At 34.4% G+C, this 144,179-nt stretch overlaps 4 protein-coding genes, 2 long non-coding RNA genes, 1 other non-coding gene and 1 pseudogene across 7 annotated transcripts; 5 read left to right on the top strand and 3 right to left on the bottom strand.

Moving 5' to 3' along the window:
* Window positions 1-69,645: 69,645 nt before the first annotated feature.
* Window positions 69,646-69,719, top strand: TRNAN-GUU (transfer RNA asparagine (anticodon GUU)). Its single transcript has one exon. It is a non-coding gene; the product is annotated as a tRNA-Asn (tRNA).
* A 584-nt stretch (window positions 69,720-70,303) lies between these two features.
* Window positions 70,304-71,393, top strand: LOC126728896 (AAA-ATPase At3g50940-like; annotated as a pseudogene).
* A 566-nt stretch (window positions 71,394-71,959) lies between these two features.
* Window positions 71,960-82,690, bottom strand: LOC126727558 (V-type proton ATPase catalytic subunit A). Its single transcript, XM_050433275.1, has 20 exons — window positions 82,374-82,690; window positions 80,544-80,670; window positions 79,870-79,925; window positions 79,736-79,792; window positions 79,454-79,565; window positions 79,321-79,358; window positions 79,091-79,192; window positions 78,661-78,717; window positions 78,490-78,561; window positions 78,304-78,405; window positions 78,150-78,212; window positions 77,922-78,054; window positions 76,995-77,101; window positions 75,834-76,028; window positions 74,901-74,987; window positions 74,686-74,790; window positions 74,139-74,236; window positions 73,946-74,024; window positions 72,412-72,500; window positions 71,960-72,320 (listed from the first exon to the last, which is right to left on the bottom strand). Exons 1-20 carry the CDS (start codon window positions 82,449-82,451, stop codon window positions 72,206-72,208), a joined length of 1,872 nt encoding a protein of 623 aa, XP_050289232.1. The 5' UTR covers window positions 82,452-82,690; the 3' UTR covers window positions 71,960-72,205.
* On the top strand, window positions 76,455-76,895 carry LOC126727559 (uncharacterized). The gene is made up of 2 exons (XR_007656275.1): window positions 76,455-76,589; window positions 76,709-76,895. It is a non-coding gene; the product is annotated as an uncharacterized LOC126727559 (long non-coding RNA).
* A 4,299-nt stretch (window positions 82,691-86,989) lies between the features above and the next one.
* Window positions 86,990-117,556, bottom strand: LOC126727557 (receptor kinase-like protein Xa21). Its single transcript, XM_050433274.1, has 4 exons — window positions 115,697-117,556; window positions 87,792-88,730; window positions 87,268-87,666; window positions 86,990-87,180 (listed from the first exon to the last, which is right to left on the bottom strand). The coding sequence occupies exons 1-3, from the start codon at window positions 117,453-117,455 to the stop codon at window positions 87,293-87,295; spliced, it is 3,072 nt and encodes a 1,023-aa protein (XP_050289231.1). The 5' UTR covers window positions 117,456-117,556; the 3' UTR covers window positions 86,990-87,180; window positions 87,268-87,292.
* A 3,887-nt stretch (window positions 117,557-121,443) lies between these two features.
* LOC126727556 (uncharacterized) lies at window positions 121,444-123,917 on the top strand. The gene has a single exon (XM_050433273.1). It carries the CDS (start codon window positions 121,444-121,446, stop codon window positions 123,796-123,798), a length of 2,355 nt encoding a protein of 784 aa, XP_050289230.1. The 3' UTR covers window positions 123,799-123,917.
* An 8,315-nt stretch (window positions 123,918-132,232) lies between these two features.
* Window positions 132,233-134,622, top strand: LOC126727555 (uncharacterized). The gene is made up of 3 exons (XR_007656274.1): window positions 132,233-132,355; window positions 134,099-134,232; window positions 134,345-134,622. It is a non-coding gene; the product is annotated as an uncharacterized LOC126727555 (long non-coding RNA).
* A 1,818-nt stretch (window positions 134,623-136,440) lies between these two features.
* Window positions 136,441-140,146, bottom strand: LOC126727553 (putative receptor-like protein kinase At3g47110). The gene is made up of 3 exons (XM_050433268.1): window positions 137,196-140,146; window positions 136,672-137,070; window positions 136,441-136,580 (listed from the first exon to the last, which is right to left on the bottom strand). Exons 1-2 carry the CDS (start codon window positions 139,891-139,893, stop codon window positions 136,697-136,699), a joined length of 3,072 nt encoding a protein of 1,023 aa, XP_050289225.1. The 5' UTR covers window positions 139,894-140,146; the 3' UTR covers window positions 136,441-136,580; window positions 136,672-136,696.
* Between the last annotated feature and the right edge of the window lie 4,033 nt (window positions 140,147-144,179).

Here is a 144,179-nt window from a genome sequence, read left to right as displayed (position 1 = left end):
GAGTTAATACCTAATTATTTTGGAAGTAAGAATTTGAATTTATATCAAAACACAATCTTTGCTACGCTAATAACATATCGCATTCAATCCATTTCAGTCCACTTCATCAATTCAGTCTACTTCAGTCTGCTTCGATCAATTTTGGTCCAATTTGGTATACTTTGGTCCGCTTCAGTTAAATTAGGTCCATTCGGTCTACTGTGGTCAATTTAGTCTTGTTTGGTCTATTTGGTCCATTAAAGTCCATTTGGTCTATTCATTCTACTTCGGTCCCATTTGGCCCATTTAGTCAATCCATTCCACTTCGATCTATTCGTCCCACTTCAGTCTATTCAATCCATTTGGTCCATTTTAGATCACTTCGGTCCAATTTGGTGTACGTACTTAAAAATGGCGAAATACAAATTTAGGTTGAGAGTACTATTAATTATTTTAGTAATATCAACTGTAATTATATGATAAGTTTCGGTCCAATTTGGTGTACGTACTTAAGAATGGCGAAATACAAATTTAGGTTGAGAGTACTATTAATTATTTGAGTGATATCAAAAAAATCATAAAGAGAAAAATGATTTAAAAAGAAAAAGAAAAAGAGTATGATGTGGCTAATGAGGTGGCTCAATAGGAGCATAGCAACGTTAAATGCTACATCTAAATTGACACATTTTGTCTACCTTAAAAAATCTTGATCACCCTGATTTGATAATCTCAAGAACTTGAATTCAATCAAAATAAGAATAATGCTAAGGACATAGTAAAAAAAATTTACAACATTTCAAAATTAGCATACCAACTCATACATAGGCTTTTTCTTAATAGCTAATTATTTTTTATTTTTTTTTTGGTTGTGACATTTTGTTGTGTTTATAGCATTACTTACAAAAATAGTTTTAGTCCTCCAAACATAATCCTTAATCCCTTAAATAATAAAAAAAAAAAAAAGTTAAAATAACAATAAAAATGAACCCAAATAACTTTAAAACCAAAAATAAACAAGATTAGACCAAATAACAACAATTGAACAATATATTCAACAAAAACTCATTCAAAAACAAAAAATAAAAACCCTAATCATTTAGATTCGTAACTCGTTTAATCCATTCCATAAAAATAAATAAATAATCCTTAATTTTATTTTCCTAGAAAACGGTACCAAGAGAGAGGTTGTGATTGTGACTTCTCCTTGGTGAGACAATATTGCCAAAACCTGTTTTCTATTAAGCCCAACAGAGCATCAATCAATGATCCCCTCAAACTTGCTACAAGTCATTTCCCTCAGAGGTTCCACTGGATCCCTAAGCATGTTGAGAAAAATTTGCAATATTATTTTGCTATCCTGCTTCATGAGAAATCAATTCTTATTAAACCCATAACTAATAAAACCTGTAAGGTTGACTTTATTCAATCATGTGTTGGCTTTATTCCGTGCCAAATTTGCTTGTAATTTAGCAATTAGATACCCTGTATTTAGGTGGGAATTATGTAAGGGTTGTGTGTGAGAGAGTGTGGAGAAAACTCAAGAAGTGTGCACTCAAGAAGAGCCTCGCGACTGGCAAGTCGCCAAAGGTGGCACACATATGAAGCATGTAGGGGAGCTGAAGGGTCATGAAAGCTGGAGCACTACAGGACAAAACTTCCAGTCTGGCCAGGCAGTTAGCTTGCGACTCAAACTCGCGACTCGTTCCAGTCGCAAGGTTGAGTCACTAGAATGCCCTGTTTGGTTTAAACATGACTTTTCGCATTTCTCATACACACCACTATAAATACCTTTATACCCACGAAATGTAGAGAGCTTCTAGAGAAAATTTGGAGAGAGAAACCCTAGAGAAAAATAAGATTGACTCATCCACAATCTTTATCATTTGATTCTCCAAATTCCTCTACTCTCACCCTCTCCATTGACATATCCTTGAGATGTACATTTTCCAAATCCTTATATCACAATACCCATATTAGTAAGGAGGTTTTTCAGTGCTTGGGAAGCAATTCAGAAGGGACCAATTCATTTGTTTGATGCAATGGGCTTGTTGCGGGATCTGGTAAGCTAGAGAAGACAAGATTCGGCGTAACCCTGTTGGAGCAAGAAGCTTGGAGGGCTTAGATGCACTAGGTAGATTAGGCTTGGAGGGTTTTCTGCTATTCATGTATCCCAACTTTATTCTTTAGTGGATTATTGACCGCTTGGAGAGCGGCAAAGAGATTTTTCGCCGAGTACTTCAGTTTCCTCTTCGATAACACATCACCGTGTTATCTTTGTGTTTGCATCTCTCTTTCCTTTCTCTTTACCTTTTAATTGCTGCTGTGTTTGTAATTAATTTTGGTTTAGAGTGTGTTACCAATTTGGATATAGATTTTATTTCATATTCCGCACATATATTGTTTGATTATAAGCTTGTGTTGGTAATTTTGTATTTGGGGGTCTAAACGTTCATTGGTATTTTATACGCTATTTGAATTTTCAAAACCAATGCTTCAAAGATTATTTATCATAGTGTTTTTTTGCTCAATATTGTTTTTGAAGAAAAGTGGGGCCTCAACCCTGCTATGACTAAAATGTTACCAAATTCTCTGATTCCCTAATCTTATCATGATTACATCACTGCTTGGTTCAGATTCATGCTTCACTAGGATGATAACATGACTCATTCTTGGTTTGTTAATTTTGATAAAAATTTCAATGCTAATCTTCTTCTTTGGTTCGGCCGATGATGGACTCAATTTGGCTCTATTACTGAAATATTTCCAAGACCATTGATGGGTTCCTTCAAATATTTTCAAAACCAATACTTCAAAGATTATTTATCACAGTGTTTTTCTACTCAACATTGTTTCTGAAGAAAAGTGGGCCCCAACCCTGCTATGACTAAAATGTTACCAAATTCTCCTCTTCCCTATTCTTCTCATGATTACATCACTGCTTGGTTCAGGTTCATGCTTCACCAGGATGATAATATGACTCATTCTTGGTTTGTTAATTTTGATAAAAATTTCAATGCTAATCTTCCTCTTTGGTTCGGCCGATGGTGGACTCCATTTGGCTCTATTACTGAAATATTTCCAAGACCATTGATGGGTTCCTCCAAATATTTCGCAAGTGTTTTTAAAGTTGACTCCCACAATGCTAAATTCCCTACTTCACTCCATTTTGATGAAAGATACAAGGTCCCCTAGATCTTAAAATGGCAATATGTTAAAGAAGGCGATGTTCTTACTTGCCACTAGTATGTTAAATGGTGGGATAAATTTTCCCACACCCAAAGTGTTATTGATAATGTTTCCTTGGAATTCCTAGCTACTAATTCAATTCCCAATATTAAAGCTCAATCACCTGCTACCCCTCAAGTGCAACCAATTGTTCCTCAACTCACAGCGTATGCACCTGCTACCTCATCTGCTAAAACCTCTGCTAAGAAGAAAAAGTCTCCCTTTGATGATCTTAGTGGAGATGCTCTTTATGCCCTCCTGAAGTAAAAGTGGAGGGAAGAAGAAGCTGCTGATAATGCTACTTCAAAGGAAGGTTCACAAGCATCCTCTAAGGCCTCTGTTGCAGATAATAACCCCTATTACCCTTACAATTAGGAGTTATTTGGTCATGATGAAGACTCCACACCTGATTTAGGAGAGAATTGATTCCTCTGGCACAAATGGCCAAAAATGCTAAATTGATACCCCTGTTAAAGTTCCAACAATTGCTCTGCCTGCTCCCCATGAGGGATTATGCTGCTACTTTCGGCACAAAATGCCAAAATGTTAAAGCCAGCCCTTTTGTTAAAGCTTCAGGTTTTGCTCTTGCTGTCCTACATGAACCTGTTATGAATAGTGAAAAAAGTCACTATTCACTGTTTAAATCATGATTTTTCTACCTATATAAGGGGGATGTCCTTTAGGCAGAATCATCCCCCCTTATATAGGTAGAAAAAGCATGATTTAAATAGTGAATAGTAATAGTGAATAGTGACTTTTTCACTATTCATAACAGGTTCGTGTAGGACAGTAGGAGCAAAATGCGGAGCTTTAATAAAAGGGCCGACTTTAACATTTTGGCATTTTGTGCCGAAAGTAGCAACATAATCCCTCGTGAGGAGCAGGCAGAGCAATAGTTGGAACTTTAACAGGGGTATCAATTTAGCATTTCTGGCCATTTGTGCCAGAGGAATCAATTCTCCCCTAAATCAGCTGTGGAGTCTTCATCATGACCGAATAACTTCTGATTGTAAGGGTAATAAGGGTTATTATCTGCAACAGAGGCCTCAGAGGATGCTTGTGAACCTTCCTTTGAAGTAGCATTATCAGCAGCTTCTTCTTCCCTCCACTTTTGCTTTAGGAGGGCATAAAGAGCATCTCCACTAAGATCATCAAGGGGAGACTTTTTCTTCTTAACAAAGGTTTTAGCAGATAAGGTAGCAGGTGCATACACTGTGAGTTGAGGAACAGCTGGTTGCACTTGAGGGGATCATTGATTGATGCTCTATTGAGGTCAATAGAAAACAGGTTTTGGCAATATCGTTTTGAAATATACTGGGAAGCATTAGGGTTTTAGGGGAAAACAGTTTTAACAAGTTGATTAACAAGGGTTAATGCATATGGATCATAGGATGATGCCAAAACAGAGGATTAGTTTGGTTTAGGAATGGTTCCTAAAGGGGTAAAATGGTTAGCAATTTCCATGGGGGAAGCAGGCTCTTTTTTAACAATCTGTTTAGCAGTTTCCGCAGCAGGCTGTTTGTCTTTCGACCTTCTACTTGCCATTGTAGCATTGCAGAAATTCATGAGTAAGAAAATCAGGGATAGCATTTTGGGATCCTTTAATATATTCAATATCAAAGTCGAAAACACTTAAAATAGCTTGCCATCTAACAAAAATATGTTTTGAAACAATATTTTCAACATCTTTTTCTATAACATATTTAGCACTTTTACAATCAATTCATAATAAAAAATTTTGGTTTAACAAATCACTTTGAAATTTTGAAATACATAATACTACAGATATAATCTCTTTTTAAATAGTACTATAATTTAGTTGTGCAGTATTCCAGACTCTAGAATAGAAGCGAACAATTTGTTCAGATGAGTCTGGTGAAACACTTGTTTTAGAATACCTCCATAACCAATGTCAGAGGCATCAGTTTCAACAATTTTGAAAGCATTGACAGTAGGAATACTAAGGCAAGGCAAAGTTTTAACATGAGACTTGATTTGTTTAACAAGAGAAGTATGAACATTAGACCAAGGTGGAGGATTGTTTTGTAAACAATCAAACAAAGGTTTACATTGTTTCCTCAAATTCTTGTAGAAATCAACAATGTAGTTTACAGACCCAAGGAATCTTTGAAGTTGAGTTTTATCAATAATAACATCAGGAAATTTATCAACAAATTGAATGGCTCTATCAATAGGACGAACTTGTCCTTTAGAGATATCATAGCCAAGGAAACAAACTTTTGTCTGAAACAGTTTGATTGTCTTAGTAGAAACAACAAGACCATTACGTTTGATGATTTCCAAAAACGAGTGCAAATGTTTCCAGTGTTCATCAATAGAGTTTGAATAAACAAGAACATCATCAATGTAAACAATGGTGAAATGACTGAAGGAATTGAAAATATCGTTCATAATATTTTTGAATTCACTAGGGGCATTCTTGAGACCAAAAGGCATAACATTCCACTCATAATGACCAAAAGGAGTGGTAAAAGCAGGTTTATACTTATCGTTCTCACTAATCTAGACTTGCCAAAAACCAGATTTCATATCAAACTTGGAGAACACCATAACATCACTCAATCTATGAACTAAGTCATTTTTATTGGGGATAGGATATCTAATCCACTCTAAGACTTTGTTCAGAGGCTTGTAATTGATCACTAGGCAAGGGGTTCCTTTCTCGATTTTTGCATTTTTTTGGACATAGAAAGCAGCACAAGACCAAGGGGACTTGCTTTTCCTAATTTTCTTTTTCTCAAGCAAATCATGAATTTCTTTTTACAAAGTTCAACAGTTTCAGCATTCATCTGAATAGGGCGAGCTTTAGTTGGAATGTTCTTCTCGTTAAATTCTTTGACATAAGGCAAATTAACAATGTGTCTTTTCCTATGCCAAAAGGCATTAGGAATATCAGAACAAACATAATTGACCAGAATTTTTTGAAAATTATCAATTTTGGATTGTAACAAGTTATCAGAAAGTTGTTCAGCAATTCTTTTGTATCTAACTTCTTGCTTAAAAAAGTTTAGATGTTTGGCTTTACCATGAATCATATTTAAAGAACCATTAGTATCAATTTCAAATTTTGAAGCAAATTTAAACTTGACTTTTTGCCCAAAAAGGGTCAATAGTAATACCATCATGCTCACCTTGGTCTAATGTTCATACTTCTCTTGTTAAACAAATCAAGTCTCATGTTAAAACTTTGCCTTGCCTTAGTATTCCTACTGTCAATGCTTTCAAAATTGTTGAAACTGATGTCTTTGACATTGGTTATAGAGGTATTCTGAAACAACGAACAATTTGTTCAGATGACTCTGGGGAAACTCTTTGTTTTAGAATACCACCATAACCAATGTCAGAAGCATTGGTTTCAACAATTTTGAAAGCATCAACAGTAGGAATACCAAGACAAGGCAATGTCTTAACATAAGATTTGATTTGTTTAACAAGGGAAGTATGGACATCAGACAAGGGAGGAGGATTACTTTGTAACCATTCAAAAAGGGGCTTACATTGTTTCCTCATATCCTTGTAAAAATCAGCAACATAGTTCAGGGACCCAAGAAATCTCTGGAGTTGAGTTTTATCAATGATAACATCAGGAAATTTATCAGCAAATTGAATGGCTCTATCTATAGGACGAATTTGTCCTTCAAAGATGTCATAGCCAAGGAAGCAAACTTTTGTTTGGAACAGTTTGATTTTCTTAGCAGAGACAACAAGAACATTTCTTTTGATAGTATCCAGAAATGAATACAAGTGTTTCCAGTGTTCATCAATAGAGGTGGAGTAAACAAGAACATCATCAATATAAACAATGGTGAAATGACTGAAAGGATTAAAAATATCATTCATAATATTTTGAAATTCACTAGGGGCATTCTTAAGACCAAAAGACATAACATTCCACTCATAATGTCCAAAAGGAGTGGTAAAATCAGTTTTATACTTATCCTTCTCACTAATCTGGATTTGCCAAAACCCAAATTTCATGTCAAACTTGGAAAATACCACGGCCTCACATAATCTATGAACCAGATCATTTTTGTTGGGTATAGGATACCTGATCCATTCTAAAACCTTATTCAAGGGCTTATAATTGATAACTAGGCGAGGGGTTCCTCTCTCAATCTTAGCATTTTTTTGAACATAGAAAGTAGCACAAGACTAGGAGGACTTGCTACTCCTGATGAGTTTTTCCTGAAGTAAATCATTGATTTCTTTTTTACAGAATTCAACAGTCTCAGCATTCATTTGAATAGGGCGAGCCTTAGTGGGAATGTTCTTTTCATCAAAATCTTTAACATAAGGCAAGTCAACAATATATATCCTTCTATGCCAAAAAGCATTAGGAGCATCAGATCAAACATCATCAATCAACATTTTCTGAAAGTTATCAATTTTAGATTGTAATAATTTATCAGAAAGCTGTTCAGCAATTTTCTTGTATTTAACTTCTTGCTTAAGGAAGTTAAGATGTTTAGTTTTAGCCTAAATCAAATTTAAAGCATCATTAGTATCTATTTCAAACTTTGACGCAAATTTGAATTTTACTTTCTGTCCAAAAGGATTAGTAGTAATTCCATCATGTTCAACAAGAAAAGGATATAAAGCATTTATAAATGGCAGACCAATAATCACTTTATTAGTCATGTTTTTAACAAGAACATAAGGAATCTTGAAGTAGACATTATCATGGCAAACATGAGAATTATTCAATTCATATTTAATCTTCATTTGAGTACCATTAGCAGAAACCAATCTTTCAGTTGATTTTTCAAAATATTTCGAAGGGATTAATCCTTATTGGATACAGTTCATATCTGCACTAGAATCAATCATAGCAATAACATTGAAATGATAATCATGAGATACAACAATTTTAACTTTTGTAAACCATTTTGGAGGAAGCACTTTGTTAACAAGATTAAGTTGAGAATTATCAACAATACCTTTATCAGAAAGAAGAGCCTGTTGACTGAATTCATCTCTATCTTTATGCTCATCTTGTTCATTATCAGACTGATGTTTATCAAGATTTTTATCAATTTTTAAGAGTAACAATTCTTGTTTAAGATTATTGTTATCACTTTTAATGCTTTTAAATTCATTTTTTAATTCACTTATCTCTTGTTTAACAATATTAATTTCATGTTGAAGATCATTAATAGTTAAATCTTTGGATTTCTTCTTATTAAATCTTTCCAAAGTTTCTTCAAAACTTATTGTTGATTTTAGTTTTTTAGTAGTTTCATCTTTTATTAAATTTTTCGTATGCTTATCCAAATATTCTTTTTGTAGTTTAGGGTTTTCAATTTGACTTATCAATTTAATCAACAAACTTTCATTTTCTTCACTTTTGGTGAGAACATTAATAGATTTAATAACATTGCAACAGGAATCTCTACAACCAATTTTAATATTAGGTGAATCAGAAGATTCATCAGTAGATTGATAGCAAGAATCAGATGAGGAAGAAAAATCCTCTTCCAAAGAATCAGACAAATTGTTTGATTCAAGGATTCGGAATAATTCTTCTTGATCTTTGTCATCAATATTTAACATGTTAAACTTATTTTTTAACTTACCAAGTTTTTGTTTGCAATCTTTACTGTAGTGTCTAGGTTTACCACAGTTAAAACATTTACCTTTACCTGATCTTTGTTTATCATATTTTTTAGAAACATTTTTCTTTTTAGCATAAAAATCATTGGGTTTAACAAAGTTGAATCTGTATTTTTTATATTTTTTATGGCTATAATTTTTGTGACTTTTATCATGTTTTTTCCCTTTTTGCCTGGAAGGAGCAATAGGGGGTAAACCATATTGTTCACAAAAATTACCCATTTCATATTTAGCTTTTCTTTTATTCTTTAATTGGTATTTTAACAGTTTTTCATCATTGCACATATTAATACCAAGTTTTTTAATAGTGCTTAAAATATCACCATAAGTTAAATTATCATAATCAATGGAATCATTTTTACCAATTAACTCTTGTTTTACCTTATGAGCAAAGATAGGAGGTAGACCATCAATAAACTTTTCTTTCCAATAAGGCTTGTAGCAATCTTTCCGAAGCATAACTCTGGAGATGAAAACATCTTGGTACCATCTATAATCAGACATAGTTGGACATCTCAAATTGTTTAGATAATCAGAAATTCGAGACGAAATGTTAGATGGAGTACCAACAAAATGTTTGAGAATAGTATAGATCAAGGTATTGACACCATCAGGAATAACTTTACCAATACTTTCATCAAAAATAGGCAAACCTTCATCATTCTTTTTAACAGCATGTTTAATAGTGTTAGGTTCTAAAAGTTTAGAACAATTGGCAAATCGTGAACACAAACTTGTCTAGATATAGATCTTAGAGTCTATAGGTATTATTAGACAATGCTCAAGGTGATTCAAGTCAAGATTCAAGAACATACAAGCTGCAGGAAGAAGGTTTCATAATCTGTCTGGTTCGATCGATTGAAAGATAGGCTCGATCGATCGAAAGTCGTATCTGCGGAATTTTAATTAAGCCCAAACAGCAGTTCAAGCCTATTAAGGATTAGGGTTTCAAATCTACTTCTCCCAGTATATAAAGGAAACCCTAAGCACGTTTTTATAAGGCTTTTCAGAGAGAGAAGAGTGTGCCTCTTTTGTATTTAGGGTTTTGTTCCTAAAAAGCTCTCTTATGTCTTCTACCGGTGTTATTACTTGAAGAATCTCAAGATCCGGTATTGTAGAAGTTACTGTCTTCTCTAGTCATCAAAGGTGCTAATGATCTAAACCTTCAAGGGTGGTCTTGGAGTCACAAACTGGAGAGTTTGTGTTGCTAAACCTTTGAATGGGATCTCAAAGTCACAAACGTGGGTGTTTGTGTTTTGTAAAATCCAAGAAAGAATGAGTCCATGGTCTCGGAGCTTGCACGTGGTCGTGTCAGTAAGTTTCTACTAGTGGGTAGCAATAGGATGTTAGTGGTCTAAGTCGCTATTGTAAAACTTCGATTCTTTCTAGTGGATTTGCTTTTTACCTTGAGGATAGCTAGGTTAAATCCTCCCCAGGTTTTTACCGGTATGGTTTCCTGGGTCATCATATCATTGTGTTATTTATATTTCCGCTGCTATGCATGATATGATTGTTTGATTGTGATAACCTAGATTTGTTAATTTAACTAAGTAATCACTTGGCTAATTACCTAGGTTAATCTGATTGTGGTTTTAAGGGGTCTAAAAACAAACAAATAGATTCTTTGGAATCTTCTGTGAGATATGAATCCCACCATCCACAAAGAGTACCAGAAAAACTAGTAACAAGAAGGTTAACAATTTCAGGGTGATCAAGATTATGATTATTGTTATAAGCAATTCCAACCATAGACATTTGACCCATTTTATTAATGATTTCCTATTCAAACAGACCATCAATATTTCATTCATAAATTTTATCAACAGAAAGAGAAAATCGGGTTTGAAAAGATCTTTCTTCAAACTGCATATCAGGAGGAGTAGGTTTTGAATACCAGTTTTTTGTAAAGGACATAGGATTGGATTTTCCAACAAATCTTTTAATTTCTGGTAAATCATCATCAAAAACCTTTTTAACAGAAACAGAGGATAATGAATCAGAATCTGTATTTTCTATCTATAGTACTATGTATTTCAAAAATTTCAAAGTGATTTATTAAACCAAAAGTTTTTGTTACGTATTGATTGCAAAAGTGCTAAATATGTTATTGAAAAAGATGTTGAAATATTGCTTCAAAACATATTTTTGCCAGATAGCAAGCTATTTTAAGTGTTTTTGATTTTGATATTGAATATATTAAAGGATCTCAAAATACCATCCCTGATTGCCTAACCCGTGAATTTCTGCAGTGTCACAATGGTAAGTAGGTGGTCGAAAGACAAGAGCCCTGCCACTGATAACCAAATTGTTAAAAAGGAACTTGTTTCTTCTTTGGAGATTGTTAACCGTTTCACTCCCTTAGGTACCGTCCTAAGCCCAATTACTCTTTTGTTTTGGCCTTAACCTATGATCCTTATGCTTTAACCCAAGTTAACCAGCCTGTTAAAACTGTTTTTCCCAAAGCCTCCAATGCTTCTTAGTATGTTAAAAAACAATATTTTCAAAACCTGTTTTCCATTGAGCCAAATAGGAATTCCATTACTGATCCCTTTAGACTTGCTACCAATTACTTTCCCCCAAAGTTTCATTGGATCCCTGAACATAGTGAGAAAACTGTGCAATACTATTTTGATACCAAATAAGGTAAGCAAAATAAAACCAACCAAGAAGATATAATCAAAGTAGTTTAAAACAGTAATATAAGGCGGTAGAACCAGCCAAGTAGTATATCAAAACAATTTTAAAGTATAAAACCTACCAAGGAGGTGGTAGCAGCAAATATATTAAACACAAAGCTAAAAGTAGTTATTATTGTAAATAGATAACAGTACTTATAGCAGTAGTAATTACAAGATTGAAACAGTTCAACAGTTACAAGGCTTTGAACTAGTTCTAGTTACAGGCTTTGTAGGGTAATAGTGGTAGTAGTGGAAATTCTAAAGGAGAGAAGGAGTCCTAAAGAGAGTTCTGGCTCTAGAGAATTCTGAGTTTAACATAAGGGACATCCCCCCTTAAATAGGCATAAAAAAGCGTAGTGAACAGTACCGGTGGACAGTAAAAAAATGAACAGTAATCAGTGAACAATAAAAAGTGAATAGTGATTTTTCACTTTTTGACTCAAATCATCACGAGCAAGGGCTTTGTTTGGTTTTTCCATTCAAAAAGCCAAATGTGCTGAAAGAAAGCATGAGGTGACCAAAATAATGAAGAATCTTCTTTTTTAAAAACATCATCATTTGCATGGGCCAGTAGTAATACAATAGTAAGAACTTCACCAGGGGTAAACATTGTAGCATTTTGGCCATTGTGCATTGATATCATCTTGATGCGGGCATACAGATCATCAGGGTCCTTTTGAATTTCATCCAAAGGAAAACCCTTCTTTTTAGGCTTAGTAGAGGATTTAATAGTCTTAGTAGATGTAGAAGTAGGTGCAGCAGCTAGTTCAGCTCTTTGTATCGGGGTATTGGTCTTAGCAGCAAGTAGAGTATTTGGGGATGGAAATTCTCTAGTAACATTGTTAACAATTGCTTGAGTGTGAGGGAACTTACCCCACCATTTAACATACCGACGGCGTGTGAGAACATCACCATCCTTATCATATTGCCATTTCAAAATCCAAGGAACCTTATACTTCTTAATGAAATGGAGCAAAGGAGGGAATTTAGCCCCATACGCATCAACTCTGAATACATTTGTAAAATATTGGAAAGAACCCACCAATGAATTTGGAAATATTTTAGTAACAGATCCAAACTGAGTCCACCAACGGATGAACCAGAGAGGTAAATCAGAATTAAAATCCTTATAAAAATTAACAAACCATGAATGAGACATGTTTTCATTATAATGAAGCATGAATCTGAACTAAGTAGTGAGATAATCATGATATGAATAAGGAACAAGGGAGGTTGGTAACCTTTTTGTGGAGGCAAGGTTGGGGCCCCAGATTTCTTTAGAAATAATACGATTCAAGAAAACACTATGATAAATAATCTTAGCAGTGTTGTTCTTATCAGGTATGGCTTTAATAGTGACTAAATTCTCATGGTGCAAAATATCAGAATAGTATTGCACAATTTTCTCACTATGTTCAGGGATCCAATGAGACTTTGGGGGAAAGTAACTGGTAGCAAGTATCAGAGCCACTCTTTTATGGTCGGTGATAGTGTTGTTGTGTTCTTTGTTGTCTATCTGTGACTACCCGAAACTTTGATACTCCTTTGTTGTGTTCCCTTTTTACCATCGTTGGCACCACCCTAGTCATAAAGTGAATTCCCAGAACCGAATTGTAAGGCCCGTTTGAGCTAGGAAAGCATGTAGGGCATGAGAGGTATAGGGTTGGTTAGGGTATGTGTTACGAAATGCAACAGTGTTAAGAAAAACATGATAATTGAGTGTTAAAACTAGGATAGTATGGATAGATTGTGGAGATCCAACTCATTTGTCAGCTCCAGGACTGGTTGTCCTCTTGATATTGTAAATGAAGAAGATCATACTGTTGAAGATAATGAGTTTCCTGATTTTCAGAAATGGAATATCCCCAAGATTGATTCTAAAGTTGTTTACAAAACTAGTTGGGCTGAAAATGCTTTTCATTCTGCTTACAAAGTTAGAACTGCTGAACAAATATTCTCTATTTCAAAAACTCATGAAAAATGTTGCTTGTTTTCTAAAAGAAATATTAGTGAATTTATTGCTGCTAAAAAATTCAATTATTTGCATATTGGAATGGTTCAAGTTGTTGTTAAACCACTTACTAGAAAAGGAATAAATGCTTCTGTTCTCATGTGTTTAAGAGATGCTAGATTTAAGAAATTTAAAGATAGCATTCTTGGTATGATTACTGCTTCTCTGTATGATGGTCCTGTATATTTTAACTATTATCCTAATATTACTCTTGCTTTGGATGATCCAAATATTTTTAAAGCTTTAACTTTGAATATTGCTTCGTCTGGTTATCACATTGAAGAAGGTAGTAAACCTTTTGCTTTGATTTATCGCATTTATTATTGACTTTGGGTACTCAATTGAACCCTAGTGTTAAGATTAATAGAGAACCTTCTAGTAAAACCATGTTAATTCAATGTTCAACCCTTGATGCTAAAGTTCAAGTTCCAAAAATGATTCAATGGCAAGACGTTAAGCTTCCTACTGAATGGTTGTTGGAACAAGAATCCCCTCTTGCTAAACCTGTTTTTGATGAGTTAGATCTTACAGATACTCAACAATATCTTGATGGTACTGTTACAATAAGTTTTCAAAACAATCAACCCTTGAGGATCAACGAAGGAAGACATTCCTTTGTTGGATTTGAAAGTATTTCAAAAAGAGATCAAAATCTTAATGAATTTTTACAAAAGAATTTTTAAAAACCCACTTATTTAAAGCTAAAAAGTGTTTCAAGTGATAAATCCCAAGTTAGCAATGTTTTCTATTCCACTAAGCCTGAAACTTCTTCTCCATATGGCAGAACTGCTAATGAAGAAGAAGAAGACACTAGATTTGTTTGTCCATCTGATTCTGATTTTCCTCCCATTGAAAACCCTGTTTTTCAAAGTCAATTAAGAGTTTTGAATGAAAATTTTGAAATTGATATGGTTTCCTTGCTTAAAGAATTTATGCTTGCTAAAAACAGAGATAAAAGAAAATATTACCAAAATACTTTTGCTCAGTCTGAAAAAGACCGTGTTAAAAGAAAATGGAAAGAAAAAATGAACCAATTGAAAAAACATATTTTGTTCTTTGATATTCTTGAAAACTATTATGTTCCAAAAGATGAAGTTTCAAAAAATCATTTAAATGTGATAAAGAAATCAAATTTTGTTAAGAAAGATAAAACCATTGTTAGGTCTACTCATCCACCTCTTAAGATAGTTTTGATAACTTGTCAAAAGGATGAAGTGAAGGCCTCCCCTTTCAAAATTGCTGATGATCAAACCCCTATCATTAGTCTTATTGAACAAAACAATTTTACTAATGAATCCTTGCATATTATTGGTCAACAACTTGACCGTATTGAAGAAAAAATTGATGAAAAAACTCCTATTTCAAAAATTGATAAACCTTTGATTGATTTACCCAATCAAAAAGAAAAAGTGAATTTTAAAACTTCTCAAGCTAAAACTCTTGACATTGTAGAGAAAATGCTTTCTGATTTAAAAGTTAAAATTGATGGTACTTCTACAAGTACTCCTGTTGCTCGAACTATTTCAAAAAATGAAAAAGAAATTGTTTCTGATGAAAACACAGATTCTGATTCAGTATCTTCTATTTCTGCTAAAAAGGTTTTTGATGATGATTTGCCAGAAATTAAAAGATTTGTTAGAAATTCCAAATCCATGTCTTTTACAAAAAAAATTGGTATTCCAAACCTACTCCTCCTGATATGCAGTTTGAAGAAAGATCTTTTCAAACACAATTTTCTATTTCTGCTGATAAAATTTATGAATGGAATATTGATGGTTTGTCTGAACAAGAAATCATTAATAAAATGGGTCATATGTCTATGGTTGGAATTGTTTATCTGAATAATCATAATCTTGATTACCCTGAAATTGTTGACCTCCTTGTTACTAGTTTTTCCTGTACTCTTCATGGATGGTGGGATTCATATCTCACAGAAGACTCTAGAGAATCTATTAAACATGCTGTTAAAAAGAATGCTAAAGGTTTGCCCATTTTTTATAAACGTATTGGTCGAGGTATTCCTGATGGTGTTAATACCTTGATCTATACTATTCTCAAACATTTTGTTGGTACTCCATCTAATATTTCGTCTCGAATTTCTGATTATCTAAACAATTTGAGATGTCCTACTATGTCTAATTACAGATGGTACCAAGATGTTTTCATTTCTAGAGTTATGCTTCGGAAAGATTGCTACAAGCCTTATTGGAAAGAAAAGTTTATTGACGGTCTGCCTCCTATCTTTGCTCATAAGGTAAAACAAGAGTTAATGGATAAAAATGATTTTATTGATTATGATAATCTAACTTATGGTGATATTTTAAGCACTATTAAAAAACTTGGTATTAATATGTGCAATGATGAAAAACTGGTAAAACACCAATTAAAGAATAAAAGAAAAGCTAAATATGAAATGGGTAATTTTTGTGAACAATATGGTTTGCCCCCTATTGCTCCTTCCAGGCAAAAGGGTAAAAAACATGATAAAAGTCACAAAAATTATAGCCATAAAAAATATAAAAAATACAGAACCAACTTTGTTTAACCGAATGGTTTCTATTATACTAAAAAGAAAAATGTTTCTAAAAAATATGATAAACAAAGATCAAGTGAAGGTAAATGCTTTAACTGTGGAAAACCTGGATACTACAGAAAAGATTGCAAACAAAAACCCGATAACTTAAAAAAATAAGTTTAACATGTTAAATATTGATGAAAAAGAACAAGAAGAATTATTTCGAATCCTTGAATCAAACAATTCGTCTGATTCCTTGGAAGGCGATTTTTCTTCCTCATCTGATTCTTGTTATCAATCTGCTGATGATTCTTCTAATTCTCCTAATGTTAAAATTGGTTGTAGAGGTTCCTATTGCAATGTTATTAAATCTGTTAATGTTCTCACCAAAAGTGAAGAAAATGAAAGTTTGTTGATTAAATTGATAAGTCAAATTGAAAATCCTGAATTGCAAAAAGAATATTTGGATAAGCTTAAGAAAAATCTGATAAAAGATGAAACTGGTAAAAAACTAAAATCAACAATAAGCCTTGAAGAAACTTTGAAAAGATTTAATAAAAAGAAATCCAAAGATTTAACTGTTAATGATCTACAACATGAGATCACTGTTGTTAAACAAGAAATAATTGAATTAAAAAATGAATTTAAAAAGATTAAAAGTGATAACAATGATCTTAGACAACAATTGTTTCTGTTAAAAATTGATAAAAATCTTGATAAACACCAATCTGATAATGAACAAGATGAGCACAAGGATGGAGATGAATCCAGTCAACAGGCTCTTCTTTCTGACAAAGGTATTATTGATAATTCTTAACTTAATCTTGTTAACAAAGTGCTCCCTCCAAAATGGTTTACAAAAGTTAAGATTATTGTTTCTCATGATTATCATTTCACTGTTATTGCTATGATTGATTCTGGTGCGGATATGAACTGTATCCAAGAAGAATTAATTCCTTCAAAATATTTTGAAAAGTCAACTGAAAGATTGGTTTTTGCTAATGGCACTCAAATGAAGATTAAATATGAATTAAATAATGCTTATGTTTGTTATGGTAATGTTTGCTTCAAGATTCCTTATGTTCTTGTTAAAAACATGACTGATAAAGTGATTCTTGGTCTGCCATTTATAAATGCTTTGTATCCTTTTCTTATTGAACATGATGGAATTACTACTGATCCTTTTGGACAGAAAGTGAAATTCAAATTTGCTTCAAAGTTTGAAATTGATACTGATGATTCTTTAAATCTGATCCATGCTAAAACCAAACATCTTAACTTCCTTCAACAAGAAGTTAGATACAAGAAAATTGTTGAACAACTTTCTGATAAATTGTTGCAATCAAAAATTGATAATTTTCAGAAAATTATGATTGATGGTGTTTACTCTGATGTTCCTAATGCCTTTTGGCATAAAGGAAAACATATTGTTGATTTGCCTTATGTTAAAGATTTTGATGAAAAGAACATTCCTACTAAGGCTTGCCCTGTTCAAATGAATGCTGAAACTGTTGAGCTTTGCAAAAAAGAAATCAATGATTTAGTTTAGGAAAGACACATTATTAATCTATCCCATATTGAAGACTTCCCCACTAATGTGCTTGTTCAAGGGCCAATGATGGGTTCTTACCAATATTTCACAGATGTTTTTAAAGGTAATGTTCATAATACCAAAATGTTAACCATTCTCAATTATCATAATATTCTCAATGCTTCTTTGCAGGAACCGGAGCATATTACGTGGATAAGTACCACTAATAAGTGGACTAATAATACTTATACCATTAATAAGTGGGTTATTATGACTTCCTCAGCAGAGAGGAGGAACAAGGGAAAAGCACCAGCATAGGGCTATTCTCAAGACAAAAGGCTCCTAGCGGGACAATCTTTTGTAATGCATGAAGGCGCATCTTCTGGGGTAAAACCCAGTAGATCAACATCCCTTCAGGAATTTGTCCCGGCAGAGGTGACATATTCCAGTGGTGATATGGTAATTGCTTTGCAAGAAGTTTTGTCTAGAAATTTACAATTCCACAATGGAACCTATTCAGAATTACTAGATTCTATCAAATTTACTCTTGATAACCTTCAAGCTCCTTTTACTAGAAACCACCGCAACCTTTTCCAGAAAACCCTCCGAGCACTTGAAATCCACCTTGTTAACCTTACTGTACAGAATAAGGCTCATATGAGCCACTATGCTAACCTTGTTTCAGAAAATGAGTCTTTTAGAAGTCGTCTTGTTAGCTACCTAAATATTAAAGATGACCCCTACACTAGTCAACTCTTTGGCAAAGAGGAAATCCATTCAAGGGATAAAAAGACTATTATGGGCACTGATTATGCAAGATTGAGTCTTAAGACCCAATTCCTGCTAAGGAGTGCTATTGCCAACTTGCCAACAAATATACAATCTCGTATTTTGGAAAGCAAGGCTATGTTTAGGTCTTTTGACCTATGGTACAAATATTTCAAGAAACTTGTTACAGCCACTATTCCTGATCCTGATGGATTGGATAAATCTAACAATGTCTTTGTCTAGCTAGATTGGGAAGAACACTTTGGGAGCAGTCTCAGAGTGTACGAAAAGAGGCATCCATTTCCAGGTCTCTTAGTTAATTATGAAGATGGAATAGAAGATGATGACAGGGATCCCGACTGGCTGTCCCAAAGGTTTGAATATGGTTTTATCAGGTTCATCAAGCTAACAAGCCATGACCAGATTAGCCAGTTTCCGCAAATTATTCAAAGGGCTGTTTCACAGATTAATAGTCCTTTTGTTTCAATCAGATGTTGAAGTACCCTGCCAAAATGGGAAAAAGATAATTGGATGAATGTTTAGCCTTCCAAACATCTTGTACTCATTAATGGGTTCACCCACCAAGGTCAATGGTATGAAGGAAATTCCCATCTATCATTTAAGGACCCTTATGCTCTTGCAGAATGTTGAAGAAATTATTTCAATAATCAAATTCTTGATGTTATCCAAGACCTATGGAAAGACTATCATTTCATAGGAAACATGGATAGAATTCATGTTTTCGGCATTAAACCCTACGTCTCTGCTGTCCGCCATTTAGAAAGGACTGGTCATGATGATCCAAGGAAGTTCTTTATACTAGGGAAAAGTCCTATTTATGAGCCACTTCTATATTGTGGATTCTACAATCAGTATGCTACTTATCATGAACATGAATGTAATGATGATTCTCCATTGGATCCTTATGATGGCTACCCATCTGATGCCCCTGATACTGATTAAGCCATCTCAGTGCACACAGCTGAACTAGCTTATGCACATATGCACATGTTCCCTCACTATTAAGCTACAATCATTTATGTTTCAGGAGATGAACGGTCCTCTAAAGCATCTGTTTCAAAAACCCATGTTTCCCTTACAATCCGGAACTATTTGGTCATAATTAAGATACTCCAGATTTGGCGAAAGACAGATAGATTGATTCACCGTATTTGTCTAGCCTGCACAATGGCCAAAATGCTACAATGTTTACCCATTGGTTAAGTTTCCACTATTGTTTCACACCACTATGATGATGTTCTAAAAAGAAGATTCCACATGATTCCCCAGGCTTTTGGTCACACCAAGTTCACTTTCGGCAAGCTTTGGACAAGACTCTTTTGCTGAAATTTTGAAGTCAAAACGTGAAATTTACTATTCACTATACTATTCACTATTCACTTTTACTGTTCATGGCACTGTTCACTCTGAATTTTTACCTATTTAAGGGGGGTTGTCCCTTAAGTTTAACTCAGAGCTTTTTCTTTCAGAAACTTTCTTCTAAGCCTTTCTTGAAGAGAGAGTTCCTTGTTTCAACCCTAGGATTTCCTAGTACTTTCCCTACAATCTTGATTGAAAATAATTACAGTAACTTACAACACTTACGATCGGCCAAAAACTTGGCTCTTATACCAAAAGGGGGGTAAGTTATAGACAAAGGGGGAGGCCAACTGAGGCCATGCGAAAATATAAAAGGCCGACTGAGGCCATAGGGTTACAAATGTGAAGACCTAATAAGGTGTTACAAGTGTAAACTGGGGTTGCCATCTTATTACAATACTGAGGGTTGTAATGAGAAGGGAGGTATTTCTGAACTAGACCTAAAACTGGATCTGCTCAATTGGACCTTAATTGAAAAACCTACTGAAGAATGAGACTGAGGGTTACTTATATAGCTAGAGGAAGCCTTGGATTCTTCAGATGATTGTTGGAAATCCGGAGAGTAAATTGCTTTTACTAGGGGTGAATTTCTTTTCCACCGAAAGCAAATAGTACTTCTGGATTATTATGTCGGGTACTATTTGATGAACAGTGACTGTTACTGTTCATGAATAGTGTCTTGTCCCCTTGCTTTTTTGAAAACTGTTCATGCACAGTGATTGGTGCTGTGGATGAATAGTGGTTTGTCTGAAGACTTTGCTGAGTGCGGGTACTGTAGCTGAATAGTAACCGGACTGAGAGACTGTTTTGAATAGTGACTGGTGCTATCCAAAACATCTTAATCGCTATCCAAGTTGTAACCATCTTAAGGATCTTGAGAATCCTTGAAGGGATCGACTGGATTGCGGTTTACTGAAGCTTTGGAAGAGGCAGGAGAAACTCTTTCTTCGAACTCTAACTTCTCTGACTGGATGAGCAATTGCTGAGCAAGATCTTTCAATTCTTTGCTAGATTTTCCAGCGATCTGGACGGAGTTTAGGCTAGACTGAGACCTTGTACTGTGAGCAATGGCTCTCTAAACTGGAGGAGGAAAGTCTCTATGGATTTGGCTAATAATTTGTTCAAACCGGAGACTGTCCCACCATTTGACTGAAAACTCTCTGTCTAGAAGATTGCTATTGATCGAATAGTTCCACATGCTTATCCAATGGATTCTGTACATGACTGTCATATGCAGAATTGCAAGAAATTGGGAACCATGTTGTGAAGCTTGGAATCTGGTAGCAAAATACCTGAGGGCATTATATATAAATATATATATATATATATAAACTCAATCCCAGGTTAGTACCCCTTGTTAAGCAGCCAAGCAAGACTAGACTTACTTGTCTCAACAATACACATCTGCAACAAACTTTGGGCTAAAAACAACAATAAGAAAAGGCAGATAACTGGGAAGTAACTGATTAGCTTGAACAAATAATCACAGAATAGTGAACAGTAGTTTAAACGGGAGGCTCAGCCTACCACCAAAATAAATTACAGTAAACAAAGACTGAGAAGAAATAATAGATGAAGAAAGTGATGAATGGGAATGGAAGAGTTATCAGAAAATAGATGTAAAACAAAATATAACTTGTAGGAGATAGCATAATCAAAATAATGAATAATGCACAAAATAATGGATAACTATGGCGGTAATACCAGCCAACTTGATTGAAAATATACAGTAACTTACAACTTACTATCGCCCAAACTTGGCTCTGATACCAAAAGGGGTAAGTTACACAAAAGGGGGGAGGCCAACTGAGGCCATTTGGGTGCGGAAGCATAAATTAAAGGTTCTAGATTTTTTCAGCAACTAGCCGATGGAACGGTTAGACTAAGCTTTGACCAATCCAGGTTTAGGACACCCTTAGAATATGATGAACCCAGGTCTAGATCCCCAATAGATCTACACCAACCTTTTAGGCAGCCAACTATCCTTCTTAGAGATAGACCTGTATCCCAGTGTAGCTCATCCAGAAACCTAGCACCCTTTCCCAGATCAAGGAGAGACCTAGGACCAGAATTCCAAGGTGTAAGAACCCAATCCAAAGGGGTAAGTTACACAAAAGGGGGGAGGCCGACTGAGGCCATCTGGGTGCGGAAGCATAAACTAAAGGTTACAGTTGTGAAGACCATGACTATGGTGTTACAAGTGTAAACTAGAAAGAAACTGGAGTGGTCATCTGATTACAAGGTTTGGATTGTAAAGAGAATTGGACCTCTGAGGTAGTTTTCCTAAACTGGACTAAAACTGGACCTGCTGAAAACTGAGCCTGAGGGTTCCTTATATAGCTGGAGGAAGCCTTGGATTCTTCAGGAGATTGCGGAAATCATGGAGAGTAAATTGCTTTTACTGAAGGTGAATTTCTTTTCCACCGAAAGCAAATAGTAACTCTGCATGATTCTATCGGGGCACTGTTTGATGAACAGTAACGGTCACTGTTCATGAATAGTGATTTGTCCCCTTGCTTTTCTGGAATACTGTTCATGCACAGTGACTGGTGCTGTGGATGAATAGTGTTCTGTCTGGAACTTTGCTGGTGCGGGTACTGTAGCGGAATAGTAACCGGATTGCAAAAGGTTGTTTTGGAGCTGTTCTGGAGCTCTTCGGAATATCATACGAATCTTGAGAATCCTCGAAGGGGTCAATTGGAATGCGATTAACTGAGGCTTCTGAAGAGGCAGGAGAGTTCTTTTCTTCTGATTCTAACTTTTCTGATTGTAAGAGCAATTGCTGGGCAAGATCTTTTAATTCCTTACTAGATTTCTTGGCGATCTGGACGGAGTCTAGGTTGGATTGTGACCTTGTATTATGAGCAATGGCTCTTTGGACTGGTGGAGGAAAATCCCTGTGGATTTGGGCGATAATGTCATTATACTTGAAACTATCCCACCATTTTACGGAGAATTCTCTGTCCAGAAGATTTTGATTGATTTCATAGTTCCACATATTGATCCAGTGAATTCTGTACTTGATTTTCATGTGCAGGATTGCTGGAAACTGGGTAGTATGACTGGTGACTTGAAACCTAAAGCTGAAGTATCTTAAGGCATCCTGAAGGGGTTCTAGGAAGATCTGAGGGATTGATCCAAACATTTCCCACCACTTAAGGAACCACGAAGGTACTGGGCTGGAGAATTTCTTGTCAAACATCAAGAACCAAGAATGGTCAAAGTTCTTGTTTTGGTAAAATAGAACTGATAAAGCCTTAAAATGTATACTTGTTTTATTTTTATATCGGCGTTATCTCCTTATTATTATGCTTAATTTGTATAATTAAGCCATGATTTGCATTAGTCCCTATTATTTATCTTTACATAATTTCTTGAATAAAATGCTATTCATTGTGTGCAATTTTCTACTTTCAGGAAATTATGTGAGAAAGATGAGTTTACAGGAATTTGTGAGAGAATGGAGGCTAAACTAGAATTAAAGTGGAGCTAAAGGACCGTGCTTAAATGTCTAAGGAGGTGCAGCTAGAGTGCTTGGATTGTCTACCATGATTGGAAGCTTCGAATAAAGAAAGAAATCAAAGAAGCAGAATCTGAAAAGGAAAAATCTGATTTGAGCACTGATCAGTATTTTGGACATATCTCTCTCCTCAAAAATCCAATTGACACAAAGTCAGATGAGTTGGAACCGTGACTTAAATATCTACAACTTTCCAGTTTTGAGTTTTTCAAAATTCTCAATTTTTGAAGGCCGAAATTAACTCACAAATTACCATTGTAAACCTGGACGGAAATTAAAATAGTAAATGTTTTATTTTCTTTGGACACTTAGACATTAGGGTTTTGAGGGAGGCTGTGGAGAACGAATTTTGGCAGAGAAAACTTTGTATTTTTCTTTCTCTAATGGCAGCCTAAACTCTTTGCTAAGGCTAGGGGTTATGTTTCTTTTATACGGTATGAATATTCAATGTGATTCTTTCTAGGATTTTATCAATAACATATTTGATTGTTCAATTACATTTCTTTTGATGTATTAGTTCTTCCATGCTTTCAATAAGTTCAATCATGTTTTTCTTATTGTTTAGATGAATTTCTAATAGTTTCAAATAGAAATCAGGTTTTAAAGTGAATGGGTTTTTCTGAAAACTTTTCTAACCGCATTATTAATCGAGGTTATCATGCGTTCTTGAATTGTCTCAGTTCAACCGAATCATAAGTTTTTAATTGTATAAGAACAATCAATTATGAAATAGATATTTTCTTAGATCACAAAGAATTTCATATCGATATAGGGAAACACCCCGATGCCCTAGTATTTACATTATTGATTTAAATCAGTTTTTATTATTATTCTTGTTAACAATCACCAAGCAAAAGTATTTTTCTTCTTAATCCAAATTGTTATTTAATTATATTGTCTTTGAATTTACCCTGCTCCTTGTGGTTCGATCTCGGTACTCCGAGAATTATATTGTTACGATCTCCTGCACTTGGGAGTGAGCAAGCAAGAACCTTTTCAAAGGCGTCCATATAATTATAATAAGTGTATTGGGGTTTTGATCCCTTGAGAGTTGTAAGGGTCTTGAGTGAGGAGGGATGTCCCCAATCTTTGCAACTTACAAATCGTTGGATGAGAACTTGTGGTAGAGGACTTCTGAAGGATTTCTATTATTCATGACATTTTCTATGTGAGCAGACTTTTCTTGGGTGAGAATGCCCTTGTAGAACCTGATGTTCTTTTCTAGGTGTTTGGGGAGGAAATGCCATTCTAAGGGCAAAACTTCCATTGCTAAGGCTAAAGGATCTGTTATATGAACCAGGTGCGGCTCAATATAAGAGATATGCTGGACAAAAGGCTTTCTGACATAAGAGGATCTTCCCGTTCTGGGAGGAAGAGAAGAAGGCTTTTGGGGTACTATTGGGCCAAAAGGTTCTTCGACTGTGTATGGGGTGATTGTCTTGGGAGGTGGTGTAGCTAGGGCAGAGCTATAACTGTGCTGACCATGGGGCCTTTCATAGTTTGGTTTTGGAATGGTAGATACCAAATAACGGTTGGCAACAATGGATGGGGACACAGGTAAGGCCTTTGCTGGACTGAAAGAAAAGGGTACTAAAGGGCCAGGGTTCTTTGCCTGACTAGTACTACTGGTGGTTTGCTGTTTAGGCAACTTTGGAGGTTGGGGTTGTACAGGTCTTTTCCCAGAAATCTTGGATTGGACTCTGCAAAAATTCACGGGTTAGGAAGTCAGGGATACTGTTTTGAGTTCCTTGTATGAATTCTATGTCAAAATAAAAAATTGAAAGGATGGCTTGCTATCATGCAAAAACCTGTTTTGATGCAATGTTTTGAACATCTTTTTCTAAAACATGTTTCGCAGATTTACAATCAATCCTTATTAAAAACTTTTGGTTCAAAAGATCACTTTGAAATTTTGAAATGCATAGTACTATAGATAAAATTTCTTTTTTAATAGTACTATAATTAAGCTGAGTGGAAGTCCAAATTCTGGAGTGGAAACAGACAATCTGCTCAGGGGAAGTAGGACTAACACGCTGAAGGAGGATACCACCATAACCAATATTAGAGGCAGCTGTCTGAACAATCTTGAAGGAATTTTCTGAGGGAATTCCTAAACAAGGGAGTGTTTTGACATATTTTTTGATTTCTTGAACAACGAAGGTGTGATCAAGAGTCCAAGGAGGAGGATTGGTGCGAAGTCTATCAAAGAGAGGTTTGCACTTTTGTCTGAGATTTTGATAGAAATCAGCAATGTAATTGAGAGATCCTAGAAATCTCTGGAGCTGGGTTTTATCTAGGATTTCATCTGGAAACTTATCTACAAACTGAATGACACCATGCTTTATATCAAAACCTAAGAACCGGACACTAGTTTGGAAAAGTTTAATCTTTGGGGCTGAAACAACAAGACCATTGAGCTTTATAGTATGGAGGAATGCTCTGTGGTGTTTCCAATGTTGTGTCAGGGATTCTGAGAAGATGAGTACATCATCAATGTACACAATGGTGTGACTGGAGAATCGATTAAAAATCTCATTCATGATGTTTTGGAATTCAAAAGGTGCCATTTTGAGACCAAAGGGCATTACATTCCATTCGTAATGGCCAAAGGGTGTGGTGAAGGCTGTCTTGTACCTATCAGACTCTCTGATTTGTATCTGCCAAAAACCACTCTTCATGTCAAACTTACTAAAAACCACTGCTTTACTAAGCCTATTGACTAAGTCTCTTTTGTTGGGGATTGGATACCTTATCCATTCTAAGACCTTGTTAAGGGGCTTATAGTTGATGACAAGTCTAAGGACACCTCTCTCAATCTCAGCGTTTTTCTGGACATAAAAGGCAGGACAAGACCATGGTGACCTAGAGTTTATGATAATTCCTTTCTTAAGAAGATCCTCTATTTCGGCTTTACAAGTATCCATAAGTTCCTGACTCATTTGGATAGGTCGAGTCTTGGTAGGGATGTTCTTTTCATGGAAATTTTTGACATAAGGGAGGGCTACCTCGTGCTTCTTTCTATGCCAAAAGGCTGTGGGAAGATCAGAGCAGACCTCCTGCTTAAGTTTTTCTTCAAACTTTCTGATCTCGGCTTGGTAGCTTTTGCAAGCTATCTGTTCATCAATTCTTTTGTATCTTAATTCATCGTAAGGTACATAAGGTGTTGGGTCTTGGCATTGATAAGGTTAAGGGTCTTAGAGATAGAAACTTCCTGGAGACTGCTAATTTCTCTAGGTTCTGGGCTCCTAAGAAACTTAAACTTAACTGGTCGGCCAAAAGGATGGGTAGTGATTCCTTCACTATCCGTGATGAAAGGGTACAACAGACACATGAAAGGGTTGCCTAAGATGACCCTGTCTGTCATGTTCTTGACAAGGACAAATGTGGTTTTGAAACACGTATTGTCTTGGCAAACATGTGCTTTTGGGATTTTGAATTCAATCTGCATTTTACCTCCACTTGCAGAAGTTAACCTTTCTTTGGTTTTCTTGAAGTATTTGGAGGGAATAATTCCTTCTTGAATGCAGTTGAGATCAGCACCTGAATCTATTAAGGCAACGACCTCAAATTCAAAATCTTTGCTGATGACAATCCTGACTTTGGAATGTTATTTCTGGAAGTTAATCCTACTGATGGTTTGCAAGAATGTCTCACTGGATGGTTCTTGTGCCATGTCAGCTGTAGGGTTAACTGTTTCATCAACTTCATCATCTGAAGGATTCTGTAATGAGGTTTCTTCCTCATTGCCTTGATGAGAAGTATTTTCTAACTGTTTGACTCTTTGGTCCATGAGATTGTGATCTACCCTAAGGATAGTTAACTCTTGCCTAAGGGTTCTCACTTCTGACTTAGTATCCTTAATCTCTTTCTAGAGATCTTGGACGGTAACTTCCTTCTTGGATTTGGTAAACCTATTATAGATTTTTTCCAAATCAACTTTGGGTTCCTGAATCCTAGGTCTGGATGCGCTGGCTTCCTTAACTAGGGTTTTATGGAACTCACTAAGCCTTTGAGTTTTGATGACTGGGTCTTCAATCTGTTCTATGAGATCTAAGAGGAGCTCTTCTTGCTTAGAAAGAACATTGATAGTCTTGTTCCTACAACAACTATCTTTGCAAGCTAGGGTTTCATCCGGGCCATTAGAGGAGCTAGAGGAGACTCTAGAGGATTCTGAGGATGACCTATATAACTGATGTTTTTCTTCTTCACTAGAACTATTAGGAGACTCACTATCTGAGCGGTCAAGTTCTAAGAGTTTGAAGATTTCTTCTTTACTGGCCTAGTCACTAACAAAGGTGTTGATAAAGGATTTGGCCTTAGCTTTACACTCTTTCTGGAAATGACCTCTTTTCCCACACTTAAAACATTTTCCTAATGTTTTAGGTATGTACTTTCCTGTGGACTTGGATTTTCCTTTCTTATAGAAATCATCTGTTTTGAACTTTTGTTTTCTATAATACTTGGATGTTGTTCTCTTCTTATGGGATTTCTCAGAGGGTTCTTTTCCTCTATGCTTGGATTTTCTCTTTGGGATGATTGAAGGTAAGCCATACTGTGTACAAAAGTTTCCTACTTCGTACTTGGCTTTGCTCTTGCTGGCTTGGCTTTGGATTTTCAAATCTCTACACATCTTCATTCCTTCACTTCGGATTGTGCTAGAGATGTCTCCATAGGTTAGGTTATCATAATCTATGACACCTAAAGGGCTAGCAAGGGTTTCTTTGACCTTCTCACCAAATAATGTGGGTAAGCCATTGATGAACTTCTCCTTCCAAAATGGAGAGTTACAATCGCTTCTATGCATGACTCTGGTGGTAAACACATCTTCATACCACCTGTATTCACCAAGGTTTTTACATCTAAGGTTACTCAACTGGTCGTAAATCCTAGATGTGATGTTGCTAGGTTTACCTACGAAGTGTTTCATGATCATATAGATCAGGGTATTGACTCCATCGGGAACACCTCTTCCTATGCGTTCGTCAAAGATGGGGTTCTCTTCCTCATCTTTTTGGACAACATGCTTAATGTCTTCTTTAGACTCTTCTGTTAGACAGTTATTCCACCAATCTAACAGTTTTCCTATGAATCCTAAAATCATGAGCTCTATGACCTCTATGTGCTGATGTCCATCATTTAGGTAGTTATTGGCTACCATGGACATGTGCTGAATCTTATTTAGGATTTCTTGTTCTGATAAACCATCTATGTTCCATTCATAGAGTTTACCAGTGGATACTATGAATTGGCTATTTCTTTCCTCGTACAGGAGGTCAAGGGGTGTGGGTTTGGGATACCAATTCTTGGTTAGGTTGGTTGGGTTTACCTTGGGTTGGTAAAGCCTATTTATTTGTAAACCTCGAAATTGGTCTTCGAGATGTTCTATCTCCTTTTCGTTTTCTGAGGAGGTTCTACTAGAACTGCTAGAGGCTGTGTGGGCTTCTAAAGTGACAAGCTGGTTATCTCTGGGTTGCTCTCTACTGGTTGAGGTGGTGTTAGGTGAAGGGGTGACTAGTTCCTTCTTCACAAGTTCCTCAAGTTTTTGGGCGACTATTTCTAAGGCTGTTTTATCCTTAGGTCTGAGACTGGCTGGCCTAGTTGTGGGGAGCTTGACTAAGGGCTTTTCTAAAGTCTAGATAGGTTTGCTAGGGTTTCCTGGTTGAAAGATAACCTTGTTGTCTATCCGATCTTCTATCCTATCAAGTTGTTTTCCTATGACTCCTAAACACTAGTTGGTGTAGTTGTTTTGCTCTATTACCTTCTTGACAACCTTTGCTTCATTGGTTGGGTGTTTGAAGGGAGAGGCGACTACATCACTACCACGGTGGTTAAAGAGTATGGCTTCCTGGGGAGGATGACTAGACCTAACAACTTTCTTATTTCCTTTGTTGTCTTATGTGGTCCAATTGGTTTTGGTAATGACACAAGACTTCTTATGCCACTCAAAATGGTTCTCAAAGTATTCAAAGAAAGGGACATTGCTGGATATCTCTTTCATGAATTCTTTCCATTTTCCTAAAACTTCTTTCTTTTGTTCTTTGGTATGGTTGGCTCTATAAGCTTCTCTCTTGACTCTATTTTTCTTTGAGTCAAACTCTTTGCCTAAGGCATCCATATCAGGAGTGACTTCCTTATCTCCATGAGTTGATGATCTATTTCAGTTTCTGGCTGAAAGGGATCTCTCATATCAGTTCCTGATGGTGAAAGAGGCTTTTGGCTATCTTGACTAGTGCTGACTTCTTCTTGATCAACAACTGAGTGTTGCTTGGCTGTGTAACAAGGGGTACTAACCTGGGATTGGGTTCTTACACCTTGGAATTCTGGTCCTAGGTCTCTCCTTGATCTGGGAAAGGGTGCTAGGTTTCTAGATAAGCTACACTGGGATGCAGGTCTATCTTTAAAAAGGATAGTTGGCTGCCTAAAAGGTTGGTGTAGATCTATTGGGGATCTAGACCTAGGTTCATCATATTCTAAGGGTGTCCTAAACATGGATTGGTCAAAGCTTAGTCTAACCATTCCATCGGCTAGTTGCTAGACAAAATCTAGATCTGGATTTCTAGCTGGGTTTTGGATCTGTAGATAATGATTCTCATTTTCTAGAGTCTAATTGGTTAGGAAGGTAATCTCCGACCATTTCAGGGTTCTAGGGACCTGAACTGTGGATCTAACATCCTTGGCTTGGATGAGAGTGGTTTCTCCCACCTTTCTCTTGTCTATGGCTTGAACACTCATGTTTGTTCTGATGCACTTGTAATACACTCTGTATATCAAGGCTAACTGTCGAGTTCCATGTAACATAAGAGTTCCATGGGTCTTGATGTTGAGGGTGAGGACCTTCATGATGTGAAGGTCATCAAGTGCTACTGTGAAGTTGGGGAAATAGTCGAAATGAACTAGTCCACCACTAAGACTGGATTCTATGGTTCCTAAGAGGTTGTCATTAAATCTGATATGACGGGTGTCTCTAAGGGCCATAAGGATTGAGTTGTTCAACCCTTCCCTGATCAAAGGTTTAACTCCAACCTGGACTAAACCTATATGGAGGAATTTGTGTCCATCTTTCCTGTGAGCTTTCAATGCTGCAGAGGGTAACAAATACCATGTCTCATACTCCTTGTTGATGCTGTAGACTTGTTCTATAGTTCTAACATGGTAATCTGTCTTGAAAGTCTTTTTCAAGGACCATGAAGATGACTTATAGACCTGGTTTGTGGGTACCTTGGGTATGTTCCAATCACCTAATTTTTTATCTATGTCTGATAACTGGTAAGACTCTGAATTGTGAATTCCATCTTCTTGAGGGATCTCAGGGAGGGATGTACTGGAAGATCTAATGCTGGTAGAAGAGTTGCTTCTAAACAACCTATTTAATGTTCTGAATCAAAAGCTTAAGATAAACAATTACAACCTAATCACCTTTATCTCCAAATTTCTGGATCTAACCTTTAGATCTGAAACAGGATGTACAAACGGGACCAACGCCTTCTCACGAGCTAACTACAACCTCTTGCTGCCCTAATCCTTAAACACAGTGGGGACCACCCTCAACGCTTCACTCCGGCTAACACGGGCTGACCAAACACTAACAGAAAGGATACCGGGTCTTACTGGGTTGCACGACGGCTCAGATCTGGACTTACTTGTCTCAACAATACACATCTGCAACAAACTTTGGGCTAAAAACAGGAATAAGAAAAGGAAGTAACTGATTAGCTTGAACAAATAATCACAGAATAGTGAACAGTAGTTTAAACGGGAGGCTCAGCCTACCACCAAAATAGATTATAGTAAACAAATATTGAGAAGAAATAATAGATGAAGAAAGTGATGAATGAGAATGGAAGAGTTATCAGAAAATAGATGTAAAACAAAATATAACTTGTAGGAGATAGCATAATCAAAACAATGAATAATGCACAAACCCCAACCTCCAAAGTTGCCTAAACAGTAAACCACCAGTAGTACTAGTCAGGCAAAGAACCCTGGCCCTTTAGTACCCTTTTCTTCCAGTCCAACAAAGGCCTTACCTGTGTCCCCATCCATTGTTGCCAACCGTTATTTGGTGTCTACCATTCCAAAACCAAACTACGAAAGTCCCCATGGTCAGCACAGTTATAGCTCTGCCCTAACTACACCACCTCCTAAGACAATCACCCCATACACAGTCGAAGAACATTTTGGCCCAATAGTACCCCAAAAGCCTTCTTGTCTTCCTCCCAGAACGGGAAGATCCTCTTATGTCAGAAAGCCTTTTGTCCAGCATATCTCTTATATTGAGCCGCACTTGGTTCATATAACAAATCCTTTAGCCTTAGCAATGGAAGTTTTGCCCTTTGAATGGCATTTCCTCCCCAAACACCCAGAAAAGAACATCAGGTTCTACAAGGGCATTCTCACCCAAGAAAAGTCTGCTCGCATAGAAAATGTCATGAATAATAGAAATCCTTCAGAAGTCCTCTACCACAAGTTCATCATCCAACGATTTGTAAGTTGCAAAGATTGGGACATCCCTCCTCACTCAAGACCCTTACAACTCTTAAGGGATCAGAACCCCAATACAATTATTATGATTATATGGATGCCTTTGAAAAGGTTCTATTTTGCCAAAACAAGAACTTTGACCATTCTTGGTTCTTGATGTTTAACAAGAAATTCTCCAGCCCAGTACCTTCATGGTTCCTTAAGTGGTGGGAAATGTTTGGATCAATCCCTCAGATCTTCCCAGAACCCCTTCAGAATGCCTTAAGATACTTCAGCTCTAGGTTTCAAGTCACCAGTCATACTTCCCAGTTTCCAGCAATCCTGCACATGACGATCAAGTACAGAATTCACTGGATCAATATGTGGAACTATGCAATCAATCAAAATCTTCTGGACAGAGAATTCTCCATAAAATGGTGGGATAGTTTCAAGTATAATGACATTATCGCCCAGATCCACAGAGATTTTCCTCCACCAGTCCAGAGAGCCATTGCTCATAATACAAGGTCACAATCCAGCCTAGACTCCGTCCAGATCGCCAGGAAATCTAGTAAGGAATTAAAAGATCTTGCCCAGCAATTGCTCTTACAATCAGAAAAGTTAGAGTCAGAAGAAAAGAACTCTCCTGCCTCTTCAGAAGCCTCAGTTAATCGCGTTCTAGTTGACCCCTTCTAGGATTCTCAAGATTTGTATGATGGTTACAACTTGGATAGTGATTAAGATATTCTGAAAAGCTCCAGAACAGCTCCAGAACAACCTTTTGCAGTCCGGTTACTATTCCACTACAGTACCCACACCAGCAAAGTTCTAGATAGAACACTATAAAATCGACAATAGTAACCCCAAAGATAAGAAAAAGCAAAGTTCCAAACAGAACACTATAAAGGCCATCCCTTGGGTAATCCAGTTATAGTTCAGCCTTAGTAACCCTAGCACCTAGGGCAATCACCCCATACACTGTAGAAGAACGTTTTGGCCCCATCCAGCCCCAAAGTCCTCTTCCTATCCCCCCAGAAAAGGAAGGTCTTCTTATGTTAAGAAGCCCTTTGTCCAGCACATATCCTATATTGAACCTCATTTAGTTCACATTAAGGATCCTTTGGCCCTTGCCATGAAAGTCTTGCCTCCAGAATGGCATTTCCTCCCAAAGCACCTAGAGGAAAATATCAGATAGGGTCATCTTAGGAAGCCCTTTCATGTGTTTGTTGTACCCTTTCATCACGGATACTGAAGGAATCACTACAACTTACGATCAAGAGCCTCACTGGGATATTACAGGTTACAGGTTACAGGGAGGCTCTGGAACAGGGTGTTCACACGAGACTAACGCCTTCTCTTGTGCTAACTACAACCTCTTACTGCCACAATCTTTCTACACAGTGGGGACCACCCTAAATGCCTCTCTCTCGGCTAACACGGGTTGACCAAACACTAACAAGAAAGATACCGGGTCTGACTGGGCTGCACGACGGCATAGATCTGGTCTTATATGTCTCAATAGAACACATCTGCAACAAACTTTGGGGCTAAACACAAAGATAAGAAAAAGCTGATAACTGGGAAGTAACTGATTAGCTTGAACAGTGAACACAGAACAGTAAATAGAAGCTTAAATGGGAGGCTCGGCCTACCACCAAAAGAAATTGCAGTAGACAAAGACTGAGAAGAAATAGTAGATGAAGAAAGTGATGAATGGTAGTGGAAGAGTTATCAGAAAATAGATGTAAAACAAAATGTAACTTGTAGGAGATAACATATTCAAAATAATGATAATGCACAAAATAATGGATAACTATGGCAGTAACACCTGCCAACTTGATTGAAAATAATTACAGTAACTTACAACTTACGATCGGCCAAAACTTGGCTCTGATACCAAAAGGGGATAAGTTACAGACTAAGGGGGAGGCCGACTGAGGCCATCTGGGTGCGGAAATATAAATTACAGGTTACAAGTGTGAAGACCATAACTATGGTGTTACAAGTGTAAACTGGAATGTGAACTGGGAATGCCATCTGTTTACAAGACTAAGGGTTGTAAAGAGAAGGGAGGCTCTGAAGTAGTTGTCTAAACTAGACCTAAAATGAGACCTGCTGAAGAATCAGCCTGAGGGTTCCTTATACAGCTGGAGGAAGCCTTGGATTCTTCAGGAGATTGCTGAAATTCCGGAGAGCAAATTGCTTTTACTGAGGGTGAATTTCTTTTCCACCGAAAGCAAATAGTACTTCTGGATTATTATGTCGGGTACTGTAGATGAACAGTGATTGTTACTGTTCATGAATAGTAACCTGTCTTTTGTCTTTATCAGGCTGCTGAGTGCGGGTACTGTTCATGCATAGTGACTGGTACTGTGGATGAATAGTAACCGGACTGAAGAACTGTTCTAAATAATGACTGGTGCTATCCAAAACAACTTAATCGCTATCCTAGTTGTAACCATCATAAGGATCTTGAGAATCCTGGAAGGGGTCAACTGGATCGTGGTTGACTGAAGCTTCGAAAGAGGCAAGAGAGTTCTTTTCTTCTAACTCTAACTTCTTTGATTGTAGGAGCAACTGCTGAGCAAGATCTTTAAGTTCCTTGCTAGATTTTCCGGCGATCTGGACGGAGTCTAGGCTTGACTGAGATCTTGTGTTGTGAGCAATGGCTCTCTGAACTGGAGGGGGAAAGTCTCTGTGAATCTGACTGATGATCTGATTAAACCTAATACTATCCCACCATTTTACTGAAAACTCTCTGTCTAGGAGATTATTATTAATTGAATAGTTCCACATGCTAATCCAATGGATTCTGTACATGATCGTCATATGCAGAATTGTTGGAAACTGGGAACCATGACTGGAGGCTTGAAATCTGGAGCCGAAGTACCTAAGAGCATCCTGAAGGGGCTCTGGAAAGATCTGAGGAATCGATCCAAACATCTCCCACCACTTGAGGAACCAAGAAGGCACTGGACTGGAGAATTTCTTATCAAACATTAAGAACCATGAATGGTCAAAGTTCTTATTCTGGTAAAATAAAACCTTCTCAAAGGCGTCCATGTAGTCATAATAACTATACTGGAGTTCTGAGCCTGTGAGAGACTTGAGTTTTGTAAGGGTCTTGAGTGAGGAGGGGTGTCCCCAATCTTTACAACTTACAAATCCTGTAATGATGAACTTGTGGTAGAGGACTTCTGAGGGGTTTGTCTTGTTCATGACATTTTTTATTCGAGCAGACTTTTCTTTGATGAGAATGCTCTTATAGAACTTGATGTTTTTCTTGGGATGTTTTGGGAGGTAATGCCATTCTAGGGGCAAAACTTCCATTGCCAGAGCTAAGGGATCTGTTATATGAACCAAATGTGGCTCAATATAAGAGATGTGCTGGATGAAAGGCTTCCTAATATAAGGAGACCTTCCTTTTCTGGATGACTGTGAAGAAGGCTTTTGGGGGATTATGGGGCCTAAAGGTTCTTCAACTGTAAAAAGGGTAATTGACTTGGGAGGTGGTGCAGCTAAGGCAGTATATCTATATATATTCATATATATATATATATATATAATGAAATGATAATAAGGCGGTAGAACCAGCCAAACAATATATCAAAACAATTTAAAGTAATTTAATACAGATATCAAAAATAGATAGTAATTTGAAAGTATATTATCAAAATAACTTACAGATAGTAGCAGTGAAACAAATCCTTAAAAGGATTACAAGTAGTTGTAGCAGTTACAAGATTAACAGGCAGGTAGTAGGGGATAACAAATCCTCAAAGGGTGCAGAACCTAAGAGGAATTCTAGGCAGTAGGTGAGACATCTCTAGAAGCTTTAAGCTTATAGAAGTCTTAAAATCTAAAATGAGATTCTGATTACAAATGAAATGAATCATGCCTTATAGAGGTAAAAACAGGCACTGTTTGCACAGTATAGAACAGTGGCAGCAGCAATCACGGGTGATCAGTAACAGCAAAGTCACGGAGTGAACGGTAAAAGTGACACAGTACTTTTTACTATTTCTTTCACAAGGGTAAATTAGCCGAAAGCAGCGGTAACAACTGTTGGTGCACAGTAACACGCTGGAGGTAGCAGCAATAATTTGGTACCAGTTTTGTCAGTTTGTGCTGACGTAGCAGTCTTCGGTATTCTGAGGACAAAAACAACAGATCAAGGTGGCAAGGGCCTGGGATGGCCTTGCAATAGTGGCAATGGCCAGGGATGGCCTAGTAGTAGTAGCAATATTAGCAGCAATGGGTCCAAGGAATCACCAGAGAACATAATAGACACAAGTCTGAATTTTTATTGATAATCAACTATGAAAAACGTTTGCAGACTTTGGAGCCTATTTAAGGGCTCTTTAAAACTTGACAGACAATAAAATATAACATAAAATAACTCCTAATTGATACGTAACCATATAGAAATCAAATTTAACCTAAAAAGCATTAAATGCACCTAAAAATAAGGAAATAAATCTCTAAACCTAAAATAATGTTTTTTTACATAAAAATACCAAAAATAATAAATTACAATAATTAAATAGTAAATTGTGTCCTACATCATCAAACCTTGAATCTCTTTCATTGTCATGAATTGACCAGCATTCCTGACAACCTGTACTTGTTGTCTAACCTGCGCCATCTTGTTATTAGTCCTGTTAAATTGAATTTGATGCCTACATTTATTGGGAGATTGACCTCTCTTCAAACACTACTTCAATTCACCGTCCTAAGGAAAGATGGATGTCAAATTGGAGAGCTAAGAAACCTAAATAACCTTCGTGGGGAGCTTAGCATTGAAAATCTCTAGAATGTGGCAACTTTGGATGAGGCAAAGGGGGCAAGGTTGCATCTCAAGACTGGTATTCACAAATTATCCTTGGTTTGGTCCAAAAACGAACCTGCAAATTTTGACATTGCCCAAGGTCTTCGACCTCATTGCAACCTCAAGGTTTTGAAGATTTTCAACTATAATTCCAAGTTTCCATCTTGGGTGTCAAATCCTTCATTCACACATCTTATATCTATCACCCTGACCAACTGTTTAAGTGAAGAGCTCCCACCACTTGGTCCATTGCCTCTCTTGGAGTCTCTTCAAATTGTGAATGTTAACGGGGTTAAACATATTGGCTCCAAGTTCTACGGATGGGGAATTGTCAAAATTGCTTTCCCATCTTTACTTACACTGGAAATTTGGCATGTGAATGATTTGAAAACTTGGGCTCGGTGCAAATCCAGTGACTTCCCAGTGTTAAAAAAAATTTATCTGAGTGGCTGCACAAAGCTGAAGAATCTCCCTAAGATGCGGCCACATGTCAAAATAAAGACTTTCGAGTGTCCGAAATGTCAGTGGTTCAGATTGATCTTTCAGAGATATAGTAATCCTTTATCAGGTACAATAGTCATATGTTGTTTTCTTCTTCTCAAGTAATATGATTACTTTGTGTAAACTTGTTTCTTTGACCTGGTTTAGAATATATTTTATTAACTTCCTTTTTTTTTTTGCAGAATTTCACAATGTTATGGCTGTTAGTTATAGGTGGACATTGTAAAATTTGAAGTTACATTTACAAATGAAGGGGAACAATATAAGTTGTTTTTTTGTATGTTGTCTTTCTGCTTTTTATTCTAATTAATAAAATTCTTACTTACCTATTAATAAAAATATTCATTGATTATATTGCGTAAATGAAGACGTGGATATTGCTTTGGGTGATTTGGGTAATATATACTTGACTCATCATGCTCTCTTCTAAGTTCTTGGTGAAGAGTGAGGTTGTGTGTATAACTTATCAAAAACTAAAAATCTTGACTTCTTGCTATGAGTTTAGTTTGTACCTGCAAAACTCAAATGTGATTTCCTTCCTTGATAATAATTGGGTTGAATCTTAGATTATGAGCCCATGACTGACTTTAACCTACCAATGAAAAAAAAAAAAAAAAAACTCGATTTGTAATCTGAAGGCTGAAGTTCAACTTGTATGCAGTGTCCTATTGTCAATGCTAGCTTCTTTTCTTCTTTTTTCCCCTGAAGTTTCTTAGCTTCTTGTGTCAGCTTTGCGATTAATAGGAAATAAATTATATATGAATGATAAAGGGTGCACCCTATCCCACAAGATAAATATTAATTTTCATATTGAAATATTTAAAAATCTCAGGATGCCTTGCATTTCCGTGGGTGTATACTCTTGCATACTTCTTTGGTTTTGCCCATTTGGCATGATTGGTAATATTTTAAAACTAAAACCCAAATGAGGTCTCAAATACTAAGCTGGTGAGAACTTCCAAAACAAGAAAGATTCTGGCTGCATGTAACTAGCTAATTTTCCAAGATTAGGAGTGATCTTCAAAACATGCTAAGGATTTCATACTAAGAAATGAATCTCAATGAGTTATTAAAGCTACTTTGTGTTTCCTTTTTTAGCTTCCTTTTTCACATGGATTACAATTCAGGTGATATATATATCAATCCCTACTAGTTCTCCTGGATGATATGATACACGGTTTTGACAGGTGGGGTCATGTATCTGTGGTTTACTCCCTAGGATAGGTCCAAAGGCCCCTACCTCGCTGAGGTTCCACTCTATAAATCAAAAAAAAAAAAAAAAAAAAAAAAAATTGCACTCATGATAGCTCGCTCCAGACCATGGTTCTTATCTTCTTGAAGATATATGAGCAAAAGTGGACTGAAATATTTCAATCGTTTGAGACAAGTACCTGTTGAAGCATTACTGCAAAAGACAGATTAATTTAGTTCTAAAAAGAGAAAAAGGACTGAAGGGGAATCAAAGATAAACAGTTAGGTAGACTATGATCATAGATGCAACCTAAAGCTTATATTTAGGAATAATTTACTGGTGGAACCATTAGATGGGATTTAATCTTTTTAGACTAGCTGCATCCAACTTGATCATGCATGTCATATTATGCATTTAGTTTAATTCAAGTGCATTACTAGCTAAGAAGTTCTTCCTTTATTTTCCTTTTGTCACTGCATTTCTTTTCAATGTCTTTTTCCCCCCAGTTTTACTTCTTTGTCTTTTCTTTGGATATAACTATTGAGACTCGATATATTTTTTTCTTCTAAAGTAAGTAGTATTCTTCCTTTTCTGCAGGGCAGTAAGAGATCAAACTGTTAATAAAGAATTTAAAGAGCTGTAGAATGGGTAAAAACGCAGATGGCCTGACTGTTGGCGAGTACTACTAGGGATAGTGGTTAAATTTGCTAGTTGGAGTTGTTAAATAGTAATATTTCTTATTGATTTTCTGCAACTTGGATTGACTCCGTTATTGATGTTCTTGTTTGCTCCATTGATATTCGTTCTTTCTCCTAATTTAGTAGAACTGTAGAAGGTACAATGGTAGGCTTGTGTTCTGCAAAGTGACTAATAAGATGGAATATTCACTTCACCTAATCAAGATTGGCAGAGAGTAATACAAGAAGATATTTGAGCTGAGTTGAATTTCACTGCTTAAAGAAGATGAGAGCTGAGAAAGAAATTAATAAGTCACTTAAATAAAATCAAAATTTTCACCAACAGGGGAAGAGAGAAACGAGTATTTGTGTGTGGCATTTATCTATACACATTTTGGGGGCAATGTTACTATTTGCGTCTCACTCAATTCAAGAAAACCATAACAATCATTCCTTGAACATTTTCATCACTTTTAGTTACTTTAGCATATACCTAACGCCAACCTAAAAATTTCATTCTTGCCGGTGATGGATACTTGTGGTTTTATCTTTTACCTAAAAATAATTGCAGACCCAAACAATGCTGGAAATAGATAATCATTTTATAATTGTAATATAGTGTATAATTTGTTATCTAAAATTTGTTGAAGATAATTTTGCTCTCCTTAAAAATTAAACAATTTTTAAAATTATTTTTCATCTTTCTATCTCTACCAATATATCATTCTATTGTTTTAGGTCTGCGTTTGGATGCAGATGAAAAACTAAATTATTTTACTATTCAACTTATTTTTACTACTATTCATGGGTCCCACTACACTTTTTGGTACTCTTTATAGATCCTATTGTACTATTTTAGCTATTTTTTACCTTTATCTACAGTAATTTTCACAAAAAAGTTTTCAATTTTAGCAAAATAAGTGATTCCCAAACAGACCCTAGGTGTGTTTGATTGATATTATTCTTGTATAAGGTGGTCCATATTCTTCAAAATTATGTTATAGTATGCTATTTGTTTTTTTTTCCCTATAACTAAACTTTGTAAGTTTCAAATTTTTCATTATCTTAAAGAGGATTATCATGATAATCAAAATTCAAAAGAAACTTATATTGAATATGTATTGTGGGGTCAGAAAACTTATGACATCGGCCCACCTTATATTAAGGCCCAAAGCCTGGGCTGAGAAGAGACATTGCCGAGGACGTACAATGAAAGTCCAAAAAGGCCCAAGGATATGGCTGAGGACGATCTTGTGCTCGGCATCCTATAGTGCCCCTAAAAGAAAGGGCGAGCACAGTGTAGGAGCGGCCCAAGTAAAAGGCTGCCAATACTGCAATAAAGAACTCTGCGCCTGACAGAACCATGCTCTTCAGCTTTTACAACCACCTCCAACCACTCTAAGTATGGGCTGATAGGACAAGTCTCAACCCCAGAAAGTTGAGCTTACACGTGGACACTAGAGAGAGGGTAAATGCTAGTATAAAAAGGAAAGAGAGGCAATACAGGAAGGGGGGGACAAACCGTTTCCCGAACCATGGAGTCTTAGAAAAAGGAGGATAATAAGAGCACGAAACTCCAAAAACTCCTCGGACGAGGTTTAGTGACCGAAGCCACCCACACTGCTGTCTGGTGACCAAGACCTACCCTTTCAAACCCACGCTCTACTAATTATATTGTTTGGGCCTTTAACGTACGAGCCCAATACCCGTTTGGGGTCGTTACAAAATGAGTCCTTACAATTGGCACCGTCTGTGGGAAAGGCTTGTGCGTTGGCCCAGGCAGTGGATCAAGGAAATCCCTCCATCACTTCCAGCAGCCCGTTGTTATGCCCTAACATAAAGTTTAGCCGGGGGCTACGCTTCGAGGCGCCAGTGGTGCAGACGGTTCTAGGGGCTTCCAACGTCGGATCAACGTCCCACACCTTGACCGAGGGGCTAATCCCCCAAGGGGCTAACCCCTCCCCCCCAAACTTAAAAAGCTAAGTTTTGGATAGAACCAAGGTATTGCATGGTCCTCGGACTCAAACCTATAGGGAAACCAACTACTTAAAAAGCTAAGTTTTGGATAGAACCAAGGTATTGCATGGTCCTCGGACTCAAACCTATGGAGAAACCAACTACTTAAAAAAACCTATGGGGAAACCAACTACTTAAAAAGCTAAGTTTTGGACAGAACCAAGGTATTTCATGGTCCTCGGACTCAAACCTATGGGAAAACCAACTACTTAAAAAGCTAAGTTTTGGACAGAACCAAGGTATTGCATGGCCCTTGGACTCAAACCTATGGGAAACCAACTACTTAAAAAACTAAGTTTTGGACAGAACCAAGGTATTGCATGGTCCTTGGACTCAAACCTATGGGGAAACCAACTGCTTAAAAAGTCAAGTTTTGGACAGAACCAAGGTATTGCATGGTTCTCGGACTTAAACCTATGGGGAAACCAACTACTTAAAAAGCTAAGTTTTGGACAGAACTAAGGTATTGCATGGTCCTCGGACTCAAACCTATGGGGAAACCAACTACTTAAGGAGAATTCTAGGTTACTCAGACCCACGGGAAGATTATTTACTAAAAGTCGGATTAAGTCCTAGACAGAATGAAGATCCAAAACTGTCCTCAGATCCTCAGTTCTAAGGGAACTATTGCAAACGAGCGTTTAAGTCCAGTACGGTCATACTTTGGTCCTCGGACCGGATGCCAAAAATGGTTAAGGTTATGAAGGTTATTAGGAATGTGGCAAAGTAGCCTAGTACTTGGCGACCCGCACGGGCAGTTCATTTTGGGTTAACCACCCTCGGATGATTACCTCATACATTACCGAGCGTTCAGTTGTTATCTCGGTTAGTCTTGTATATGCAACCTTTTTCAGGTCGGCATTATTGTGCCGAATAATTTCAATAAGTTCAGAATAATATCTTTTTCTTAACAAGGGTTTCGGCCCTAAGTACCGTTCAGAATAAAAAATAATCATATAATAGCACATCCATTCATAGTATAACTATTGCAGAAAAGAAAGAATACATAGAATAAAATAATGTCATCTTTTATTAATATAAAGAATTAGTACAGCGTACAATGAGGGGTTTAAACAAGCCTATACCAGAAGCTAATTACAAAAGCAAAAATAAAAAGATACAAGGAAATGACAAATCCTTCTAAACTCTGATCTAGTAGCGATTATGTAGGACAGGATGACCCCACTGATGGAAGGGAAGAAGAAGAAGAAAAAGAAGTAAAAGCACCAGGATGGACCCGATGATGGGAAAGAAGAAGAAGCGGAAGCAAAAGGAGGCACCAGTGAAGGAAGAGAGGAAGAAGCAGGGATGCTTAATCCCCGCGTCAGCCCTAACTCCTATCACGCAGGTGTCATATTAGCTATGCTTGAAAGAGAGCGGATGGTACTGATGATGAGCAACCCCAGCTCCGTTGCACCAAAAATTTGGTACAACTAACACCTGCTTCGAATTTTGGCTGAAGGAAGAGGAAAAATATCTTCAGTCTCTATCTACCTTGCCCTGACTGAGCCATCTTAAGTTTCAGAGAGACCCGGTGTTTCTGGAGAGGATGTGGTTCCTTCACCCCTACTTTTACCCCAAACATATCACACTCTAAGGTTTGATTGCACTGATAAAGAAAACTTCGAGCGCAGCTGGAGGTTTAGGACTTTGGAAAGACTGAAGGGTCTGTACGTAAAGAAAGTGACCTCCTATCTTGCCTCTTATATAGAAGGCAAGTTTGGTGGTATTTAATCTATACAGATTTCCAAGAAGAGCTGCAAACAAGTTAGTTTCCACTCAACTCCCAACATCATCTATAACCGTCTGATTTGAGTGGCCTCGTAAAGGGAACTTATTAAAGACGCGCCTCGTACACTGAAACGGCAGGAACGCATCGTGAGTAAATCTAAAGGAATGTCTCGTAACCCGGCGCATTTCCCAGGCAGATGAAGAGACACCGACATTAATGAAAGGCAAAGCTCGACAAACCATGATAAAGGCCTAGCATCACCAAAACCCTCCTCTCCGACTAAGAGGTCGGACAGCAGGATTTTGAAGGGCTATTGTGGGGTCAAAAAACTTATGACCCCGGCCCACTTTATATTAAGGCCCAAGGCCTGGACCGAGGAGAGACATTGCCGAGGATGCACAATGAAAGTCCAAAAAGGCCCAAGGATATGGTCGAGGACGATCTTGTGCTCGGCATCCCATAGTGCCCCTAAAAAAAAGGGCGAGCATAGTGCAGGAGCGGCCCAAGTAAAAGGCTGCAATACTGCAATAAAGAACTCTGCGCCTGACAGGACCATACTCTTCAGCTTTTACAACCACTCCCAACCACTCTAGGTATGGGCTGATAGGACAAGTCTCAACTCTAGAAAGTTGAGCTTACACGTGGACACTGGAGAGAGGGTAAATGCTAGTATAAAAAGGAAATAGAGGCAATATAGGAAGGGGGGATAAACCGTCTCCCGAACCATGGAGTCCTAGAAAAAAGAGGATAATAAGAGCACGAAGCTCCAGAAACTCCTCGAATGAGGTTCTGTGACCGGAGCCACCCACACCGCTGCTCGGTGACCAAGGTCTAGCCTTTCAAACCCACGCTCTACAAATTATATTGTTTGGGCCTTTAACGTACGAGCCTAATACCCGTTTGGGGTCGTTACAAAATGAGTCCTTACATGTATAATTTATTATCTAAATTTTATTATACATAATTTGTTCTTCCTAAAAATTAAACAATTTCAAAGTAATTTCTATCACTCTATTTTGACAAATACATAATTTTATATGTTTTTTATTGATATTATTATTCTTTTTTGAAATGGTCCGTATTCTTCTAACTATTGTTATTATGCATTATATTTTCCTAATTTTTTTATCCAACTAAAATTTTTAAGTTTTTAAGGAGGTTATTATGATAACCAAATTGAACAAATAGACCAAAATGAATTGAAATTGACTGAATATACTAAATTGGACAAATGTGGACCAAATAGATCAAACTGGACTGAATTGGACAAAAAATTACCGAAGTGAGCGAAGTATATTGAATAGACTGAATTGAACAGAGTACCAAAATGGACCAAAGTAGACTGGATGAATTGAAATGGACCAAACAAGACCAATTTGATATGTTTCCTTTTTTTTTTTTTTTTTTTCTTTACAACTAATGTTTTAAGTTTTAAATTTCTTATTCAAGTTCAATTATCACTTCCAAAATAACTAAGTATTAACTCAAACAAAAATCAAACAAATGCCATAAAAGGGAGAGAGACTATTTGTGATGAGGAACTCAAAAATACAATACATATTTACCCAAAATTGAGTTTTAAAAAACACAATAATTCATCAAACTAAAGTAGAGTTGCACGGAAGAATATAAAATCAAGAGAGAGAGAATAATCATTTTTTCAAGAGAGAATGAGAAGAAAAAAAAGTAAAAATAAAAGATATAGTAATAAATACCAAATTATCCAAGTTGTGCTAGGTGATAGAATAAAATTATATTTCTTATATACTATCTTTATAATTCAATAAGATAACATCTATGAAATCAAAGAAAAAGAAAAAAATTATAACAACTTAAAAATACAAAACTAAGTCAAATTAACCTAAAGTAGAGTTATAAAAAAACAAAAAATTCATCAACCTAAAATAGGGACGCAGAAAAATAATAAAATCAACCAAAAAATGAGAGAGAGGAAGAGAGAAATAACCTTTTTTGTGTGGGAAAACTGTGCATAGAATGAGAGAGTGAATTGCAAATTTATAGTAAAAGGATTGGAATAAGAAGAGCCAAAAATAAAAGTAAGATAAAGGGATAGAGGAAGAGTGATATTAAAGTAGATAGTAGTGGGGATATGATAAGGTAAAGGGAGGGAAAATATTGGAGAATGTGTAAAAATAAGTTGGGAAATTAATGATGAGAAGTTGATGAGTTGAGAAAGAGAAAAGATGATTAATTATAGAGAATGTGTGAAGTGGAAACCTAAAAACAATTTTTGTAACATGGCTATGATGTGGTTTAACTAGAGTGTAGTAATAATAAATGTTATGTTTCAACATGTATATATATAAACCATCTTTCTTCAACATAACATTCATTCCTGTACATCATTTTTAGTTAATTTAAGCAAATAATAATGTCGAACTAAATATAATTCTTTGCTATTGGTTACTTGTGGCTTCACCTAAAATTATCATTCTTCACACTTTAAGCATACTCTAAATTTCTTGTTTAATTTGTTAAAAAAGAATTACATCATAAAGTATTTATGATCTACAAGTAGGTTTAGGGAGATATACATGTCAATGAAATGCAGGAGTTTTTGGAGGCTAAATCCTAGGAGATCCTTATAAACAATATTTGTTGAGAGATAAAGGCAAAAATTTTAGCAGAAAGGAGGATTCAAAGATAAACCACAAAATAGACAGATTTGCTTCAATTAGGAAATTCCTTTACTAGCAACTAAAGCCAAAGTGCCACTTATATGTTCTTGTATTATTGTCTGCATTAAAGTTTCAAGTCACCAATTTGTTAGTAGTTTTGGTGGGTGTGTTCTGTTGGTATCTTTTTCTCATTTTGGGTTGTATTTGATTTTTCTTTTCAATTGCAGATCTGTTTCTCCCTTAGGTTGTTTTGGTTCTTTCTATGAACTACGTTTTTGATATGTTGTGTATTCTTCTCTTGTGTTTAATGAAGGTAATCTTCTTCATCAAAAATAAATAAATAAACATATTGCAAACACACGCACATTCCAATATTGATTTTGAGCTATATATTTTATATAAACCAATATTTCCCTTCAAAATCATATATATATATATATATATATTTAATAGCAATATTCATGAATTTATGGAAGCCAATTTCCAATATTGATTTCTTTTGTTAATTTGGGTTGTGATTTAGTTTTTCTTCTTTATTATGGATTTGTTTATTCTTTGGGCTATTTTGGGTTTTCTTATGAGTTGCATTTCTAATATGTTTTGTGTTCTTCAGATGTGTTTGATATGCAAAATATATAATAGCAATATTCATGAATTTATGGAAGTCAATTTCCAATATTGATTTCTTTTGTTGATTTGAGTTGTGATTTTAGTTTTTCTTTTCTATTACAGATTTGTTTATTCTTTGGGCTATTTTAGTTCATTCTATGAGTTCCATTTCTAATATGTTGTGTGCTCTTTAGTTGTGTTTGATGAAAGTAATTTTCTTCATAAAAATAAATAAATAAATAAACACATTGCAAACACATGCACATTCCAATATTTTTTTTTGAGCTATATATTTTATATAAACCAACATTCCCTTCAAAATCATAGATATAATATAATTGTATTACACAAGAATTTATGGAAGCCAAATTCTTAGAAAACAGAAGGTTATTCAAAATATTAAATAGAGAGTGAAAACTTGAATATAAGAAAGAGGCCGTTACAAAGTAGATTGTTACCTATTACACTTAATTTCTCTATCAATATGTAAGAGATTAATGACCATGTAGATAGTTCTATCACCTAACTATGACTTTCATTTCTATGTATGTAGTCACCCGAAATATCTCACCCATTCTCTTCCTTTAAGGGATTCTTAAGTTATCATCACATTCTTCTAAGTGTTAAATCAATTCTTCAAAACATTGTAGAACTATATATACATGTTTAGCAATCAATGCAACAAAATTTCACACTGCTGGAGGATATTGTAGTAGTCAAAACTCAAAACTCAAAACAAAAACACTCAATTATTTCAATATATTATTAGAAGACAAAATACTCCAATATAACAAGATAATAATAAACATTTTATTATTCCAATAACCCATGAGTAATTTCTAATTTAGAATATTCACTTACAAAAGATATTGGAGTTGAGTTGATCAATAGAGAGAAGTTAAGAAAGAAAAATATTCATGCAAATTACGATCAAGGGTTGTCTTAGTTGAAAATTTTGTTTGCTCATGCTTCTGGTTTTGGTTTCATACTCCTCTTACGCATTTTATTTTTTATTCTTTTAATGAACTTTATTGCCACTATTTTACTAGCATACAACTTTTGTCTCTACTTAATCTTTTGCTAATGTGAAACATTGTAGAATTATATGCACATGTTTAGCAACGTAATAAAACACTGTAAAATTATACGCATATGTTTAGCAATGTAACAAAAGCACCCAAACCTATTTATGTTTCCCCAAGCACTATGATCACATAAAATCCCATCTCCCCTATGGCCCTATGCTTTCCCAACCGCTCACTTTTAAGTTTAGTCTTTACCTTTTCTTTATTAGATTTCCTTCACAAATTCTTCCTCTCTCTCTCTCTCTCTCTCTCTCATCCTCAGTCAGTCTCTCTTCCACAGTTTACAGTTTTAAACAAACAATGCAGAAGGAGTTGTACCATGTGCAAAACAATCCCTCTCAATCTCTCTCTCATTGACACCACGAATGCATGTTTAGCAATCAATTCAACAAAAATTCACACTACTCAACCATATTGTAGTAGTAAAAAAAAAAAAAAAAAAAACCAATTATTTCTATATGTTATAAGAAGAAAAAAAAATACTATAATCAGTCAAAACAATAATAAACATCCCATTATTTCAATAAGCCATGAGTGATTACTAAGTAGGAATATTCACTTATCAAAGATATTGGAGTTGAGTTGATCAATGGAGAGAAGCTGGGAAAGAAATGTAGAATATAAAGAGACTTACTAGCTCATGCAGAAGAGAAGACGCAATAAGACGAGTGATCTTTTGCTAAAAAGTTAAAAGATAAAACTAACCAACTATAGGCACTCCTACGATCCTAACCCACCCACAACGTCTACACCATTTTTTTCGTGATAAAAAATTTGTTAAGTAAAATGAGTAGTAATGAATGTTATTGATAAATATTAGAAAGCATAATGAATAAATATCAAAATCACTTTCAAAAAATTGGTGACACATTTACTTGTAAAAGTTGCCTAATAAAATTTGTAATATCTATAATATCATTCTTTTATTAATATACGATACGAAATATATACTGTATGGATATGTATGTGTTTCATATCATGAAAGATTTGATTTTTTTTTTTTTTTTTTTACATCTTGTCAAAATATGCCATAAATATACGTATGTACATGCATATTGACAAAGTTTTCCTTTAACCTACTATGACAACTCATAAAATTTTAAAATGCATAATTCATATGAAAAATAAAGATAAAACCTAACCAAAATAACTAAGATCTCTTGGGACATGGCTCTTTAATTTTAAAATATATAATCAAAAGCACCAAACCCTATTTACATTTCCCCAAGCATTACGATCACATCAAATCTCATCTCCTCTAAGGCCCTACGTTTTTCCAAGCAGAATTCCAGGCATCTTCTCAAATACCAAGGAAGTAAATTATATCATAGGTCTTCTTTGTTACTACACGAGAAGGAGGAGGACAAGAATGAGGGTAGTGAGGGTGAGGGTAAAGAGAGCATTTCTGCTACAAGATTTTATCGTACAAAGTATACGGAATGTAGGAGACTATATTCATTATAAAAGCTACAAGAGATACTAGTACGTTGTAGATGAAATTGTAGATGAGCTACTCAAGATTAAGAGATTATTAGATAAGTTACAAACAACAGTTGATTACTTGGAGAAATATACATTTCCTAACACGACATTATTAAGTTTTGTAAAGTCCTTGTTTTTAATTGTCTTTGTTCAATGTTCATATGTATTTTTGCCGATTTTAATATATATATATATATATATATATATAGGGTTAATTGTATTTAGGATAGAAAGTACTTGAGTCCTATGAATTTTGTAAAAGCTACACCTTGGGCATGTCGCAACCTGAAGCAACCTGTACAACTCACAAGTGACATGTGACAAAAGAATCAAAATAGACTGTCAACTAGGTAAGTCGCGACCATTTTGCAACCAACTAGTTGAAAGCAAAGTAATCATCAGCAAAGAAGTATATTTATTTTAACATTATTATATGCTAAAGTAACTAAAAGCGACACAGATGAATGAATGTTATGGTGACTAAGACACAAATACAATACCTCAAATATTTGATTTTCTAGACAAATACCTATCACAATCCTCGTTTCCCTTCGTAGTTCCTTTGTGAGTATGTGATTGAATGAGTAGTTCACACCGTAGTAGTAAGAGCAGTAAGCTAGGCATTGATTCATATTTGCATTCCCAACTTCTCTTATCTTCTCTCCATTCAACTAAAATCAACTCTAATATATTTGGAAATTGATTAGGTAAGTGAACATTCCATCTTATTAATTAATCATGGCTTATTGGAAAAATTGGATGTTTATTATTGTTTTGATAGATTGGAGTGTTTTTTTTTTTTCTTCTTAGAACATATTGGTATAATTGGATGTTATTGTTTTGAGTTTTGACTACTACAATATCCATGAGCAATGTGAAGTTTCTTGCGTTGATTGCTAATCATGTGGTTTCGGTGGGAGAGAGATTAAGAGAGATTTTATGAGGCAACTTTTACAAGTAGATGTGTCACCAATTTTTTTGAAAGTGATTTTGATATTATTCATTATACTTTTTAATATTTATTAATAACATTCATTGCCACTCATTTAACTTAGCAAATTTTTATCACTAAAAAAAATGGTGTAAACGTTGGGGGCGGGTTAAGACCATAGGAGTGCCTGTAGTGGGTCACTTTTAAGTTTTAACTTTTTAGCAAAGGATCACATGTCTGACTCATCTTCTCTTTCGCATGAGCTAGTGAATCTCTCTATCTTTTGCATTGATCAACTCAACTCCAATATCTTTGGTAAATGAATATACCAACTTAGTAATTACTCATGGCTTATTGAAATAATGGGATGTTTATTATTGTTTTGATAGATTGGAGTATATATATTTTTCTTAGGATATATTACAAAAATGGTGTGCCACATATCTTTAGAGAAATAGATTATCTCTTTCGCAAAAGAGGAAATCTTCTATTTTGCTTTTTGAAGGTGCAGTAACATGTTTCCTTAAAGATGTAAGTAAAGGACTGTATGTGTTCTAGTTAAGTAAGTGAATAAAAGAATATTAAACATCAGGCAACTTGCATAGCCTATGAGTGACAAGAAGAATCAAAACAGGTTGCCAACTAGGCAAGTCGCGACCATTTTGCAACAAAGTTGTGAATTGCAGGATTATATTGCTCTCTTTTCTAATATTTTTATATCCAGTGTAAATATGCCAACACACACATTCACACACATTCTATGATTAGGCAAGTCGCAACCATTTCGTGACTAGCTAGATTGTGAACTGCATAATTAGACTACTCTATTTTTTGATATTTTTTTTATTCTCTATAAATATGCTAAACACATATTTTGTTTATGTTGAATGTAGTAAGAAGGAATGATTTCAGTATGTACTTTGAAATAATGTTATTAGTGGGTACAATTGGAATTGGAAAACAACTGTTACCCAAATCATCTATAAGAATTATAAGATTGTAAAACATTTTGCTAACAATTTTGGTTATTCATACCCACATATTTTGGTTGGAGGCTTCTTATGAAAGCCATATTTGAAACTCTTAGTAATAGAAGTGTCAATGTTGTGGAATTGGATACACTTCAGAAGCAACTTGAATATGAGATTTTTGAAAAACTTTTACTTATAATTGATGGTGCATGGAATGCAACTCATTGTGATTGAGAACTCATTGTGATTGAGAGCACCTAAGAGCTGAAAGTAGAGCTAACAAAATTTTAGTTACCAAACAAAGTTAAACAGTTTCAACTATTATGGGTGCTAGTAAATGCTATTGTTTGGAAAGACTATCTTTTGTTTGATGAGACTTTTGTACCAAGTACTTTTAGCTCTTAGGTGCTCCCATTCACAATGAGTTGCATTCCATGCACCATCAATTATAAGTAAAAGTTTTTCAAAAACCTCATATTCAAGTTGCTTCTAAAGTGTATCCAATTCCACAACATTGACAGCTCAATTACTAAGAGTTTCAAGTATAGCTTTCATAAGAAGTCTCAAACCAAAATTTCTGAGTATGGATAACCAAAATTGTTAGCAAAATTTTTTACAATCTTAATTCTTATAGATGATTTGGGTAACAGTTGTTTTCCAATTCCAATTGTATCCACTAATAACATTATTTCAAAGCACCTACTGAAATCATTCCTTCTTACCACATTCAACATACACAAAATGTGTGTTTAGCATATTTATAGAGGATAAAAAAATATTAAAAAATAGAGCGGTCTAATCATGCAGTTCACAACCTAGCTAGTCACGAAATGGTTGAGACTTACCTAGTCATAGAATGTGTGTGAATGTGTGTGTTGGCATATTTACACTGGCTATAAAAATATTAGAAAAAAGAGCAATATAACTCTACAATTCGCAACCTTGTTGCAAAATGGTCCCGACTTGGTCAAACCATGGGTAGACAACTTAAGTTTTGGCTAAACCATAGGTGGGTAAATTGTAAATAGCCCTATATATATATATATATATATATATAATCAAGAGACATACACAAATGAGGAAAAATTTGCATTTTTCTTTATTTTTGAGTACTAGAATCAGGTAAAGTTGTTGCATTCAAAGTAAGTGAAAATCTCAGGTAAGTTCGCATAAATTCCTAGAGAGTTTTATTATTGTATTTGGTTTTTGATCTCAAGCTAGCCATAAACTTGAGCACCTAAATGTAGAGGCAAAAGAAAGCAAATTGTTACCTACAATACTTAACTTCTCTTTCAACATGTTAGAGATAAATGAGAATGTAAACAATTCTATCATCTCAAATAACCAAAGTCTAGACAATAGTGAAGTGAGGCTGTGGACACCCCAAAAAAAGGAGAAAAAAAAAAAAAAAAGCTAGTTTAGGGCTTTTTCTTTATTTCTTTTGGTTTATCACACATTAGATCCTTAGCGACATGACTCTTTGTGTGCATGTGTTTCTAGAGTGAGGTGTGTATTTGTGAGTCCCTTTTTCTTATTTTTGTTTTAGGAATTGCTACCAACCATTGGTTTTGTATTAGGTGTGATTGGTCATTTATGAGTCTAATTCATTTTAAGTTACCTAATTAACTATACAAATTTTAAAGGGTTTGTTAATTAAGGTAAACAAAAAGTCTCAAACGAAAGATTGTGGACTCGGAAGTTTGGTTACGTGTGGGGAAGGTGTTAGAAACCCCACAGCGCCTATCCAAAGGATAATACCTAATTTTAATTTAATTCAAATATTATCTTTTGGTGAAGAAATAAGATACTTGGCATTTTGATTCTTTTTGAAAAAAAGTTTTGCAAACAATACATACATACATACATACACACATACACACACGTATATATATACACACACACACGTATATACTTATAAGTACCATGTGAATATTTAAGTCGGAAAATATTTACAATCAAAGCATGTGAAATATATACATACACAGCATGTGAAGGCTAAATTTAAATACATATAACTAGCGTGTGAGTAGAATATAAAGGATAAGACAAATAGTACCTTGTTGTTATCCACCACATCTTTCTCATTTCTCATGCATAAACACAACAGGCCAAAACATTAGTGCAAAATGGGGAGAGGCAAGCATATTCGCTAGATTGGGACCCGAATAAACATGTGAATTTCAAAGAGACTATCAGACAATTTTAATCTATCAACATGTGAATTTGTTGACCAACAAGACACTTCGTTCATTTAAAGAAATTAAAAAGGGAATTTGGTGACCATAGGGGCCAAAATGTAATTTTGGAAAAGTTTTGGGGTCAAAGTGCAGTTTTGAAAATTTGTGGGGGTCAAAATACAATTTTAGAAAAGTTTTGAGTTCAAAATGCAATTTTTTGGGGAATTTTTATGATTAAAACATGATTTTGGGAAACATTATGGGAATTAAATTGTAAATATGCAAGGTTTATGGACCAAAATGCAAATATGAGGAAATATGGATCAAAATGCGAGCATAAAAAATATGAATGACATGTAAATATGCAAAAATATAGGAAATATGATGGCATTTTATTAATTTATGGAAAAACTTGCATGTGGACCTTTATTAAAAAGTGGGCTGAATATGTGTATGTGGGGTTTAATCCAAAGTGTGGGCTTAAAGAGCTGCTACTGGGCCAAGGTCTCGGACTTGAGGGTTGGATTGTGAAATGGCCCTAAGGCCACTCACGAATTGGGCTCAGTATTGTGAACAGAAATGGGCTTAAACTCTAATCCGGGTTGAGCCTCATCAAATGGGTCGGATCCAGCCCAACCCAACTCTAGTAGTCCCTTTTTGTGGTTCATAGAGGGCGCTAAGCGGCGCGTTAACCACAAAAAAGGTGGTGAGGACGCTAAAGGCCTCACGGGTCAGCCACGAGCCGCAGCCCCGAATGCGCGTGGGTTCTGTATGAAGCGCGTGAACAGCGTCAGACAGTTTAAGCTATTGTGTTCGTGTGTGCGCTCCGTGTTCAGGTGAGCAAAAACGGGAGCATGCATGCATGCATATATGTGTATGTAAAACTAATAGACACATGAGAGAGAAGCAATATCGATATGTAGCATGGATCAGAAGCAGAGTGTGTATATATACTGTGGTGTCTGTATCGTCCACAACAACCCACCTCACGGCAGCCACCCCAACCATCACGGTAAACCCCCACCACCTCATACCTACAGACCCACCGCAACAACCCAGCCCAGACCCATGGCAACAGCCCACCTCACCACCACAGAAACACCCTACCACCACCACCACCACCATGCACGAAACCCACAAAAAAAAAATCAAAGCAAAATCCACACAAAACCCACAAAATCTGAATCCAAAAGGAAAACCCATCACTAAATCAAAACCCATACCAAATTCTAACCCCAAAACCCATCGGAAACCACCCGAAATCAAAACCCATGAACCATAAATCAACCCATTGCTTCAATCAATCTACCTCAACCATCACTGCATCACAGAGCTCAAAATCCACAAAGAGAGCCGGACTTTTTTTTTGTTTGACATAAATGAAAGAAAGAGAGAGCAGGACTTGTGAGAGAGCAGAGAAGAGTGGAGAGAGCCAGACTGCCATGAGAGAGGAACTGTGATGTTGGAGGGAGGAGATATTGATTTAAAATGATACAACCTTGCTACAGTATGTTATATAAATAAAACTTTACTGTAGCAGGTTGCAAAATTGTTTTTAAGTTTCCAAACCCAGTTACAAATACAATGTATGTTTCTTTTTGTTTTGATAGCTATACATGTACGTTTCTTTTTGGGTTTTCACTTTCTGTACCTTAAAACTAGTTGTACCTGAAAATGGAAACACCAAAATTAAGGGAAAAGCATGTATCATTCACGTGATGCTGGTATTCCCAAGCCCAAGCCAGAGACTCTGATTGAGGAGATCAATGTAGTCTAACTTACATCTTTTAAGGAAAGATATTACTGCACCTTCAAAACTTCAAAAAAAGAAAAACCTTCCCCTTTAGTGAAAGAGATAAGACGTGCTCCTCTGAAGATATGCAGCACAACACTTTGGTGAAAGCTCTTCAACTTCAAGACGTTCCTCAAGTTTTGACCTCGTAAAACCTTCCTTTTTATTATCCAAGACACCTGAACTATTTCATGCTCATGGATACCAAGATTAAGCTGCTACTAGAGAGTAGAGACAAAACTAGATTTTAATTTAAAATTAAGGTGCCAAAGCATGAATCAGCAATACTTATTTACATTTTTTTTTAATTTTTTTTTTTTGAGAAACTACATTTTAACTTAAAATTTCATGTATTTACATTTTTATTCCTGTGATGTTAATTTATATATTCAAAAAAAAAATTTATTTGATTTTGTATAATATTCCAAAAAAAATTCATAAAACTGCCACTGTACACACCAATAAGGCTCATGCTATGAGAAGCTAGATGTATAGTTGTATACACCTCTAGATTGTATAAAGTTTTTTTTTTTTTTTTTTTTTTTTTTTTTTTTTTTTTTTTTTGGGTAAACAGACGATTCATTACACAAACTAAAACATATTGCATAAAGTTTTTCGACTTGTAGAAACCTTCAACTATAGTAGTCTAACATTCTTATATCTGGTGCATTCTTAAAATGAAATATATATATATATATATATATGTGTGTGTGTTTTCGTATCATGTAAGACTTTGAAAAAAATCTTGTAAAAATATGCCATAAATATACCAATGTATGTATATTGACAAAGTATTAATCCGATATATAACATGACAACTCATAAAATTATCTATGTATTATTTAAATAAATCACATGATTATCAAGAGTCTTGTAACTTAGTTGGCGGCTCTCATATACAAAGTGTTTAGGAGTTTAGAGGGAAATGATTCAAAAAATAAACTTTTAAAATAATATTTAAGGACCAAAATAATATTTACAATATATTTTTTATTTTGAGATCTTTTTAATTGTAAAATTAAATTATATAAGTAAATATAATTTCGAAAATCACATATCATGTGCTTAATGAGATGTAACTTGTTAAAGAAAATTATATAAGTAAATATATTTTCAAAAATCAAATATCATGATTGAATGCGTTAGAGATATATTAGATATATTACCCTAATTTAATAAGCTCAAACTCACTCTTACTTGTACTAGTAGTCTAGGGCTTAGTTGTCTATATATACTCATGTTATGGTTCATTGTAATACAAATTTTGTACTACACTCTTATACAATAAATATATAATCCTTAAGAGTTTACTCCATAAACATAGGCCAACAAGGCTGAATCATGTAATTCTCATGTTCTCTTGTTTCTATTTTATGCTTCTTCTTCCGCATCTACTCTAACATATATATGTGTTCTCTTGTTCCTGTTCTATATTTTTTCTTCCACATCCGCCCTAATGTATATAACATGGGATAACACACTAATATATTTAACAAAATGAATCCCAAACCTCATAGACTGAATAACAAGAAATGAACAACACTAATTGGATATTCATTAAAACATTGGATATTCATTAAAACATTTTATACAAATGAAGTTTATAATAAATCTGTAGTATTCTCTCTCTCTCTCTCTCTCTCTCTCTCTCTCTCTCTCTCTCTCTCTCTCTCTCTCTATATATATATATATATATATATATACATACACACCAACAAAATTATAAAGGGTCCGGTTAATGTATGCCCTTAGGGCACACATTAAATCATTCATTTTTAGAAACATTTTCTCGTGAATTGAAAAAACTATCAGTACTTTTTCAATTTCCGAGAAAATATCTTCAAAAGTGATTAATTATTGTGTGCCCTAGCAAAATCCAATTATAAAATAGTGAAAAAGTTGTTTTGTGTCATTAATTTTTTTTTAATAAAAGATAGGTTGACTATATATGTATGTGTATGGAATTAAATTTTCTATTTTTGTACCAAATTGTCTAATTTTCGCATCTTCTTAAAACTATATTTTTGTCTAATAGATTTTTTGGCCAATAGATTTTTTGGCCATCTCATTAGTGCAACCTGCAGGTGGAATATGGGACAACAGTCTTAGTCCAGAGGATAATCAAGTGAAGTCCATGGATTGGAGGAAAACAAGAAGCCAAAACCAAAGTCGGACCTGCAAATGGAAACACCAAAAACCAAGGGAAAAGCATCAAGCAACTTGTTCAAACTTCATTCCTTGCGCAATAAGTACAGCCCTCACGACTTGAGTCGGTCTTACATCTTAAAGGAAACCTGTTGCTGCACCTTCAAAACGTAAAAAGAAGACTTCCTCTTTGGTGAAAGAGATAAGATTTGCTCCTCTCAACACAACATTTTGGTGAAAGCTCTTCAAGACAAGGCCCAAGTTTTGTCCTTGTAATTTGTAAAACCAAAAAAGGTGTCTAGAGGATGTCACCGTTTTTTATATAGTCTTTGGGCCCACTGGCCGCTCCACGTAGAGTGCAAAGTGGTCACAGGACCACCGACTTGGAAAAAAATTAATTATTATATGTAAATTTTAAGAATTTTATGATTTTTTTATTCTTAAAAAATATTTGGGACCATCCTAAAATTTTTTAGACTCAACATAATTATATTTTGGACAAAATTTAACAACAAACTTGATTGTAGATTAAGATTACAATTCCACTCAATCTTTTTTTTATTTAATGTAAATTTTGGTAAATCTACCATTGGATTAAATTTTTTTCTTAGATTCTCCATACTTACAAAATTTCAAAAAGATCAAATATCAATAGCTATCTCATCACTTAAATCTTTAAATTTCAAATTTTTGTTGTCTAAAATTATACATATAAAAATAAGACTAAATAGTAAATAACTTCTGATTGACATGAAATTTGACATGTGTTTTAAGAACATAAAGAATATACAATTTAATATTTAAATTTTCAAAATATGTAACCATGTTAATTTTTTTAGTGAGATTTGTAGCAAAAGCCCAAGAAAATTTTTATGAAACTAAAATTTTGAAAAATATATAATTTGTAGTATTGATGATGTGACTATTATGCAAAAATTTCAAAATAAGAAAATTCAAAAAGGAAATTGTAAGACTTATGTCTTTGTGTGTGTATGTTTTTTTTTTTTTTTTTTTTTTTTTTTTTTTTTTTTATGGTTAATATATGAAGTTTTATTTTTATTAAATTTTATATAATTTAAGTTTCTTAACGACTACCTTGAAAATATTCATGAAACTACCACTATTTGGGCCATGGAATTCACTCTAAGAAGTGCCTTCTTTTGAGTCATGATCCATGAACATTGGGGGAAATGGAATGATGACACAAACATGTTTATTGGGGGTGCAAAACTGTTTTGCCGTTGACTTCTTTATGGGCTTAACTTTTATAATTCTTTGCAAAACTTTGACGAAAATACATTTTTGGTTCTTATATTTTAGGTTAATTTTTATTTTGGTCTTTAAATTGATTTTACTATTAATACAGTAAATAAAAAAAGAAAATTGATTCTATTTTGGTCCCTGTCGTTAACTGAATAACGAAAACCTCCTTCGTGGTAGACGAAGTGCTATACTTGCTGACATGGCACTGATGTGGCTATTAAAATATTATTAAAAAAATTATTTAGCATTTTTATAAATGTCACGTTAGTATTTCAATTGATAAAAAATTAAAACAAAAAAATTTAATTTTAAAAAATAAAAAACAAACAAAAATTTTACTTTTTTAGTTTTAAACGATTTTTTTATTAATCTATTTAAATTAATTAGAAAATTCAAAAAAATTTACCATTAGACCATTTTAGTTTTAAGTGTATTTACTTTTTTTAAGTGTGTTAGTCAAAAGTGTATATACTTTAAAAATCATCAAACCATTTTTTATTATTATTATCATTAGACCATTTTAAACCATGATTTGAGTTTAGAGAGAGAGAGAGAGAGAGAATAAGATAAGGCCGGCGGTTTGGAGCAAATCCAAAGGAAGGGGCCGGCGTTGGTTTAGAGAAAATGATTTAGAGAGAGCAGATCCAGTTTGGAAGCTAGTTTACTATACAATGTATAAAAGTACGTTTCTTACTTTTCAGTACATTAACTAGGTCTGTACAAAAGTTTGGAAGCAAGTTTACTATACAATGTATGTTTCTTTTTGTTTTTTTTTGAGAATTTTTTTTTTTTTTTGAGAATCATGTTTCTTTTTGTTTTGATAACTATACATGTACGTTTCTTTTTGGGTTTTCACTTTCTGTACATTAAAACAAGCTGTACCTGAAAATGGAAACACCAAAATTTAGGGAAAAGCATGTATCAAGCAACTTGCACTCACGTGATGCTGGTCTTCCCAAGCCCAAGCCAGGCTCTGATTGAGGAAATCAATCTTACTTACATCTTTAAGGAAAGATATTACTGCACCTTCAAAGCTAAAAAAAAAAAAAAACCTTCCCCTTTAGTGAAAGAGATATGACATGCTCCTCTGAAGATATGCAGCACAACACTTTGGTGAAAGCTCTTCAACCTCAAAACGTTCCTCAAGTTTTGAACTATTGTAAAACCTTCCTTTTTATTATCCAAGACACCTGAACCAATTCATGCTGATCATCGATGCCAAGATTAAGCTGCTACTAGAGACAAAACTAGATTTTAACTTAAAATTAAGGTGTATATATATATAGATACCAACAAAATTATAAAATAGTGAAAAAGTTGTTTTGTGTCATTAAATTTTTTTTATAAAAGATAGGTTGACTATATATGTGTGTGTATGGAAATAAATTTCTATTTTCGTACCAAATTATCTAATTTTCGCTTCTTCTTAAAATTATATTTTTCTCTAATTGATTTTTTTGCCATCTCATTAGTGCAACCTGCTGCTGGAATATGGGACAACAGTCCTAGTCCAGAAGATAATCAAGTGAAGTTCATGGATTGGAGGAAAACAAGAGGAAGCCAAAAGCCAAAGCTGGACCTGCAAATGGAAACACCAAAAACCAAGGGAAAAGCATCAAGCAACTTGTTCAAACTTCATTCCTTGCCCAATAAGTACAGCCCTCACGACTCACGTGATTCTGCTCTTCCCAAGCCCAAGCCAAAACTCTCATTGAGAGACCAATGTAGTCTGTCTTACATCTTATAGGAAACCTGTTGCTGCACCTTCAAAACGTAAAAAAAAAGACTTCCTCTTTGGCGAAAGAGAAGATTTGCTCCTCTCAACACAGCATTTTGGTGAATGCTCTTCAAGACAAGGCCCAAGTTTTGTCCTCGTAAAACCAAAAAAGGTGTCTAGGATGTTACCGTTTTTTATATAGTCTTTGAACTTTGGGCCATGAAATTCACTCTAAGAAGTGCCTTGTTTTGAGTCATGATCCATGAACATTGGGGGAAATGGAATGATGACACAAACATGTTTATTGGGGGTGCAAAGAAACCCCTTTTCAGTTTTGGCCACAAATTAATGAGAGTTTGATAGTCATTGCCAATAGAATGATAGATACGTGATATATATGTCCCTTTATCTACAAACGCAAAACTGTTATGGGCTTAACTTTTATGATTCATTGTAAAACCTTTTGTACGAGGTCAGGTCGTCAAATTTCCCAATTCAAGAAAACAAGAGATGGTTTCAACATACTCATCTGTGCATAAATGTAGAAAGATAAAAGTGATAGTGATTGATTAAGGTTGTGTTTGACACTGACTGAAAAATAGAATTTTTTTTTACTATTTAGTTTATTTTTGCTATTATTCATGAATCCCATTACACTTTTTGGTATTATTTATGGGTCTCATTACACTATTTCAGTTAGCTTTTAACTTTATTTAAAGTACTTTCAGTAAAAAAATTTCAATTTCAGCCAAATAAGTTGTTCTCAAATAGACTCTAAGTAATGGAGAGAAGTGGTCGATTGACGTGGACGGTGTTGGTGTGGGTGGGTCGGTGGTATGGTTTCAAAACAGTGTGAAGAGATGAAGGAAAAAAAAAAAAAAAGAAGAAGAAGCAACGGTGAACAAACAAAGAAAAAAAAAGGTGAGAGAAAAGAAGAATTGCGCATGAAAAAAAAGAAGAAGAAGAAGAAGAAAGAACTAGGCATGTGACCTGAAGAAGAAATGAAGAAATAAAGAAAAAAAAGAAAGAGAATAGAAAGAAAAGAAGAAAGTAAGGGCAGGTGGTAAAGTGGGAGAGGAAATAATGGGGGTAGGGTCGGTGGGAAAGTGTTAATTTAGTAGGTTTTTTTTTTTTTTTTTTTTCCATCTTTTTTATTTTCTTTTTTTCCAAGGACCTATTGTGGCGTTTCTAAACACCACTATAGGTCCTTGTAAGTTGGTGAGAGAAGAGGGTGAAATAACCCAAAAAAAAATTACAATTTTTGTCTATGCTATTCTAAATTTGGAATGGTACTGTAGCTCAATGCAAAAAAATTTAGCATTTGCAACCTTAGAGCATTCACAAGAAAGCTCTTAAAAGATAAAAACTCAATTTTTAGCATCTCATTCCAAAAAACACACTACAACAATATTGTCATTTCTATAAATTTTGGCAAATGAGTTAGAGCATTCTCATCATTGTAAAAATTTTAGTATTTAACATCTAGAAAACCAACTTTATTACATTTAACACATCACTTTACAATACAACTTACATCAAAACTTCTATTTTTTTTACCACTTCATATAAATATTCTTTCTTTATTATTTTTTATTCATTTTTTATTCTTCCTTACTCTCCTTGTCTCTCTCTCTCTCCTTTGTTTCTCTCTTTCACAACCCAACTATTCTCAGCACCGCCAGCCACCACACTACCAACAATCACCACAAAACTAACCACCCAACCACCCACCGAAACCCACCACCCATACCACAACCACCACAAACCTACCACCAATGCCATAACTAACAAAAAAAAAGCTTCCACCATTGCCACCACCACCCAAATCCACCCACAACCACAAACCACAGCACAGAGAGAGAGAGAGAGAGAGAGAGAGAGAGAGAGAGAGAAACTCCACCATCGCTACCACTAGCCAAATCCATGACCATCAGATCGTTGGACCCATGATCCATTAAAAACACCACACCGTGACCCACAACCCACAAGAACCAAAGCCATGACCATCAGATCGTTGAACCCGCAACCCATGCCCATCGGACCAAAATCGCCGACCATCGGACTATTGCCGCCGCCACCTCCCACGACCATTGGACCATCAGACCACAACCCACAACCATCAAACCACGACCCACAACCCAAAATCAAAACTCACAGTCATTGGACCCACAACCTTTACCATCAGACCACAACCCACAACCCAAAAACAAAACCCATAGTCATCGGACCCACGACCTTGACCATCGAACCACAACCCACGACGGCCCATAATCGCAGAGAAGAGAGAAGAGAGAATTGAGAGAGGAAAGAGAGACAGAAATGAGAAAAAGAGTCATTGGTTGGATAAAAAAAAACATTTTTTTTTTTTTTTATAATCTAGCTACAGTGAGCAAATTGATAATAGATCGCTGTAGCTCAATGCTAAAATTTTTAGGATTTAGCATATTTAATGTAGGTGTGTTTTTATCATTTGAGGCGCTAAAAATGCTAAAAAAAAAAAGCATTTAGCATTTTTAGCACCTTTGATAAGAATGCTCTTATAGTAGACTACCATGGATGTTATGGTGTTCTAGGATAATTTTGGCCATCTACTATAGCTCAAAACTTATTACTAAATGCCTACCCTTCCTAAACCACTACTTGCCTTCTCCTATGCATATGTTGCTAAATTACCAATTCTATGTTCTATAATTTACACAAACTAGTACTTTTATTTTTGCTTAAATTGATGCTAAGATACTCTTTTATTTCCATATACTTATCATTTGCTAATTATCATTTTTATGCACTTTTGGGCCTCTATAAAGTGATATAGGCATATAATAAGATGCTCTTTTATGCCATTTTTTATTTGCTAATTATGATTATTATCAAGTTCTCTTAATAGATTAAGATTGTCAAATTTTAGGTTTTTTTTTTTGGTTAATTTTAAGCATAAAATTTTTGGGGATTTTCTAATTACTTCTGTCTAACTCTTTATGGTACAACATCTTTCTACTTTTTGTTTTATAGATATAAAACTTTCAAAACTCATCAATGTATTCCTCAATATGTGGAGAAGAATCTATCATTTCAACCTCAATAGAATGAGCATAACTGTTATTTTCTTGGTCTTTTTCCCTTTTGGCTTTTCAATTTAGTATAGGTGTTAAGACAACGCTTCAATTTCGTTATACATAATCTGACTCAAAACCATGATGTTGAATGAATTCATGGTCTATAGCAAAGTGATCAATGGTTCTCCAATCAAGACTCAATTTATAATATGGAGGGTCCAAGTCAAATGACTTAAGACCAGTTCTGGATGATGTGGATATGTGAGCTCAAAGTATGACCAAGACACCAAAGTATTAATGTAATTAGTAGCTTCATCCTCCAAGATACATCCAGGAGTAGGGTCAACAAGTCCCTCAACAACTCATAATAAGAATAAATATTGCTTTTTGAATTTGAAATTAGCAAGGAATAGGAAGCTAAATTCCAAGCATCTTCTTAAATACCAAGGAGGATTTTCATATCTAGGACTTTTTGGTCCTCAACTAAAATACCAAGACCAAGGCCGCCAGTCTTTCCATTATGCTTAATTATCTGAGAGCTACTCTATTAAGATTTAGACCCCTTAACACAATATGTTTAACCTAATATTAAGCTAAGTTGATTAATAGATTAGTTAATTAATACTAGGTTAAACCAATATGTGTAACAAACATATAATGCGGAAAATATAAAGAACACAAAGATCTGATGACCTAGGAAAACCAAACTGGTAAAAAACCTGGGGAGGATTTAACCTAGCTATTCTCAAGATAAAACAGATCCACTATGAAAGAATTGAAGTTTGTACAATAAAACTTAGACTACTAACATCCTACTGCTACCTCGAGTAGAAAACTTACTACCACAACCACGTGACAGCTCTGAGTCCATGGACTACTTCTTTCTCTTGATCCATAGCAATCACAAGTTCTCCTACTTGTGACTTTAAGACTCCACTCAAAGATTTCAAATCTTCGTTAAGTTCTTGTGCAGCAACTGAAGTGATCACCAAACTCTTGACATCAATCTTGATCTTGATAACTCTAAGTATGTATGAAAGTAATCACCTCTAGATCTCACAAGAGATTCACACATACAGCATATCAAAAGCCTTTAAAATGTAGTTAGGGTTTTTCTTTTTATATGAGACATAAAGCATAAAACCCTACACGTCAAACGGGCTTGGGCTGAGTTGGAAATTCTGCAGAAAAAACAATCTGCACGAGATTCGATCGATCGAGCCTTGCAGAATTTGACCAATAATTTCTGCAGTCACTCGATTCCAACTTTACAATAAAGAATACTTTGAGCAAGCCTAAACCTAGACTCTATGTTTTGATCATGGTTTTCCAATATATACATATTGAAGTTCTAATACATTAGTCCCTAAGGTCTTAGAACCTAACATACTCTTCCATTGGGACAGGGATAGTGAGTCACAAATGAGAGCATCTCCCCTAAAAGATTATCAAGTCACTGCAAAATGAGAAACATTCTCTCTTCTAAGGAAGGTTCTGGGACTTGTAAATAAGTTTTGAGAAACAGAAAGTGATTTGCCCTTTGTTGCCTTTGATGCAATAAGGACCAAAATGTTGTTGATATTGGTGAGGGAGGAGGAGAATAATAACAAGGAGGAGTAGAAGAAGGAGGAGAAGAAGAAAAATTATCAGAATAAGAAGCTAGTTTACAAGACTAGAGATACTGAATACAATAGTCCAAGCCAACATCTTTAAGTAACTCTTCAAACTTGTGTATTGATAAAGAATTATAAAAAATAGTTTGTTTGATTTTTTTTATTTTTTTATTTTGCAAGTTTGCTAGAAACACAACCTAGCAAGTAAGAGAAATAGTAGTTGTATTTATCTAATTTTTCTTTTAGGTGCAATAATGTTTTGTGGTATTCCTCACTTAATTTCACATATAATCTGCTATACAAAAAGTAGATAATTGAAGGAACCATCAACATCTAAACCTTCCAAAGGTGGTGTTTTACCGCCATCATAATCTAAATCTACAACCACAAACCTTGATCTTGGTATGCATTTTTTTTTTTTTTTTTTGGTGGCTGTATATATCTAATTTTTCTTTTAGCTACAAGAATGTGTTTGGATACTACTTCTTTTGCTGAAAACTGAAAACACTATAACAAAATAATTTTTGAAACTATGAATAGTGCCATGGAACCCATTTTTAATAAAAATTTTGTTGAAAAAAGAGGTTTGTGGGTCTCGCGAACAGTGCACAGGACCCACTAGAACTCAGTTAACACACTTCTAAAAAAAAAAAAAAAAAAGCCAAAATGCTGGACGTGGAAGTTTCATCCGTATCCAAACGGATACTTAATGTCACATATTATCTGCTATACAAAGAGTAGATAATTGAATTGTAGGTCTTCTATAATCGTCAAAATCTAAACATGGTTCCAAAGGTAGTGTTTTAAAGGGTAGTTTTTGGTTTGCTATTTATGTTAGAATCTAGGAAGCACCTGCACGGATATAGGTGCGGGTGCAGTGCAACAACATGAAATTTTTTGAAAAAGTAGGACACAAGTGCGGCAAGATACATTTATTAAGCCAAATGATATAAATTAATGAATGTAATATCATTTAATGAAGGTAATATATATTTTAAAAGAAATATCATAATAATAAATAGGGTGATTAGACATGTTATTTTAAAAATCAAGCTTGGGTCTTTTTATAAATAAACAAACATAGTTGGGACTAGGAAGCTCCCTTTTGACCTAAACTCCATTCCACCACCTACCTCGTGTAATGACTTCTCTACTTGTATTCTACTTTATTTCAAAATCTCATCAGTTTTACAACTTACAATATCTCATCACTCCTATTTTCTTAGAAAGTTTCAGAGAGCCAGAAGTTTTTATGTACAAAACTAAAGAAGAAAATTTCAAATGCAACCAAAACTTGAGCTTCCTCCACCACGGCTCTAAATTTTTGTTTTCTTCTTCTTCTTCTCCCTTTTTTTTTTCAAATCAATTGGTAGCATTTTAGCAATCCCAATCCCCTTGTGAGTCACGGCAGCCAAGGTAACACTGTTCAGGGGTCTTCTCCACATAAATGCAGCCAAGAGGTTTGGTGGGATGCATTAAATGTGGTGGCAACCACCAACTCTTCAGTCATGTCAGTGCTAGCCCCTTCCTCGAAGCTCTTTCTGTACAGTATGACCTCCTCTGATGACATGCTATTGACATAGACTTACAGTCCAAGGGCGTGGCCTCCTCGGCAGGATAACAGTCCTCCTCAGCCATGGGTATGACACGTGGCGCAATTACGTTATTGGAATTCCTATACCTCACACTATGCATATGCATGGAGTTATAAGCTAATATATATATAATAGGTGAAGCTGAGAGAAACTCAAATTAATATTTCAAATTAGAGTTCCAATTTTGCGCCATGTGTCCTAAATTATTTATTCTTAAAGAGTTTTATTTCTTAATTTTAGAATAAAATGTGGGACCACATCATAAATATTCATCCAAGTGAGTTATTCAGTACAAAAACCAAAGAGTCTAGAATAAATAAATCGTAAAAAAAAAAAAATGTTTCACAATAATTTAAAAAAAACATGGACAATTTACATTTTATACCTAAAAATATTCTTACAAAATTTTTAAAGAGTTAACAAAATATAAAAATGACTATCAATAATATTTAAATTATATATATAGGATTATATTATGCATCTTATTGTATATCTTTAAATGTATCCATGCATATGCATAGGGTTACAAGCTAGTCTATATATAATAATAATAGATAAAATTGAGAGAAAATTCAATTAGATTTCAAATTATAATTCAATTAGAGCCTAATTTTGTGCCACGTGTCCCATCTAATCTAAGTTTTTAAATTTTTGTGCCAAGTGAGTTAATTCAATGTAAAATTTGGATTTCAATTAGAGTTTGATTTTGCGACATGTGTCCTATTTAATCTTAGTTTTTTTAATTTTTGTGCCAAATGAGTTAATTTAGTGTAAAAAAATGAGAAGTCCAATAAAAGTAAACCAAAAAATATATAATTTTTGAATAATTTTATATTTTTGAGCCTTTTTTTATAGAATTAAAAACAATTCAAGTTTATAAGTCGTGTATATATATATATATATATATGTCCCATCTAATCAAAAAAATTTAATTTTTGTGCCAAATAAGTTAATTTAATGTAGAAAACGAGGAGTTCAATATAAATAAATCATTAAAAAAAAACATAATTATATATGTAACACTATATAAAATTAGAGGAAGAGAAAGTTTGAATGATTTTATATTTATGAGCCTTTTTTTTGTATAACTAAAAACAATTCAAATTTATAAGTCATATATATATATATATATATATAAGTAAAGTTTAGAGAAAATCCAATTAGATTTTACAATTAAAGTCCAATTTTATGTCATGTGTCCTTAATTATTTATTTTTAGAGAGGGTTTTATTTCTTATTTTTGAAATCAAATGTGGGGGACTATATCATAAATCTCCATTCAAGTGAGTTATTGTATACAAAAACCAAAGAGTTTACAATTAATGAATATAAAAATATTTTTAAAATGGACAATTTACATTTTCTACCTAATAACATTCTTACAAGACTTAGTAAAGAGTTTAAAAAAATAAGAATGATTATCAATAATATTTAAATTATATATGTAAGAATTATACTATGTATTTTAATGTGTATCTTTTAAGTATATCCATGCATTTGCATGGTGTTACAAGCTAGTATATATTAATAGATAAAACTCAGAAAAAATTTAATTAAATTTTAATTGGATTCTCAATTTTGGACCACGTGTCACATTTAAATTAAAATTTTGTGTCAAGTGAATTATTAGGTATAAAAATCAAAGAGTCCAATTCCATTTAGATTCTAAATTGGATTTCAATTAAAGTCCAATTTTCAGCCATGTGTCTATCTAAGTTTTTAATTTTTGTGACAAGTGAATTATTGGATGCAAAAACCAAAGAGTCTAAAACCAATTAAATTCTAAATCATATATATAGACACACACACACACACTCATATACATGATTTTAAAAAAGTGTAAGTTAACACCGTGTATAATTTGAACATCTTCTAAATAAAAATATATAATTTGAATTATATAATTATGATTGTTTTTAACTATACACATGTATAAGCACAGGGCTACATATAAGTAATAATAATAAAATTTTAACTGACACTACCAATATCCTAGTAGTTTTTAGAGTACCTGAGTTTCATTAATCCTATTCCTAATATTCTTATCCTTACCTTTTTTTTTTTTTTTTTTGAAAAGTATTCTTATCCTTATCTTATGCAGTAGATAACTCATTAATTCTATTCCTAATATTCTTATCCTTATCCTATACAGCAAATAAGATAACATCCAAGGTTTTTTATTTTATAAGCCCTCGAATCGAATCGAAATGATGAAAAAAAAAAAAAAATTGATTGAGAGAGTTCAGAGTTCTGACCTTCTTCAGGATGTGGTGTGTGGTGACATCGCAAAAGCTGGTTCTAGGCTAAAATGACATTACTCTTTCTCGATCCCACAACTAATTAATCTTGTGCATTTTTTTTAATTGTCTTTGCCATTGTTATATGAATAATGCTAGATATATAAACTATTTTACAAAAAATTTTACAAATTGTTGATGTAGTGAATGATTATTGGTAAATGAGAAAGTGACATTAAAGGTGGGTCTAGATGAAAACCAATAAAATGTTGGCCATATCAACATTTTGTAAAAATATTGTTAATTAGTTTATAACTGTAGCATTACTCTTGTTATATTGAATTGAATCATTAATGATTATTAGCTCAGCTTGAAGAGTTATGTAAGTCGACGGGTCCCTTCAAATGAAACTCTTGGGCCTTTGATGTTTTCTAATCCATTACAATCGGGCTTGGGATACCCATTAATTTTTCAATTTCTTTTGTGTGTTTTTTTAGAAAAAAAAAAAAAAAAAAAAAAAAAACCAATCGGGCTAGGCTAAATCCCCAACTCAATGAAATTCACTCTGAATTTGGTTAGTGTGTTCGGCCGAATTAGAGTGGGTTTGGGTTAAATAAAGGTCGTCCTAAATGGTTTGTGAGCTGACTTGTATTTTTTCACATGTAGGGTGAAAAAATAAATTTATTGTATTATCTTTCTCTTCCTTTCAATACAAATAGGAGAATGCATAACATAATAATTAAAAATAAAAATTAAATAATACATAATAAATTATTAAATTTACAAAATCCAAGATTTACTAATGATATTATCACCATAAAAAATAACCATACAAAAGTCTTCAACCATGATATCTATATCTATATATATATATATATATATATATATTTAATACAGTATATCATCACTATAAAATTCCAGTATTTTAGTTTCTTTTTTATAATCGTGTGTGGGTGTTATCTAGCATGTGCTTGTAAAACTATGAAGGATAAATATAGATATATACAAAGTAGGTTTTCTAACATAGATGGCATCAGTTTATGTGGATATGTAAGCTCAATACACACACATACACACAAACTATGAAGAATAAATATAGATATATGTAATAATGAGTCTGAATTGAATTCCATACTAATTTGTATTGAAGTAGATTTTACAAATCTTCATACAATCCTTCTTTAAGAGTTATTGAGAAAATTAAAACAAAATAAGAAAAAATAAATATAGTTTATGTTTACGTATGACAATTATAGTTGTTTATATATATATATGTTTATTTTGTTATAATATTGATATTTTTTAAGGTTACTTGTTGAAATATTGTCTTCAAAACTTCGTTCGCGCTAATTTGAAATCTTGGCTCTACCACTATTTCATGGGAGAATATAAGAAAATGTGCAAATAAAAAAATTTCAGAAAATGTCCTTTCTATGAGTTATAAATATTTTTTGACCAGCTCCTTTTGTAATTTTTTTTTAATATGTTTTCACCCATAATATTCCAACCAATAACCATTAATTACACCCCCCCCCCCCCCCCCCCCCCCCAAATTTTCTTTTTTGGGTGTTTCTGCTAAGCTTTCTTGTGTTTTCTAAACTCTAGTTGTAGTTCATGATTCTGCCTTTTTCGCTTTCTACTCTATGGGATAAGGTAAAGTATAAAAAAGAGAATGCATTAGTCAAGAAAGCTGGAATAGCTCAGTTGGTTAGAGCGTGTGGCTGTTAACCACAAGGTCGGAGGTTCAAGCCCTCCTTCTAGCGGATTTTAAATATTTTTTCCTTCCATAAAAAAACTGGGTTCTGGGCCGAAAAACTTTAAAACCCAAAGGGAAGTCCAAAATTCTTTATGTTTTCAAAAGTTGGGCTCAAATTTCTTTCACCATATGGAGTAAGATGAAAAATTGACATCGGTTTGGTTGAGTTGAGTTGATTTTTAACCAAACCCACCATGTTGGGTAAAAAAAATCTAACCCATCACAAAAGTCTAATCCAATCCATGTGGATTGAGTTAGGTTGGATCCATGGGTTGGACAGCCTTTTTTTTTTAATTATTATTATTATTAAATTGAACATTAAAATAACACTACCACAAATAAGAACAAATTTATAACTAAATAATCATGAGTATATCATTAAACAAACACAAATTATTTGAGGAGAACTTAGAGTTTTGGTTTTATTTAGGAAGAGGGGCAAAAAAGTAAATACCAAAATTATATAATATATATTTCAAATTTTAAATATATATTAACTATAGGTGGGTTAAGCGAATTTGTGAATCTTATGATCCGAATCTAACCCAATCCATTGTAAAAGAAAATTTCATAGTCCAACCTAACTCACCAATGAAAGTGATCAATCTCAATCACCCAATGACCTTTGAGACCCTTGCTATGGACTCAGCTGAAGAAGACATTGATTGAGGATTTGAACAAATTTTCGAGTGGGAAAGAGTGCTACAAAAGAATTGGGAAAGCTTGGAAACAAGAGAGGGTACTTGTTATATGGCCCTCCTGGCACGGGCAAGTCAAGCTTGATTGCAGCCATGGCTAATCGCCTAACCTTTGACATCTATGACTTGGATCTAACTAAAATCCACTCCAACTCTCAACTCAAGTCTTTGTTACTCAGCATGTCTGGCAGATCAATACTTGTCATAGAAGATATTGATTGCTCTATTGAGCTGGAAAATCGGGATTCCAAGTCTCAACCAAGGAATCATGGCAACAATAAGTTTAGTGCGATTATAATATCTGTCATTTCTAAAAAATGTCATTATAAGGTTAGTATGTAACAATGCCCTCTAGTTAACAAAACTCATTGAGATTAAGAGAGAAAATGGTAAGAGAGTCCTTGGTGGTTTAAGCTTTAGAAGAACGTCATGGCTAAAATGAGTTAAAATTTGGGGCATTTGTTGCTACTTGCTAATACTTGTTGTATCATAGTCTGAAATGATATGTCTTGGTGGTTTAACCTACAGGGGAACATCATGGCTAAACCAAGTAAAATTTAGGCATATTTGTTCCTACGAGTTATATCATAGTCTGAAGAAATATGTTTTCTAACAAGTGTTCTTTTCAACAGTTGACACTCTCAGGACTGCTCAATTTTATTGATGGTCTTTGGTCATGTTGTGGTGACGGACGCATCATTATCTTCACAACTAATCATAGAGAAAGACTTGACCCCGCTTTGTTAAGACCTGGACATATGGACATGCATATTTGCATGTCCTATTGCACCATTTCTGAGTTCAAGCAACTTGCATTTAACAATATGGGGCTTCGCCATCATTGTCTCTTTGAACAGATTGAAAGGCTTAAAGAGAAGGTGGAGGTTACTCCTGCAGAAGTGGCAGAGGAGCTGATGAAAATAAACGACCCTGAAGGCTCCCTTCAAGGCCTTTTTGAACTTTCTTCAAGACAAGATAATTAACGAGATGAAGATAAGGGAAACAGAAACTGAGTTCTAAAAGGGCAAGAAACAAAATTTTTGGTAGTTTTTCTTTTGACCTGACTTTTGGTTCCTAAGGTTTTTCATTGAAAATACTAGATGGCATAGTCCTAGCCTCAACCATGCTCTGAACAAATTCAAGGAAACTGTCTTTCAGAGGACACTTAAACCCCTGTCCATGTCCATTGAGACTCTCACACAAATATCATCGTTATTTCATCATATGACTTCCTCCAGACTCATCTAAGTTGGAAATTGGCATCCAATGGTTCCTTAAGAAACATTGGTATTATGGTACCATAACTTTAGGCTTCATAACTATGAAAAGATATAGAAACCCTCTCCTAGTTACTGCTGGTTGAGTAAAGAAAAGTCCATAAGGAATCATAACTACTTCCGAGGCCACGTCTAACAGAATTAAAAGATTGTCAGCTTTTACAAACAAAATTTGAGTAGTGCAGAGGAACAAAATGAATGGTAAAGAAAGTAAATGAGCAACTTCACTAGCACTTTAATACTGAAACTACAGCTCTTATTGCTCAACACAATAACAACAAAACGGTGTATCTTTTCTTATTTATCAATAAATAACACAAGGTAATTATTGGAATACATAACAAAAATTATAGCTATAAGCCCCACCTAAAACAAATCCCATACAAGCAGAGAATTCGCTAGAGATATACCTAACAACACAGCAGTTCTCCATACAAAAGTGAAAAACAGAAACTCAATCCAAGGATATAACTGCCACTTTGACAATTGATAATAAATCATACATTTAGGACATTTAATCACCGAGTTTCATCCTCAAGGTTGCGGAAACCATTGGTCAGGTCGTCATATAACTTATTGAATTTGGCCACAAGAGCTGCTTCTCCTTCAGCCGGATCCTCAAATTTCTGAGACCTGTGATGCCAATAAATCAGCAGATTACAACGTGCTTCTCATACATTATGAATAGACCATGTTCACTTATTTTAGCACCATTATTACTTACACTAAACGGTAAAAGAGATCTCCCAATCGATGTTTGATAAGGGTATAAGAAATCTTTTGACCATCCATACCAGCTCCTCTCTCCACCGCCTACATATTTCAAGCAGCATTACATTAACGCTCATTTTGCACTCTTGCTCCAATTAGTTGTTATAAGAAAATAAATAAATAAAAATAAAAAGGGGAGAGAGAGAGAGAGAGAGAGCATAATGATTAAATAAAACAGAGGAAAAAGGAATGTTAAATCCATTCACTTTCAATTTGTTTCCTACATCCTCCCAAGAGCCCAATGAAGAACTAAGGAGTAAGAGAACCTTTAGCTCTTATGAATTAAGATACTTTTGGATCTCAAATCAGGATATCAAATATGAAAAAGGGGGGAGTACATAATGAACTCTTTGCCCTGCTGCCCTTAAGGGAGCCAATTTAAAAATTCTCTCTCTCTCTCTCTCTAGAAACAAAAGAGACCCTTAGGATCCATTTGGTTGGAGGAGTGGAAAAGTGGGAGGATGGAAAATATTTAGTTTTCCCTCGTGTGTGTTTGATTGGAGGGATGGAAAAGTGGGAGAATGGAAAACTTTTTTGTTTCGTTGAAAAGAAAAGTGGGAGGATAGAAAAAATAGTTTATATAAATTGACTATTATACCCTTGTTACATAATAGGTAAAAAATAGATTTATTTATACTCATTAAATAATATAAAATTTACCAACAATCTGTTACTTAAAATTTATTGTGAAAATATTGTAGTAACATTTCTCAATTAGGATTTTTTATTTTTTATATTATTTCTCTTTTCAATCTTTTCATTTCATCCATATGTTTTTGTTTTTGTTTTTCTTTTCCCTTTTTTTCTTTTTTTTTCTATGCTGTCTCCTCCACCACACTCGTTGCAACTCTCTATCCCCACCCCTTCTTTTTGGTTTTCTCCACACATGTTCCAGCAAACATCCAGCACTCTCATTCTCTCTTCATCTTCTCCAGCTCGCTCTCTCTGGTTTTTTTTTTTTTTTTTTTTTCTTCTTCCTCCAGACACGTTTTTCCTTCTCTCTTTATCTCCCCCTTCTTTTCTTTCTTTTTCTCCCTCATTCAAGAAGTGCTTTCTCTCTCTTTTTTCTCCAGCTCTCGGTCTCTGGTTTTTTTTTTTTTTTTTTTTTTACTTGATTCCAAAACAGCCGTTGTGTTTGTGAGGAGGGCAGGTGGGAGAGGGCATTTGTGTAATTTCACGGTAAGAGCAGTTTTCTCTCCACAGTTTTCCTCCCGATTTGGGAGGAAAAAAATTGGTGGGCCCAGGAGGAAAATTTTCTCCCGGTTTTCCATCCTCTCTTTTTTCCTTTGCTTCCCAAACAATGGAAAACACTGTTTTCCACACCATTTTCCACCCATTGTTTTCCATCCTCCCTATAATCCCTCACCAAACATAGTGTTAGGTAAAACAGGCGAGAAAAAACTTCAGTCAATGATGAAGACATGATGGAAGTGGTAGATCAGTAGTAAAAGGGAATTGAAAAGAAATAAAACAAACAAAAAATCTACCTGATTGGCCAAATTAAAAAAATGGATAATGTTGCGCATCATCCAAACAGACTTGTAGAAAGGGCAGAATTTGTCGTATCTGTCATAGCCACACAAAATTCATGTATCAGATTAGGTAGAGGCTACTCTCTCATATTAAACTAATTTTTACAGGATGGATTTTAGACAGATTGACTAATAAGCAGAGACTTACGGAGTAAAAGCATTCTGAGCAAGATAGTCTTCCCTCAAAAGCTTAGCAGTCTCTAGGGTAATCTTGTCTCCTTCAGCTAAAGCATCCTTTCCTACAAGCTGCAAAAACAAGATAGTCATAGGTGTTAAGTAATTAATAGAAGAAACCATTTAAATTAGCTAGAAACACTTTGCTCCAAATGAAAGCAATAATGGACATTCAACTTAATTTCACCCCGGCTTGGGATCTGTGCTCTGTAGTACAGATAGCCGAATATAGGTGGTTAGATACTTAGGTAGGGTGGTGGTACCACTCAGATAGCAATCAATAGGATACCTTTGTATCCAAAAATCAATCCGAAGGTGAAGTCCATATGTCACTTACACAACTGTGTATGTCAGGTAATTAGTCCAGCTTTATCTTAATGATTAAGGACCTCTGAGTCACCCATTACTTTTAGCTAGCAGAATTCCCCCACTTATTAGTTATATCACGTCTATAAACAGTTAAAAGGTGAGAATTATTTTATCTCCAACTAAAAGAAAGACCAGGACAAATGAAGACATACCTGGACAATTTCATTCAGGTCATCCTCTCTCTGCAGCACCTCACGGGCCTTTGTCCTGATGTTAATAAAATCTGGATCAAATTGATCATAGAAAGACTCCAATGCCTGGAAACATGAGAAACATACAAATCAATGGATAGGACTAGTATCATTGTACACAAAAGGTTACACCATGAATTTGATAAGCAAGATGTGGAAACAGTTTAAGAACACACCCCTGAGTACTTTGAATATGAAATAAGCCAGTTTACAGAAGGGAAATGTTTCCTCTGGGCAAGTTTTTTGTCCAAACCCCAGAAAACCTGCAAAAAATAAATAGAACAATCAAATAAAGTAGCAGATAGATTAGATAATGGTTGCTAGTATTGGAATAATAATTGCTAGTTTAAATTGCTTAATATAATTTTTAATCCCATGTAATGGATTTGATTTTTGAGGATTTTGCTCCAATAAAATACAACAACAAAAGCCTTAGTCCCAAAATTTGGGGTCCTTGACAACTAAGATTAGGTCAGCCACATGAATTCAGCTAGTGTTATATATTTTAAAAAACATATTAAGCCTAATTATTTCCAATACAAAGATTAGTAACGGTTACTTCAATCCATGAATTTCATCATCAAAAGAAAATTATTTTACTATTCCAACTTTATTCAAGCCACTTAAACTAAAAACTTAAATGCCATTCTCTTTGACTACTTTGTCCAAATGAACCATTAGATAGTTCTGCATAATAATCAAACCAAAAACTCATTCACCTACACGATGATGAAAAAAGAAATTCCACATACCTCAGGCTAACACTTGTTTCTCAACCAAAAAAAGAAAGAAAGAAAGGTACACTTATTTCTCAAATTGACTTGCTATAATATAGAAAAATATCAATGGAGCACCAATCCAATTAATGCAACCTATGAAGGGCAATATTGGACTCAAAATTGTGGATTTACCACACTCAGTTCCCAACTTCAGAAATGTGCCCATAGAATGTTTTATATTTTTTTATTACATCAGGAACCTTTCTAAAGAAGAACCCTTTGGACTTGCTTTTAGCCAATAAAACCTACAAGCAACTGACCCCATCCACCAGAATTAGTGCACATAGAAATTAATATGTGATATGCAGAAAGCATATCAGAATCTTTTACCTGAACAATGCCAAGCGTTGCAGATGTCACAGGATCTGAGAAATCACCTCCAGGGGGAGAAACAGCACCAACAATTGTGACGCTACCAGTACGTTCTGGACTACCAAGACATTTTACTTTACCAGCACGTTCATAAAATGAGGCCAAACGTGCTGCCAGGTAGGCAGGATATCCACTATCTGCGGGCATTTCTGCCTGTGGAAGAAATCAAGACAAACACCATTAAAGTAGGCTGAGGAAGTAGAGGGGATGACAATCTCCAAAGTGAGATGTGCATAAAATACAATAGATTGTTTCTTTAGTCACTTTCAAATATTAAACATAAGGCAAATAAAGGCCTACATGCTCATATTTATGACCTCCAAGAAAAACAGATAGGAGAGTTAGGCTAAAAAATTATACCAGTGACAAGATTGCAATAATCACTTAATCATAAGATTGATGAAAGATATACCAACTTCTCTTGCTGTTGAAAGATATACTGCCTATTAGACTAACAAAATTGAATATGGATACTGCCTCCAAAAGGCAAAAGACTCAAGGATGCATCCAACAGTACATGTGAGTCAATCACCAAACCAAGACCTAGAAAAGAAAAAGTACTAAGTACCTACAGAACGCCATTAGAAGTAGCGAGGTACATCTCAACCCAATCACAGAGCAACAAATACTGAATATAAACTTGATTTCACTCTAACAAGAAGATGTACTTTAGTCTCCAGAAATTAAGAAAGAGAACACTCCTCACCTAGCAAGGTACATCTCAACCCAATCACAGAGCAACAAAAACTGAATATAAACTTGATTTCACTCTAACAAGAAGATGTACTTTAGTCTCCAGAAATTGAGAAAGAGAACACTCCTCACCTAGCAAGGTACATCTCAACCCAATCACAGAGTAACAAATACTGAATATAAACTTGATTTCACTCCAACAAGAAGATGCTTGGCATTAGTCTCCAGAAATTGAGAAAGAGAACACTCCTCACCACTTTGTAAGAGCAAAGGCCACAGAGAGAGAGATAGTAAAAGCAAAACCCATACAACACGGGATTAACGAACCATTATCAATGTAGCACATAAATCATTGAACTGATTCCTTCAAAAAGTCAAGAGTACAAACTCCTGTTACATGAGTTAAAATTAATTGAGAAAACTAACCAGCCGTCCAGAAATTTCACGCAATGCTTCTGCCCATCGAGATGTTGAATCTGCCATCATGCTGACATTGTATCCCATATCTCTGAAGTATTCAGCTATTGTGATCCCTGACAATTCAAGATTAAGTTGTAAACTATCATGACACAGCCCTCTGCAAATAGTGGACTACCTTTTGCCAGACCAGTAAAAGCAACCACATCGAACATATCCTATGCAAGTAATTTTATTCCTCCATAGCACAATAATGTTCATATAAGTGCAGTATAAATATGAATCATAACATACCCAGGCTGCAAAATGAACTTGTAAGGAATATATCTAATTAATTAATTTAAAAAAAATATAATACACAGGAAGAAATAATACTTAATAATTAAAGAACAATTACAACGACGTTCAAAAAGTATCTTTCCATCTACAACAGCAATTCAAAAACAAAGTAGATCAGAGAAAGAAAATCGAAATTGTATAATTAATTATGCACTAACTTCATTGTTTCAAATAATATAATAAATATAATGCTAGAAACCCATCTTCACATCAATTTTGAAACAAATTGCACCAGAAGTTAACAGAGGAGGAGAGGATTAAGACATACATTGCATGAAGAACATATTTTCTTAATTGGTAGGTTACACAGGTATCCAGTGGGTTTTGAATCCACAACCTCACCCTCCACCCATTGTTATGGGAGAATGAAGTGAATTAAAGGACAAATCTAATATGGAGATAAATATCATGTTCAAAAATTTCTACAATTGTAACACCAGATGACTAAACAGAATGAAAATAACTATAACTCAACTGCAATGCATTAGCAGAATATGCATTTAAAATTCATGATATAGGTCATTTCATCAAATTATTCAGTGTTCAAACCTTAACAAGCTGAACTAATTAGGGTTGCACAGGACCTAATACAAATACCTGTATAAATTGAAGCCTCACGCGCAGCCACTGGCATGTTTGAAGTGTTGGCCACAAGGGTTGTACGCTTCATGACAGATTCTTCACGGCCATCAGGCAATGTCATTGTCAATTGAGGGAAGTCCATAAGAACCTGAAAAATTGGTAACACCTGATTAATCAACTGCAAAAAAAATAAAAATAAAAATAAAAATGATTGATTGATGATCAACATAAGAAAATACAGACCTCTGCCATTTCATTTCCTCGTTCTCCACAACCAACATAAACTACAGTATCAGAGTTAGAGTACTGCACATATAAAGGTATGTTAGAAACTCAAAAAATTAAAATATATAATCCAAAATATACACAATAAGCCTCTATAGCTCAACAAGTTCACCTTAGAAAGAGCTTGACTAATGACTGTTTTGCCACAACCAAAAGCCCCAGGTATGGCACAAGTCCCACCAAGAACTGAGGGGAAAAGGGCATCAAGAACACGCTGAAATAAAACAAAACCATCAGACATGCACAATTCTCAAAATAAAAATTAATAGATAAAGCAACCAACAAGACATTTATATACCTGACCAGTAAGCAGAGGGGTATCAGCAGAAAGTTTTGATGCAACAGGCCGAGGTGTACGTACAGGCCAAGTCTGAGTATGGGTAAAGTACAACGAAACACATATAAGTTTATCAATGGTAGAACAAAGCTATAGGCATAAAAGTGAAAACAAGGGAACAAAGTTAGAAACCTGAAGCATGGTAAATTGCTTTTTGACACCCTGGAACTCAAGCTCTAAGACAGTATCCTGCAAATAAATTTAGGAAAAGTTAATAAATTGCATGCTGAAGTGTGAGATCAAAAACATGGCTTCGAGTTTATTCTCTTATTTGTTAAAATTATAAGTTTCAGATTCTATTTAAGATTCTATTTAAGTTCATGTTCAAGTTCAAGAAACACTAGGGAAAAGCCCAAAAGATGCAAACAAATGTATAAACATTGACAAAATATATATATATATATATATATATTCATAAATGTCATTCCAATATCACAAAATATGCAGCTATAACCATCACAAAATAATTGCAAATAATTCAGAAAGAAAATTTTAACTTGACAATGCTGATGGACTAGAAAGGCACACAAGATAGCATGCCAAAGAAATTAGACGGACAAACCTTCAGCGAATATTGACCAGGTGGTGCAATATAAGTAATTTTTCCCATTGCATCAGGAGGAAGTGCAACATGATGTTGCATTAGACTGTTTTCAATGACGCTCTGCATTGGAAAAATCTTAATGTTAGGCCTTAGGAGAAACTTAATGCTAGAAAATAAACAGTCGAGTACTACTCTAATAAGGGTTTATTTTTTAAAACAAAACAAAGATCAAATCTTAAAAAACTTACAGCATACAAGTCTCCGCCCGTTATAGCATCTCCCTCACCTGCCATCAGTGGATGACATTAGATGCTACCACAATCAAACAAAATCAAAATAAAAATCATTTTTAACAGCTATGATTAAATTTTCGTATATTACCTATCTTTTTAGGCTGGAATTCCCAAAGTATATCTTTGTCTAGAGCAGGAACAGACACTCCACGCGGGATATAGACATCACCGGATATTTTTGCAATAGTTTTCAAAGGCCTCTGTTTCAATTAGATATAAAAATTAAAATAATGCAAAATCAAAAACTGATTTGTTGCCAGCAATGGCAAAATTCTTAAGGCTTGCTAGGAAAAGTGGTGCTTAAACCTATAGGAGATTTAAAAACCAAAGAAATCATCAGATTACAGTTGCAAGCATAATTCAGACAAACCTGAATTCCATCAAAAATATTTCCCAATATTCCAGGTCCCAACTCCACTGATAAAGGCTGTATTCAACATAGCATTTGTTAGCTGATGTTTTCAACACCATTAGAAAGGTGGGAAAAAGACAAGGTGGACTCACCTTGTGTGTCCGTAGAACAGGGTCATTCACTGTCAACCCAGCTGTTTCCTCATAAACTGAAATAACCATAGGCACAAGGGTTTTTCATCAATTCTAATGTTTCTCATTTCTTCTATCAACAAATTTTTTTTTTTTTTTTTTTTGGGGGATAATTGAATAGTTGGGGGTGGGGGATTAGAATTATGAATGTCTCCGCTGGAAACATCAGGGAGGGGAAAAAGCTCTTGGCATCTCTATTGACCATATTACAGCAGTTAAAATTTTCTGATATATATATTTTTTGATAAGTAAAAAAAGAAGGATGTTTAGATTTTACCATGTCATCACTATTTTTTTCATTTTCTTATGCATCGATAGTTGGGGTGGGAGATTTGAACCCAAGATGTCTCTATTGGAAACAACGGGAGGTCTTGACATTGCTAATAATATTAATAATGATGCTGATAATGATGCTATTATTATTTATTTGGTCAACAGGGCAGATCAACATGAATCACCAGAAGAGAGCATAAAAGCAAAGGATAATGCAAGGAAGAATGAATTACAACAGAAAGATTATTAAGAGGTGAGATATGGAAAAATAATGCTACATGGCAGACAAAGTTTACCTTATCAGATGGCCAAGAACATTACCAAAAAAAAAAAAAAAACAGAGTTGGGACAAAAGCAAATACCCTGGATGGTAGCAGAATCTCCTTCCAACCGAATGATCTCACCAATAAGATTATCGTGCCCAACACGGACAAGCTCATACATTGCAGCCCCAGCCATGCCATCTGCGATGACGACAGGTCCGGATACCTGTCAAATTATATTTTGTAAGTGCAAAACACACAATTTTTTCTTTTTTCTTTTTGAGATATCACTGTCAGTTTTTTACATTTATAAATGATTAGATAAAAATTCAATTCAACCAATAAGTCAATCCAATACACGCAAATTTAACCAATTTCCAAACTAGTAAACCAGCAACTTGAAGCAGAAATATATTATCAAAAGAAACATAACCCAATAGAGAACAAATTAAAATGATGCAATTGAGATCGTTGATAAAAATAATAATAATAATAATAATAATAATAATAATAGTAAGAAAAAGGTCCCACAGAAACACTAGCAGTAACAGCAACATCAATTCAACAACACTAACCATTGTAGGTCAACTAATTCATGAATGGAAAACACAGGTATAAAAGCAGAACCCCATTAACCATAATATGGGTTAACAAATTGATTTCATAATGACTTCAACATATGAAGTGAGTCAGTTACTGATCACCATAGCTCTCATCTTCTTTCATTCAAATTACTGCATAACTATCAAAAAGCATCTCAAAGTACTACAGTGAAAGAAGAGATACATGACAACCTAATACTTCATTAGTCTAAAAGATTCATAACACTTTGAGAACTAGATTGATAGAAGCTCTCATCCCTATAATATAGAAAGCTGCAATTTTTTCACTGAAAAATTAAAAAGATGTTAACTTTTTCACTCAATCTATTTTCCCTTAAATTCATTCCACCCCATACCAGCTTTTAAACGCACCACGTTAGCATTTTGTCTATCAAATATGCAATTTCTTTACCAACAATCAATAACACAAGGAAATAAACATCCTTGACAACTAGATTGATAGAAGCTCTTGTCCCTACAATTTGGTCCAAGCTCGATTATCATCACTCAAATTTAAAAAGTTGCAATTTTTTCACTAAAAAATTAAAAAGATGTTAACTTTATCACTCCATCCATTTTCCCTTAAATTCATTCGACACCGTATTAGCATTTCGTCTATCACATATGCAATTTCTTTAACGACAATCAACAGCACAAAGAAATAAACATCTTTGAAAACTAGATTGATAGAAGCTCTCATCCCCTATAATTTGGTCCAAGCTCAATTATCGTCACACAAATTTTAAAAAGTTGCAATTTTTTTTTTCACTGAAAAATTAAAAAGATGTTAACTTTGTGCTTCCATCCATGCTCCCATATCAGCATTTCGTCCATCGCATATGCAATTTCTTTAACAACAAATCAACAACACAAGGAAATAAACATACCCACGAATAAAAAAACAACAGAATCATGGCATGTTCCAAGTTACCAAAAGGCCTAAAAATCCACCCATTCAAACCAACAAAGCCGACCCGGGTAGTATCAAACAGCAACATGTCGAAATTCGGTCACATTTTCATTCCCAATTCAAACACTCTCACTAACTAAGATTGTCAGTCACATGATCATGATTATGATTAGATCAAATAAAAAAGCTTAACAAGTTCAAATTCAATCCAATTCGAATTAATAAAAGCATACAAAATAAAACCCAAAAATGACAATTCAGATCAATCAAAAAAACCTAAAATAACTCAGGGGAAAAAAAAATGTAACCAGACGATCTAATAAAAAAAAACGCACCGTTTAGCATTTTCCGATCTACAACTAAATCAGATTTGTTCCAATCCCAAACAAATTAAAAATAAAATTGTTGTGTACGGACCTTTCGGACATAACCGTATTCGCTCTCTTTCTCCGAATCTTCGAACGTTGTCAATCGAGCTCCGTACACGGCCGGCATGGTTGTGTTGTGTTTGTTAACAATATGGGATCGGAAAATTTGAAGATCTGAGAGAGTGTTTTACTAAACTAAACTCGACAGACAGACAGAGGATTGGACGAGAAACAGAGAAGTCCCTCTTTCCGATTCTGAAAAAGGTTTTGGATCGAATTATATACAAAACGACAGAAACTTAAAAGGAAGAGAGAGATGTAGATAGAGAGAGAGAGAGAGAGAGAGAGAGAGAGGGGGAGAGTGATGATGCATGTGAGTCGTGAAATTAATCAAAATTATCAAAATTATAATGTAGGAGTAGGACACGAGGTTTGTCGTTTTTTTTTTGTTTTTTTTTTTTTTGCTACTTTTTTTTTGAGAATGTTTTTTTTTTTTTTTTTTTTTTGCTACTTGATGTTTATAACAAGACTTTTTCATAAAACTTTAAAATTTGAGAGCGTCTGAATTTTACATTTTGATTAGATTCAGTTGTATTGTGTGTATTTTTTTTAGAGGAATGTTGATATGCTCAAATCTAAATTGTCTGATTTTTCTGTGTTTGATGAAGTTATACGACTTATCTACCATGTTATATAATTTATTTAAATAATGCATGTAGATAATTTTATATATGGACATGTATTACTTATAAATAAATAAATGGACATGTATTGAGTTATAGAAAAACTTTGTTAATTTTCGAATGTTGTAAAATTTTTATTGTGTTCTTAGAAAGACTATTGTATAATAAGGTTTTTTTTTTTTTTACCATAATGTATAATGAAATTAAAAGAGCTCAATATCAAAATAAAATATATGAATAAAGGGAGAACACTTATACAGTTAAATATATGAGAAGTGACTACAGCCTTGTAGGTTTTAGCTTAATTAACACATTTTTGTGTTTTCAGTGGAGATATCTAGAATTCAAATCTCCATCTTTCCCATTGTTTGTATCTATCTGAATAAAAAAATTATATGCAAATTAATATTGAAGTAAAAAAAGTTTATCAATTTCACAAGTGAGATTGGATGGTTTATGTCAGGATGAAGCATAGTAACTAATCTAACTGGTAGAATTAGTAGAGAGCATATTCCTTGCAATCGATGAACTTACTAACATCAACATATTGACGAAAAATGCTAACTAGCAATAAAATCCCAACTCAACCTATTTAAAAAAAAAAAAAAAAAAAAAAAAAAAAAAAATCCCGACTCAACACTATGTATAATTAGATCTAGCCAATATGCCACTATGTATAATTAATTCTAGTTAGAATGGTTATGTGACAAAAGGATTCGGTATGCAGTGGTATAATTGACTTCTAAATTCTAACATAAAGATACACCATAAATTTTACTCAACCATCATGATATGTTGATGCTATGACATTATTTATACGGGATAATGATGAGGTAATGCTTTAATGGGCACGTAATTGATGGGAAATATTTCTCTCTCTTTAAAGAAAGGAAGGTGCTCTTGCAAATGGACAACAATGTACCATTTCTGCTTTAGAGAAAGTCCAATCTTTTTTGTTATTTTCCATACAAATCAAGGCCAAATTTGGTGGTTATTGAAAGCGATCCTATTTCTTCACCACCACCAAAGAAAAAAAATGGCAATCTTATGGAAAAATTTTCACTTTTATTTTACTCCTTATACTTATAGTGTTGGAGTTGTAACAGATTTGAATCTTTTGAAATTTCAAATGTTACAAATTAAACTCTAAATTTTGTTATTTTTAAATTAGAATTAATTTAAACAGAATATGTATTACTTTCATATTGGAGAAAATTTGCACAAAAAATAGGATATTTATTACTTTCAGTTCCATTAAGCTCATTCAATGGGTGGTTAATCTCGTTTTTGATGTTTGGAGATAGTTTCTATACTTTTTGTGTTTGTGAAAAATATGGTTTTTATGATGAAATGAGTATTGAGGGTGATGAATTTTGTGGCTGTGTTTTTGAAGGATTTTGTCCTTGTGATTGCATAAAAATCATTGATGGGTTAGAGCATTTACAATAAGAGTGCTAAAAAATTTAACGTTTAGCAACTCAAAAACTTATTTTATCTATTTTAACAAAACACTTTACAATACACCAAATATCAAAGTTTCTATTTTAACATACACCACATTAAAATAGTATAAACAAACTAATAAAATAAATATACAGCCACCATCAACCTCAAGAAATAAATTTAATACACCACATTAAGACATTTCTTTTGAATGGTGGAAAGGTGGTGCTTAGGAAATGTTGAAGCCAATTTCATGGCCTTTGAAGGGGTTTGACGAAGGTGAGAGTGAAGTCTTTTTAAATTAATTTCAAAACTTTTACGTGAGAGAATTCTAAAATTGTCCAAAGTGGTTCCCTTTTCTTTGTGATTCCTTTATTTATAATTTTTTTTTTTAAGATTTCTAAAAACTTAGGGAACATTTTCAGCTAAGAGAAAAATTGGACAAATAAAGATTTTTTTTAAGGCCTGAAATCAGATTGCCAATCTGACCGATCAGACTATCAGAGTACTAATCTACTTATAGTGGGCTCAAATCAACACATCAATTCAAGACCCGGTGAAATATGGCACTTTGACTCCAATTTTCAGGAAAAAAAAAAATCCACTTTTATTCTGATTTTTGGTATTTTCAAAAGTTATATCAATTGGTTCTGGGTTTATTATTTAAATGGAATTTTTCTTAATTAGCAAGGATAATTTGAATTGGGACTAGGTTTTTCAATAATCAATTTACTTATTTATTTTTGAAAAGCAAATTATTATATTTAATATTTGAAAATTCCACAGTCATCTTGTACGATCTTCCTATGCATATATGTACTACTGATAATCTTTCAGTTGAACCAACAAAATCAAGATTTTAATTGAATTTTATTTTAAATCAACAATTTTTTTTAGAGAAAAAACCCAATTCTTTGATTTTTTTTTTTATGGGAAGAAAAAAAAAATTCTAAAGATAAAGAATGTTTTAAAATACAAAATATCTTACATTTCTTTTTATGCTCCCCAAAAACTCATGTTTAGTAAATGATTATAAATTTTATATTTGCATTCAACTTCAAAATACCAAAGGATTTAAACAGAAGGTAGGATCATGTACGTGTCCGTTTGGTATGATTAATTTTGCCAACTTGTTTGACTATTTAACTTATTTTTGCTACTATTTATAGGTTTTACTGCATTTTTTGATATTATTTATGGGTCTCACTATATTATTTCAACTAACTTTTACCTTTTTTTACAGTACTTTCAACAAAAAGTTTTCAGTTTCAGTAAAATAAACAGATCTCAAATAGACCAGTGAAATGCAGACTTGTAGTGCTGATAATAACTTTGATTATGTGAAAAACAATACTAATAATAATTTTATTGTTATTTATTTAAAGTAACATGGATACACAGAACAAACCAGTATAAACTCTGGACAAATATAATGCTTACAAATTCCTTGGAAATGATGCTTCCCTTCTCTTGGAAATGAACATAAATAATATTCTAATTGCACAAAGTCTCTTACTTTGTTTACTTTCTTTTGCAAATCCATCAGGTCCACTGCCGTCAACGGTGGTGATTTCCTTCTGATAATATTTTCCTCATATTTTGGTAAGGTGAATAAATTTGAGTTTTTTTTTTTTTTGATAGCTTTAAATAACGGTTATGACAGGGGATTGATTATATGGCAGAATCCTAGCTTTTTATTTTAAAAGGAAGGTGGGAATTTAAAGAATTCTATATGATAGAGTAATCTAAGAACTTTAGAGGATCTTAATCCAAAGACACATTTTATTTTGATCATTTATTAGTCAATATGTTAGTTTGCATACTTGGTATTTTCATGTTGACAAGTCATTTATGGTGCACAATATATTCATTATTTATTTTGGGAATTTTTTTTATTGGTTGCTGCAAATGATATATATAAATAGTTATTATTGAATCCTATAAAAAAAACTATTTATTATTGAATATAAATAAATAAAATAAAATAAAATAAAATAATTCATTATAACTTTTGCTTAGTGAAAGGTTTAATAAATCAACTAATTAAAAGATAAGATGGAAGTCTAAATAAAAGAATATCTCACAAGATCGAATTTTTGGGAGATAAACATTTTGGAGAGACTCCTTGAATAATTAATACAATATATAGAGACACACTAAGGCAAAAGAACTAATCATTATTTTCATCTTTATTTAATGTGAAACTTCACATACATGTGAAACCCAACAAGAATCACATGCTCTAACACATAAGATCCTTACTTTTATATACATATAGATAGATTTGTGTTAACAATCATGTCTCTCAATTTCTTCTAAAAAAAAAAAAAAATCTATCAATTGCAATGCAACATATGGTATCATTTCTATCAAATAAAAGCATCATTACTTATGTTATGTGAATTGTAGTATCAGTATAGCTAAGGTTATCGAAAATTCAAAATAGCAACCAGATTGGAATCCCACTTGCCACTTTGTCCATTCGATTAGTGATGGGAATGAGAAGTGAAAAAGACATCTTATATGTTGGCTTTAAATATTACAACTGCAAATGAAATTAGATATATAATTACTTTTCCAAGCATAATATCAATTTATTTGGAGTTACATATAATATACATATGTAAGATGAGTAATATAAGCACTACGCAGAGTACTTCTCAGTAAACCATAAGCATGTTTATTAAGCAGGCCAAAAAGTTCTTCCTTCCATTGTAAAACTTTATGAACCTGCAATAGAAAACATAAAGAGGAAAAGTCAAAGTAAGTAAAGAATTTAATACCAACATTAAGAGGGAGACAAGTTTGATTTTTGACCTTCCGTATGGCCAAGCATGTTGCATTAAATCCCAGCGCCAAGAAGAATGTCCCTGACCAATTGCAACTCAGAGATGGCCTTGCTAATGTCCCATCGTTCTTGCGGCAACTCCATAGAGCATGCCAAGCCAAGCTTCACCATGGATATCAAACACTCATTCGTTCTATTTGTTGGGGTGCAATTGTGATTGCCAATTACTTCATCATTATTGTTTAAAAGTTTTGGGTCCGCAATCTCCAATACACGGTTAGGCCAGGCTATGCTAGCGTAGTTGTGAAGATTCAAGCCTCCATCAAACATACCATCTGTAGGTCTCTTTCCTGTTATCATCTCCAACAATAAGATTCCATAACTATAGACATCCCCTTTAGTTGACACTTCACTTCCTAGACCGTACTCTGCCATTCAAAATGTTTGATATAGGTAATACAGTCACATTAAAATTTAGGAACTCAAAAAGTAATCACATTAAATGTGGGAAAATATATGTTAACAAATGAAAATTTCAATAAATTGTTGTTACCTGGAGGAGTGTACCCAATTGTTCCTCTTATTCCAATTGAGCTGCTTTGCTTCAGATTTGTTTGTTCTAAAAGAAATTTTGCAAGTCCAAAATCTCCAACATGAGCAATCATATCATAGTCGAAAAGAATGTTACTTGGCTTTAAATCACAGTGAACAACTGGCATTGGGCAATGGTGATGTAGATAATCGAGTGCACATGCAACGTCAATGGCAATGTTTATTCTTTGAAGAAGGTTCAAATTTTGTATCTCTACTTGCCCAAAATCTTTTTCCAAATCATGTAACCAATTTTCTAGATTTCCATTGGGCATGAACTCATAGACTAGAGCCTTAAAATCATTACCATGAAAATCCACACTTGAGCAAGAAGTTATGATCTTCACAAGATTTCGGTGACGAATATTTTTCAAGGTTTCACACTCAGAGATGAAGCTCCTAGAAGCTCCTCTACGTTGAAGATTTAGTACCTTGACTGCAACAATTGATCTATCTTCACCAAGGATGCCTTTATACACTGAGCCAAAACTACCCACACCAATTAAATTTGCTGTAGAGAACCCATCAGTTGCTTTAAGGAGCATTTGGTAAGACACTTTCAGAAGTGATTTTCTCAAGTAAGATCCCGAAGTGGTTTCTCTTCTTCTATTTTTGTGCCAAGAAAATAAGAAAAATGACACTATGGTTACTGCTAGAATCACACAAGCCATTGAAACTAAAATTTTGATTGTAAGAGGCCTCTTCGTTTTCTTCTTTTCTTTTGTTAAGCACCTAGGCAACTTTAGTTTCAATATGCCCCCACAAAGCCTATTGTTTCCTACAATTGATAGTGCGCTAGCATTTGCAAAAACTCCTTTTGTTGGAACCTCTCCCTCAAAATCATTGAAGGATAAATTCAAATTCTTCAAGGAAAGTTTATCCAAGAAATTTGGAATTTGACCTGACAACTTGTTTCGAGAAAGATCCATAACTTGAATACCTCTTGAAGTACTCAAAGATGTTGGAATTACTCCCTGAAAGAAATTACCTTCCATGTAAAGGTACTCAAGGCTGGTGCAGGAGCTAAGGCTACTTGGAATTTCACCAGACAACTTGTTCTCAGATATGTCCAATTCTGCTAAATGGATAAGATTGCCAACCTCTGATGGTAATGATCCAATTAAAAAGTTTCGAGCTAAATTAAGTGAATTTGACAAGGAGGAAATTGCAAAGAGTTGTTTTGGAATGGGGCCACTAAGATTGTTTTGAGATAGATTTAACAAATTCAGATTTTTGCACTTTCCTATACTTGATGGGATAGTTCCTTGCAATATGTTATTTTCTAAATGCATGACACTTATTGAAGACAAGTTTCCAAGGGTAATTGGTAACCTTCCTGAGAGTTTGTTGTTATGTAAAAATAATCTTTGTAACTTTTGGAGATTACCAATATCACTTGGGATTGTGCCTGTGAATTTGTTTCCATCCATCCATAAGTGGATCATGCTAATCAAATTACCTATCCCTGAAGGGATTTCCCCAAAAATAAGATTGTTGCTGATCATAAAAAATTCAAGTTGGGTTGAAAGATTTCCCAAAACATTTGGTAACATACCTTTGAATTGATTTTCTGAGAGGATCAAGTTCTGCAAACGGCTACAGTTGACTAGAGATTTAAAGAAATCCAATTCATCAGCATCTCCGCTTCCTAAATTATTTACATTAATAAGTAACTTTTCCAAACGCTGTAAGCCTCCAAAATTGTCTGCAACTTTTCCGGTAAAATAGTTTACTTCAGCTTCTATGGATTGTAGCTCTGAAGCATTAAATAATGAGGTTGGAAGAGACCCAGTAAATTGGTTTGCAGCAATTTGAAGCCATTGGAGATGGGGAAGGTTGAGGAATAAGTCTGTGGGAAGACTTCCACTAAGCTCATTTCCACCCACTGAAAAATCAATTATAGATGAAAGATTATGCAAAGACGAAGGAATCAAACCCGAGAGTTTATTTCCACCCAGTGCAAGATGTTCTAAGCTTCTTAGTTGACCTAAGGCACTTGGAATCTGTCCTCCCAAGACATTATAGACTACAGATAAAGTTTGGAGAGAGCTAAGATTTCCAATGAAAGGTGGGATTTCTCCCGTGAGATGGTTTAAGTGAGCAGAAAATTCTACTAGCTTTGACAAAGAAGCAAACTCCATTGGGATTGACCCTGAAAGGTTATTAAGACCGACCCTAAGGTACTTGAGGTTGGAGCAATGGGAAAGGTTTGCAGGAATTTCTCCTTGGAAGGAGTTGTTAGTCAATCTCAATACTTGCAACCTGAATAGACGACCAACTTCATTATGAATCTTGCCTCCAATGGTGTTGTTCGAGAGAATGATTTCCCTCACGAAGCTGAGGTTGCCGATGTGTGGAGACAAGGAACCCACCAATCCTCTGGACGTAAGGTTTAATACAGTGACTCTTCTATGCTTGCGGCCACACGTTATACCTTCCCATTGGCAGAAATGGAGAGAATCATTCCACGAGCTCAAAACTTTTCCAGGGTCATGTGTTATCTTTGTCTTGAAGGCCAACAAAGCCTGATAATCCGTCTCATTCCCACCAAAATAACTAGAGGTGCCACTATTGCTAGATAAGACAGCAAGAGTTGAGTTTACATTGAACAAGAGAAGGATGGCTAGGAAGTGAATTGAGCATAGAAGTCTCGTTCTCATTGCTACAAGTGAAGATCCACTTCCTTGCTGATTCAATTTAATAAGCAAGTTCTGGGTTGTGTTTGAGTAAATGAGGTTGAAGCAGTAGAAAAATGTAGCAGAACTAGGGACTTGAATGATGAAAAAGTAGAATTAGATTTTGGATGGCGAAGTGAGTAGTGGGTCATAAGAGAAGGATGGCTTGGAAGTGAATAAGATCCTCTTCCTTGCTGATTCTATTTAATGAGCAAGTTTTGCGTTGTGTTTGACTAAATGAGGTCAAAGCAATAGACAAGTTGCAGCACTAAGGTCTTGAGTGATGAGAGAATAGACAGGGATAGTGGGGTGATCATATAACGCGAATGTTACTTGTTAGTTGTTATACCGTTTCCTCGCGCACACCGGAAAAAAGTAAACCACTAACGACGATAGTTCGTCTAGATTGGGATAGTGAAGTGTGTGGTTCGGATCACATCGCAACAACTAATATGAATGCTAAAATTTTTCCTCATACACGAGGAAAAAAGTAAACCAATAGTCTTTGTCTTTTTTGAAGATTCCCACTTTTGGTTCATTTCTTTCATTCAAATTCAATGGTTCTAAGTTCTACCAGAGATGGTCCAAATTCCCTTCTTTTTACGGTTTACTCTCATTGGGCATTAAATAATTTAATTTAATTTTTTTTTTTTTTTTTAGCTGCTGAAGTTCAAATTGTTATTATTAGAACTAGGAATATATCACAGAATATATATATATATTGATAAAATATCACAGAATATATTACAAAATTTTTTTTTGAAAAATAATTACAATATACTGCTAACCTCGCAATTCAAATCTTTTACCCCTTAAACCCCCAAACGTTTTATGTATGAAGAGATGTCAATTCAACTACAAAATGATTCTAAATACCATACAGAGGGAGCCTTTATGCCATGTATATATGAACTAGAATGACTTTTGTCTGGTCTCACACGTTTGCTGAAAAAAAAAAGAAGCCTCGCTTTTGCTTATATGACCTTCTTCTAAATTTTTTAGAACCAACCTTCTTCTAACTTTAATTATACTATTTAGTTTTAAATTGTTTGTCATGGATATATAATAACCATAAGATGTTTGTAATTAACATAATCATACTATTTAATTTTAAATTGTTTGTCATGGTTATAATCATGACATATTTGTCATTAGCATATGTTTTTTTATCCAAATATTGATAGGATGTATTTTGATTTTTTGAGCAAATAATTTTAAGTATAATTATGAAAGATGCGATAAAATTGACAAACCAACTAAAAAAAAAAACTAAGGACATCTTTAAAAGAAAAGCTATTGCACGCGAGGCGACACATCCCAAATAAGGCAATCAATATATATATATATATATATATATATAAAAGAAGAAATTTACAGCCTAGAACAAAATCTTTATTACCTAATCCCAATAGATGAATTCAATTTAATTAATGAGCGAGTTCTGGGTTTTGTTTGATTAAATGTGGTCGAAACAGTAGAAATGTTGCAGCACTAGTGTCTTGAATGATGAAAAAGTAGAATAGCTGGACAGGGATATAGTGAAATGAGTACGTTGTGGATCATAGCGCACCAAGTAATGTGAATGTTACAGTTTCCTCGTTCTAGTCTTTGTCTTTTGTGAAGAATGCGACTTTGGTCCATAATGGGTTCTTTTCACGGTTTACTACTTTACTCTCATTGGGCATTAAAAAATTCCTTTTGAAATTTTTTGTGTTTTATTTTTATTTTTGCTGCTGAATATATTACAAAATAATTCTAAATACTATACAGAGGGAGCCCTTATATACGAACTAGTCTTCCCCACTCAATTTTTCAGTACAATAGTACAGTTACAAAGCGTTTTTCTTTTGGTTGTAGGAATGAAAATTTTCTTTTCAACGCAGAGCAAAAGCAGCGGATACAACAGAGGCCTTCAAATATGATACTTACTAAGATTGAAATAACCACAAATAAGATTTGTTGGACTATGTGAAATCTAGTTTATTTTTTATTTTTAATGAGATATTTTTTGAGACTTAGTCCATGGGGCAGAGCTTGAGTGCTTAGGGAAAAAAATTTGCCCGTTTCTAGCCTATTGTGAATTCACTGTGTGGATATAAATATTGTTGCTTCATATTAGGCTTGAGTGTGCTGTTTGAGAGCGAAAAGCTGTATTCAACTTTATGGATGTAAGCTAAATGCTGAACTACATAATTTCTTATGTCGTGTGATTGCCTTTTTGTGTGTTACATTTTTATGTTTTTTCACATCTCACAAATTTGGTAATTCATGTTTATTCCCAACAAAAGTTTGGCAATAGAACTCCATTGTTGGCCCATAGACAACACCCCATTTTGGGCTGCAGATGACCTCTTTAAATCTGTAATTTCAATTTGAGATGGTGACAGAAGTTGGAGTAATGTTAGGAATATTACAATTTTTACAACATAACATTTACAAACTGTTATGTAACCTGTGATAAAAGAATAAGATTGATATTCATTTTTTACGTTGCTGGCATTTACCAATCACATTTGTTGTGATTTGATAAAAAATGAATAAATTTGATGAGAAAGTAGGATATATCGCACTAACTAATGTGAATGCTACAGTTTCCTCTAGTCTTTTTCTTTTGTGAAGAATGCGAGTTTTGGGTCCATTTCCTTCATTCAATGCTTCTACCAGAGATGGTCCAAAATGCGTTTTTTTTTTTTTTTTTAACGGTTTACTCTCATTGGGCGTTAAAAAATTTCTATTGAATTTCCTTTCTTCTTTTTCTTTTCGCTGTTAAGTGTATTAGAAAATAATTCTAGGGGTAATTGCACTCCCCTCCTTTGAGATTTAAAGAAATGACACTTCACTCCAAACTTAAAAAGAAATTAAAATTAAATAGAAATTTCAGAAATTATCATCTATTTCAAAATTAAAATTCATTGTTTTAGATTTTTAATTAAAGTTTATTTTAAAATATTAAGCATAAATTTTGCTTATTATTATTTTTTTTCTTTTTTTCTACAAGTTATGGAGAGATTTGCCACTGCAAGTGTTTTGGTGCCTGATAAATTTTGCATTTTTATTCAAAATTTATAAGTTAATTTTTTACTGATCATGGTTAAACTTTTGTAAAAATATTTATATAGAAATTTAGAATATTTCATTACTTATATAAACAGAAGGGTGTTAATTTTGTCAAAACTCAAGGGGGGGAGTGTTTTGTCTCTTTAGGTTTTGGGTGGTGTGTCATTCCTCCAAACCTCGAGAGGGGAATGTAATTACCCCATAATTCTAAATACTATACAGAGGAAGCCTCTATATATGAACTAGTCTTCCCCACCAACGGTGTCTTGGTCTAGTGGTGCCAGGGGCTAGACTTGGTAGGGAGAACTACGGTTCGATCCCCCGCAAGCCCGTTGGGAGGAGTTTAAAACCTTAACCCCGGGACCCGCTCCGAAACCGGATTAGTCGGCCCAGTGGGTTCGGATACCGGTTGGGAAACCAAAAAAAAAAAAAAAAGAACTAGTCTTCCCCACTCAATTTTTCAGTATAGTAGTACAGTTACAAGTTTTTTTTTTTTTTTTTGGTTGCAAGAATGAAAATGTTTTATTCAACATAGAGCAATAGCAGAGGATTAGACATAGGCCTCCTAATATTGAAATAACCAAGATTTGTTGGATTATATGGAGCCTAGTTTGTATTTGATATAGATTACGACCTGACCCAATATAAAAATGTTATGGTTATTAATGAAGGTTTTTTTAGGCTTAGTCTATTGAGTGGAGGCCTAGGCCAGAGTGGTTAGAGAAAATATTTTTGTCCGCTTTTAGCCCACTGTGAATTCTTTGTGTGAGATATAAATACTATAGCTTTATATTAGGGTTAGGTGTTGTTTTAGAGAGAAAAAAATGTACTACCAAACTTTATATAATTTCTCTGAAAATAGTAAAACTATTGCAACTCTGTTGATGTAGAACTCCATTGTTGGCCTGTAGACAACTCACCATTTTTTGTTGTAGATGACCTATTTAAATCAATAAATTCAATTTGAGAAGGTGATAGAAGTTTGAGTGATGTTAAGGATATTACAAATTTTACAATATAATATTTACAAACTGTCAATTGTAACAAAAGAATAAATTTGATATCCATTTTTTATGTTGCTAGCATCTACCAATCACATATATTGTGATTTGATATTCACCTATATTAAAAGAATAAATTTGATAATCATTTTTATGTTGCTTGCCCCTACTTTTTTTTTTTTTAGCTACGCTTGCCTCTACTAATCACATATATTGCTGCGTATCAATTTATTAAAGTTCAAATCTTTTGTCTCAACTTATATGCTTCATTTTTTACTCTACCAAATATATCAAACAATGTGAACATTAAGTATTAAACACAAACGGAAGACTCATACAGAGAATCCTCTACTTCCCAACTCACGTTCCAAACTAAAAATAAAAAATAATTAAATTCACAGACCACCATCAAAATTCCCAGCCACAAGGCCCACAACCAGATTCCACCATCATGGCCACCGACTGTGAATAATTAAATTTTGCATTTTTCCATAAATATTACTCAAACGTCTACCTAAGATTCAAACAAGAGAGTGGCTTACACTTGTCAAGTCTGACACGTTAACTAAGAAAAAAATAGAATGACTTTTGTCGGGTCTTACAAGTTTGCTGAAAAATATATTTTAAAAAAAACTTTTGCTTATACAACCTTCTCCAAATATAATCATAACATGTTTGACATTAACATAATCATACTATTTCATTCTAAGAGCATTCACTGCAGTGAAGGCAAAATTTTAGCTATTTAACTACACAAAAAGTCACTTTATTTATTTTACCTACACATATGCTGCAGTAGTGGATCTATTTTAGCTTTCAATACAATAAAATAATATACACATCACAATAAAATAATATAACCACTACAATAAAATAATATAACTACTACAATAAAATAATATAACCACTACAATAAAATAATATAACTACTACAATAAAATAATATATCCTGCTCTAAAAAAAAAACAATCACAGCACCAACCACAACCACTCTACCAACAGCCACAACCACCACCACCACCACCAGTCCACAGCAAGGCAAAAAAAAAACCCATAGCACCACAAAACACGACACAACCACCGCCAACACAGCACCACAAAACAAACCCACTCTACCATCAGCCACACCCACAACCACCACCACCACAACCCATAACAAAGAAAAAAAATAAATCAACCAAGCCCACACCCACCCGACCCACCAAGCAACATCCACACCACGGCAATCAAATTCACGCAATGCAAAAAAAAAGAAAAAAAAAAAAAGAAAAAACCCAAAGCTTGGATAGATGGAAAACCAAAGCAATAGGCGGAGGAAGGCAATGGCGGCTTAAATGATGAAACTCAAAGCTTGGATCGTCGAATGAAACCCTCGAAATCCAGAGCTTGGGTCTGATCGGTGAGATGGGTTTGTTGGCGGAATGGGTGGGGAGATCGGCGAGATGGGTCGGTGCCGGTGATAGGTCGAAGCTGGGCTGGCAACTGGGCTGTGAGAACGGGTTGGCGGTGGAGGAAGAAGAGAGAAGATAAGGAAAGTGGAGGATGAAAGAAGAAAGAAGAAAGAAGTGAAGCCAAAGAGAGAAAATGGGAAATGTTTATTTAATGAGAGAAGAGAGAGAGTGTAATAAAAAATTCTTTTTTTTTTTTACCTGTGAGCTACAGTGCACATCTAAAGATAGATGTGCACTGTAGCTGAGGAGCTAAATCTTTTAGATTTAGCTCCACTGCTGCATGATGATTTTTTGTGGTTAAGAGCTAAAAAAATACCATTATACCTATATAGCACCATTGTCGTGAGTGCTCTAAATTTTTTTTCATGGATATAACCATGACTGTGAGAGACTGCACCCCCGGCCCATTTTTATAGGATGTTGGGCCAAACCCACGTGAATGGGTGGAGTCGTGTTATTGCCTCTCAAAATGGAGGTTCGACTAGTTATATTTTCCCCTTTAGATTAAGGGTTTTACAATGGAGTCGCCACTTATTTAATTATTGGAAAAATAAGAAAACCATGAATGAAAAATTCCTCATTTTATTAATTTGAAATTGAATTTACATTGATCATAGGAAAATTACATGGCTTTGGTCCTAGATACAATCTAAGATAAAGTACATGGTTTTGTTTCCTAGTTACAATCTAAAAATTGAAAATTATATGGATAAGCATATGATCTACTAACCCTTGATCTAAGCTCGGAGGCTATGTTACAAGGTGGGAAGGTGTTAGGCACCCACCTTGCCCAGTGAAATCGGTCTTCTAGACTACGGTGGCTAACATTCATATCACATCATCCAATATGTCAATCAATTTGTATGTTGAATTTAATGTGTGTGCATGTGATAAACCCTAATTCAATTTATTAAGCATGACATTTGGATTGAAAAATAAACTCTAGTGAATGTGTGTGGATAGTGATAACCTAGATTTAAGGATCTGAAAGAATTACTAAACAAACATGTTTTTCATATTGTTGATGTGGATTTAAGATTAAATCTAGTGATATGCATGAACATGTGATGAATAACTAAGAACATGTGAAGAACACATAAGAACATTCAAACATATTCAAGGGAATTATCATGTTTTAATCTTAAATTCTCATCATGGCAATATAAACAAATAGTTAGGGAAGAAGATTATACCTTCATGCAAGATCCATATAATGGAGGAGGGGATTTTTTATGGAGGTCCTTAGGGTGGAGGAAAAGAAGAGTTAGGAGAGGGAGAGTGAGTCTCACTCAATATCTTGAGTCTCAGGAAGACCAAGATATGACAAGACTACTCAACTTCACTAGAACTTAAGAGAAGAGAAGAGAGGGGGATTTTTTGTGTGTCCTGGAATGAAGAAGATGGGGGGTTTATATAGTAGTGGTGGAGGAAATATGAATGGAAGGACATTTAATGAGGGTTGACAAAGAATCATGAACCTAGACCTCATTTTAGCCTTAGGGGAAATCTGGTGCATTAAATGAAAAGATTGATAGGAGTGAGAAGCAAGCCAAAATTCGGTTTTCCCGTAGTTGCTGTAACAGCCTATAGAGCCAACTTTGAAAAATCATATCTGCCTCAATTCTGATCGGAATTGTCTCATTATTATGCTCAAATTAAAGCCCTGGATGTCTAGTTTCACAGATTCAAAATATTCTGAGAGATATCGATGAAATGGTGAGCAAAGGTCATTTGTTAGAAAATGGTTTCAGCACAATTAACACCAATAGGTCCCAAATTAGCTCCCAATTAACATTAAATGACTCCAATCACTCTCATTTCAGACTTAATTGGTTCCAAATTTACTCTAATTAAAAGATAATTGCACAAATTACTCATTGAATAATTAATGTTTAACTATCTAGTTAATTAGGTGTGTGCAACCCTACCATAAAATGTAGTCTTAACCAATCAAATTATGATACATCATCAATCTCAAATTGATTATACTTATAACCAATTGAAATCAATTGTTCATAATCACATATAGTCGGACTCAATTTGTGATAGTGCATCTCAACCATTAAAACTTGATTTGATGATAACTTTCAATCTAATGGTCCGATTAGGGCTCATGACCAGTCAATTTGAGCGTTATAACATCAAGATCATTTTGTTGAAATGAGATTAAGGATCTAATGACCAGAATCAAGATGCATATTTTCAATATGAAATTACCATTTTACCCTCCATATGAGGTTAAATACGGGTTGCAAAATATGGTGTCAACAATGACATGTTTGTCATTAACATAATCGTATGTTAGTTTTTGGCTAAAATGAAATTTTACCGTCTAAGTTTGACAAAAAACTTATTTCAGTCGTTTAACTTTAATTTTGCTCAATTGAGTTTTCGAAGTTTCAAATTTATTCAATTTAGGCATTTAGTTTTATTACGTTAAAAAAACTGCAATTAGAAAAATATTCTTCTCACATAAGAGATTTGTTTTTTCAAAAAAATATTTTTATCAGTAGATAATTATATACTTAATAGAAAATTTTTAACAAAATTGGATAAAATGAATTAATTGAATAAATTTGAAAAGGTTTGATGTTCAGTTGGATTAGTTGTCCTTTCCTTGAATTAGTATTTTTTGTATTGGTTGATGTACAGTTTTATTTGTTTGCAATAAAACTATCATTTATTAACCCCCCCACCCAAAAAAAAAAAAAAACAAATAGACCATTCAATTTTAAATTGTTTGTCATGGATATAATCATGACATGTTTATCATTAACGTAATCATACTATTTAATTCTAAATTTTTTGTAATGGATATTGTAAGGACTCAGTTTGTAACGACCCCAAAATGATATTGGGTTCGCATGTTAAGGGCCCAAACAATATAATTTGTAGATCGTGGGCTTGAAAAGCTAGGCCTTGGTTACTGGAATGAGACTAGTTGTGGTACTCATGGCGGTTCCGTGGGGACAAGCTAAAGTTGTCCATGGATCTCATCCATGTAGCTTAAGGTTCCTAGATGTTTGCTCAAGAAGTCTTTCTCCTCGGCATGGCCTAGGAGACTCGTGTTCTTGGCCTTCTTTTACCCAGCCTCCTCTTTGGCGCATAAGCCTTCACATTATATAGCTTTTCTCAGTTGATCCTAACCCTCTATTTGTTAGTCAGGCAGGTACCTACTTGAGTACCTGTCTCATCGGCCGCCTCCCCCTACTTTCTTTTAATTGCAATAACCGAAGCCACACTATTCAGAAGTCTTTTCCCATTAATATAGCTAGGACGTTTGTGGGCGCATTCAATGCGGAGGGGACATCTTTTCCTTGAACCACTCCCACTCCGTACCCCCATGCGAGTCACATTCTACTCGCCTTTTCTGCTGAGGGCGCCTTAGAGGTTGCCTTTGACGACATGTCGCTCTTCCTTTCGAAGTCTTGGTATGCTGAGGATAGGGTCATCCTTGGCTGCATCTATAGGCTATTTGGTTTTTAACTGCTTGTCCTCAACAACTATTCTCCTCGGTGCGAGCCCTGGGCCCTAGTGGAAAGTGGGCCAGGTCGTAAGTTCTCTAGCCCCGCAGATATAATCATGCATGATATGTTACATAATCATATTATTTAATTTAAATTGTTTTTCATGGATATAATCATGATATGTTTGTTAATGTTAGGTTTTTTGCTAAAATGCAAATTGCACCATCTAAGTTTGGCTAAAAATTCATTTTAATTAGTCTTTTAATTTTACTTTCGCTCAATTGAGTTCACTAAGTTTTAAATTTATTCAATACTGGTATATCACCCAATTCGTTAAGAAAAAAAAAGCAACAAGAAGCATCAAGTACTTAGTGTTGTCGAGTCATCCCACATTGGTAAGTTTTGATATTGAGAAAGGGTTTATTATTTGCTCCACAACACTAATTGCTGCATGCAGTTTTGGTGTTGGCGTGTGAGTGTATTCCCTTATCTCATCCTCCTTTCCCTATATGTGTGTGTGTGTGTTTCTCAAATAAAAAAAAAAGATACTTAGTGTTGTCGAGTCATCTCACATCTGTAAGGTGTGATATTGAGGAGAGGTTTATCACTCGCTCCGCGACACTAATTATTGTATGCAGTTTTGGTGTTGGCGTGTGAGTGTATTCCATCTCCCTTCCCCTATATGTGTGTGTGTTTCTTAAATAAATAAAAAAAAGTACTAAGTACCTTTGTATTAGTAAATGCTTAAAATTTTAATTCTATAAGGCATGTAACATGTTTTTATTACATTCAGAAGTGTATCTTTTTTTCCTTTTTTTTTTTTTATAAACTTTTTTATAGAATTGTAAATTTTATTCTAGTTTCTCATTCCTTTGACAATACTTACCAAAAAAAACTTTCCTTACACTAGCCAAGGACAAACAACATTTGATTGCTTTCTTATACTTTAAATAAATTTTGTGTCCCTAGAAGGACTCTATCTATATAATATAATTTTTTTTTACTTTTTATTGAGTTTGAATTTCACTTGGATGAGTTTAATTTCATTTTAAAACATAATGTATAACTTTTTAAAGAATCATTTTTATTATGAGATAACTAAACACTATTTTTGCATCCTTCTTTCTTTCTTTCTTTTTAAATTTTTTTTTTATAAATTTTGCACAATAAAAAAAAAAAATGAATGTGAAAGCTCAGATTTGTGCTAAAACACAAGAGTTTGTTTAGACCCCCAAATAAAAATTACGGCTAGATTGCTTTTACTCTAACTTAAACTAAGTGTGGAACAAGAGTAATAAGCGCAATGAACAAATAACACTACCTTAAGCCATATTCATCCATAATCAACAATAAAATGAAAGTTTAAAGAGTAGGGGAGAGAGATGCAATTACAAGATAACACCAAGACGTGTTATCGAAAAGGAAATTGAAGAACTCGGTGAAAAAGCTTTCCGCGACCCTCCAAGTTGAAATCAATCCACTAGAGAATAAAATTGGAGTACAAGAATAATAAAGACCCTCTAAGCCTAGTCTACCCCATCTACTTGAGCTCTCCAAGCTCATGCTACCAGCGAACTTCTCGGAGTCTTGTCTTTTTTAACTTTCTAGATCCCGCAATTCAGCTTGATTGCATCCGCCACTAAATGGTTCCTTCCAATGTTTTCCAGCAGTACCAAAATCTCACTTAACACTCAGAATGGGTGTATAAGTGTTTGGCTAATAACATCTCAAGGATCTAGAGATGGAGAGGTAGGAGTTGAGGAAAATCATAAGGAAATGTGTAGATGATTGTAGGTATGACAATCTCTAACTCTCAAGTGTATTTGCTAGGGTTTTTTCTTTGAAAAGCACTCCTAACAATTCATGAGTAATGAAGGTATTTATAGTGTGGGTAAAGAATTTGGTAAAGCAATTAAGGACACTCGACAAAAGGGAAATCCCGAATCTCGGAATGCTGGGATAGGATATTTATAAACAACCTCTTTTCTAATAGAATCGGTTCCAAATAGAATGTTTCGTGGGTACTTCGCGGGATGGCCGTTCTAGTGAAACACTCGCAAACTTGACAACCGTTCTAGAGAAACACTCGCAAACTTGACAGCCTGGCATGACTCTTCAACTTCCAGTCATGTGCTTCACACGTGACCTTTTCGCAGGTTGCTTCTCGTGAGCTACTCCCAAGCTACTCATGAATTGCACTGATTCATCTTTTGAAACTTTATTCTTCATTGATCTCTCACACTCATCCTTAACAAATAAACTCACATACATACAGGGAAAATGATTGAAGAAATTATAATCAAATTTGGTACGGAATTAAAATCAACAAAAGATAGTTGGAAATCACAACTTTACAGAATGAAAATAAGCTCATCCAATATGTTAATAACTTGTGAAAGCCTGCATTTTATCATAGAATCATTCTAATCTATAATGTATAATATAAATATCTATACAAAATTGAATGAGTTTTTTTATTTTTTTTTTATTTTTTTTTTATTTTTTTTTTTTTTTTAGAAACAAATTGAAGGAGTTTAAAAGCTTATAGTTATTCACGTTAGCATTCTAATATAAATTTTGTATTTTGGTTTTTAGGGTTAAATTAAACACGTTGTCTTTTTGGATAAATAACTTAATACTAAAAGTTCTTATTAAATTAATTTTTTTAAGGGAAAGTTCTAATTAAATTAGATTTTATATTTTCTATAAAAATTATAATTAAATTAATTATGGTACAGTTTAAACACTTATAAAAGATGTCATTGTGTATTAATTTCCCCAAAGCATCTAGTCTGAGGACTTCAGGCATGACTAAGATTCAGTTTACACTTATAAAAGATGTCATTGTGTATTAATTTCCCCAAAAAATCTAGTCCAAGGACTTTAGGTATGACTAAGATTCAATTTAAACACTTATAAAAGATGTCATTGATTGTTAATTTCACCCAAATATGTGGTCCGAGAGACCTGACACAACTTAGGTTTTGTTTAACACATATAAAGATTGAATAATGAGAAATATAATGCCTTTAATAAATCAACATATTGACAAAAGAGACTTTCATTAATAATAATATATTTTTAGGTTGTTTACATTCCACGGGCGTGGTATTACATGTTCATCTAAGTCTTCCAGAAAATATGCTCCTATACCAGCCACTGAGGTGATGCGATATGGTCCGTCCCAATTGGGCCCTAACTTTCCCCATGCTAGGTTCTTTGCAGTACCCAGAACATTTCTTAACACCAGATCACCAGGTGCTAATGGTCTCAGCTTCACGTTGGCATTATAACCCTGCTTGAGTTTGTGTTGGTAGTATGCCAATTGAACCATTGCATTTTCTCTTCTTTCTTCAATAAAGTCTAAGCTCCTTTCTAACAATTCATTGTTACTGCTCGGATTGAAAGAGCTGGTTCTTAGTGTAGGGAAGTTGGTCTCCAAAGGAATAACAGCCTCGGCCCTATAAATCATTGAAAAGGGGGTCTCCCCGGTTGATCTACAAGGTGTAGTTCAATACGTCCAGAGGACATGGGGTAGTTCTTCCACCCACTTTCCCTTCGCATCATCTAACCTCTTCTTGAGTCCACTCATTATGACCTTGTTAACAGCCTCTGCTTGTTCATTCCCCTGGGGATAAGCTGGGGTAGAATATCTATTTATAATTCCCAAGTCACAACAATACCTTCTAAAAGATTTGCTGTCGAATTGAAGCCCATTTTTTGAGATAAAGGTATGAGGGACCTTGAATCATGTGACTATGTTTCTGCAAACAAATTTCTTGACATCCACGTCCCTGATGTTTGCCAAAAGCTCAGCTTCAACCCACTTGGTGAAGTAGTCTGTGTGGACCAGCAAATATCTCTTGTTTCCTGCTACTTTAGGGAAAGGGCCAACAATGTCTAAGCCCCATTGAGCAAATGGCCAAGGGCTGGATATGGGGTTAAGGATTCCTCTTGGCTGATGTATATTTGATGCAAATCTTAGGCATTGGTGACATTTCTTCACATATTCTTGCGCTTCTCTCTGCATATTTGGCCACCAATAGCCTTGAGTGATGGCTCTGTGAGACAAAGATCTTCCTCCTGTATGACTTCCACAAATCCCTTCATGTAACTCCTCAAGGAGTAGCTCTGACGCCTCAGGGTGAATACAGAGTAGGTACGGCCCAGAAAAAGAGTGCTTGTACAGTTTTTAGTCCTCAGATAGCTAGAAACGAGGCGCCTTTCTCCGTATTTTGTTAGCCTCTGACTTATCCTCCGGCAAGATGTCATCTCTCAGGAATAGTACAATGGGGTCCATCTAGCTAGGCCCCAGTCTAACTTGATGAACATGAACCACTTCTCAGTTCACCTCTGTGGGCTTGCGCATGTCCTCTACAAGGATGACCCGAGGTAGGCTTTGAGCCGAGGAGGTCGTAAGTGTGGCCAGGGAATCAGCATGCATGTTTCCACTTCTAGAGATGTGTAGTAGGTCGAAAGATTCGGACCCTGATCATAGGTGTCTAACTTGACTCAAGTAGTCTTGCATTCTTTCATCTCTCGCCTTAAATTCTCCTTTCACTTGGCCGATGACTAATCTTGAGTTTGAGAACATCTCTACTGCCTTTCCGCCCATTTTTTTAACTATGGTCATTCCCATCAGTAGAGCCTCATATTCAGCTTCATTATTGGTAGCCGAGAATCTCAATCTTAATGATTTCTCGATGGTGATCCCTTCGGGGGATACTAATACTAGCCCCACTCCAGACACCTTCTGATTTGTTGCACTATCAACGTACACTTTCCAGGATAGGGGGCCCTGTTGGGAGATCATACCAACCGATTTTCCATCCATATGTTATGTTTCTGTTTCTTCTTCTAACGGGGATTCAGCAAACTCAGCTACTAGATCTGCAAGGACTTGACCCTTGACAGAAGTGCGAGGCATGTATTTGATGTCAAAAGCCCCTAGGACTGCGGCCCATTTAGCAATCTTCCCCGTGTAATCAGCGCTAGAGTAGAGCTCTAAGCGGAAGTTGAGTTAGGACAATAATCATGTATACCTGAAAGTAATGGGGGAGTTTGCGTGTGGCATGTACCACTGCCAGAATAGCTTTTTCCAGCAGCAGATAGCGGATCTCGGCCTCATGTAGTGATCTGCTCATATAATAAACTAGCCTTTGTGTGCCGCCATCAACTCATATCAGGACCAAGATTACAGCATGGGGGGCCAAAGCAATATAAGCGAATAGGACTTCGTCAACCTCAAGGCTGGACATGATATGAGGCCGAGAGAGATAATCCTTAAGCTGTTGGAAGGCCAAGGCACACTCCTTGGTCCATTTGAACCCCTTCCATTTATTCATCAGTAGGAAGAAGGGTCGGCACCTATCCGCTGACCGAGAGATAAACCGATTCAGAGCAGCAGTCATTCCAGTCAGTTTCTGGACTTCCTAGGGATTCCCAGGTGGTTGTAAACTGTTGATTACTTTAATTTGGTCGGGATTAACTTCAATTCCCCTTGGGTTACCATGTAGCCTAGAAATTTGCCTGATTCCACACCAAAGGAACACTTGGAAGCGTTGAGGCATAACTTGTGTTTCCTCAGAATTTTGAATATGTTCCTGAGATCTCCTAAGTGCTTGGACATTATCTTGCTTTCTACCTCCATTTCTTCTATATAGACCTCAATGCTCTTGCCCAACTATGGTTCAAACATCCTAGTCATCATCCTTTGATAGGTAGACCCCGCATTCTTCAAAATGAATGGCATCACTTTGTAATGGTAGTTCCCTATGAGAGTGATGAAAGCTGTCTTTTCCTGATCATCTAGGGCTAGTGGTATTTGGTGGTATCCTTGAAAGGCGTCTAGGAAGCTCATCCGAGGATGGCCTACGGTTGCATCCACTAGCTGGTCTATCTTAGGCATAAGGAAAGGGTCATTTGGGCAAGCCCTATTCAGATATGTGAAGTCCACGCACACTCGCCATTTCCCACTCTTCTTCTTCACCACCATGGTATTGGCCAACCACTCAAGGTAAAATACCTCCTTGATAGCCCTCACCTGCTTTAGTTTCTTCACCTTATCTCTAACAGCATCAGAGTGTTCCTTGGATGAGCGTTGAGGAGGATGCCTCTTGGGAGTGACAAATGAAGTTCGGATCCATCCCCAGGGCTTCGTAAGCACTCCATGCGAAGACATCAACGTTTTTTCTAAGAAACTCTACCAGCTTTTCCTTTTCTAGAAGAGGTAGCTAAGCCCTAATCTGAAAGAATTTCTCAGGATCATCACCAATAACAACCTTTATCAAGTTTTCACATTCCGCCTCTTCGGCTAACCCATCGACAGGCAATGCCAGAGCTTTTAACTGCTTTAAGCTCCCTTAGGCATGGGCCGAGGACTCAGCCTCGGACTGATGCCAGATGGCAACCATTAGGCATTGCCTAGCCACAGATTGATTTCCCAGGATCTCCTTAACCTGGCCCCAGGACGGGTATTTCACCTTCTGGTGTAGAGTAGAAGAAACAGCTTCTAGGGTATGAAGCCAAGGCCTAGCCACGATGGCTGTGTAGGGTGAATAAGCGTCCACTACGATGAAGTCTACCTCTATTACTTCTGAACCAGTCTACACGGGTAGTATAATTTGGCCTTTTGGGGATGATGACCTTCCCATCAAAACTCACTAGGGGCGATCTATAGGGTGTTAGGTCATTGGGTTTCAAGTTCAGCCCCTTATACAAGTCGGGGTACATTATCTCGACACCACTACCTTGGTCCACCATCACCCTCTTCACATCATATCCCTCAATCCTGAGGGTAACCACCAAAGCATCATCGTGAGGTTGAATGGATCCGATTTTATCCTCATCTGAGAAACCCAAAACCGGTTGGGTTTCTAGTCTAGCCTTCTTTTGCTCTTGATTTACGTCCTCAGTGGATAGCCGAGCCACATACATCACTCTAGAAGGGTAGGACCCAGTTCTCCCTCAAGCAACGAAAATGACATTTATCGTTCCCAAGGGGAGTTTTGAAGAATCATCTTTCTAGGATTTTGAGTTTGTTTGGCCCCCTTGACCACTGGAGTGGTGCAAGAGTTGTTTTAACTTTCCTTCACGGACGAGCTGGTCTAGGTGGTCCTATAGACTTCTACAATCTTCTGTGTTGTGTTTGTGGTCTTGGTGGTATTGGCAATAGAGGTTTTGGTTGCGTCTTGCGGGGTTTCCCTCTATTTTATTTGGTCATTTGAAGAATGGCTCATGCCTAATTTTCTCCAGAACTTGTTGTACCGGTTCTCGGAACACAACATTGACCGCCTGAATATTAGCAGATCTCGACTGCCTAGCGAAATCTCTTTACGGCCGGTTGTTATTGTATCTGTCCGACCTGAAATTCCTCCTCTCCTGAGGGATAACCTTCTCTTTTCCTTTCCCCTACTGCTGGTCTTCCTCAACCATTTTATACTTATCAATCTGGTCTATAGTTGGCGCACACTGGTAATGAGTTTTCCAGTCAGAGATTTCCTCAAACTGTGCTCAGCTGGGAGGCCGATCTTAAAACTATTGATGGCTATCTCGTCGAAGTCACCATTTATCTCGTTGAACATTTCCCAGTATCTATCCGAGTATGTTTTCAAAGTTTCTCCCTCTCGCATGCTTAATGACAGTAGGGAAGCTAAGGGTCGAGAAACCCTGCTACAAGTGACAAATTGGGAACCAAACGCCTGGTGAGCTCCCTAAAGGAACTTATTGAATCTGCCCTCAGGCTGTCTCCCTAAAGGAACTTATTGAATCTGCCCTCAGGCTGTCGAACCATTTCATTGCAACGGGTCCCAAACTGGACGGGAAACCTTGCACATCAAGGCTTCATCCTTGAAATGAATAGTCACTCTCTGATTGAAGTGGCTCACATGTTCCACGAGGTCTGTTCTACCATTGTACATGGTGAAAACGGGCTGAGTGAATCGCCGACGCAGTTTCGCCCCCTCGATTTTGCGTTTGAAGAGCGACTTGGAGATTTGGTTTAAGGCTCTACTCATAACGTAATTTCCTACGCCTTTTCGAGGTGGGCTTCTAACCCTCCGTCACGATGGTGTTCCTCCTCATAGGAGAAAGATTCTCTAGGCGGGGTTTGAGACCTTCGCCTGTAACTGACGTCCCTTTCGTTATTAGAAGAAACATCAGAGTTGGAGGGGGCTCGCCTTCGCCTTGCATGGCACAACTCTCTCTTCAACTGGTCAATCTCCAGTTGCATGCCCTTGATACTTTTTGCATGGGAGATATGGCTTCCTCCTCGAGGTTGACTCCTGTCAGTATATGTGGTATGCACGCTTCCTTCACGATCACCTCTCCGTTTAAGGTTGACAAAAGGGTCGTCATGCTTAGATCCCAAAGATTCTGCTTCGTGTGGACCTGATCCTACCATAGTTGACCGTTGCACTCACTATTACACAAGTTCTTCTCATAGACGGTGCAAATTGGAGGGTCACATTTTGCAGTCTAGGCCCAAGATGGTTGGGATCCTAGCCCAGTAAGCCCAGTACAATAAATTTGTAGAGAGTGGGTTAAAGAACTAGGCCCTAATGAACTTAACAACAGCTAATATGGATTTAGAAGATGATTAAACAAAAACAAAGCACATAACACTGAACGAATTCCTTGTCTAAAGAGACAAATCTTATTATAAATGGATAAAATTGATTACAACTGTTACTTTGATTGCTACAGTATTCTTTCTCTCTTTCCCCCCCTCCTTATGGAGGGTCTCTTACATTATATATCTCCCTTTAGGCCATCTTAGCCCTACACTTGTCGATTATTTGAGCCCTCACTTGAGTGCCCGTCCCACCAGACGCCCCCTTTGGCTCTCTATGAGTTGTGGTAGTTAAGACAGCACTGTTCATGGGTCTTCTCCACATAAATGAGGCCAGTAAAGTAGTTGTTGTGCATTCAATGCGGTGGTAGCAGTTTTTCCTTAGATTCCTCTGAGCTCCCATCCCTTTTGCACGATCGTATTGCCTGTCCCTATCAATAGATCATCCTAGAAGGTTACCTTGAATGATAAGGTATATGTTTGATCCATGCCTTGCTTATTTGAGGAGATGATCCTCCTCAGACCAACTTTCTCAACCCTTCCATTTGTACTTTACTTATGGGGTTTTGAGCTTGACACCCTCGCCGCTGTTTATCCTCCTCGGACAGATAAGGTCCTTGGCCAAGTCCACGACCCGATACATGAATTTGGGCCCTTATCTCTACAGGATGTATTTTGAATTTTTGAGCAAATTAATAATCTATATATATATAACTGAAACATTTGAAACTTCCACAATTTTCCATGTCACCACTATTTTTTTTTTAGATTCTTCTTATTTTAGGTTTTATATTTTATATATTTATTATTTCTCTTCAACGTGTAATTAAAAATTAATTATAATTTTTTTAATTAGACCTCATGTTAGAATTAAAAAAAAAAAAAAAGGAGGACTCACTTTAGGTTTCAAAAAAGAAAAAGAAAAAGAAAGACTCACGTTAAAAAAAAAAAAAAAAAGACTTTAGGATTAAGAAAAGAGAGAGAGAGAGAGAGACTCTTATTAGGACTCTGCTTGCCACATCATCATTATTATTTATATATAATATAAAACCGAATATTAAAAAAATAATTATAATTTTTTTTAATTAGATCTCATGTTAGAATAAAAAAAAAAAAAAAAAAAAAAAAAAACTCACTTAAGGTTTCAAAAAAAGAAAAGAAAAGAAAGACTCATGTCCCAAAAAAAAAAAAAAAAAACTTTAGGATTGAGAAAAAAAGAGAGAGACTCCTTTTAGGACTCTTTCTTCTCTCCTTAAAACCCTAAAAATTACTATGTCAAAACTCTAAACTTAACTTCACTTTAGGATTAAAAAAAAGAAGAAGAAGAGAGACTCACGTAAAAGAAAAGATGTAGGTTCTTTCTTTTTTATTTGCTTTCATATGTGCTTGAGATTTTATTTCTATCTTATTCTTTTGTTATGTTTAGAATTGATTTTCTTTTGAGTATTTGGTTAATCTCCATATTTTGACTGTGTTTTTGTAGGTTTGGTTTTGAGGTTGAAATTTCTAATAATTATTTTATATTGTATAGCTTTAGAGAAAGTCCAATCTTTGTTGTTATTTTCCATACAAATCAAGGCCAAATTTGGTGGTTATTGAAAGCAATCCTATTTCTTCACCACCACCTAAAAAAAAAGGCAATATTATGGTAATTTTTCACTTTTATTTTACTCCTTATACTTTTAGTGTTAGAGTTGTAACAGATTTGAATTATTCTGAAATTTCAAATGTTACAAATTACACCCTAAATTTTGTTATTTTTAAATAAGAATTTAAACAGAATATGTGTTACTTTCATATTGGAGAAAATCCACAAAGAAAATAGGATATTTATTACTTTCAATTCCTATTTACCTTCATGTGCACTCTAATTTTCTAAAACAAGTGTCTCTTTAATTTAAAGTTTTAAACCTACTTCAACCCTATTTAAAGGCTAACACTATTTTAAAACTTATTTAAATTAACTACATCAAATATTCTTTTATATATAATAAACCTACCTCCAATCCATTTAAAATTACTTTAAGCTCATTCAAAGGGTGGTTAATCTCCTTTTTGATGTTTGGACATAGTTTGGATACCTTTTTGTGTTCGTGAGAAATATAGTTTTTATGATGTAATGAGGGTTAAGGGAATAAGGGTGATGAATTTTGTGGCTTTGAGTTCAATAGTTTAGAAAATTTGTGATGGAAGGTGTTTTTGAAGGATTTTGGACTTATGTTTGCATAAAAATCATTGACGGGATAAGACGTTTCTTTTGAATGGTGGAAATGTTGAAGCCAATTTCATGGCCTTGGAAGGGGTTTGATGAAGGTGAGAATGAAGTCTTTTTAAATGAATTTCATAACTTTTACGTGAGAGAATTCTAAAATTGACCAAAGCGTTCCCTTTTCTATGTGATTCCATTATTTAAGGTTTTATTTTTTATTTTTTATTTTTTTTATGGTGCATTTAATCTAGGTAGATATTAGAGAAAGGGGGGGGGGGGGGGGGGCGGGGGGGCGGGGGCGGCGTCAATCCCATAAGAAATCAATTTACTTATTTATCTTTGAAAAGCAAATTATTATTTTTAATAATTGGAAATTCCACAATCATCTTGTAGGATTTTCCAATGCATATATGTATGACTAGATAATATTTCAATTGAACCAATAGAATCACGATTTTAATTGAATTTCATTGCTCCTCTTAAAAGGACTAATGAAAATTCATTAATTTAAATCAACACATTTTTTAAAGATTCCCATTTCTTTTTTTTTCTTTTTCTTTTTTTCTTTTTGTTGGGAAGAAAAACAAATATTTCTAAAGATAAAGAATTTTTTAAAATACAAAATATCATACATTTTTTATATATGCCCCCCCCCCCCCCCCCCCCCCAACAACTCATGTTTAGTAAATGGTTATAAATTTAAGTGCAACTTCAAAATACCAAAGGATTTAAACAAAAGGCTTGTAGTTATAATAATAACATTGATTATGTGAGAACCATAACAATAATAATAACCAGAATAATTTTATTGTAATTTTTTTAAAGCAACATGGATACACAGATCACACAGGTAATAAACTTTGAACAAAAATAATTCTTAAAAATTCCTTACAGAAATACAACATTTGCTTTATAATTATAGAAAAAATCCCTTCTATAAGGCACTCTTCAGTTTGGAGGGCAATGTTCACTGATATTGCAATAAGAAATATCAGTGAACATGGTATCATTTGTATCATATTTATATATAAAAGCATCATTACGTATGTCATGTGAATTGCATCACTATAGCTAAGGTAATCAGAATAACAACCAGATTGGAATCTCACTTTGCCACTTTTTCCATACAATTAGTGATGGGAATGGGAAGTGCAAAAAAACATCTTATGTTGGATTAAAATATTACAACTGCAACTGAAATTAGATATATAATTACTTTTCCAAGCATAATATTAATTAATTTAATCACAAATACAACTTTGAAGGAAATTATTTGGAGTTACACACATAAAATATACATATGTAAGATGGGTAATATAAGAACCACGCAGAATACTTCTCAACAAACCATAAGCATGTTTATTAAGCAGGCCAAACAATTCTTTCTTCCATTGTAAAACTTTATGAGCCTGCAATAGAAAACATAAAAGAGGAAAAGGTGAAAGTAAGTAAAGAATTTAATACCAACATTAAGAGGGAGAAAAGTTTGATTTTTGACCTTCCGTATGGCCAAGCATGTAGCATTATATCTGAGCGCCAAGAAGAATATCCCTAACCAATTGCAACTCAGAGGTGGCCTTGCTAATGTCCCATCGTTCCTGAGGCAACTCCATAGAGCATGCCAGGCCAAGCTTCACCATAGATATCAAACACTCATTCGTTCTATTTATTGGGGTGCAATTGTGATTGCCAATTACTTCATCATTCTGGTTTAAAAGTTTTGGATCTACAATCTCCAATACACGATTAGGCCAGGCTATGTTAGCGTAGTTGTGAAGATTCAAGCCTCCATCAAACATACTATCTATACGTCTCTTTCCTATTATCATCTCCAACAATAAGATACCATAACTGTAGACATCCCATCTTGTATAAAAGAAAATTATTATTTATAATAACTGGAAATTCCACAATCATCTTGTATAAAATCTTCCAATGCATATGAGTATGACTATGAAAATATCTTTCAATTGAACCTATAGAATCAAGATTTTAATTGATTCTATAGATGCTATAGATGCTCTATTGTGTGAGAGCCCTTCCTTGGCAGACTATGGACACTTGATTGACGAGGCAAAGGAGCTAGCTAAGGAGTTTATGGACATCGAATTCAGTCATGTATTGAGACAAAGTAATAGTGCAGTCCACAATATTGCTAGGCATGCAAGACATGTTAGCGAGTATTTGGTGTGGGTGGCGGGTGTTCCTCATCTTTATTCTGTAATTCAAACCGATTCTGCTTCCCTTTGAATAAAATTACAGTGTTGTTTCTATAAAAAAAAAAAAAAAAAAAAAAAAAAAAAAAAAAAGGATTTTAATTGAATTTCGTCAATTACTTGTCTCAGAAGGACTAATGAAAATCCATTCATTTTAAATCAACACATATCTTTTAGAGAAAACCATTTCATTGAATTTTTTATGGGAAGATTAAAAACCAATATTTCTAAAGATAAAGAATGTTTAAAATACAAAATATCTTACATTTATATGCCCTCCAATAACTCATATTTAGTAAATGGTTAAAAATTTTAGATTTGCATTCAACTTCAAAGTACCAAAGGATTTAAATGGAAGGAAGGGTCATGTACATTAGTGGAATATAGACTTGTAGTAATGATATTAACATTGATTATGTGAGAACAATACTAATAATAATAATCACAATAATTTTATTGTAATTTATTTAAACTAACATGGATACACAGAACATACCAGTGATAAAATCTGAACAAAATTAATGCTTACAAATTCCTTATAGAAATACAACATTAATCTTATAGTTCTATTAGGCACTATTCAGTTTGAAGGGCTATGATGCTCCCCTTCTCTTGGAAATGAATATCAATAATATTCCAATTGCTATGGGAGTTTCGAACATGCTTCAATGGTCCTCTTGATTCCTATTGGATGTGCCCCCCTCAATCTCAGATTGCACACAATCTAGTTTTGTAATAATTGAAACTTGATTTTTGATCATGCCTACAAGACACATTTTATTTTGATCATTTATCGGTCAACACGTTAGTTTGCATACTTGGTATTTTCATGTTGACAAGTCATTTATGGTGCACAATATATACATTATTTAATTTGGATTTTTTGCGTGTGCTAGGAATGGTATATATAACTATTTATTATTGAATATAAATAAAAAAATTAAATTAAATAATTCATTGTCGCTTTTGCTTAGGCGAAAGGTTTAATAAATCAACTTCATTAAAACTTGTGATAAGGTGGAAAGTTAAATGATTACTTACTATTTTATTTTCCACGAAAAATGACACATGACACTAATTAAAAGATGAGATGGAAGATTAAATAAAAGAATTCTGAAAGTATATGTCACAAGACTGAATCTCATTCTCTCACATGTAAGATCCTTACTTTTATATACAGATAGATAGATAGAAGTCTCTCAATTTCTTCTCAAAAAAATAAATAAATAAATAAAAGAAGTCTCTCAATTGCTATGCAACATATCAGTGCACATGGTATCATTTGTATCATATAAAATCATCATTACTTATGTTATGTGAATTGCATCGGTATAGCTAAGGTTATCAGAAAAGCAACCAAATCGGAATCCCACTCGCCACTTTGTCCATTCAATTAGTGATGGGAATTGGAAGTGAAAAGTACATCTTACGTTGGCTTAAAATATTACAACTGCAAATGAAATTCGACACATATAGTTTCTTTTCCAAGCATAATATCAATATATCTAATCACAAATACAAGTTTGAAGGAAATTATTCGAAGTTACACACATATAATATACATATGTAAGATGAGTAGTATATGAACCATGCAGAATACTTCTCAATAAACCATAGGCATGTTAATTAAGCAGGCCAAAAAATTCTTTCTTCCATTATAAAACTTTATGAGCCTGCAATAGAAATCATAAAGAGGAAAAGGTCAAAGTAAGTAAAGAATTTAATACCAACATTAAGAGGGAGAAAGGTTTGATTTTTGACCTTTCGTATGGCCAAGCATGTTGCATTAAATCCTAGCACCAAGAAGAATGTCCCTAACCAATTGCAACTCAGAGATGGCCTTGCTAATGTCCCATCGTTCTTGTGGCAACTCCATAGAGCATGCCAGGCCAAGCTTCACCATGGATATCAAACACTCATTCGTTCTATTTATTGGGGTGCAATTGTGATTGCCAATTACTTCATCATTATTGTTTAAAAGTTTTGGGTCCGCAATCTCCAATACACGGTTAGGCCAGGCTATGCTAGCGTAGCTGTGAAGATTCAAGCCTCCATCAAACATATTATCTGTAGGTCTCTTTCCTGTTATCATCTCCAACAATAAGATTCCATAACTGTAGACATCCCCTTTGGTTGACACTTCACTTCCAAGACCGTACTCTGCCATTCAAAATATTTGACATAAATAATACATTCACATTAAAATCTAGGAACTCAAAAGTAATCATGTTAAATGTGGGAATATATATGTAACAAATGAAAATTTCAGTAAACTATTGTTACCTGGAGGAGTGTACCCAATTGTTCCTCTTATTCCAATTGAGCTGCTTTGTTTCGGATTTGTTTGTTCTAAAAGAAATTTTGCAAGTCCAAAATCTCCAACATGAGCACTCATATCATAGTCAAAAAGAATGTTGCTTGGCTTTAAATCACAGTGAACAACTGGCATTGGGCAATGATGATGTAGATAATCAAGTGCACATGCAACATCAATGGCAATGTTTATTCTTTGAAGAAGGTTCAAATTTTGTATCTCTACTTGCCCAAAATTTGTTTCCAGATCATGTAACCAATTTTCTAGATTTCCATTGGGCATGAACTCATAAACTAGAGCCTTAAAATCATTACCATGAAAATCCACACTTGAGCAAGAAGTTATGATCTTCACAAGATTTCGGTGACGAATATTTTTCAAGGTTTCACACTCTGAGATGAAGCTGCTAGAAGCACCTCTACGTTGAAGATTTAGTACCTTGACTGCAACAATCAGTCCATCTTCACCAAGGATGCCTTTATACACTGAGCCAAAACTACCCACACCAATTAAATTTGCTGAACAAAACCCATCAGTTGCTTTAAGGAGCATTTGGTAAGACACTTTTAGAAGTGATTTTCTTAAGTAAGATCCTGAAGTGTTTTCTTTTCTCATATTTTTTTTCCAAAAAAATAAGAAAAATGACACTGTAGTTACTATGACAATCACACAAGCCATTGAGATTAAAATTTTGATTGGAAGAGGCCACTTCATTTTCTTCTTTTCTTTTGTTAAGCACCTAGGCAACTTTAGTTTCAATATGCCCCCACAAAGCCTAGTATTCCCTACAATTGACAGTGCACTAGCATTTGCAAAAACTCCTTTTGTTGGAACCTCTCCCTCAAAATCATTGAAGGACAAATTCAAATTCTTCAAGGAAAGTTTATCCAAGAAATTAGGAATTTGACCCGACAACTTGTTTCGAGAAAGATCCATAACTTGAATACCTCTTGAAGTACTCAAGGATGTTGGAATTACTCCTTGAAAGAAATTACCTTCCATGTAAAGGTACTCAAGGCTGGTACAGGAGCTAAGGCTACTTGGAATTTCACCAGACAGCTTGTTCTCAGATATGTCCAATTCTGATAAATGGACAAGATTGCCAACCTCTAATGGTAAAGATCCAATTAAAAAGTTTCGAGCTAAATTAAGTGAAGTTGACAGGGAGGAGATTGCAAAGAGTTGTTTTGGAATGGGGCCACTGAGATTGTTTTGAGACAAATCTAACAAATTCAGATTTTTGCACTTTCCTATGTTTGATGGGATAGTTCCTTGCAATCTGTTATTTTCGAAATTCATGCGACTTATGGAAGATAGGTTTCCTAGGGTAATTGGTAACCTTCCTGAGAGTTTGTTGTCATATAAAGAAAATCTTTGTAGCTTTTGGAGGTTACCAATATCACTTGGGATTGTCCCTGTGAATTTGTTACCATGCATCCATAAGTGGATCATGCTAATCAAATTACCTATCCCTGAAGGGATTTCCCCAAAAATAAGATTGTTGCTGACAACAAAAATTTCAAGTTGGGTTGAAAGATTTCCCAAAACATTTGGTAACATACCTTTGAATTGATTGTCCGAGAGGATCAAGTTCTGCAAACGACTACAGTTGACTAGAGATTTAAAGAAATCCAATTCATCAGCATCTCCACTTCCTAAATTATTATTATTAATAAGTATCCTTTCCAAACGCTGTAAGCCTCCAAAATTGATTGAAACTTTTCCGGTAAAATTGTTTATTTCAACTTCTAGGAATTGTAGCTCTGAAGCATTAGATAATGAGGTTGGAAGAGATCCGGTAAATTGGTTTTCAGAAATTTGAAGCCATTGGAGATGGGGAAGGGTGAGGAATAAGTCTGTGGGAAGACTTCCACTAAGCTCATTTCCACCCAATGAAAAAACAATTATAGACGAAAGATTATACAAAGACGAAGGAATCAAACCTGAGAGTTTAGTTCCACCCAGTGCAAGATATTCTAAGCTTCTTAGTTGACCTAAGGCACTCGGAATCTGTCCTCCCAAGACATTATAGGCTAAAGCAAAAGTTTGGAGAGAGCTAAGGTTTCCAATGAAAGGTGGGATTCCTCCCCTGAGATGGTTCATGTGAGCAGCAAAATATACCAGCTTTGACAAAGAAGCGAACTCCATTGGGATTGACCCAGAAAGGTTATTATAAGCCCCCATAAAGTACTCGAGGTTGGTGCATTGGGAAAGGTTTGCAGGAATTTCTCCTTGGAAGGAGTTGTTACTCAGTCTCAATACTTGCAACCTAAATAGACGACCAACTTCATTATGAATCTTGCCACCAATGGTGTTGTTCGAGAGATCGATTACCCTCATGAAGCTGAGGTTGCCTATGTATGGAGACAAGGAACCCACCAAGCCTCTGGACGTAAGGTTTAATACAGTGGCTCTTCTATGCTTGTGGCCGCATGTTACACCTTCCCACTGGCAGAAATGGAGGGAATTATTCCACGAGCTCAAAACGTTTCCAGGGTCTTTTGTTATCTTTGTCTTGAAGGCCAACAAAGCCTGATAATCCGTCTCATTCCCACCAAAATAACTAGAGGTTCCAGTATTGCTTGATAAGACAGCAAGAGTTGATTTTACATTGAACAAGAGAAGGATGGCTAGGAAGTGAATCGAGGACAATAGTCTCATTCTCATTGCTTCAAGTGAAGATCCACTTCCTTGCTGATTCAATTTAAAGAGCAAGTTCTGGGTTGTGTTTGACTGAATGAGGTCGAAGTAGTAGAAATGTTGCAGCACTAGGGTCTTGAGTGATGAGAAAGTAGAATAGAGGTGGACCAACTAACGTGAATGTTACTTGTTACACTTTCCAGTCAGTCAATCACGCAATCAGTCAATATCGCACCGTTAACTAACATGAATGTTACAATTTTTCCTCACACACAAGGAAAAAGGTAAGCCAATCACGCAATGGTAACCGCAACACTAGTCTAGTCTTTGTGTTGCGGAGCAAAAGTCTAGTCTTTGTGTTTTGCGAAGATTGCCACTTTTTGTTCATTTCTTTCATTCAAATTCAATGGTTCCACCAGAGATGGTCCAAAGTCCGTTCTTTTTAGTTTACTCTCATTGGGAATTAAATAATTTATTTTCATTTTCATTATTATTATATTTTTTTGCTGGAATGAAAATTTTTTGTTCAACACAGAGCAAAAGCAGAGCTGAGACTGAAATAACCATACATAACAGTAATCAAAAGCCCAACGAGCTAATTCAAGTGAGGTTCTATTTGCTTCTCTTGGAAAAATAGAATGATTTGTTGGGTCTTACACGTTTGCTGAAAAAAAAAACACGCACACACACAAAAAAACTCACTTTTGCAGTTTTTCTTATACAACCTTCTTCTAACTCTAATTAATAATTATACTATTCAGTTTTAAATTGTTTGCCATAGATGTATAATAATCATAGCATGTTTGTCATTAGAGAAATACTATGTCAACAACAAATTATAGGCAGCAGGTAGTTATTGGCTGATTCAATAACTTCCCGCATCACAATATCTTCCATGATTAACACAAAGACTTAGGATTGTCTGCTCGAATGACTGGGAACAATACCAAGCAATCTAATGTGGCGTGAACTGAGTGTTACCACCTTTCTCAATGCGCTTCACTCTTAAAATATTTCACAAATTTCAGTCAAGATTTACATAGCAATGCTTCCTCAATATCATCTGCAGCTAAAACTATAGAAGTCTCAGCAAAGGATAGGGTTCAACAAATTTTTTTTCCCCTCCCTCTTATTCACAAATTACAATTATCTAATTATTAAAAAAAAAAAAAAGGAAATTAAAAAGGAAGAGGAAAGCTCTTTGTGTAAATAAAATAAAGATGGCGTGGGTGTTTGAATGCTTTTTTTTTTTTTTTTTTTTTTTTAATTCATTGCTTTTTACTAATCAGGTCTGCCTAAATGTCTAATATATAGATGCTTTAATCAATTTCTTGAATAAGCTTACAACTTCCAATGTGGCCAATTAGGTGGATGAAAAGGGATTACCTATCGGCTTGCTTTTTATTATCATGACTTTTCTTGAACCAGAATACAGTATTCTATGCCCAATATTCTAACGTGTTATTCTTATAATACCATACATTACGGTCCAATTAGTTGCAACTTTGCCCAATCTGACTCAATTATTACATGATAACTATCTTAAAATTTGTCAATGTAGCCAAGAATAATGCTCTAAGTGATTTTAAGTGATATCATATTTTTTTCCTAAAAAAAAAAGAGTGATATCATATATAATTACATAACAATTATTTAATTGAATAAAAATTAATGTAATAAATTTCTACTTGCGTTGTTCTATCTCATTTGTCCACGCTTTCTTTTAAGATGTCATAAAATATTGTACACTATAAAAAGTTAATGAACACAATTTTAATAAATGGGACAAGTTATCGAATGCCCTAAAAACATTAATTTAGGAAATATTTTTAAAATATCTTTATGGGAAAAGAAAAAAGTAATTGATTTTTTTGACAACTTTTTATATTTTTCATAAAAGTAGTATCAAAACTTTCCGAAAAATGTCCAAATGCCCTAAAGGCACATCAAAAATCTTGCCAATCCTCTTTCTCCATAATATGTAATATATATATATATATATATATATAAAAGCTGAAAGCGTAATATTTATTATTGTTATATTTTTATTGAGTCATATTAGTAGACACATCACAATACAAAACTTAAGGCGTTAGAAAAAGTGTAACAATAATTTAGGAATAAATAAGAAGTAAAAGAGTTAAAAATAAGAGAGAGAACCTGTGAGGTGTGCGGGACAAGGATTAAAATTCAAGTCTCTAGAAAAGAACTTCACATACGTATAAGTGTTACGTTGTGTTTGAGTAAATGAGGTTGAAGCAGTAGAAATGTTGCAGCGCTAGGGTCTTGAAAGTGGCGGCGCCACGTACAGGTCAGGGTGTTCCCAGGAACACCCTGACCTGAAAAAAATTAAAAAAAAAAAAAAAAAATTTATATTTAATCTATGCTAGGAACACCCTCATCCCAAAATTAGGAACACCCTGAATCAAAAAATTAGGAATACCCTCAAATTAAATAATTAAAAAAAAAATTTATCTGTCCTACTTTCAAGCCAAAAAAAAAAAAAAAAAACCCAAAAAAAAATTTTGAACTAAAATCTGAAAAAAAAAAAAAAAAAATTTGTTAACAGAACCAAGCCCACTGCCCACGGCAAGCCAAGCCCACGGCAAACCCGGAAAGCCCAACATAATACGGAGGTAGCAAAACCCATGAATTCTCACCCAAAAAAAAAAAAAAAAAAAAAAAAAAAATCAGAGAAAATCAGAAATCAAACCACGGTCACGTCGTTGGCAGAGATCAAGACAGCCTATACTCTATACAAAGCCAAAACAAATCAAACCCCATTACCCAACACTGCAATACAGTCATACAGAGGCGTTTATCAAAAAAAAAAAGAAACCAAATACAGAGCAAAAGAGAAACAAAATACAGAGCAAAAAAGAAACCCCAAACCCAGAGCAAACCAAACCCACGGTGGCGCCTAGTGGCAGCTCGCAGGCGCAGGCGCAGCTCGCTCGCTCCGTGACCTCCGCCGCTCCTCGTCTAGTCGTCGTCGCTCGTCGCCCGCCGTCGTCGCTCGTCGCTGGCCCGTCGTCGCAGATCAGAACGGTCTCACCGTCTCAGCTGTTCCGCCGTCGTCGCTTGCCCGTCGCCAGTCGGCCTCAAGGTATTTCTCCCCCTTTTTCTCTCTGACTCTCGCTCTCTCTCTCTCTCTCTCTCACACTGAAATGCAAACCGTGAAATGATAAAATGCAAAAGTCTGATGCCTCTCTCTCTATTTATTCTAGTCTTTAAGTCATTATCTCTCTCTCTCTCTTTTGAAATTTGAACTGGAATAATCTGATTGGCTGGCTGTGCCAGTGTGCCGAATCTTTACTCTTTCTTTTTTTTTTTTCTTTTTTTTTGGGAACCAATCTTTACTTTTAACTTTATTTTGTTTTTTTGTCTGTTTTTTTGGCTTTATCTTATAGCTTTATTCGTTGCTTTTGTCTGTTGGGCAGTGACTCAGTGTGTTGCTGATTAGTAATATGTATTGTGATTGTGAAATTTTCTGATTGGCAGGTTGTGATTGGGGGATGATTTGTGCTTGTCTGTTGAGTGGGGTTGAGTGGGGTAGGGATAAATGGGCTGATAGGCAGTGGGCACATGGGGCCGGACAGTAAATGATAATTAAAGCAGTGTAATGTGTTGCACATTACACTGCTTTTATTATGCTGCACATGAGATGTATAATGTTTAGCTCTTTTAGTGTAATGTGCACAAAGAACTAAACAATATAACAAATTAAAGTAATATAATTAATAACAAATAAATTAAAGTAATATAGTTTATTGTTACGTTAAACAATAATAATTAAAACAGTATAATTAATCAATGTATTATAAAAGACAAATAAATTAAATTATGTTAGGCTAAATAATAATTAATAATTTTATAATTAATGAAACAATAATGTAACAAATTATAGTTTATAAAAAACAAATAAATTAATAAAACAACTAAACAATAATAATTAATAATTTTATTAATATTTCAAATAAACTTATAGTTTTTTGTTTATTCTTTTGCTAGAATTATGGACAAATATTTGATAAGAAAACCACGTACCCAAGATTCAGCTCCTGCACAAGATTCATCTTCATCTTCTAAGCGAATTCGTGTTGACTTTAACTTAGAGAATCTTCCTTCAGATCCTGGGCTACGAGAAAAAATATCATCTTATCATCCTAATCATCATGATGAAATAAGAAGATATTATTTAACAAAAGGCCCTTGTCAACCTGTTTTACACAGTGATGATTACCCTATATCTTTTTTTTCTGGAAAGCCCCGTCGATTTTTATCCAAATGGTATAAAGATAGATGCTGGTTGGAATATAGTATAGACAAAGATGCAGTATTCTGTTTTTATTGCTACCTATTTGGACAAGACGTTGGTAAGCAAGGGGGAGGTGACACTTTTGTAACGAAGGGATTCAAACTTTGGAATCAGAAAGATAAGTTAAATTCCCATGTTGGGGGAGTTAATAGTGCTCATTACCAAGCTGTCAAAAAGGGTAATGATTTGTTGAATGAAAAGCAACACATTCAAAGTGTTTTTGTTAAGCAATCAAATCAAGATAAAATTGACTATCGGATTCAATTAAATGCAATAGTTGATTGCATAAGATTCCTTTTATGCCGAGGATTAGCTTTTCGTGGTCACGATGAATCTCAAGATTCAAGTGATAAAGGAAATTTCCTTGAGCTTGTACAATTTTTGGGGGATCACAATGAATCTATCAATGAAGTGTTGCAAAAAGCTTCGAAAAATTGCAAGCTTACCCACCCTGACATTCAAAAAGATATTGTGAATGCAATTGCACGTGAAACATCCAAAGCCATCATCAAGGATCTCGACAATGGGTTCTTTTCAATATTAGTTGATGAGTCACGTGATATCTCAGTGAAAGAACAAATGGCCCTCGTTCTTCGTTATGTGAACAAAGAAGGAATTATTATAGAGCGATTCCTTGGTATTGTACATGTAGCAAGTACTACCGCTTTGTCACTCAAGCATGCTATTGAATGTTTACTTTGTGAACATAATTTGAGTTTATCGAACCTACGTGGGCAAGGTTATGACGGGGCTAGTAATATGCAAGGTGATATCAATGGTCTCAAAACTTTAATTTTGAAAGAGAACAAGTCAGCATTTTATGTCCATTGTTTTGCTCATCAACTTCAATTGACACTTGTTGCTGTTGCTAAAAATCACATTAACATTGCTGAATTTTTTTATGTGGTTAGTAATTTAGTAACTGTTGTTGGAGGCTCTTGTAAGAGACGAGATGCTCTTCGAGATACACAATTTGCCAAGATTAAAGAAGATTTAGAGAATGGTGTACGTAGAAGTGGGCAAGGTTTGAATCAAGAGACAAATCTTAAACGTCCTGGTGATACACGTTGGGGATCATATTATGGGACCATTCTCAGTTTGATTTTGATGTTCTCTGCTGTTGTTGATGTACTAGAGATTATTGAAGAAGATGGCCTCTCCGACCAAAAAGTTGAAGCTCGATCTATTATGAGGTCAATTCTTTCTTTTGAATTTGTCTTTGCTCTACACTTGATGAAAAATATTTTAGGGATCACAAATGAGTTGTCAATAGCATTACAAAAAAAAAATCAAGATATAGTAAATGCTATGGATCTTGTTAAAGTGTCTAAGCAACGGTTGCAAGTGATGAGAGATGATGGATGGGCATCTTTATTGGCTGAAGTATCTTTATTTTGTACCTCACATGATATTCCTATCTTGGACATGGAAGTGATATTTGTAGTTAGTGGGAGGCCGCGACGCAACACCCAACAAAATACAAATTTACATCATTATCGTGTTGAGCTATTCTACACAGTCATAGATATGCAACTTCAAGAGCTTAACAACCGTTTTTCTGAGGCGAATACTGATTTGCTACTTTGTATGGCTTGCTTGAATCCAAGTAATTCATTTGTGGCTTTCGATAAGGAAAAGTTGATACGTCTAGCTAAGTTCTATCCCTCTGATTTTCTTGGGACAGATATTTTGGCACTTGACTCTCAACTGCAAAATTATATTTTTGATATGCGCAGCAATGACTTCTTTTTAGAGCTTCAAGGAGTTAGTGAACTTGCTGAAAAGTTAGTGAGCACAAGAAAACACGAGACTTATCCATTAGTCTATTTGCTAGTGAAGCTAGCTTTGACCCTTCCAGTTGCTACTGCAACAGTAGAAAGAAGTTTTTCAGCAATGAAATATGTAAAGAATGAACTGCGCAATCGAATGGGAGATCAATGGATGAATGATTGCTTGATTGTGTATATTGAAAAAGATGTAGCTTGTAGCATTGATAATGAGACTATTATGCAACGATTTCAAAATATGAAAACTCGTAGAAAGCAATTGTAAATTCTATGTATTTGTGTATTTTTTGATTGTTGTTGTTGTCAATATATAAAATTTTCTTTTTATTAGATTGTGTAATTTATGCTTATTGAGGAACACCCTGAAAATATTTCCTGGAGTCGCCACTGTCTTGAATGATGAGAAAGTATGATAGAGTGGGACCAACTAACGTGAAAGTTACTAGTTATAGTTTCCCCGCACACACGGGGAAAAAGTAAATCAATCAGTCAATCACGCAATGGTAACGCTATTCTAGATTGGGAATAGTGAAGTGAGAGGATCATATCACACCGACTAATATGAATGTTACAATTTTTCGTCATACACAAGGAAAAAGGTAAGCCAATCACGCAATGGAAACCACAACACTAGTCTGGTCTCTGTCTTTTGTGGAGATTGCCACTTTTGGGTCATTTCTTTCATTCAAATTCAAAGGTTCTATAGATAGTAGGTTGTTATTGACTGATATAGTCATTCAATAGAGAAATGCATGCTCCTATGGGTGGAGCTAGAAATTTTTGTTTGGAGGACCGAGTTATGACTGTTAGGTTTCAAGGAATTAGGAACTAATTTATTAGAACTTCATTTTGTAATATTAGCAAACTATGATCAAAACGTTTTGTCTTGTTTAGACTTGTTCAAAGTTTTTTTATTTTTTTATTTTTTATGTAAAGTTGGAAAAGACAGAGAAAAAAATAGAATGACTTTTGTCGGGTCTTACACGTTTAATGAGAAAAGACAAAACATTATACAAGCTTCTACTAACAGTTAATTTTAAATTGGTTGTCAAGGATATAATCATGACATGTTTACTTTTGCTGGGTCTTACACGTTTAATGAAAAAAAAAAAAAAAAAACATTATACAAGCTTCTACTAACAGTTAATTTTAAATTGATTGTCACGAATATAATCATGACATGTTTGTCATTAGCATAATCATAATATTTAATTCTAAATTGTTTGTCATGGATATAATCATGACAAGTTTGTCATTAACATAATCGTATGTTAGTTTTTAGCTATAATGCAAATTGCACCATCTAAGTTTGAATGAAATTCATTTCAGTGCTCTAATTCTACTTTCACTCAATTGAGACTTTTAAGTTTCAAATTTATTTAATTTAGTCATTTTGTTGTATTCCATTAAAAAAATTTCAATTAAAAAAATTCTCACATTAAAAAAAATTATAAAATTAATAAAAATATTTTTCTAGATATTTTATGTGAGAATATTTTTTCAAAAAATATTTTTTTCAATAGATAATTGCATACGTAATAGCAATTTTATAACAAAAATGGGCGAAAAGCCAGTATTGAATGAATTTGAAAATATTTTACAATTTGATGTTCAGTTGGATTAGTTGGCCTTTCCTTGAATTAGTTTCTTTCTATATTAGTTGATGTACAATTTGATTTGTTTGCAATAAAGCTATTGTTTTTTACTTTTAAAAAAAAATTATACTATTCAATTTTAAATTGTTTGTCATGCATATAATCATGATATATTTGTCATTAACATAATCATACTATTTAACTCTAAAGTTTTTGTTATGGATATAATCATGAAATGTTTGTCATTAACATAATCGTAATATTTAATTCTAAATTGTTTTTCATGGATATAATCATGACATGTTTGTCATTAACATAATCGTAATATTTAATTCTAAATTGTTTTTCATGGATATAATCATGACATGTTTGTCATTAACATAATTGTATATAGGTTAGTTTTTGGCTAAAATGCAAATTGCACAATCTAAGTTTGATTGAAATTAATTTTAGTCCTCTAACTTTCTTCCGCTCAATTCAGTCTTCCAAGTTCAAATTTATTCAATTCAGCATTTTGTCAGATTGCATTAAAAAAATTGCAATTAAAAACTTTTTTTTTACATGAAAAAAATAAGAAATTAATAAAAATATTTTTATATATTATAAGTGGGAATTTTTTACAATTTTTTTTAGTAGATAACTACATACTTAATAGCAATTTTTAACAAAATTGGGAAAAATACTTGAATTGAATAAATTTGAAAATATTTTACAATTGGATGTTAACTTAAATGATTGCAAGCTTTTATTTTAGGAGATGTGAGAGTTATATGATGTAACTCTTTAGGTGATAGTCTCTTTCAAATCTATGTGATGAATTTTGTAGAATTTGTGCTTGATTTCAATTTTCATATCACCTCACATGTATCTCAAGTTTTTGCTAGTTGCACACATTATACAAGTTACTCTTTACTAAACTTTGTACATGTTATTGTGTGTGATTTTGGTTTGGCCAACCAAGTTTGAAAATTCCTTGAATCTTATGCAAAACATGTTTAATGTTTGAGAATTTAAGGAGAATTGATTGAAAATCCTAATTTTGGGAAAACTAGGTTTTATTCATGTGTTTTTTGAAAAGCATTTCATCTCATACTCATGCATTTTATTCCTAAAATTCAATGCTTTGAGGAATTTCTACATAAAATTGCTTTGTTTTTCAAAACTTTGTTTTTTTTCCAGAATTTCGAACGATCAAACCTATTTTTTGATCGATCGAAATTGCGATTAAAATTTTGGTCAGCCTCTGTCTATTTCGATCGGTGCTCAATTGCTTATGGATCAATCGAAGCATTTTTGATTGATCGAATCTTTTTTTCGATCAATTGAAAATCACGATGAGAGTTTTTTAAAAAATTTTGTTTTCACGTGTTTTACACTATTTCAAACTTTTTCAAAACACTTTTCTCTCTCATTCGATCGATCAAGGCTACCAAAGCAATTTTTTGTCATTTTCCTCCAAAATTTTTGCAAGGTTTTTCTCCTCTAAGGCCGGTAAGACCTTTTTACCCTTCCTTTTGCATTTATTTTCATGTTTCATGCATTAAATCATGCATTTTGGGGAAAATTTTGAACCAATGGATTTTTGGGATTTTTGATGATTCAAGTTGTTTTTCTTAAAATTGATCAATGGTTTTTTTGTTATAAGATGCTATATAACTGTTCTTGATGGTTTAATTTGATTAATTTGGTGATTTGTGAGAAATTGAAAATTCTAGGGCTTGAATATACCCGAATTGGGAATTTTGTTCAATTAAGTTTAAATTGATGAAATTGGCTGGTTCAATTAATTCATATTATCATTAGTTTATGTTATTTATATTGTTCAATGATTCAATTGGTCAATTTCTTTAAAACTGAACAAGTGGTTTTTCAAATTTTGGGGTTTTTGTTATAAACTCTATACTTAAGCCAATTTTGTGATTTTAAAGTTAAATTGAACTTATTCTCACTACATTAGGGCATGCATCATTTGATTATACTGTTCATGCATCATATATATTGTTATTTTCTATATTGTTTTGTACTAACTTGCAGTCTGCCCTTGGTTTTTTCTTGTTTCCTTTTTGGTTCTTTTCTGTTTGTCTTGTCCTTTCCTTAGCATCATGCCTAGGAAGACTAGAGCTAATAGGACCTCCACTTCTTCTCCTTCCCCTACCTTTGATAGTGAGAGGTTCTTGAGTGAGAAAAACCAAGAAAACTTTGAGAAGCTTAACCTTAAGAGAAACATTTGGGCTGAGTGAAAGGTTCTATTAGATGAGCTAGATGGTGAGATTAGGAGAAAATTTGAGCGTAGGGGTTGGCTTCCTCTACTGGACATTTCTCATCCTCCTCCGGCTACCTTGATTAGAGAGTTCTATTCGAACCTCTCTGTCCACTCCTATGATGCCAACACTCTAGTGAGGAGTTGGGTACGGGGTGTAGGGTACACCATTACCCCTTCGGTAGTGGTTAATGCCCTTGGGGTTCCATTGGTCCAGCATTCGGTTTATCCTTATGATGAGTCTCCACCCCTTGATGACATTATGTCATTTATTACTGGTACTTCTATCCAGTGGGATTCCGATCCTCGGATCACCTCTCACGAGTTGACCGAGACTCATTATCTTTTTTCCAGATTTCTTGCTATTCCATTTGGCCTATCTCTCATCTACACACCATTCCTTTAGAAAGATGTGTGTTTTTGTATGCTCTTGTTTCTGATGCTCCTATGAGCTTTCCTCATCTTTTCATTCGCTCTTTGATTGAGGTTCATAGGAGTAGTTCTATTGCTCATGCTCTATTCTTCCCCGTTTTTATTCACCGGATTCTTTTACATCTAGGTTTAGTTGAGTTTCCGACTTTTGAGCCTATCCATATCATAGCTTCCACAGGTGCCACCTTTCTTAGGCAAAGGGCTGCTCAGATGAGAGTTAGCTTTAAACGTCCTAGGGTTGAGCCTTTCGATGTTGCATCTCTTCCTCCCTTTTCTACAGGTGATACTAATGCTGAGGAGTTTGTTGATCATGCTGCTGCTGATGTTCCTCCACCTTCTATATCGGATGATTTAGACATTTGACGTATGTTAAAGACTGTCATGACCGTTCAGGCGGCTCATGGTCAGATTTTGGTGGACATGCTTGATGAGCTTCATGCTTTGCGAGCGGATCTGGAGCATTTGAAACAGTCACCACCGCCGCCACCTCCTTTTGATGATGGATTTTGATTGCCCTTTGGCATTCCGTCACAAAAAGGGAGAGTACATTTGTAGAGGGTTTTTGTAGTTGGGGGGAGATTTTTGTATTTATGGAGCTTGTGGAGCTATTAGATTGTATCTAGGTGCTTCATTGTGTATTTACATTTTTGGCTCTTGATGTATTCTTTGTTTTGGTTGGGTTATTTATGATAGGGTGAGATACATTGATTGTATATGTTTCTTGTTTCACATTGCTTATTGATTTATATTTATGAGATTATTCATGATATATGTCTTTATTTTGTGTTATGTGAAATCAAGAAGTTATTTATGTTTTACTTGTATTTTCCACACATGTGTTTATGCGTTTGTTGAGTGTTTCAGGAAATATACAAGTTAATTCAGTCGTGTTGCTGTCTACACTTGCAACTGATAGATAGTAGTTAGGTTGAATTTGTTGTGTTGGGCAATATTTTTGTAATGGGCTATTTTTATGTAACTTTGAGCACTTTGTTTAGTTTGTGTTTTGTCAAGAATTGCCAGAGGGGGAGTTTATTGGGTTCTAAGACTTTAGGTTTAAATGTATTAGAACTTCAATTTGTATTGTTGGCAAACCATAATCAAAACATTTTAGTCTTATTCAGACTTGCTCAAAGTATGTGGTTATATGTAAAGTTGGAATCGAGTAGCTACATGATTTATTATGTAAATCTGCCTGACTCGATCGATCAAGAATTAGACTCGATTGATCGAAGCTTGTGTAGATTGTTTTTCTGCAGAATTCTCCAACTCAGCCCAAGCTCGTTTGACGTGTAGGGTTTTATGTTTTATTTTAAGTATAAAAAGGAAAACCCTAGCCACGTTTTTAGATTGCTCCTTATACTGTGTGTGTGAATCTTTTGTGAGATCAAGAGGTGTTTGCCTTCACACATACTTAGGGTTTTCAAGATTCAAGATTATGTCAAGAACTTAGTGATCGATTCAGTTGCTGCAATAAGAGCCTAAAGATACACAAGCAGGGGTGCTTGTATTTGCTGTGAATTCAAGAAAGAAGTAGTCCATGGACTCGGAGTTATCATAGGGTCGTGGTAGTAAGTTTCCTACTCGAGGTAGCAATAGGATGTTAGTGATCTAAGTCGCAATTGTGTAAACTTCAATTCTTTCATAGTAGATTCGGTTTACCTTGAGGATAGCTAGGTTAAATCATCTCCAGATTTTTTATCGGTTTGGTTTTCCTGGGTCATCATATCATTGTGTTCTTTATATTTTTCGCCGTTTTACAATGATATGATATATTTCTGTTAACCTAGATCTGATTAATTTGACTAAGTAACCACTTGACTAATTAACTAGGTTAATTTGGTTGTGCTTTAAGGGGTCTAAAAACAAACATATAGTTTGGTTAGGTTTTTATTACAAGGAATAGTCATTCTTTACGAATTACTATTTTTTAAAATGAGAAATAATTATTCTTTTCCAAAAGAGTTGTAATAGCTATTCCTTAGTAGGTGTATCAATTTTTGTAATTAATATATTTTTAAATATAAAATTTTTTCATATGCAAATAACAATTACAAAAATTAAAAATCATAAAAATAACTTCTCTCTCAATTTTTTTTTTTTTTAATTTTTTAGGAAATATAATTGAACAAATAAAATATTTCCTAAATATAAATCTTAAATTTTATTCTAATGTTATGATTTATAGCCAAATATATGAATATTTTTAGTTATTCATTTACAAGACATTTTATCCAAGTAATAAACATTACGATTCCTCTCATAATTTCCATTCACTATACCAAACATGTCCTAGGTTTCAAATTTATTTAATTCAAGTATTTGATTTGATTTCATTAAAAAATTGCAATTAAAAAAAATTCTCATATGAAAAAAATATAAATTAAATAAAAATATTTTTATAGATATTTTATGCCGAAATTGTTTTTTCAAAAAATATTTTTTTAGTAGATAATTGCATACTTAATAGTAAAATTTCAATGGAATTTGATGAAATGCCTGAATTGAATAAATTTGAAAATATTTTATTGTTGATGTTCAATTAGATTAGTTCCCTCTTCTTGAATTAGTGATTTTTGTATTGATTGATGTACTATTTGATTTGTTTGCAATAAAACTGTTGTTTATTACACACACACACAAAAGGAATTATACTATTTAATTTTAAATTGTTTATCATGGATATAATCATGACATGTTCGTCATTAACATAATCATAGTATTTAATTCTAAATTTTTTGTGTTTGATATAATCATTATATGTTAGTCATTAACATAAACGTATGTTAGTTTTTGATTAAAATGCAAATTGCACCAACTAAGTTTGATTGAAAATTTATTTCAGTCATCTAACTTTATTTTTGTTCAATTGCGTCTTCTAAGTTTCAAATTTATTCAATTTAGACCTTTCTTCTGATCATGTTAAAAAATTTACAATTAGAAAAATATTCTTCTCACATGAAAAAATTTGTAAAATTATTTTTATAGATATTTTATTTGAGATTTTTTTTTTTAAAAAAAAATCCGTAGATAATTACATACTTAATAGCAAAATTTTAATGGAATTGGATGAAATGAATTAGTTGAATAAATTTGATAATAATTTATAGTTCCATGTTCAGTTGGATTAGTTGTCCTTTCCTTGAATTGGTGTTTTCTGTATTAGTTGATGTACAATTTGGTTTGTTTGTGATGGATATAATCATGACATGTTACATAATCATATTATTTAATTCTAAATTGTTTTTCTTGTATTTAATTATGATATGTTTGTCATATGTTAGTTTTTTGCTAAAATGCAAATTGCACTATTTAAGTTTGGCTGAAAATTTATTTTAATTCTTTAACTTTATTTTTGCTCAATTGAATTTTCTAAGTTTCAAATATATTCAATTCAGGCATTTTGTCCAATTTAGTTAAAAAAGAAAAGCAACAAGAAGCATCAAGTACTAAGTACCTTTGAATTAGTAAATGCTTAAGATTTCAATTCTATGAGGCATGTAACATGTTTTTATTACATTCAAAAGTGTATCTTTTTTTTTTTTTTTTAAATTTAAATATTGTTGATTTTATCCCTGTCTTGAGAAGAATTGTAGATTTTGTTCTAGTTTCTCATTCCTTTGACAATACTTACCACAAAATTGTAGATTTTAAATTTTTGCACTATAAACAAAATAAATGAATGAAAATAAGCTCCTCCAAACAAACATTTATGTTAATAACTTGTGAAAGCCTACATTTTATCGTAGAATCATTCCAATCTATAATGTATAATGTATGATATAAATATCTATACAAAATTGAAGGAGTTTGAAAGCCTATAGTTATTCAGGTTAGCATTCAAATATAAATTTTGTATTTTGGTTTTTAGCGTTAAATAAAACACATTGTCTTTTTGGATAAACAACCTAATACTAAACAGTTCTAATTAAATTAGATTTTATATTTTCTATAAAAATTATAATTAAATTAATTATGGTACTTTCTACACTTTTTTCTATTTTGACTTTAATTAATTTACTAATATTTGCAATTACGTATATAATACACATTCATAGTTTTATAAATAACAACTTAATGAATTGAAGAAAATTCCTCTAATGTAATTTGGAGCAAAACTTTAAAATAATGAAATCTTACATTAACTAGTTTCCTATTTATGCTAAACAAGTAACCGAAAAGTCGAAATACACTTTTCTTCGTTGAAAATAGTAGTGAACTGTCTTCTAAAAAGAAGAAAAGAAAATTGATTAGTTACACTTTGGGGAGTAGGTTCAATATACGCAGAGAAATAGCTATTGTTGACGGTGGATAATTTACCCGACCCGACTTGCTCCACTTTTCCCTTTACATACCCGATTTAAAAATAATAATAATAGTGGGTCCCACCCCCTCCAATCTCAGAACAACCACCAGTTCTATTGTACATGTAAAACCCAGAAGTGATTAGTCTTTACTTAACTGAACTAAACTACCCTTAACTGTATGTAACAGTGCTGACCTGACACCAATCTTTTCGACTAAAATCTTGTCAGGTATGTTCTCGTTCTTTTTACTAATCAAAAATTTTAAATTATTGAGTCAAATTTCAAAACAATGTTTTTTGCTTGCAGATTAGCAAATTATTCATTGAAAATTTTGACACCCTTGTATTTGTTTGTGAGCTTTACATGTGATGTGAGTCCCATTGGACTAGTTAGTTTGAATGCTAAACTGGGTTTTGATCCATTCACACTGGGATTTCATGATTCAGTACATGCAATTCAATTGGCTCATTGTCTGAATGTTGGTATTATGATTTTTGTGAGTTATATAATTTGAATCCCATACTGGCCATAGAGCCAATCTAATTGGGATGTCAATGAGCTTATTTTCATTCAATTGAGTTTGTTCCGAGTTTAATATCAACTTATTATTCATAGTATGATTTGTTTGGTATATGTATTTGTATTCTTTTAAGATATGGATTTGGCTTTTGTGCCTCCATTGTGTCCACCAAAAGGAAACAGAGCCATCTATGAGGTTAAGCCTTTTAGCTCTGCCCTTCATAGAAATCTGTACTCTAAGAGAACTTCTCCATGTTTAGCAACTGCAGCTACCCAAACTGTAAGGATTAACAATGGCTTCTATGAGTAATTGCTGAATTAGAGGACAGCTTCACCTCCAGAACAAGAATACAAAAACAGGGAAATAGAGAGAGATAGAAGAGATAGGGAATGGAGAGACTGAGATAGAGAAAGAATGATACAGTTCATTAGCCAATTGCCTGAAATGTCCTTCAGTCCTACCTGTATCCTTTATACATGGTCTGTTACTTCTAACAACTTTGCACAGCCCACACTAACCAACTAACTACCCTTAACTGCCATTAGTCACACCACAGACCTAACTAACCCTGCCTCACCAACTATGGTCAACTACAACACTAAAGTACTCATACAACAATTATGCAGTAATTGTAATTATGCAGTAATTGAGTTACACTGCATTACAACAAATGATCCTAACACAAACCAGTCAGTTTTTTCTTCTTAATCCTTTGGAACTCATCTTTCAATTGTTTATTTATTTCTGGAAAAAATTACACTTTTCCATCCTAAGCTTTTCCTTCATTTTCAATGTTCCCCAAACTATCAATTTGCTCAATTGACACCCCAATTTGACAGAATTGTATCAATGTACCCTATACCATGTAAATCTGTGTTAAATGAGATTGAAATGGTAGTCTTACATTGCAACTAGTGAGGGTCGTTTAGGTATTATGCATGAATGAGAATGTAGGGTGGTGCAGTGGCTCGCACGTCCATTTTTGTCTCAATTTAATGCTCAATTTAGCTAGATTGGGTCACATTGATACAGTTATATCAAATTGGGGTGTGAATCGAGCAAATTTATAGTTTGAGGGACACTGTAAATGGGTTGAAAGTTTAGAGTGGAAAAGTATATTTTCCCATGTATTTTTTCATATTTAGTCATTGTTTTGCATAATTATTGACTTTGTTTGGTCTTTTAGACATCTGAATTTGTGGTAGAGATCAAAAGGCATGATTTATTGAGAGCTATCCAAGAGACAAAATGAGGACTTGTCGCAACTGCTGACCAACGCTCTTCCATTGAGAAGGCTCTTGTATAGTTTTACTCCAGTATATTTGTTTGCTTCATGCTTGTGCTTATTGATTCTATATTCTACATGGAATGTTCACTTGATTAAAAGGAGGAAGAGGTATGTAAAAGTGAATTTGTTCAAATATAACTAATGAAATGTTTATAATTGGCAGGTGATTGTGGAGGGTTATAACATGGGTTTGCCAATTGATCTTGTAAAGTTGGATGGGACATGGCGCCTGCAGTATACTTCTGCCCCTGATGTTCTCATTCTTTCGAAGCTGCCGCTAGACTTCCTTTCTTTCAGGTTTTTCTTCTTTTGATATAACTTATAAGCAATGCCTTCAGCTATATTTCTGAACACTGTATTGCTCTTAGTTATGCATCCCCTCTTTTAGTCATGAAATGTTTATTTCCAGAAATCATTATACATGAAGAGGCTTGAAGAATGTTGAAAATAACTTGCCTGCGGGCAGTTTTTATGGATCATTATCTGCCAGAAGATGCCTTTTTTTTTTTTTTTTTTTTTTTTTTTTTTTTTATATTTTAAGCATCTCATGTCTAAAATTTATGTACATTGGCTTATTCTATGTCTAGGTGTATGTGAAATATCCATCACTACGTTTGTTATTTCCTTTATCTCTGTGTTTTCCCCCAAAAACATTGTTCTCTGCAATTGGTTTCTGCATGAATGTGGAGCTAGGTTGGGCAAATATTTCAAAAATTTGAGTGCCGAGATCAATCAAATGGGGGTGTCATCCGTAATGTTGTTCGATGGAGTATTCCAACCTTGTTAGAGGTAAACATCTGCCTTCCTTTCTTCCCACTACCTTATTTGGAAGCTATTCTAATTAAGTTGAAAACATAGATCTTGAAAGTGTGCACTGCATTGAGACTGGATTTTCTGTATAATTCTAATTCACTTTCTCATTATTCTCTATGTTTTGTTTTCTTTTGAGTCACAATATCAATATTATTACAGTTGTTTATGTTCAATGACAGGTTCCTCAGTATGCTAGATCAGTACTTTTTTTTTTTTTTTGACTGAGAAGGTAGAAGATCAGTACTGAATATTGTAGAGCAACTGTAATTTCTGCTAGTCATTTGCCATTTCCAGCAATGTATATGAGATTTCTCATATGGGGATGCTTCAGCTAGTGCACATGATAAAAAGGCCTTCAGCTTGTTGTTTGAGTAAATGGGGATGCTTCTCTCAATCTTTCATATTGATATTGACTAAGATGTAACAAAAGGTGAGTAAAAGTGCAACTCATTTAGTATATAAACATAATGAAAAAAAAATATATAGAGAACAAAAGAGAAGCCATTAGAGGAGGTTCTTCTCAATGAAAATAAAATTAAAATAAATTTTCAAAAATCACTCTTCTTCATATATAACACAGGTTCCTTTCAAATCTTTTGGGTAAATATGCATTGAAAGACACCAAAGGTGAAAAGGGTCTCCTTTCCTCTTACTCAAACGTTTCATCTCCCATGCCTTGAAGAAATTACACAGCAATTGGGCAGCAACCCAAGAAATGAAAGTAAGAAGTGGAAAAAAAGAAAAGAAGAAGGCCACCTCCTACACATATGAACAAATACATTATATATATTTGGATACATAGATACACACCCGCATGCAGAAAGACACATCCTTAAATTTATTTCTCATAGCATATACAAAGGATTAGCGCATTAAGAATTCTCCATATTCTTATTGATGTCGTTTGGTCCTGAGCTATCTTGTCAATCTTGAGTTTACGGAAGTAAGAGTATTTCCTTGCTTCTCTTATACCTGTCTTCTAAATTCCTGTAAGCTAAGTTTAATGTACTAACTAAGTTCCACATTTTATTGTGATGGTCGACTTAAATTGATTATGGCTAACCTCTTGTTTCTAGCGGTGAGTATTTAGCAACTGCAGCTACCCAAACTAGTCAGGTTTTTCTTCTTATTCCTTTGGAACTCATCTTTCAAATTTTTATTTATTTCTGGGCAAAATTACACTTTTCCATCCTAAAATTTTCCTTCATTTTCAATGTCCCCCAACCTATCAATTCGCTCAACCCCACTCTGATAGAATTGTATCAATGTACTCTATAAAATATTCTTTTATATATAATAAACCTACCTCCAATCCATATAATTATAGACAAAATCCCTTCTATAAGTCACTCTTCAGTTTGGAGGGCCATGTTCACTGATATTGCAATAAGAAATATCAGTGAACATGGTATCATTTGTATCATATATATATATATATATATATATATATAAAAGCATCATTACTTATGTCATGTGAATTACATCGGTATAGCTAAGGTAATCAGAATAACAACTAGATTGGAATCCCACTTTGCCACTTTTTCCATACAATTAGTGATGGGAACGGGAAGTGCAAAAAACACATCTTATGTTGGCTTAAAATATTACAACTGCAATAGAAATTGGATATATAATTACTTTTCTAAGCATAATATCAATTTATTTAATCACAAATACAACTTTGAAGGAAATTATTTGGAGTTACACATATAATAATATAAATATGTAAGATGAGTAATATAAGAACCATGCAGAATGCTTCTCAATAAACCATAAGCATGTTTATTAAGCAGGCCAAACAATTCTTTCTTCCATTGTAAAACTTTATGAGCCTGCAATCGAAAACATAAAAGAGGAAAAGGTCAAAGTGTAAGTAAAGAATTTAATACCAACATTAAGAGGGAGAAAATTTTGATTTTTGACCTTCCGCATGGCCTAGCATGTTGCATTAAATCCTAGCGCCAAGAAGAATGTCCCTGACCAATTGCAACTCAGAGATGGCCTTGCTAATGTCCCATCGTTCTTGCAGCAACTCCACAGAGCATGCCAGGCCAAGCTTCACCATGGATATCAAACACTCATTCGTTCTATTTGTTGGGGTGCAATTGTGATTGCCAGTTACTTCATCACTATTGTTTAAAAGTTTTGGGTCTACAATCTCCAATACACGGTTAGGCCAGGCTATGCTAGCGTAGTTGTGAAGATTCAAGCCTCCATCAAACATACTATCTGTAGGTCTCTTTCCTGTTATCATTTCCAACAATAAGATTCCATAACTGTAGACATCCCCTTTGGTTGACACTTCACTTCCTAAACCATACTCTGCCATTCAAAACATTTGATATAGGTAATATAGTCACATTAAAATTTAGGAACTAAAAAATTAATCACGTTAAATGTGGGAAAATATATGTTAACAAATGAAAATTTCAATAAATTGTTGTTACCTGGAGGAGTGTACCCAATTGTTCCTCTTATTCCAATTGAGCTGCTTTGCTTCAGATTTGTTTGTTCTAAAAGAAATTTTGCAAGTCCAAAATCTCCAACATGAGCAATCATATCATAGTCAAAAAGAATGTTGCTTGGCTTTAAATCACAGTGAACAACTGGCATTGGGCAATGGTGATGTAGATAATCGAGTGCACGTGCAACATCAATGGCAATGTTTATTCTTTGAAGAAGGTTCAAATTTTGTATCTCTACTTGCCCAAAATCTGTTTCCAGATCATGTAACCAGTTTTCTAGATTTCCATTGGGCATGAACTCATAGACTAGAGCCTTAAAATCATTACCATGAAAATCCACACTTGAGCAAGAAGTTATGATCTTCACAAGATTTCGATGACGAATATTTTTCAAGGTTTCACACTCTGAGATGAAGCTCCTAGAAGCTCCTCTACGTTGAAGATTTAGTACCTTGACTGCAACAATTGATCCATCCTCACCAAGGATGCCTTTATACACAGAGCCAAAACTACCCACACCAATTAAGTTTGCTGAAGAGAACCCATCAGTTGCTTTAAGAAGCATTTGGTAAGACACTTTCAGAAGTGATTTTCTCAAGTAAGGTCCTGAAGTGTTTTCTTTTCTTCTATTTTTGCGATAGTAAAATAAGAAAAATGACACTATGATCATTGCCACAATCACACAAGCCATTGAGATTAAAATTTTGATTGCAAGATGCCGCTTCATTTTCTTCCTTTCATTGGCTACACACCTAGGCAACTTTAGTTTCGATATGCCCCCACAAAGCCTATTATTTCCTACAATTGATAGTGCACTAGCATTTGCAAAAACTCCTTTCATAGGAACCTCTCCCTCAAAATCATTGAAGGATAAATTCAAATTCTTCAAGAAGAGTTTATCCAGGAAATTTGGAATTTGACCTGACAACTTGTTTCTAGAAAGATCCATAACTTGGATACCTCTTAAAGAACTCAAAGATGTTGGAATTACTCCATGAAAGAAATTACCTTCCATGTAAAGGTACTCAAGGCTAGTGCAAGAGCTTAGACTGCTTGGAATTTCACTAGACAACTTGTTCTTAGATATGTCCAATTCTGCTAAATGGACAAGATTGCTGACCTCTAATGGTAATGATCCAATTAAAAAGTTTTGAGCTAAATTAAGTGAAATTGACAAGGAGGAAATTGCAAAGAGTTGTTTTGGAATGGTGCCATGGAGATTGTTTTGAGATAGATCTAACAAAATCAGATTTTTGCACTTTCCTATACTTGATGGGATAGTTCCTTGCAATCTATTATTTCCGAAATTCATGTAACTCATCGAAGATAGGTTTCCAAGGGTAATTGGTAACCTTCCTGAGAGTTTGTTGTTAGATAAAAATAATCTTTGTAGCTTTTGGAGGTTACCAATATCACTTGGGATTGTGCCTGTGAGTTCATTACCAGCCATCCATAAGTGGTTCATGCTAATCAAATTACCTATCCCTGAAGGGATTTCCCCAAAAATAAGATTGTTGCTGATCATAAAATATTCAAGTTGGGTTGAAAGATTTCCCAAAACATTTGGCAACATACCTTTGAATTGATTGTCTTCGAGGATAAAGGTCTTCAATCGGCTACAATTGACTAGAGATTTAATGAAGTCCAATTCATCAACATCTCCGCTTCCTAAATTATTTTCATAAAAAAGTATATCTTCCAAATGTTGTAAGCCTCCAAAATTAACTGAAACTTTTCCGGTAAATTTGTTGCTTCCAACGTCGAAGATTTGTAGCTCTGAAGCATTAGATAATGAGGTCGGAATAGATCCGGTGAAGTTGTTTCCAGTTATTTGAAGCAATTGGAGATGGGGAAGAGTGAGGAATAAGTCTGTGGGAAGAGTTCCACTAAACTCATTTTCAGACAATGAAAAAATAATTATAGATGAAAGATTATACAAAGACGATGGAATCAAACCAGAGAGTTTATTTTTTCCCAGTGCAAGAATTTGTAAGCTTCCTAATTGGCCTAAGTCATTTGGAATCTGTCCTTTCAAGACATTATAGGATAGAGATAAGACTTGGAGAGAGCTAAGGTTTCCAATGAAAGGTGGGATTCTTCCCATGAGATTGTTTTTGCCAACAGAAAATACCACCAGCTTTGACAAAGAAGCGAACTCCATCGGGATTGACCCTGAAAGGTTACTATAACTGACCGTAAGGTGCTCCAGGTTGGCGCAATGGGAAAGGTTTGCAGGAATTTCTCCTTGGAAGGAGTTGTTACTCAGGCTCAATACTCGCAACCTGAATAGACGACCAACTTCATTATGAATCTTGCCTCCAATGGTATTGTTCGAGAGATCGATTACCCTCATGAAGCTGAGGTTGCCTATGTGTGGAGACAAGGAACCCACCAAACCTCTGGACTTAAGGTTTAATACAGTGACTCTTCTATGCTTGCGGCCGCATGTTACACCTTCCCACTGGCAGAAATGGAGGGAATCATTCCACGAGCTCAATACGTTTCCAGGGTCTTGTGTTATCTTTGTCTTGAAGGCCAACAAAGCCTGATAATCTGTCTCATTCCCGCCAAAATAACTCGAGGTGCCAGTATTGCTAGATAAAACAGCAAGAGTTGATTTTACATTGAACAAGAGAAGGATGGCTAGGAAGTGAATTGAGCACGATAGTCTCGTTCTCATTGCTACAAGTGAAGATCCTCTCTTCTTTGCTGATTCAATTTAATGAGCAAGTTCTGGGTTGTGTTTGAGTAAATGAGGTTGAAGCCAGTAGAAATGTTGCAGTACTAGGGTCTTGAATGATGAGAAAGTAGAATTAGATTTTGGATGGCGAAGTGAGTAGTGGGTCATAAGAGAAGGATGGCTTGGAAGTGAACAAGATCCTCTCCCTTGCTGATTCTATTTAATGAGCAAGTTTTGCGTTGTGTTTGACTGAATGAGGTCAAAGCAATAGACAAGTTGCAGCACTAAGGTCTTGAGTGATGAGAGAATAGACAGGGATAGTTAGTTGTTATACCGTTTCCTCGCGTACACCGGAAAAAAGTAAACCACTGACGACGACAGTTCGTCTAGATTGGGATAGTGAAGTGAGTGGATCAGGTCATATCGCAACAGCTAATATGAATGCTATAATTTTTTCTCATACACAAAGGAAAAAAGTAAACCAATCACACAATGGTAACGCCAACACTAGTCTAGTCTGTCTTTTGTGAAGACTCCCACCAATTGATAAGAATTTGGATTTTTAAACTCATGGATACACCAAGATAAGGATGGATGGGTGTTTGAATTAATGTTTTGTTTTTTAGTAATCAGGTTTGTCTAAATATCTAATATATATATATAGATGCTTTAATCAATTTCTTGGATAGGCTTACACTTCCAATGTGGCCAATTAGGTGGATTAAAGGGTTACCTATAGACTTGCTTTTTATTATCACGACTTTTCTTGAGCCAGAATACCTTATTCTTTCTTTCTTTTTTTGTGAAACAGAATACCTTATTCTATGCCCAATATTCCAACGTGTTATACCTATAATACCATACATTATGGTCCAATTAGTTTTTTTTTTTTTTCTTTTTGGGGTAAATATGGTCCAATTATTTGCAACCTCTTGCCCAATCTGACTGCATTTTTACATGATAACTATCTTAAATTTTGTCAATGTAGCCAAGAATTATGTTCTAAGTGATATCATATATAATTACATAATAATTATTTAATTTAATAAATTAATGTAATAAATTTATAGTCACGTTGTTCTATCTTATATGTCCACTCTTTCTTTTAAGATGTCATAAAATATTGTACGATTTAAAAAGTTAATGAATAAAATTTTAATAAATGGGAAAAGTTAAATTTTATAAAATATTTTTAGAAACTGTTATGAAATATTTTTATGAGAAGTGGGATGAAATATGCTAAAGATATTGGTTTATGAAATATTTTTTGGAACTTCTTATGGGAAAAGAAAAAAAGTAATTGATTTTTTTTTACAACTTTTTATATTTTTCATAAAAATAATATTAAAACTTTCTTAAAATGGTCCATTAACAATTGTCATAAGAGCAACTTTTAACCTTAATAAATTTACTAAAATGGCATTTATTTGATTTAAAAAAGCTAATGTATTTTGGCCTTTCAAATTTTATGAGTTTAAACTTTTTTTTTTTTTTTGAGATAATTATAATAAGTTGGGTAAACTACGTATTTGATTTTTATCCTTTACATCATACTTCAATTTGGTCTACAATCTTTCAGTTGTGTTAATTTAGTTTATAACCTTAAGTATAATTATGAAAGATGTAATAAAATTGACAAACCAACTTAAAAAAAAAAAAAAAAAAAAAAAAAAAAAAACTAAGGACATCTTTGACGCTCTGTTTGTTTCGCTGGAAAACCTTCTGTAAAGATAGTTTTCCACATTTTCCAGTGTTTGGTAGCACAAAAAAAACCTGGTCAATGGAAAACTATCTTTGGTCAACGGAAAACTCTAATAAAAATAAGGCTTATTTTCTATAAGCTGTTTTCCAATTTTTTTTTTTGGAAAACAATCTCTCTCTCATACGTTGCATCTCCTATAAATATTATCTTTGTCTATAGCCGTGGGAAACATAATTTTTTGGCGCCTTCTCTCTCTCATGGTAAGTTTTCTCACTTTTTCTCTATTCCCTTTACTTTTTCTCCCCTCACACCCTCACCGTCACTAACTCTGGTCTTTCCTCTTCCTATAGATCTCTCTCTTTGCTTTGAATTTCAAGCTCGATTTTCTTTTTTCTCTAAGAAATTTTCGGTTTGATGGATTCTAGGCAGAAGTTACTTCTTTTTTGTACATAAAGTGCAAAAAAATAAAATAAATAAAATAGAAGAAGAAGAAGAAAGAATGAAAGAAGTAAAAGATGAAAATTTTAAACATAGTAACTATATTGCTCTAAATTGCTTTTACATGGGACAATCTTTACCGTGGACTAATAATATTGTTATATAATGAATGATAATTGTTTAGGAGAATTGCATATGTTGGCAAATACAGTTTTTGTTAGTAGATACTATGTAGTTATGATATATTATGCAGTACATTATGTAAATACATAATTTAGAGTAATATAGAAGGCTTTTAGTTGACCATAGTAGACAAATGGTTGATATGTGTGTGTGTGTGTGTGTGTGTGTGTACGTACGTTACTGTCTATATATATGAGTAAGATGAGTGGTAGAGATCATGAAAATTTGACAATTAATTAATTTTGATTGTATCTATTATCAAAATTTTAGATTAATTAGTACGAAAATCAAATTCATTCTTGGTTTTTTATTTATAATGATTACATTAGTTAGTTTACATAATATACATGTTTTAAATTATACAAGAAATATTTTTAAAAAAATTGCATACCAAATACCAGAAAACATTCTCAAGCGCATTTTCAAGGTCGTTACCAAACACTGGAAAATAAGACAATTTTCTAGAAAATGCTCTTTGAAAAATGAACCATTTTCCAGAAAACGTTAATGCTGAAACAAACAGAGCGTAAAAGAAAAGCTATTGCGCAAGGCGACACATCCCAAATAAGGCAATCAAGAAGAAATTTACAATCTAGAACGAAATCTTTATTACCCAATCCCAATAGATGAATTCAATTTAATGAGCGAGTTCTGGGTTGTGCTTGATTAAATGTGGTCGAAGCAGTAGAAATGTTGCAGCACTAGGTTCTTGAACGATGAAAAAGTAGAATAGCTTGAGTGCGTAGTGGACCGTATCGCACCAACTAATATTCTGTGAAGATTGCCCCTTTTGGGTCATTTGTTTTCATTCAATGCTTCTACTGAGATGGTCCAAATTGATGAGAAACTCAATATCACAGATTGAGTAATAGCAAACACAAGTCAACAATCACGGCTGAGTTATTGTGAATACAAGTCAACAATCACCGCTGAACATAGAAAAGAAAATATCTGAGAAACTGAGAGAAAGGGAGAGAAAGTCAGAGATAGAAGAAAGAGAGAAGTTGAATCTTGTGCCTAATCCAACGTCCCAAGCGCACCGTTTTACTTAAAACAAAACAAGCCTCAGTATTAAGTGAAACGGCGCGTTTATTATTCTATTTCTTCATGTTTGGGCTTCTTCTTTACAAACACAGTGGGCTTGGGCTTCTTCACAACAGACGCAGGACTGTGTTCAACACAAATTCCGTTATTTATTTATTTTTTTTACGGTTTACTCTCATTGGGCATTAAATAATTTATTTTTATTTTATTTATTTTTAGCTTTTGAAGTTAAAATTGTTATTATTGGAACTAGGAATATATCACATAATATATTACAAAACAATTCTGAATACTATTAGGTGGAAGCCTATATGCTATATGTTGGGAAATTTAGACTCCGGTTGATAAAATTAATAAGTTTTAAATCCAAGTTGTTAATTAGATTAATTATGACTAAAACTTGTTAAAACAAACAGACATCAATATCATATCAAAATCATGCAGCGGAAAAATAAATAAGACAATATATGATAACCTAGGAAAACCAATGAAACAAACTAGTTTCACAGTAAAAAACCTGGGGGGAAACCTTCCTAAAAAGCAATCCACTATAGTAAAGAGAAGTTTTAGATATAGTACAAAACCTTTGTCCCTAGACTCTACAAGATGAACTCACAGCAGAAACCTTCTACCACTTCAGAACTTTTGAACTCTTCAATATATGAACGCCATCCTTTGATGCATAAATCCCAATACGTGACTAACCAATTGTGTGGATCCCAGTACGCGACTTAATCACCAACTAGAAGAAGATGTTGGTTGCAAAGTTCTTCACTTCATCAACAATAAAGATCAAGAAGCACTTGGTTACAAAACCCTAAGGCGCAAAGACGCAGTAGCTTCTTTCTGAGAGAATAAGGTATCGGTCACCTTTTGCATATGTTCTCCTTGTATTCTCTTATGTGACGGCCTCTAAAAT

Source organism: Quercus robur, chromosome 5 (assembly GCF_932294415.1).
Source record: "Quercus robur chromosome 5, dhQueRobu3.1, whole genome shotgun sequence".
Classification (NCBI taxonomy): Eukaryota; Viridiplantae; Streptophyta; class Magnoliopsida; order Fagales; family Fagaceae; genus Quercus; species Quercus robur.
This window is presented reverse-complemented; position numbering and strand designations above follow the sequence as displayed.

What these genes read in the sequence shown, in the direction of transcription:
- LOC126727558 (XM_050433275.1), bottom strand. Translation starts at nt 82,451, where the DNA reads ATGCCGGCCGTGTACGGAGCTCGATTGACAACGTTCGAAGATTCGGAG. An exon ending in GTGAAATTTCTGGACGGCTG is followed by an intron (nt 76,029 to 76,994) that starts GTTAGTTTTCTC and finishes TTTCTTCCACAG; the next exon opens with GCAGAAATGCCCGCAGATAG. An exon ending in TTTTTAATTTGGCCAATCAG is followed by an intron (nt 72,501 to 73,945) that starts GTAGATTTTTTG and finishes TGAAATATGTAG; the next exon opens with GCGGTGGAGAGAGGAGCTGG.
- LOC126727557 (XM_050433274.1), bottom strand. Translation starts at nt 117,455, where the DNA reads ATGAGAATGAGACTATTGTCCTCGATTCACTTCCTAGCCATCCTTCTC. An exon ending in TTCTCGAAACAAGTTGTCGG is followed by an intron (nt 88,731 to 115,696) that starts GTCAAATTCCTA and finishes ACAAGTTGTCAG; the next exon opens with GTCAAATTCCAAATTTCTTG. An exon ending in AATTGGGTACACTCCTCCAG is followed by an intron (nt 87,667 to 87,791) that starts GTAACAACAATT and finishes TTTGAATGGCAG; the next exon opens with AGTACGGTCTAGGAAGTGAA.
- LOC126727556 (XM_050433273.1), top strand. Translation starts at nt 121,444, where the DNA reads ATGGACAAATATTTGATAAGAAAACCACGTACCCAAGATTCAGCTCCT.
- LOC126727553 (XM_050433268.1), bottom strand. Translation starts at nt 139,893, where the DNA reads ATGAGAACGAGACTATCGTGCTCAATTCACTTCCTAGCCATCCTTCTC. An exon ending in AATTGGGTACACTCCTCCAG is followed by an intron (nt 137,071 to 137,195) that starts GTAACAACAATT and finishes TTTGAATGGCAG; the next exon opens with AGTATGGTTTAGGAAGTGAA.